Here is a 139,653-nt window from a genome sequence, read left to right as displayed (position 1 = left end):
TTTTTTTTTTTTTTTTTTTTTTTTTTTTTTTGAGACGGAGTCTCGCTGTGTCACCCAGGCTGGAGTGCAGTGGCGCGATCTCGGCTCACTGCAAGCTCCGCCTCCCGGGTTTATGCCATTCTCCTGCCTCAGCCTCCGAGTAGCTGGGACTACAGGCGCCCGCCACCACGCCCGGCTAGTTTTTTGTATTTTTAGTAGAGACGGGGTTTCACCATGTTAGCCAGGATGGTCTCGATCTCCTGACCTCGTGATCCACCCGCCTCGGCCTCCCAAAGTGCTGGGATTACAGGGTTGAGCCACCGCGCCCGGCCGTATGCTCCTTTATTTCTAACTACATATCTACAATGACATCCAGTTATACTTATGTGAATCTCTCTAACCCTCTCTTCCTTTGAGGGGCTTAGAGGAAGGAAGGCAGAAAGAAACAATGGATAGAAAAAAAATGAAAGAAATGTCAATTACAATTTTTCTACAGAAGAATATTCTCTGCCTAGGACTAGAAGCATTAATTTTGCTACTTTAGCACTTTAAAAATAATTCTTAGAATTTGATATTCTGCATTCATGAGTACAAAAGTATGTCCCAAGTCAAAATGCAATGAACACATAATTAAAAAATAATGAACAATTAGAATAAGCATTTAAGAAGGCATTCAATATAAATAATTTACCACAAAATGTCTTCCAATCAACAGAAAGGAAGCATTTGAAATATGTACATACTACAAGCAGTAGTTTCATCTTGCAAGTGCTTTTATCAGTGCTGAACAGTAGAGATTAGAAAGTCTTATTCAATGAAGGCTGAATGCTTTGATATTTTTTCAAATATGAGTTAGGTTTAGGTTTATTACAGAAGGATAAAGAAATTGCTTGTCCTAAATATATATTTGTCCTAATAACACATTATCACTACAAAAATCATAACAGCATAGGCTAGAATGTAAAAACATCTATTATTTAAACTTATATTCAACAATTATGTTTTCTTAATATAACATTAAGAAGATTAACTTCTATTAGTGTACTTAGAAATATGATAATCTGACAGCCATGAAAATAAATACATTTCATTATATTTTATACCTGAACAGAAATCGATACTCACCTATGAACATCAATAGTTTCTAATAAACGAATGGTCACCCATGCCCAAAGAAGAATTACATGATCACACAAAAGCACGATGCCAATGAAAAATCCAGTTCCAAGAATTAGAGTCTCCAAAGGATGTGCATATTCAGCTTCCATTCCAAATGGAGCCTAAAACAAACAGATAAGAAATTCTTCATTTCTTAGCTATTGTGATGGTTAATTTTATGTGTCAACTTGGCTAGGCTATGATACCCAACTGTTTGATTAATATCAGTCTAGATGTTGTTGTGAAGGTATTTTTTAGATGTTGTTAACATTTAAATCAGTAGACTCTGAGTAAAGGTGATTACCCTTCATAATGAGGGTGGGCTTCATCCAATCATTTGAAGGCCTTCAGGATAAAGGCTGAGGTTTCCTGAAGAAGGATTCTCAAGACTGCAACACCGAAACCCTGCCTGAGTTTCCAACTTGCTGCGCCACGGAATTTGGACCCAATGCTGCAACAATTCTTACCCGGATTTCCAGTCTGTAGCCTGCTTTACAGATTTCAGACTTGATAGCCCCACACTTGCATGAGCCAATTCCTTAAAATAAATCTCTCTCTCTCTCTGTGTATATATGCCCCAATGATTCTGCTTCACTGGAGATCTTCACTCATACATATATTCTATTTATGCATAAAGTTTTACAAAGTTATATTGATTCTATATGTAATGATGATTTATCTAGCCATACACTTGCATACCATGTAACCACGATCAATGCAAAACATACATAGCCAGTTTGATAAAGCTACATCAAAGCAATTCTAATAGGCCGGGCATGGTAGCTCACACCTGTAATCCCAGCACTTTGGGAGTCCAAGGTGGGTGGATCACCCAAGGTCAGGAGTTCGAGACCAGCCTGACCAACATAGTGAAATCCCGTCTCTATTAAAAATACAAAATTAGCCACGCGTGGTGACACATGCCTGTAATCCCAGCTAGTTGAGAAGCTGAGGCAGGAGAATCGCTTGAACCCAGGAGGTGAAGGCTGCAGTGAGCCGAGCTCATGCCATTGCAGTCCAGACTGGACAACAAGAACAAAACTCCATCTCCCAAAAAAAAAAAAAAAAAAAAAAAAAAAGGCAGTTCTAATAAAAGTCACTGTTTTTGTGGGAGTTAGCAATGTGAGGATCTAGCTGTGCCAGTGTAGCACTGTCCACAAGGATGGAAGTCCAAACTTTCATGTAATACTTTTCTTTCAGATCTCACTTTACCATGAAATTTAAATAATGAAGACAATGTGTAGAATTGACTTGTTTGTGTGTGCGTGTGTGTGTTGTTCTTAATAATCATGCCAAAGGAAAAGAAAATAAAAACGTCACCAACAATTTTAGAAAAATGCTCGGGCAATGAAAACAGACATTTTGCCTTGAACAGAAAGAATTAAATATAACTCTCACATACCTGAAACTCATGATGAACTTTATGAATATATTTGTATATTCTTTTGTGGTGTAAGAGTCTATGCAGAAAATAGTGCCAAGTATCTTCAATGACTGCACAGCCAAAGCATCTTGCCAAAAGAAAATACCTTTAAGATAAAAATGTTGTAATGTGTAAGAAATAATGTTTACTTAAACTATCCAGACTTTTAGTGGGGATGCTTGAGACATTACATAAAACTAAACACCCCAGGTTACCAGGTTGACCTAATTGGATATATTCATAAATAAATTCTCAAAACCACCAGATACAGCTACATAATCTGATGTAAGGTTAAAGAGACTGCCCACTAGACCAATTTCATTTCATTACAATGTTTGCACAACTTGCCTAATGACACATTTCACAAGAGGTATCCCTGTTAAGTGATGCATGAGTATATATATGTGTGTGTATATGTGTATATATACACATACATATTTTTGTTTATATGAACACAATTTCTATAAACCTCGTAAATGATTCTCATATATTTCATTTATTTTAAACTTAAAATGTGACATATTTTTTGTCAACATAAGCACTTACATATGTATATAAACATACAAAAGACGTTATGGAAACTTCTGATACTAGACGCTTACCTTCCAATAAAATATTTAAAAGATGTAAAAATGGAAACATTTTAAGATTTTACTATGGTTTAGTTTTCTACTATTTATTTACTTCCAAAGTTTAGAACAAACATTAATTAAAATTAAGAAAAAGGGTAAACATTAACTATAACTTAATTGAATAAGCCACCATTGCGTGTAAAAGCCAAATTTTTATCTACATACCATCTTGGCATTCTTTCCCAATCATAAGGAATATTGAAATACTCTGTAAAATAATAGGTTCCACAAATCAAAGGCAGCTGGATACAGAAGTGATTAAAGAGAAGAACTTTGAAACATTTCCATTGGTTTTCCCATGTCTCTGGCTTATCCTATGGAGAAAAATCACAATATCTAATATTAGTCTCTGCTATCAGAGTTTAACTTGACCTAATTTTTTCTCTGTTTATGTTGGACCTTAATTCTATGTCAGTTAAATGTTAACTTTATAGTAACTAAGACTCAGGAATCTTTACCTTCTAAATTCTTGACAACTACTATCACTACTTTAGGTGAAGAAACTGTTAACAGACGCACCCAGCCATAATGATCTCAAACAAAGAAACACTACAGAATGAATAATTCTCCAGTGTTTGCTGCCACACATCATTCACTTCACTTCTTTTACCAGAAGTTTCAGAGAAGAAGAAATATAATATGCTAAGATTACAGGTGGGTGTCTGCAATTGAAGAAGTTGTACACGAAGCACTGGAAGCCTTGTACACAGTTTAAGTCGATGCTTCCAGGCACTCAGTGGTATTCATTCCAATAAATAAGTGCACTTTTGTTCATATCCAATGACAGAATTACAAACTCTGTGTTGAGAGGTACAGAGATGTGTCCTGATTATGGAGTTCACAGATTCCAGTCAAAATGAGAAAAGTTAGATCAACGTGAGATGTTCATAAGACCTCATCAGGATACCCATTATAATGGCTTAACAAGCCATTATAAAAAACAAAGCAAAACAAAACAAAACAAAACAAAAACTAACTAAATGTATTCAATTTATAGGACTGCACTTAAGATATAAAAAAAGTGCTTCGGGTTTTACAAAACGATGGTGACAATAAATATCAGCTATTGCTTCGTTTTAAACGTCACTGCTGAAAAACTCAGAAATCTGCCAACAAAACTATTTTATTTCAACATGATATTCAAAGTACGGGAACTACTGAGCATCAGTAAAAGCCCGAAGAGGTCAACCAGCTTGGGGAGGGTCACATATGCAGTTATTAGCAGAAGTAGGACTAACTAAAATCTAGGTCTCCAGATCCAGTTCTGTTCTTGAAATTCTTTAAGGGATATCTTCCTGACAAAAATAGGAAAAGCACTGAACTAAGAATCAATCCAGAGACTTGTGCTCTAATACCAGGGCTGCTACTCACCAGTTAACTAGCTCTTGTAATGTTTACAACTCAGTTTCTTCAACAGTAAAATGAGAGGATCTGACAACTGCCTTTGTATTTCTAATCTGAGCATTATCTAACCCCACTCCTCTAAACCTCCACTCTGTAATTGGGGACAAAATAAATGAAAGATTCAGGCTTCATTTGGCAATAGACTGTCTCCTACAGAAACTATGGCTAACGGACTTAATTTCCCAGGTAGACTGTGATATCGATGTAGTTACAGAAATTACAAAGTTAATCAACTATAATAAAATCACATGCTATACCATTTAGAGTATACATAAATTAGTTACAAAGACAGTTAGCAATACAAATTCATACCTAGTGCAAAATGAAAGTTTACCACATTTTACTTTACGCATAACTGTACTTAATATAAAAGAATACCTTTACAAGGGCCACATACTTTAGAAATAAAATTTTTAGTACATTTATCTTTGAGGAAAATTTTTGGAGAATTACTAACATGTATGATTTTTTTTTTGAAAGAAATAGATCCTGCAAAGTCTGCTTTACTTTTTCATTCCTGTGAAATTTCCCCTAACTAGCAAGGATGTGCATTAGCTCTCCAGCTGTCTGTTCTGTTTGAAAGCAGAAAGTCTTTAGTACTATTTCATCACCACCACCAGCTTCTTCTTTTCGACAATTTTAAGAATAAAAACATTTATTGCATCTGTTAAATATAATTCTCAAATATTTTCTCTTAAACAATTGATACCCTCAATGTTAATCAGGGTATCTGCCTTCAAAATGCATAAACCTGTAATTAATTTGTATTGATATTTTGGTTTCTTTTAAAACGCCTTTAACTTGTGGAAACTAGTCCTGATTTAAAATCACGTTTTATCAAAAATGCTCAAAGCATGGACTTTAATGGCTATGAAACGTAAAGACTTGCTGAGTACAGACTTGAAACCGTATTACCCAGCCTTTCAATCTGTTCATAAACAACTAGTTCTGACCAACTAGACTACAGCTTATTCTTTCCTTTGCCACACTATATTTTAAAGCTGCTCATATACCCTTGCCTGAATAAGCTCTTCCTCTCTCTGGAAAGGTTACTACTTCCAACCAATGACACTTGCAAAGTGCAGTGAAGGAGAAAAAGGATGCTTTTGCCTGGCCAGCCATACAATGCATCAGCTCTATAAATAAATCATTGGGTGACACATGGCAGCCACAATCACCCTAAAGGTGCATTAGAACTTAGACATCCAAACTTAATTCTGCCTTTCAAAGCAGGTGCTTTTCTAAAAAGCACTTTGGAACTTCTGTGACCTTAATTGAGGGTCACAGAATACTCTCCTTTGGGTTACATTATTTTTCATTTCCTTCACCTTTACCCTTTGCTCTTTTCACCTTTGGCCTGGAGTCTGCCGTCATCTGACCCCTGTATTATCCCCAGAGAGGATTAATATTAACACTTGCTTAAAGTGAGTCTCTGGGAGAGGCTGTGAAACTAACAGAATGATAACAGAGAATGTGTACAGACTGCCATCCAAAATATATACAGTTGTCCCTTGGTATCTTTGGGGGATTGGTTCTGGGACTTTCTGCAAATGCCAAAATCTGAAGATGCTCAAGTGCTTGATACAAAATGACATAGTATTTGACATAACCTATAACCTACGCATATCCTCCCGTATACTTGAAATAATCTCTACACCACTTATAATACTTAACAAAATGCAAATGCTCTATAAATAGTTGTTATTTGGAATAATGACAAGGAAAAAAAAAGACTGTACATGTAAAGTGTAGACACAATTTTTTCCCCTGAATATTTCTGATCTGCAGTTGGTTGGATCCATGGATATATAACCCATGGATAAGGAGGGCCAATTGTACTGAGTGAATGGAAATTACTTTCCATAGATGAATACTCTCAGCGGTCTACTTTCTACCAAGACTGTGTGCCCTTGAATTTTAGTTTGGAGCGACTTTTTCTGAAAAGTAAACAGTAAACACTAGAAACTATCATCAGCTTACCAAATGCTGACAAATAATTCATCTTTCTAATAAGCTACGCCAAATTCTCATGTCAAGCTCATAGACTACACACTAGATTTCACCTTGTCATGTACATAGTGACCTCTCAACATTTAGTGCAATGAAGCAAATATCCAGAAATGAGGAGCTTCACCTCCTTATTTGGGATGATATGAATGCTGCAGAACTACCTACCATATATTTAGGGGAAAAAAACTTTGATAGCCCTGATCAAGGTCATACTGTATTAACAGTCCCTGAGATTTGCTGGAACATAGAGTTGGGGTGAACTGAAAAATATGCACAAATCACCATACCTTTCCTTTCCAGCTAGCTTAAACATTAAAATTTGTAAACTTAAATTAGATAACCATCACATCTACTTAAAGCCCAATTTAATAAACTATTCTTGAAATATTATCAATAATGACCTAGGACTGTGTTATTCAATTCAGCTAGTAACATGTGGCTACCAAACACTTTAAACATGGCTAGCCTAAATTGAGATAGACTAAAATTAATGTAAAATACACACGGGATTGCAAAGACTTATTAAATACCTCATTAAGCATTTTTTAGATTTTGATTACTGGCTGAAATAATAATTTACATTTATTTCTTATTCTTTTTTGAGACAAGGTCTCACTCTGTCGCCTGCGCTAGAGTATAGTGGTGCAATCCCTCTGCTTCAGCCTCATAAGTAGCTAGGACTTACATTGCCATGCTTGGGTATTTTTGTATTTTTTTTGTAGAGACAGGGTCTTGCTAGGTTTCCCAGGATGGTCTTGAACTCCTGGCCTCAAGCAACCCTCCTGCCTTGGCCTCCCAAAGTGCTGGAATTACAGGCATGGACCCTGTACCCAGCAATAGTTTACATTTACTGAGTTAAATAATACACATTATGAAATTTATTTATTTATTTTTACGTTTTCTATGTATTCTACTAGAAAATTTAAAATTACACACATGGCTTCATTATATTTCTATTGTATATCACTGATTTAGCCTCTCAAACCAAAGCCCTATTTACTTTTAAAATATTCAGCAACATTAATAATATTCTATTTCTAGTCCCTTATACTCACCTTTTGAATTTTGTATTTTTTCATATAAGGTATAAATTGAAATAAAAATCCAGGTAAACAGAACGAGAAATAAAGGGCTTCATGAACTATAAGGGATCCCCATGTTGCAATCTGGAACTTTGTATAATTATTCAACATATAGTTCCAAGCATTTTTAAATGGTTCTTGCAGAGGATTCTCAGGTAAAAGTGAATCTACATATTCCACAGCCAAGGATGCTGAACTAAAGATGCTGACACTTTCATTTGTTGCCATTTTTCAAATCTCTGCAGACAGCCTTATAATTCTGTAGAAATGAATACATATAATAAGTTAAACAATAATTCAAAAAATAAAACAGTTAAAAAATGCATCCTCTGATCATTTTTAAAATAATTACTAAAGGAGTACAAATTTTTTACCAAAAAATTACTAAAGGAGTACAAATGGTTTTACACCATTTTAAAAAATTTGCTGGATATCATCACCATTTCCATTTGTAGATATTCCTTTAAAAACACATTATTTTCAAGAACAATCGCTAAAAGAATAGGGGAAAATTTTTTTCAAGCTATATTTAAAGAAATCGTCAGTGTGGTTCTCATGGAAAAGCTTCTAATTTAAATAAGCAATAGCTGGGTTTAAATGTATCACTTACAGCCAAAAGAACCTATAAAGAAAAAGCCTACCAAATACGAGTACATAAAAATTAAGTACTTCCTACTGGGTAATAGAAAGACAGTCATAAACAAAGTCAAAGATAAAATGACAAACTGGGAAAAATATTTCCAACATTTTACAACAAACGGCTACAAAGTGAGATTTAGAAAAAAGACAAAAAAGACAATAGAAAAATGACAAAAGCAGTTCACAGAAAAATAAAGACAAATGGTCACTAAACAAGGAAGAATCCTCACTTCGTTCAAATGAGGAAATGCACCCTAAAACAAAGAGAAACTTTTAGCCTGAGTAGCACATCTTTAAAAGTTTATTAGTGCCCAATGTCCAGTACTGGTAAGGGGGTGAGAAAACAGGCATGACCATACATTGTGGGCAGGGGGGATACATCAGTGTTATCACTGGAGGAAAAATAAGCAACACCTATCACAATTCAAAATGAACACATCCTTTGAAGCAGCAACTTTCTCATTCAAGGGTACAAAGGCAGATACACTAAGATAGAAGGAAGCATTTCTTGTAACAGCAAAAACAGGAAAAAATAAAAGCAAAACACAAGCCATCAACAAGGTATGGGTTAAATAAATTAAGTCCTTCCATAGACAATTATAACGCCATTTAAAAGAACAAGATCTATACGCTCTACGTAGAAAGATGTCTAAGGCACAGTGTTAATCCAAATAACAAGTTACAGAATAATATGCATAGCCAGAGTCCCACATAAGATTTTTTGAAAAGGATATATATTTTATTTATGCACTTCTATGCGTATGTACATATAGAGACACACAGAAACAGAAAATGTACATATGGTTACAAAGGGAACAATTTAGAGTGGTGATTTCTAGGAAAACAGGTGTGTGATCGGGTAGGAGATAGTGTTATGGAGAACAGAGCGTGGTGCGGTAGGGGAGAATGTTATGGAAGTCAGAGTGTGGCGGGGTAGGGGAGAATGTTATAGAAGACAGAGTGTGGCGGGGTAGGGGAGAGTGTTGTGGAAGACGGAGTGTGGCGGGGTAGGGGAGAGTGTTGTGGAAGACAGTGTGGCGGGGTAGGGGAGAGTGTTATGGAAGACAGTGTGGAGGGGTAGGAGACAGTGTTATGGAAGAGAGAAAAGAAAATTTCTTATGTCTTTTGCACAATTTAAACTTTTAAATGAGCATGTTCTACTTACATAATAAATAAGCTCAATAGGTCACAAACCAAAATACAAACTTTTCAAAAGTCACTTTCCTAAAAATGTTCACCACTGCTGCTTCTAATTTATGAATTTTTTGGGACCATTTAAAAATGAGTATTTTAAAACCTCAGAAGCGTTCTAAACAGTGCTTAAAAAGTCCCCTTCCCAACACTTCTCAAACTGACCTTTTATCCCATTCTACAGAAGGAATATTGAGAACCTAGCCAACTCCTTCAGGCATCTGAATTCACTTCATGCCCTCCTTCTTCTGTCCTACTCATCTCAAATGACTTACACCACAGTGACTACAGTGTTCCATCCTGTGTCATTACAAGCCTCAAAATTTCTTTGCTCATTCATTCTTTCCTCTGAGACTGACCAGTCTTCCTGTGTTCTTACCTTACCTCAAGAACTTGTCCATCACTTATCCTTTCTTATCTTTCATCCTTCTCCCTTCAGGGAATCCATTCCCTCACGTCTAAAAACACATTCCCGTCTTTTCTTTTCTTTTCTTTTTTTTTTCCCAGACAGGGTCTCACTCTGTCACCCAAGCTGGAATGCAGTGGCTCAATTATGGCTTACTGCAGCCTCGACCTCCCAGGCTCAAGCAATCCTCCCACCTCAGCCCCTCGTAGCTGGGACCACAGGCACACAATACCACGCCTGGCTAATTTTTTTTATTTTTATTTTTTGTGGAGACATAGGTCACCCTATGTTGCCCAGACTGGTCTTAAACTCCTAGGCTCAAGTGATCCTCCCATCTCAGCCTCCCAAAGTGTGGGGATTAGGTGTGAGCCACTGTGCCCAGCCTCCTTTGTTGATAAACACCTTCCTAGCCTCCATTACCTCTTCCAAGCCACTGTCTCATTTATCTTCCTTTGAACCAACCAACTTCTTTCTCAAAGGAGAGCTCTACATAAAGATTGCTTAACTCAGCTGGGCATGGTGGCTCACGCCTGTAATCCCAGCACCTTGGGGAGGCTGATGCCGGCAGATCACCTGAGGTCAGGAGTTCAGGTGAATCACTTGAACTGAGGAGGTGGAGGTTTCAGTAAGCTGAGATTGCACTCTAGCCTGGGCATGAACAGCAAAACTCTTGTCTCAAAAAAAAAAAAAAGATTGCTTAACTCACCCACACAACTTACTGAGCTACTTGCAATCTGGCTCCCCACCTACAACAAAATGTCTTCAATCATCTTCTAAGTTGTAAAATAAGACAACCACCCAATCTTAATTTTTCACAAGGTGATTAGTAAATTTGACAATGATGAACCAAGACCACTTACTAGTCCTGTCCTGTGACCTTGGGCAAATTTGGTAACCTCTCTGTGATGCAGTTTTCTCATCAACAGAAATTAAAACAGTAGGTCTTCCAGTGAGTCCAAGAGATAATGCATATAAAGCACTCAGTACAGGACCTGGCATGTAATAGCTACAAGAAACTAACAAGTATTGGGCACTTTCTGTGCCAAGAACTGTGTTCAAAGCATGCTACATGCTCTTACCTTTTAATTTCAATCCTTACCACATCTTCGTGAGGTAGGTATTATTTTATCCCCATTTTATAGATAAAATAACTGAGATTTAGAAAGATTAAGCAACTTGCCTGAAGTCTAATGCTTCGGGCATTAACAAGTGTTTAATGTTAAGTTAATGATTAACTTAACAAATGCTAAGTGGGGAAGCCCACGCAGTCATCCATTATATTATACTATAGTTATAAATACAACCCATAATAAGTATTAGAGTACAAGGAGAATAATTCCTATAGTTTACCTAAGCCCTCTGAAAAGGTATTTCACATGACTTGTCTTTATCTTCTTATCTCCTGTTTATATTCTAGCAACTGCACTCTGCATTCTATTGTCATCACTGCACTGAACTTACTCTTACTAAAATCACTAAGGAGGCCGGGTGCGGTGGCTCACGCTGGTAATCCCAGCACTTTGGGAAGCCGAGGTGGGCGGATCACAAGGTCAGGAGTTCGAGACCAGTCTGGCCAATATGGTGAAACCTCATCTCTACCAAAAAAATACAAAAACATTAGCCAGGTGTCGTGGAGCACGCCTGTATTCCCAATTACCTGGACGGCTGAGGCAGGAGAATTGCTTGAACCTGGGGGGCTGAGGTTGCAGGGAGCTGAGATCCCGACACTGCACTCCAGCCTGGGCAACAGAGCGAGACTCCGTCTCAAAAAAACAAACAAAAAAATCGCTATGGATCTCCAGTTGCCAAACTCAATAAACTTTTTGGTTTTTGGAGTTTATTTTATTTGACTAATCTGGAAGATTTGATATTTCTCTTCTTGAAATACTGCCTTTCCTTGGTTCTTGGAATTCAAATGCATTCACTCTGACAAGTATTGTGCATTCATTGTGCCAGCTGCTGCCCTTACCCCTGAGTTCACAAAACACAAAATTTCGTGAGGAATAACAACTAGTGTCCAAACCATCAAAAATTAGGTGATAAGAACAATAAAGGGGGGAATACACAGTGCTATGAACTTCTAGAGAAAGGTGCTATCTAAACTGAGACCTAGAACAGGAGAGGAAAGTGACAAGTTAAAAAATAGAGCGAGGGAGAGAGGGTCAAGGGAGGGGTTTTGCACAGAGAGAACAGCACTCCAAAAACTCAACCAGGAGAGTAGAAAGAATATGAGAATTCAAGCTGGAAAGTTTCCCAATAATGCCTTCCTTACTCCCTTCTAACGATTCTAGATGGTCTTGGGTGATCTTAACTATTTTCTGTTTTAAAAATACGCTGATATCCATCCTTTCTACCTCTTGCCCTCTCCCCTAAACTCCAGGATCTGATTATCCAAGTTTACTGGTCATATCCAATCAGAGAGTTCAGAGGCACACGAACTCACTCAGCAGGTCCAAAGGTTCAGTACGTGCTCCTCACAAACCCCGCCCAAATGCTAGACTACCTTTAATGCTTAATTCTCAGACATAACGTTTTAAGTCTCTCCCATCTCTGCTGCCTTGATTAAGTCTTCAAACTCTTACCCAATTTAGAAACACTTGGTTTACTTAACATTCAGGAACTTACTTTTCACAAAGGAGCAAGGGAATGGATATATTGTTGCTAACTGAATAAGGAATTAAAGAGGAGGGGGGAAACGAGGTCTTGGAAAATTGAATTTCCTTTTGCTTTACTCATTCTTGGGCAACCTAAATGACTGGAAGCGTACTCTGGAGCAGGCTGACTAGATAAATTTAGTTATTTGTGGATTCTCATAAACCTTGAAGTTTAGCTGTCAGCCAGTCTCTGTCCTTTGGCACTTTAAAACGGATTTCACCAGCTCCTTCATTTTCTGGACTTGCCCTGCCTCCAAGCTTGCCCTTCTTAAACCTTAGCTCTAAGATGCAATGCCAGGATCTATATAAATCTAAACATAAGAAATAAGCTCCTTAAAACACTCAAAGTTCAAGGGAGTGCTTGCCCTAAGCATAAAGATCAAGCCCCTCTGATTGAGGCACACGAGGCCCTTCCAGACTTCTTCACTCTTCACTTGTTACATTCTCGCCATCCTACACTTCACATTTTTACAGTATCTGATCACCCATGGTTGCTACTGCTTCATTCCTCTTTGCCCACGGAAATATCGTTCCCTTACAGATGATGTCCTCCCATCCAACTCCTAGTCACCCTTCAGCAACCTCCTCTCGGACGCCCTTCCCAACCCCCCTACTCCCAAAGCACATTACATCTTACCTCCTTCCAGTGTTTCCTGCTTTTGTATAACTTTCGCCAAGCTACCACCCTGTGCTGCAACTGTCTTCTACGTCCCATCTCCCGAAGACAACACTCTTTAAAGGGCAAGAAACATGTCCTAGCCTAGTTCCATCACTGAAGAATTTCACTCCGTTTTCCTCCTTTCTAGCACGTACCTTTAGGCCCACCTTCACTCCAGTCTCCCTCCGCCCCTTCTCGGGTACCACTGCCAGCGTCCGGCCCAGCGCGCGCATCCGCACCCCGAACCCGCTCCCCTCGATCTCACGGAGCACCGGGTGGGAGCCCACCTGCTGCCCCTTCCTCGCTCACGAGCCACTCCCCCGACCCCCTCACCTGAACGGCCGCGAGATGACTGCCGGCCACCGTCACCCAGGATCAGCCAGGTGTTCCGACCTCGGAACTTGCCTCGCCCGGCTCGGGGGTGGAGCCCGGTAGGCCAGGCGGTCAGTCCTGTCGTTATTGGCCTGCGAGGGCTCCCGCCCCGTCTTCTCGGCGCGGTGATTGGTCTGTGCAGTTGCCGACATCGTGTGACTCGCGCGAAGGAGCCCCTGGCGGTCCCAGCCATTGGCTCCGCGGATGGAGTGAGGATAGTGAGACCCGCAGGGCCAGCCAATGGCAGGCGTCGCGGGGCGCCAGGAGGCGCGGAAGCGTGAGAGCGCGTCACGGCGTGAGGGGGCGGGCACAGACGGATGGCCGCCCTGCCCTGCCGCGCGGAGTCGCCTTGGCAACTGCGGTCCCCGCAGATTGGCAGTCAGAGCCTGCGCTGTGCTGGGGCGAGAGTGTCGCGCCAGCCGCCGTCCCAGGACTTTTATTTCAACTGTGACCTGTGTAGCAGCCGCAACTCCCAAACCCGGGAGGAAAAGAGTATAAATGAGTCTTAAAATCTATGTTGACTGTTCTGTGTTTCTAGACACCCTTGCCTTTTTCTGGTCTACCTTTTAGATCTTTCGTCTCCCTTGTTTCCCCAGCCTACGTATCCTTTAATAAATCCCTGTATTTTGAAAACGGAGAATTTCAAATGCGATTATCGTCATTTTGCAGATGAGAAATAGAGGCTGGGAAAGATTTAAAAAGATTGAACATCAAGGGAGATTTCGGCTCCCAACCTTGACCTCGCTACGTGAGCTGAAAACGCCCAGGTGATGTTGCAGTTGCTGTGCTGGACGATGAGGGCCCAGGGGCGGGGGCCTGACGCAGGTCTTTGCAGCTCTAAGCTCAGTTTACGACATCTCTCAACATTAAAATATTGTGTACTGGGGTATAATAATAAAACTGTGTACAGATACATAATATACTAAAACTTTCACTTAAAGGAAAAGGGGCCTTTAAAGAAAAAACCGCACAGGGGCATCATTTGGGCTAGTGAAGGCCCTTTTTCCTCCATCTTTATTAAGGTATAATTTACAAAAATTGTGTTTACGGCGCACATATGATGTTTTGATTATGTATATATTGTGTCAAATCTACACAGCTTCTGAAAACAGAATACTATTGTTTCACTCCTCCATGCTTTTGCTTAAACTGGCCCTTCTGCCTGGAATAATCAGCCATCTCCACGCCGCCCCATCAATTCAGGTGCTATCTCCTTGAGGAAGTTCCCTCCTGAAAAGTGTGTTTTTTAGATTCAGTGTGACCTGTACTCATTCGTCTACCCCTTATGTTTGGCACACACATTCTTTCTAAAGTATCATGACAGAGGTCACGTCAAATGAAATGGGATCTGTCCCTTGATTGTGTCAGCCCTGTCTTTAGGATGCCTTTAGAGTGGTGTCTGAAACCGTCCCTACATAGTTCATCAAATTAATCTGGGAAAAAGGGGTGGGGGGAACGAAAATAAACCAAGCTTGCGGCACACTGAGGATTAATCATTAGGTCAACTTGCTGTCTGATCCCTTCCTCATAATTGTTTGCCTATTGCTTCAGAATCATGTAGACCCTGTTACAAGGTTATAGTTTCCCCTAACTGCTCTACAGACAACTTGAACATTATGAAACGTCGTTTGTGCTTTGAGATAATCTTTCAGGTCCTTCATGCTGATGAAACTACTGACTCAGCTGGTCTGAAGGACCACAAGGAGCTGACTCACCAAAGAATGCAGTTCCCACATCCTGATGATTTCATCCCCCTTACCTGAGCCAATCAACGACCCTAATTTTCCAGCCTCTTGCCCTCCAGGATCCCCTTAAAAACCCCAATACAGAACTCCTCGAGGAGATGAATTTGAGGGTCTCCTCCCATCTCCTCTCAGTGCCCTGCCATCACTAAACTCTTTCTCTGCTGCAAATCTTGCTGTCTCAGTGTATACTGTGCAGTGGGCATATGAATCTGTTGGTCCTGTAGTGGATACTGTGGCACACCACCCAGATCCCCCTCTTCAACACCTAAGCAGGCATTCCTCCAGCTGCTGAGTACTGCCAAAGAGAAGCACCTCTCCCCATGGGTATACCCCCTTTCTGGGGAAGAGCTAGTCAAGTAACTGGTTGAAACGGGGGTATAAAAGCCCTTAAACCAATGTAGGACTACTTTGCTTGGGCATCCCAGCTCCAGAGGTCCCCATCCTATTGGTTGTGTGATGACTGAACTTTCACCCAACTTTTCTCTCTGCCCAAATCTGCTATCCCCTATCAGGTAAGCATCAATAGCACCCACTGTCGAGCCAGACTTCCTAGGCTTGGCATTTTATCAGCAGTGGGTAAGTTACTTTTCTGTCTTATCTGGTACTTCTGTAAAATAATAATACCTACACCTCAAAGAGTTCTTTATGATGATTACATAATGTATGTAAAGTCCTTTGCACAGTCTCTGGCATATAAGATATGATCAGTAAATGTCAGTAATTATTTCTGATTTGGAATTCTACCATAGTATTACATTTTCTAAATCAGAGCAGGTGTAAGTGTATGGAGAGGTCAGATTATTTTAAACCTTAAAGGCTTAGAGCTGGAAAAAAATGCTCATGCAGCAGCTCAACTTACTTATTTACCTACAATGAAGATTAACAGGAGCTCAGGGAACAATAGCTGTAATTTATTGAGGGCCCTCTGGATTTCAGGCATACGAACATGCATCATTTCTTTCAAATGCAACAATAACCTTGTGACACAGACACTACTGCCATTTTAAAAACAAAATAAGGGCTAGAGGTTAAGTAATGTGTTGAAAGTCACAGCTAGCAATTGATAGAGGGAGCTGCAAACCCAGAACCCTTTTCTTTCTATGCCCATGGGCTTTCCAATATACCACACTGCTTTTTTCCTTAAAGCCAGGATTAGAACCCCAGAATCTTGACTCACAGTATGGTTCCATTCTCCAATGTAGCCTCCTCTCCAAAATGAGACACTGGCAGCCATGTAAGTCAGTAGGAGTAAATTTGCTTGAGACAAAACTGAAACAAGATGGTATCAGCACACTGCTATGTAATATCACATGACCCTTTTATATCTGATAAAATAAGTCTCATAACGCATCAGCAGTTGGGATTACAAATACCTGGGTCTTCATGCTATAAGGAACAAAAGAGATAATAAATACCAGGAATCATACACAAGACTCCATAAGAAACAGGGAGCAAACTGATAGTCTTCTGACAGTAAATACACCATCTGCCTTCATCATAGTCATCACTGCTTTCAGCCAAGAAGGCATAGATCCAAACAAAGCAGGCAGACGAGTTGCTTCACAACGCAGGTATGTGGATCCAGCCTTGAACGCTGCTCAAACCTGGGGCCGCCTCCTTGACAGGATTTCTAAGACACCTCTCTGCCTTAACTTCTTATGTTTCATACAGTAATGGAACAGGCTGAGAACACTTCCATATGTGCCTTTAAAAACATTTCAAACTGGAAAGACAAAGGTTGGCATAGGGGAAGGAGATATGTCTAAAGTCTCTGAAGTCATAGATATGAATCCAGCTACTGACAAACCTTGGCAAATTACAGTGTAGCTATTAAAGCTTCAAAGATTAAGAAAGTAAAGACAGAGGTATTTGACATGCTATGTGGTTAAGACTTTGTTACTTTAATAGGCTGAGATTATATTTTAAGAAAAGCTTTGTAATTTTTCAGATAAATTGTTGATAGAGTCATACAGTTTCATGAAACATTAGTGTTTGGAACTGATCAGGAAAGACACCTCATACATTTTTCTTGGTGCCTCTGTCAGAAACAGCTGACAGTACTCCAAGTTCATTAGACCTTCAACATTTTTTTGACAATGATGTGCTGTAAGGCCACACTAAGGCAGAAATTCATGTTTTCATCAACTCAGCATAGGCTTTTTCTGATTAAATTCATTTATAATGGAAAGTTCAACTAAGTATGAAATATGGTTCCATGTTTACATTTGAATTGAAATGTTATCATAGCAATCTTTCCTCTTGATTATCAACTGTTCTAGCAACAGCTCATGCCAACTTTTTTAATTCCTGAGGAATGGTCACAATATTCCATCACCTCCTCCTTCCCCCTCTTCCCTTCCTCTGCTGTGCCAGCACCCCAGCTGCCTACCTGACTCCACTATTCCTATTTCCTCAATTCCTTTTATTTGGTATCAAAACCACAGTTTCTCAGTTACTTTGGAATATATTTTTTCTTTGACTTTCTTTTGGGTCTAATGCTACTTGTTTTATCCTTATCTCATGCCCTACCCATATCAGGGACACAAAAATACAAAAAGTTTAAACTTTACCAATCCTTGACAGACCTCTCCTTGATAGTTGAGGTTACTTTTCCTTGGAAAGAGAACCATTTTTATTGACTTTGGTTATTCATTTAATAGTTTTGTCTTATAGGTCAGGTCACTTTGGCAATAAATTAAAAATGCAGATTTCTGAAGTGACAAAATGCAAACTTCATAAAAGAGCCAAAAACAAACTAACAGGAAACTTTCTTAATACAAAACTAAATAGATAAAAATCAAGAACACTGTGAAACAAATAATATACAAACCTTTATTCAAAGATAATTCAAGAAAGACATGTTTTGGTCATTTTTAAAGTGAGATTAATTGAAGATCTCAGAAAAACTGTATCTGATCAACACACATGGCTACTGACAGAAAGTTCTCTCTTCTGTTAATAGCAGCTAAATTTATACACACAGAAAAATTCTTAAGACCATGCAAATTCAGTTGAATTCCATACATTCATTATATTCATCAAAAACCTGCAGTAATGTTCATGCCAAAGTGTTAATTTGAGAAAAAAATTAAAAATACACACCAAAACATGACCAAGATTAAACTAAAGAAAATTAATAAATAAGCATAATTTATATTTTATTTTAAAAAGTTTGGCATCACACATATTCAAGTGTGTTACACCAGGTCCATTCCTCAGAAGTGGCATTTAAAGTGTTAAGCATTGTTAAATATCAAAAAATACAACTCTGTTTTACAATGTAGTACTGGCATAATTCAAAGTACTGTGCCAATTATAAATAGTATAATCAAGTTTCAAACATCTTTTCAAACATATTTAAAGGAAAGCATATAGACACACATTTATATGCACATAATTTATTATATTCATGTAATCAAAGTTATTTTATAAAAGCAAACAGTTTATCCCTCAACTAGTTTGTATACTTACGTAGATTTTAATATCTGTTCAAAGATTTTCAGTTCCTGGTATACAGATTTTTAGAAGAAATAAAGATAAAATTTAATTTTACAAGAACACGCATCATTTCATCCTCCTTCACAAAATAATCCGTAGTCATTCAAGGTTGATAAGAACTAGTCTTTATGAAAGCAACTGTTGTCTAAAGACTACAGATTAAGTCCTGCAGTCCAAGTTTCTTATGAAAATTCAGTCAGCTGCTGCTCATTGCAGAAAAAGCCTACACGGTGCTTCTACCAAAAATAATCTTCAGTATCCGAGGCCTATAAAGGCAGACGATCTTATCTTCTGCTGAGACGTAAAGTGCAGCTACAAGTGGAGAAGTGCTAGATTCTCAGTCACTTCAGAAATACTTGTTGAAGGCTGTTTCTCATGTATAAATATGCTGAAAATGTCCTTCAGGCTCATAATGGTTTATCAATAACTGTGACCCCTGAGCAAAGAAATGAAGAGATAAAAAAGAAGTCACAGGCAGCATTCTGTATCTCTGAGAAGACACTCAATTCTTTATTATAATACGAAAGCAGGAGGAACCATACAAATCATGTTTCAGAATCTCTTTCTTAAACTTTAGTAGTATGATCATTTTAATCTAAATGACAGTGAAATCTCTGTTTAGTTATGGACTAAATATAAGACTATTTAATCCAGAACTAGTCTCTTCCTCTTTGTAGTTACAATTTGGAAAACATACTCAAAAGGGAACACAGAAACTTTTGAGCGTGACGGATATGTTCATTATCTTGATTGTGGTGATGGTTTCATGGGTATATACTATGTCCAAAGTAATAAAATTATATACTTTAAATATACAGTTGACCCTTGAACGACATGGGGGTCAGGAGTGCTGACCCTCCCATGTACAATTTTTTACTCCCACACAATTCAACCGTTAACAGCTTACAGTTGACCAAATGCCTTACTGATATGGTCAATTAACATATTTTACATGTAATATATGTTATATATGTCATAACATGTTATGTGTTATATATTGTATTCTTAAAGTAAGCTACAGAAAAGAAAATGTTATTTAAAAAGTCATAAGGAAGAGGAACTATATTTACTATTCATTAAGGGGAAGTGGATCATCATCAAGGTCTTCATCCTTGTCTCTTCACATTGAGTAGGCTGAGGAGGAGGAGAAAGAGGAGAGGTTGGTCCTGTTGTTTCAGGGGTGGCAGAGGCGGAAGAGGTGGAGGAGGTGGAAGGGAAGGCAGGGGAAACAGGAGAGGCAGACACACTTGGTGCAACTTTAAGGAAATACACTGTAATTCCTGACTTTTTTGTTTTTTTCATTTCTCTAAAAATGTTTCCATACAATACCAATCCTCCTTCCACCACTTTCTTCAGTTACAGTGCACATATCATAGAACGGCCCATTTCATAAAATAAGTCATAAACAGTCTTGAATAACCAGAACCCTTTTGCCAGACTGTCTAATGTCAGTTTGTTTTCTGGCATTGCTTCTACGTCTTCTTCATTGTCTGGCAGTGGTTAAGAAGCACTCATCTCCGTTGAGTCATGTTCTGTTAATTTCTCTGGTTTGGTATCTATTAGCTCTTGAATTTCTCCAAGATCCATACCTGAAATCCTTCACCATCAACCTTTATAGTCACATCCACGATCTCTTTCATGATTTCTTTGACTGGCTCTGTCATAACTCCTGTGAAGTCATACACAACATCTGAACACAGGTTTTTTTTTTTTCCAGCAGGAATTTATTGTTTTGGATTTGATGACTTTCATAGTTTTTTCTATAACAACCATGATATATTCAATGGTGTAATCCATCCAAACTTTCATGTTTTCTCTGTTGAGATTCTCTTCCATAGCATTGGCAATTTTTTCCATAGAGTGCCATATAGAATGAACTTTAAGGTTCCTCTGGTCCCTGATCTAGAGGCTGAATTAGACACATTGTGTTTAAGGGCACGTAGACCACTTCTATGCCTTTGGTGTTGAACTCATGGGGTCCTGGGTGGCCAATGGCACTGTCCAATATCAAAATTAAAGGCAGTCCCTTACTGGCAAGGTAATTCCTGACTTCAGGAAGAAAGCACAGATGGAACCAATCCAGGAAAAGAGTTCTTGTCTAGGTCTTCTTGTTATGCAATCAAAAGACTGGCAGCTGGTATTTATATTTTCCCTTCAAGGATTGGGGGTTAACAGCTTTTTAGATAAGAGCAGCCCAAATCATAAACCCAACTGCATTTGCACAAAATAGTAGAGTTAGCCTATCCCCTTCTGCCTTAAATTCTGGTGCTCACTTTCCTTCGTAATAAATGTCCTTGGTGGCACATTTGTCTGCATTAAAAACTTTTTCAGGCAGATAACCATTCTCCTCAACAACTTTCTTAATGGCATCTGGGAGCTTATCTGCTGCCCCTTGGTTGACAGAAGCTGCTTCTCCTGTTATCTTGACATTTTTTGAGCCAAACCCCTTTCCAAAATTATCAAGTCATCCTTTGCTTGAGTAGGCTGAGGAAATTCTCCAGTTTCAGATCTTTCACCTTCCTTTTGCTTCAAGTTGTCATATAATGACTTTGCTTTTTCTCAAATCATATTAGAGTTGACAGGTATGCCTTTCTTATAGCAGTCCTGCACCCACCAAAAACCAAAACCAAAAAATCAAAAATAATAAAGGTTTAAAAATTAGCCGGGCGTGGTGGCACCCCCTGTAATCCCAGCTACTCAGGAAGCTGAGGCATGAGAATCGTTTGAATCTGGGAGGCGGAGGTTGCAGTGACCTGAGATCACGCTGTTGCACTCCAGCCTGGGCAATAGAGTGAGATTCTGTCTCAAAAAGAAAAATCCTGCACCCACATAAAAGCTGCATGTTCAACACAAGATAAAAAGGGATTTCACAAAAAGTGTGAAGTTTTCAAAACTGCTGGGATGGCTGCAAGGATGGCTTCATGAATTTCCTTTTTCCTTTTTACAATGATCCTGACCCTGGATTCATTTATTTTGAAATGGTGGGCAAGTGCAGCAGCAGACCTCAGTCCATGGTTTATCTCAAGCAATTCCACTTTTTCTTGTCATGTCATGACTCTTCTCTGCTTCGCTGGAGCACTTCCCAGCATCATCACCAGTGGCACTTTGCATGGGTCCCGTGGTGTTATTCAAGGTTTATGATATTGCAGTAAACATGATGAAAAATAACGCAGAACCATGAGAGAGAACTTTTTACTGAGATACGGTCACTGAAGAGACAAACTGCTCTTTCAAAGGTGATTAGCGCCCCACAGCTTTTTAAGTGGATACTCACAACAGCTGAGCTCACCAATGCAGCAACAGGAGACGGCTATAAAATTATTAGAGTAGTACAGTAACATACTACAGTTAATTTCATGCAGTTATGATTTAATATTGTATCTTTGTGGTTTGTTCACATTTCTCTGGACTGTGAATGACACCATCTATGGTTTGTAGGTGTTTGTTCTTGTAAGAGTTTGTGTGCATACGTTTTGATAAATTTTAACTTTTTGTAATAGATTTTTGGATATTTTGTAGTAAATGATAAAACAGACTAATATCTACATCTATTATGTGTTCATAATCTTAATTTTTTCAATATTTCTAGGTTATGCAGTTCATCTGAGTTTTTTCAAACTGTTACAAATCTCCAAAAAAATTTTTCCAACATAATTATTTTTCAAAAAATATCCACATATAAGTGGACATACACAGTTCAAACCTGTGTTGTCCAAGGGTCAACTGTACGCTATGTATTCTGTCAGTTTATACCTCAATGAAGTTGTTTTAAAAATTAATCTAGTATTCAGCCATGTTATATTGGAATTCTACCGTACATAGTTCTTCTAAGTGCTGTTTTGAATGATACATAAGCAACAGTGATGGTTAATTAGTTTAGATATTTTCTTCCTCCACTATTGGATCAATTTTGTTACAGAAATATTATACTATTAAAAGCCAGATAAATATCACTGAAAACAATTTAAAGATTCACGATAAAATTTATTAAAATTATAATTTATCTTACTAAGAGAATGGAACAAAAAATCACATTTTATAACTCAACCAGTACTATGCTTAAGAAAGAAAAATTATTCCACAGCCTCACTATAATACTGTCTCATGGAGCCACACCACGGGGAGACATAGGAATCCTATCCTATTTCTCGGACATCTCAGGAATTAAAGCCTTGCCACATAGTGAATTCTTCTTCTCTGCATACAGATTTTAGCTACGTTAAATTTTATTATATGATTTTGTATATCAAAGACTTGGGATTTTGAATACAAATGACTGCAGAATGACAAAAGTATACTGGTGCTTTATTTCAGAATATACACAACCAATGTTAATCATCTTAAGAGTAAGATATAAACTATACCTTCAGAAAAGACTTTATTCTTATAACAGAAAAACTTTGTTAATATAAAAACCATAATGAGGTCATCTTTTCGTATGATAATTGACTTTAGAGACCAGTTACCTGCATAACTTCTCCCTGTGCTCATACACGATGACACAACTGTCCATTTATCGGTTGTTGGGTTATAATATTCTACTGACGCCAAGTTACAGGAACCATCGTCCCCTCCAACAACATATAACAGACCATTAACTGCACAAACTCCTTTAAAAAATTACACAGAGAGAAAACGATTATTTAAAAAAGTTGGATGAATATGAGTATCCCTGTACATGTTTAGTGAGGTAATCCAGAGACACTAATTTCTTTGAAAGGAGGCGAGAAAATAGTGAGCATGTAAAGAATTCTTTTTATTTTAGGATAGCCAGGCACCATGGCTCACACCTGTAATCCTGGCACTTTGGAAGGCCGAGGTGGGCAGATCACTTGATGTCACGAGAGTTCGAGACCAGCCTGGGCAACATGGCGAAACCCCATCTCTACTAAGAATACAAAAATCAGCCAGGCATGGTGGAGTGTGCCTGTGGTCCTAGCTACTCCAAGAGGCTGAAGCAAGAGAATCACTTGAACCCAGGAGGCAGAGGTTGCAGTGAGCCAAGACCACACCACTGCCCTCCAGCCTGGGCAACAGAGCGAGACTCCGTCTCCCAAAAAAAAAAAAAAAGAAGAAGAAGAATTCTTTCTTTATTAGGAGACTATAATACCACTTCTAAGCTCCTACTGATTGTCATTTATGCAGTAGTTACTTTATATATGCATTATTGTACTTAATTTTCACAACATTATAGGTTGGAAACTATTTTGACCCTCATTTTATTTATTTTTTTTAAATAAAAAGTCAAAGTCAGCTACTTAGGGAATCCTAAGAAAATATATGTTAGTAGAAGGTAAAAATATTCTTAATTTTAATTATCACACTAAATGGTTAGCTAGTTCATCTCCCTTTAAAGAAGAGAATATTATTTATGTATTAAAATAACTATTTTCTTTGCAAAAATTCAAAATATCTAGAAAAGTATAAAGAAAAAAAGATGACCTCCAACCTTATGTCACTTAGAATAATGACCATTAAAATTTTGATCTCTACTCTGGCTAACTTTTCTTTACACATATATACTCAGATACTTTCTTTTCTAACCCCAAAGTAGCTCACACTACACATGCTACTTTATTAAATAACTTACCCACCCTGGCCAACCAACATACTTTGGACAGTTCCTCACGTTAATAAATGTAATGTTTATGTATGATATCATCGTAGTTTATTTAATCATTTTTTAGATGGATATTTAAGTAATTTTGATTTTTTTGCTGTTATCAATGATGTTGCAATGAACAAAGATCCCCTGAATATTGTTTTGAATACTTGAGCAATTTTTCCTAATATAAATTATTAGAAAGAAAACTGCTGAGTCAAATGGTAAATGCTTTTAAAAAGCTAATTCAATGTAATTTTTTAAAGTACATTTAATATCTTATAAAAAGTTCAGTGCTACTATGAACTTGTACTAGAGGGCATCAAAGAATCCAGAAGAATGCTGCCCAAATCTACAAAACTTTGTAGGAAAAAAACTCATACCATTTTAAGTTGTTCAAATACTTAAAAGGCAAATGCTGCTGCCACACAAGCTCCATACAGTAGGTATATGTGTATGCAACACTATATTTCAGTCTGTTGATGGACAACATAGGACTGTGAGAGAAAAAATGATCTCAAAAATGGCCCTGCTATGATGGAAGGCATGAACAAGGAGATTATATCGCCCTAAAGAGTTTTCCCAATTATATCTACGAGGGGCTCACAGATTAAAGAGCATCCCACTGCAGAAAGGGAGGTTGGTCCATACATCCATTTGAATATATTAGCTATATATTCAGAAGACATCAATTTTACTAACCCACTAACTCACAACACCAGATTCCTTTTAGGCGATCGGAGCCAAATCACTTTGCCAAAAGGATGCACTTTCCTGCAGTGTTTGATGGTTCCAGTTTATTCAGTTTACTTCAACACAATCAAATTCATATTGAGAACCTATTACAGACGTGCTAGGTATTAAAAGTCTATATATAATCATCTAATTCAAGTTTATTTCATTTTTACTCCACTCTTGGTGTCATAATTTACCATACTTATGAAAACTTTTGAAATTTGGCTGGTAAGCTGCTTGCTATTTCAAATTTATATGGATGCTTTCACCTCTCCCCATTTAACATTGAATACGTGTCCTCCACTCTTTGCCAGCTTAGTTCTTTCTTCCCAGTAATTTAGGTGCTTGGATGAGGTCCTGAGCCTAGGTTATTAAAAAGGAAGAGCTGAACAGATCTTATTAGAAGTTTTTTTCAGATTACCAGGAATATGGAATGAGGGTGAGATTTTAAATATTCTTATGAACTTAAATAATTTTAAAATATATGCTCAATTGGATTATATTGTATCTTGTAAATTATAGAAGTAAATAATTCAAGTTCTGTTATTTGCATAAAAAATAAACATAATTGATTGAGAAGGAAAAACTGAAAAGGTAGCTTTCAGATTTCTCTCTCTTCCTTATTATCAAATAAACTCAAGTAATGTTGTCTAAGTCAAAGTATGAAACAACTTTTCAACAGACTTAAGTCTTTTTCCTAAATCCTACCCTTTCCCACACAATTTTTTGAAGAACAGCTCTATAATGATAGACCTATCATTATAGCTCTATAAATACAAATTATCTCTTTTTTCTTCTACCTAAAAGAAATGAGTAATTTTTGATATGAAAACAATAAGCACACATAGAGAAAAAATAAGATTATTCTAACCTTTAAGAAAATATTCATAAAAAGCTCAAATTGCAACTAAGTTTCCTAATCCAGGAAGGACACTTGCACAAATCACCATGGCTTTTCTAACTTAATGTGTACTGGAGTCACTTATTCCACTAAGGACCCAGATTTGAGGGTCTTACCATCGAGCGAACTGATGACTAAATACAACTGACCAGATGACGTGCAAGGCCAGACAGAATTAATTATAAATTCTGGTCTGTGGCTAACAGTATCTGCAGTTCCACATACTTAGTCTTTCTTAGCAATCACACTTCTTTAAAGAGAAACTAAGATGCATGCTGATGGAGGAGGGGTGTCCCATGGTGTACAGTAAGTTTGAGACTCACCAGGAACTTATTTTACACTATGAGAAATGACATGAAGATAATGGCATTTTGAAGAATCCTAGCATTTCCTGAAAGGCTATGTAGCTATCTTGAGTCTATTTTCCACTTGTATTTCCCTTCCTTGATTCTTCTTTTTAAGTGGTTATTTCCCTAATCTTAAAGTTCTCTACTTTCTTAAAATTATTTGTTGTTGTTGTTGCTTTAGTTTTTCCATTTTCCTGGAAATCCTGAACTGTATTAAGCTAGGGTTACCTCTGCAGACTTCCCCTCTAGATTTAGATAACCAACTAGTTTTTTAACCTAGTATAAATATTTACTCAACTAGACTAAATTTCCTGAGAAGTAGGATCTCCAGTATGTGATAGATACATAGTAGGCACTAAAAAATATTTGGTGTAAGAATGAATGAATTCAAGTATCAAATGAAGGGTCTACTCCTAATTAATTAGTCTCCAAGTTTATCACCAAAAAGTAGCAGCTAGTAGAAATAAGTTTACTGACGTGTCACAACAACCTGTTATGTTCCAGAGACTGTGGCAGGCATTCACTTTACAGGATTATTATGTAAGTTTCTGCCTTTAAAGAGTTCAAAGCCTATCAGGGAACCCAGATCAGTAAAAGAACAATGGAAATACACAGTGATACTAGTGAAACTTAAAATAAAATTCAACGTAAGTTTTATAACCTTAAACTGACAGATACCTGCATTTCTTCTGCACATGTTCATATCTGCAACCTGTCTCCATGCATTAGTGGTAGGATCATACACTTCAACACTTTTTCGTACTAAAGGGCCATCATGACCTCCTACAGCATACAATAAATTGTTTAACACACCAACACCTATAAAACACAACCAGCCAAATAGAGGGGCAAAAAGAACAAGAGATTTATATCATATTAGGTTTATTTAACTAATATGTTTATTTAACTGTAACTAAAACTTTTGAAGTTATAATTCATAATAAAAGCAAGCTGATACTATAGCCTACAATTTAAGAAATGGAAATCAATAGAATTGATGATTAAATAAGCATCTCAACAAACTTTTATTCTGAAAAAAGAGGCATGTCAAACAGAATAAAAATATTAATAATACGTAGGTGAAACACAGGGAGGGAAAAAGTCCTTTAATGTAATCTTTTTGAAAAAAATATCCATAATAAAATAACCCCAAATTAAAGCACAAAATTTTAAGAAATATACATGAAAAGATTTGATTATTAAGCAAGTTCCCCAATAAGCACTAAAAACAGAAACTAAAAGGAGTGCTAACAATGTGAATATATAAATGAAACAGAAATGTCTATAGCATTTTGACATTAAATTTTAAAGTAAATTTACTTTGTAATTACTCCCATTAACTGCACAATTCAAAAGACATTTAGCAGTACCATTAAAATCAGCATATCATATATTTTCAGATAATGTAAAGTGATGCCACTGAATCATTTTACTTTAACTATTTTCCATCATTTTTGTGCTTCAATTGCTAAAACAGGTTCACATGTACCTGCTCCACTCCGCCTGGTGCTCATTTCTGCTATATAGCTCCACTCATTTGTTGTAGCATTATAGCATTCTACTGTGCTAAGACACTGACGTGACGCTCCATCATAACCTCCTACAGCATAGAGCAAACCTATGCATAAAATCACAAAGAAAGCCAAATTTATTAAACAACAAACAAACAAAAAACACTATTTTTTCAAGCTAGAAAATATTAATATATTTTCCCTCATGGCAGTAGAGTTTCCCTGTAAAGTGCTCTGATTTTTATGAACTATATTATGGTCTTGCCTAATGGTGACAGATGGAGTAATTAAATCATATTATGAAAATCTGCAGGGTACAGATGATGTTAATTTTATACTTTCCTCAATAATCTGATAAAATAGAAAGCACACTCATTATATCTTTAGGTAACACTATTTGATAAGTGAACAACATCCTGTAAGACAGAATTAAATACCAAAGTTATCTTAGGAAATTGGAAAAATGGTTAAATCAAAAATTAATATCAGAATGCAATGCAATATTACTTGGCAATAAAAAGGCATGAAGTACTAAAAAATGCCTCAGTATAAATAAATCTTGAAAACATCACCCTAAGCGAAAGAAGTGAGTCACCAAAGATCACATACCGTACAACTAAAATGTTCAGAAGAGGCAAATCTCTAAGTGATAGAAAGCAGACTAGCAGTTGCTGAAGGTTGGGTAGGATAGGAGTAAGAGCTAAGGGAAGCAGGATTGCTTTTAGAGGATAATAAAAATGTTTTAAAATGAATTGTAGTGATGGATGCACAATGAACTGTATACACGAAATGGGTGAATTGTATGGTACGTGGATTATATCTCAATAAAGCTGTTTTTTTCTAAGTGCAGAGAATTACACCCATGATGAGGAGGGGGTGGAAACCTGCAAATTTTCCCAAGTCAATTAAAAAAATATATATCAAAAAATAATACTTAGAGCCTTCCTTAACTTCTGTTGGGAGACAAAGTAGGATATAAATAAATAACTGTGGCAATCTATCCCTTAAATGTTAAACAGCCCTTCTCCAGATACAAAATTACACATTTATGTCACCTGAATTGTTCCCCCAAACAATTGTATTAAAATCAGCTGACAGTCTTACATAGCAGCAGTCCCCAAACCACAGGCCATGGACCAGCACCTGTCTGGAACCTGTTAGGAACGGGGCTGCACAACAGGAGGTGAGTGACAGGTGAGCGAGTATTACGGCTGAGCTCTGCTTCCTGTCAGATCAGCAGAGGCATTAGATTCTCACAGAAGTGCGAACCCTATCTTGAAATGCACATGTGAGGAACCTAGGTTGTGCGCTCCTTATGACACACTAACGCCTGATGATCTGAGGTGGAACAGTTTCATCCCAAAACCATCCCCACAACCCACCCCTGTCCGTGGAAAAATTGTCTTCCACAAAACTGGTCCCCAGTGCCAAAAAGGTTGGGGACTGCTGTTATATAAGTCAAACACACACAGTTATATAAGTCAAACACACACACACACACACACAGAGAAAGGAGGAGGATAAAGGGAGGGGGATGGAGAGGGAGAGAAAAGGCCTTACATAGGTTGATTTATATAGAGAAGCTAGTTTTGAAAAGAGGATAATTGAAATTTTACAGTAATTACGACTTTTCTTTTTAAAATGATAATTAGCTTGCCCATTCAGAAAACTAATGTTCTGATTATTGGAAGAATCACTCTCAAGGATCAAAAAGCCATATGTACCTGAAAGAACTGTCAGCACCTACCTCCAACAACACCCACACCAACGCTGCTCCTCCTTGTGTTCATGGGAGCAACATGAAACCACTCATTAGACTTTATGTTGTACGCTTCCACAGATGATAGACCTATAATAAAACACAAGTCTTCATTTCCTTCTCTAAAAAAAGTCAATAGTTCATATATATGGAAAAATACTTCAGGTATGTAACATCGGGCTAAAATTAAGAGAAGAAAATGGCAGAATGTAAACACATCAATTACATGAAAAACAGGAACAGCTTGTTTTCCAGAAGGCTCCTACCTAAGCTACTGACATTTATAAGCTTTTAAAACTTGATGACTGATACTGATTCATATGAAAGAAAATTTATATACTCCGCACTCATATCATGTAAGGAAATTCTTGATAAAATTTTAAATTTATCTTTAAATACCAGTTAAAACCTCACATATGCCCTAATGATGCCACGGTTTATTCCATAAACATGACTACTACGTTAATTTTAGCAGCAATGTAGAAGAGATGACAAGGAAATTACCTGTACTCCCATCAAAGCCTCCCACAGCGTATAACAATCCATTTAACACAGCAGCTCCCAAAGTGCTTCTCCGGTCTCTCATGTTAGCAACGCTGGTCCACTGGTCCTTCACAGGGTCGTAGGAATCTACAGTACGAACTCTTAATGAACCATTAAAGCCACCAACAGCAAAAACAAGTCCAGCCATGTAGACCATGCCTGCAAAAGGAGTACAGCATTTACAGATCAACATGCAACTCGACTACCACCAATATCCAAAGATTGCTTTCTAATAAGTCTATAGCTGTTGTCAGAACATGCTACTCTTAGGAGGAGCCTGATTAAATAAATCCTTGAAAATGCTATTCATTTGCAAGAACATCCAATCACTAAATTGTCTGTCTTTCTAAGGTTATTATTATTATTTTTTTTTTTGAGATGGAGTCTCACTCTGTTGCCCAGGCTGGAGTGCAGTGGCGTGATCTCAGTTCACTGCAAGCTCCACCTCCCCGGTTCACGCCATTCTCCTGCCTCAGCCTCCCGAGTAGCTGCGACTACAGGTGCCTGCCACCATGCCCGACTAATTTTTTGTATTTTTAGTAGAGACGGGGTTTCACTGTAGTCTCACTCTCCTGACCTCGTGATCAGCTCACCTTGGCTTCCCAAGGTGCTGGGATTACAGGCGTGAGCCACTGCGCCCAGCCTTCTTTCTAAGGTTATTAAAAGATGCAATGGCACGGGCTAAAGTACCATTTTGACTCTTATTTTTTTTCAAATATCAATTTACAAGCTTAAATAATGAGCCATTATTTTCCAACTACTCGAACCTGTACTCACCTCCCATAGCTTTCAATTTTGGATCTTCTAGTGGATATTCTTAGAATGAAACTCTATACACTTACAATTTATTTGCATAACGTACTCCTAGTTTATCACGTTAGTGGGCTAAATCAGAGGTCGGCAAATTTACAGCCTACAGGCTAAATCTGGTCCACCGGACTATTTCTGTAGAACCCATAAGCTAAGCATGGTTTTTATATTTTTAAATGGCTAAAAAACCACCAAAAGAAGAATAATATTTCATGACTTGTAAAAAGCTATATGAAATTCAAATGTCACCATCCATAAATATAGTTTTATTGGAACACTGTCCCACCTATTCACTTCTATATGGCTGGTTTTGCACTATAGCAGTAGATAAGAAGCTATGACAGAGACCATATAACCACAAAGCCTAAAATACTTACTCTCTAGTCCTTCAAGAGAAAGTCTGCTGATCCCTGGGCTAAACAGATATTATGGAATCAGTGAATGGAGAAACGGGACTGCTAGACTCAGGTTTCAACCATCTTTTCACTTTTCTCAACTTTTCATGCTGCTGTCCTAATCGGACAGGCTCCTATCACCATCCACTCTGTTCTCTTTAACTCTGAATCCTCAGTTAAAGTTCCACATTCTCTGTGATGCCTTCCCTGTCCACTTTAGCCTAAAAGGGATTAGTCCACCTCCTGAACCCCTACAGAAAATAACATCTATATAGTGCACTTAAGGTTTAATAAATGTAGAGTCTATAATATAATTACTTTAAATTGTTCAAATTTTTATTGTTTTTAGTTCTATAATGTTTATGTTCCTGTGCCAGCCTGAGGGCAGGCAATGTGGCTCACAGTTCTCTGAATCCCTGTAGGGAGAACTGGAATCACCAGATATGTTTGATGAGCTCAATGTTTTACAGATGTCATCAGGCAAGAGATGCACCTCTACCCCTTATTGTCTTACCCTCTGGTGCTTTATTCCCCCACCCCCTTAAAAATACATGGAAATGCAGTCCTCCATATGGCAACAAGACCTTTCCAGTTCAAATGAAGTTGCCTGTTTTGGCCCCCTGCTAGCACAGAATTTAATAGACCTCCCTAAGAGGGCCTGGAGACTAGTGAGCAGCAACATAGCAGGCAGCATGTTTCAGCATAAAACAATTCTGTATCCCCAAATCATAACTAACTCCAGGGAATGTTCATTGTGGAAATTTTGCCCATTGCAATTTTCATTTTCCTTTCTCTACACACAAAATAACACAACAAATATGCCATCTCTTAGAAGTAATGTAGTATGCTTACCAAGTTTTAGGGAATTTTAGGTCACAGAGAAGAAGAAAATAAATGAATCAATCTATGAAGTGCCCCCCACCAAAGGCTCTGGGTCTGGAGAAGGGACTGAACTAAAAGAAATATAAGGCAACTGAAGTGCCCAGAAGTTTCATTACACAGTTTATTAAAATTTGGCCAAGTTTGCACAGCTAAGGACATTGGTTCTAATCTGAAGGAGGGAGAGGGAAGAGGGCATGATGAAGATAAAATGTATTCATAGTTATCCAATAAGTAAATAATACATTTTGCAATAAATTGAGTCAAATGACATATGGCCCCAAAGTAAAGGGAACTATAATAGGAATCAGATATGGATTAAGAAATCAGTTAGTAAATGGCATACAAAACTCCATTTCCAGTAGTAACAAGAAAGATAAAATACCTAAAAATAAACTTGCCAAGAAACACAGAGGACCATTGGAAGAAAGTGTTAAAAATCTACTGAAGGATATAAAAGAAGACAGGAGTCCTATCACTAGTTTCACAACATAGTAAAACATATTATAAAGCACAGTAACTAAAAGTGGCTATGTCTTGATGCATGGATAGGCAAGACAAATCAATGGAAGAGAACAGAAAATTTAGAATACAACCAAGTAAATGTGGAAATCTAATACATGATAAAGGCAGCATTTCATCAAATGAATGGAGACAGATAAGTCAATAAGGGGTACTTGGACAACTGACTAGCCATTAAAAGCCAAAATTTATACCTTACATCTTAGACTAAAATACAGCCCAGATATCTTAAGAGAGAGAGATGTATTTATAAATAAAACTGTAAAGGTACTAGAACAACAAATGTTTTCAAAATATACTTTTGTCATAGGGTAGAAACCTGGCAGATACCACCTTAACCAAGAGAACAAGGTTACAACCCTCACAAGAAATAATCACACTAAGTCAATTTAACCGTGGGAAAATATCAGACAAATCCAGCTTGAGAGATATTCTTCAAAATATCTGACCAGTCCTCTTCAAAGAATCAAGGGCATAAAAGATAAGAAAAGACTCTGGGACTATCTCAGATAAGAAGATATGACAACTAAATGCAAAGTAGGATCCTGGAACAGCATAAGGGAATCAATGGAAAAAATGGTAAATATGAATGAAGTCTGTATTTCAGTTACTATTAATATGCCAATGCTAATTTCTAGTTTTGATAACTGTATCACAGTAAGATGTTAACACTAGGGAAAGAATATACCAGAATTCTTTGTTCTATCTTTGCAACTCTTCTGTAAGTAAAATTATTGCAACAGAAAGTTTTTTTGTTTTTTTTTTGAGACGGAGCTGCCTAGGCTGGAGTGCAGTGGTGAGGTCTCAGCTCACTGCAACCTTCGCCTCCTGGATTCAAGCGATTCTCCTGCTTCAGCCTCCTGAGTAGCTGGTATTACAGGTGCCTGCCACCACACCCGGCTATTTTTTGTATTTTTAGTAGAGAAGGGGTTTCACCATGTCGGCCAGGCTGGTCTCGAGCTCCTGACTTTGTGATCCGCCCACCTTGGCCTCCCAAAGCGCTGGGATTACAGGCATGATCCACTGCGCCTGGCCCAACATAAAGTTTTTTAAAAATATGTTTGTGTGTGTATACACACACTCACACACACATATAGATAATTTTGGCATGTGGCTTTCTATGCAAGAGACAAATTTTTAAGTCCAGAGACACAAAACTTTGGTACAGGACTACATTAAAAGATAAAGTTTTTACATGGCAAAAATAGCACAAAGTCAAAAGATAAACGATTAATACAAATAAATATTCACACTAGACATCACAGACACAAAGGCTACTTTCCTTAACATATAACTGTACCTGTGACATCAATAAAACTATTAAAATGGCAAAAATCATGAACTGACAATTCAGAGAGAAAGCTATTTAACTTTCCTCATAAGTACAAATTACATAAGTACAAATTAAGGCATTTTTCACCCACCAGATTGGCAAAGCTCAAAACATTTAATTACAAAGTACTGTCAGGAGTTTAGGGAAACTGGCACCTTCATATTTTACTGTTAGTGGGAGTAATAATTGGTATATCCTCTTAAGACATCTTTTGAATCAGTAAGTCTAGTTTTAGAGTTTTATCCTGCCAAAATATATTAGCATATATACACAATGATGTATGTATAAGAGATTTGTTGTAGCACTGTTTATAATAACATTAAGATTAAAAACATTTTTAATGCTCTATTTAAAAACTAGTAAAAACTATGTCCAGACCAAAATAAAACACTAGACAGCTCTTACTGAATGAGGTAACTCCAGATATGCTGGTAAGTAACAATCTCCAAGATTATTGTTAAAGTGCTACCATCATAGAATGTTCCATTACATACAGAACTCATTTCGCTATGGGAGACAGAAATTATGGATCCAAGTTTAAGTCCCAGGAAAAATCCTGAGTTTGAATAATAACTGCTTCTTTTGATCACAGCTTTGGCTAAATGAAAGTCTATTTCAACAAATGTTTGTAAAACAGATGCCTTGAGGAAGGCAATTATGCCTTATAACTGAGGGACTTAACAGTACCTTATAAACTGAGGGAATCTCCTACAACTAAGGGCCCCAACCTAAAGAATTCCCCTCTTAACACTTCAGGCAAAGGTAACTAGGAAATATCCAGCAAATTACTAGCTCCTCCACCTTACACTAAACAATCAGAAAGGTATGTAAAGACGGAGACAGAGTAGCTATCCCACCAGTGTCTTGAGAGGTGTACGAGGCCCCTGAATTATTGTTTAACTACATAGCTATTTTACTCAGTTTTTTTGATAGAGATTTTTCTAATTAATAAAATGAGACCTGAAAAAGAAGCTCTCAATGACCCAGGAGTAGAGAATTGACTGTGATGCATCATGCTTACCTGCCCTGCACCTCCTGGAAGGCAACTCTGCTACTTGGTGCCACCTTTCTTCTTTAAAGTCATAGCATTCCACACTCCGGATAGCCTTTGGTGCTTGGCCCCCAACCACCACCATCAACTGCAAGGGCAGAAATGTAAGCACTTGAACAAATGATTATTACATATTCAGGATTTAAAATGTCCTACAAAGACACTGGTGTGGGAAGTGTTAGGATGAAGATGGTAGGGTGAGCTGGTAAATACAACCATCTAACCAACATTTCACAAATATCAACAAAGGGGGCACATGTTAGAACTACAATTCTATCATCCAACACATTTAGTCAAAAATAAGGACTTCAAAAACTAAAATAAGTTTCTGATCCTTCAAGCAAAATGAGTTATTTAAGCCAAAAAACGGCAGGCAGTCATTACTGGCAAGGCTGCAGTATGTCATAGGGCTTGCTATAAACTAGATCCTGGTTTTGCAATGACCAGGCATTAGATCTCCACAATCCAGGAGAGAAGATAGAAATGAAACATATGTTACTGGGTAGGTGAGGTGAAAAGGACAATAAGTATTAAAAGAAAGACAGAAGAAGGAAAAAAATGATTGAAAAAGGAGGGGTAATTGAATTGGAGCTCACAAGAGCACAGATTCCCGAATCTCCAGTAAAGAGACCTTTCCTGATGCCCCACAAATAAAACAACCTAACAGGACAGGTAATGGAAATGCTAGATATCATAATGAACAAATACATTACAGTCTACTTTTGAGAACAAATGAGGTCTATAAACTCCCTCAATTCAATCCAACAACTATTTACTAAATGCCTACCATCTATATGTGTCCAGAACTATGTCAGGTGTTATACATAAGAAATATAAGACATGGTCTCTACCCTTCAAGACTTTATAGATGTCACTGAGACAAGACTTATGAAGTAACTCAAGAACAATACACAATTAGATATGATCAAAAAATTATGTGATTAGTATAGACGTAATTGCTACTGCTGATCAGAAAATGAAAAGCTGCCGTAATTTAGTGAAAGCTTCCTGGAACCTGATCTACGGTCTTGCTAAATGGATAGAATTTAGAAATCAATGTGTCTGTCTTTTACTGAGTATACACAGACACTCTCTGGCAACAGTGAAAATACAGCCGTCAAATCAGAATAATGTAAACATTAATGATGTCTCAAATCAAAAATTGTAAAGAATGGCAAGGACCTTCATGAAAAGATGAGCTAATGATTGGAAAAACAGATGTTAGAAAGAAACAAAAAATAAAAACAAACAGAATACGGAGTAACTCAGATACACAAAAAGGGGAAATTTGCAACCTTGACTAGGCAATGGAGCTACCTGTACTTAGAATTAAAGAAAGATGGGTACATAGAAAAAAATGATTCCTGAATCAGAGAGCAAATCCCAAGTTTCCAAAAAGAAGCGCATTTTAGTTTTTGGTAACCGGAGAGCAGAATTAATTTTAAAAGTCTTAAAAGAAGACGGAACATAAACCAACTATATAATTTTTTTCAGGCCTGTTTCTTCTAGTGTTGAATTCAAAGAAACAAAATTGGCCTGGTGTGGTGGCTCACGTCTGTAATCCCAGCATTTTGGGAGGCTGTAGCAGGCAGATCATGAGCTCAAGAGTTCAAGACCAGCCTGTTAACAGCAAGGCCCCTTTCTCCACAAAAAAATAACAAATATTAAAAATTGGCAGGGCATGATGGTGCACAACTGTAATCCCAGCTACTAGGGAGGCTGAGGCATGGGAATCACTTGAACCCAGGAGGTGGAAGTTGCAGTGAGCTGAGATTGCACCAACCACTACACTCCAGCCTGGGCAACAGAGTGAGACTCTGTCTCACAAACAACCAACCAACAACATTTGGGTTAGCCAGGCACGGTAGCTCACTCCTGTAATCCCAGCACTTTGGGAGGCCAATGCAGGTGGATCGCTTGAGATCAGGAGTTCAAGACCAGCCTGGCCCAGATGGTGAAACCCCATCTCTACCAAAAATACAAAAATTAGCCAGGCGTGGTAGCACGCGCCTGTAATCCCAGCTACTCGGGAGGCTGAGGCATGAGAATTGCTTGAACCTGGAAGGTGGAGGTTGCAGTGAGCTGAGACTGTGCTAATGCACTTCAGCCTGGGTGAATGAGTGAGACTCTATCTCAAAAAATAAGTAAATAAAATAAACATAATTAAGAAAGAAAATACACAATACCCTCACCTCTGACCACCCAAAAAAAGTGCGGGAGCAACGTTGTAAAAATCACAGAACTGGGATGCATGTTAAGATAAACCTTGTATTTAGGGGTTCTGTTCAAAACTTCAAAACTGCCCAAGAGACAATAGTTGAAAGAGTCTTAGATGATATATATGATGAAGACTAATTTTTCTAAAATTTCAGAATGGAACACTTTTTAAACTTTTTGGGAAATAATACTCAGTTATAGATTTCATAATCCTCAAAGTTTGAATATAAGATTTCCATTTCCATGCAATAGTTCACTTTTACACATTAAAATGAAGATAAAAGGAAAACTGTGCTATTACATACAGAGAACAGTGGTAATATCTGTCCTTTACTCACCCAAGAGAGGTAAATGGGGTGAGGATTTGGATCTCCAGGAATCAGGGATAAAGGAGACAAGGAGAATGTGCAATGGGGGGACAAGAAGGCAGGAATATTTATATAAAACCAAGAGACTGTGTCATAAACCATTGTGTGGCTACCAAAAGAGTTGCTCATAATGCTGACACCCCAGTTATCTGTAAAAGACACAGATATTTGAGAAAACACCATACTAATTATGCTATGAAGGAACAAGAAAATAAGACCTTTTGTAAGGAAAAGTTAAATGTAACATATTTGAAGAGGGCAAGGGGTAGAAGGTTAAGCAAATTCAGTAGTCATCCTGAAATGTAGGTCAATTAAACTTTGTTCTTTTTATTTTCTTTACCTATTAAATAAATGTTAGTTGAAAATTAACTCCTGAAAATTTGTTTCTAACCGAAAATTTCAATAAATATACTGAGTAAAAATATTTTTAAAATATAATATATACCCAGAAATATGACAGCACTTATAAAAATACAGATTCCAAAGAGAAAAGCTAACAAAATACAAAAGAAACAAAACATACATAATTTTTATGATGTACAAATCCAAGGATGCCTTACACAATCTGTTTATTGAGAAGCCAAAACTAATGTCTGAGATATGAAAAGAATCATTCATGCAAATTAAAAATCAGAGCCTAATATAAAAAGTACTAATTCACTCTCACGGTAAAATATTATCAAAACCTTGTAATTTCTTCAGCACGACTACCACATTTTGTTCAATTTGACTCACTATTACGATGATAAAAGGCATCATTACTATGAAATAATAAGCATAAGCAATTAATCTTTGCTTCATTCTTACCCAACTCCTTAGACTTAATCTGAACATAACAACTCTAAAATGACAAACAGTGATGTTGGAAAATCGTTCATCACCAGCACCTTTTTGAAAATATGTGTGGATAAACAAATACACTGAGAAGGGGTCATACAAGTAACATGCAAAGTCAAAGCAACAGGGCTGCTCACTGCTATCCAGCAGGTCTGCTGCCCCTCCCACCACCCTGATACAGCAGAATGAAAGAGAACCTCCAGGAACCCACATACCTACCACAAAATAACAGCTAGAGAACTGAGAAATCTAAAAGTATAACACAGCTACAGGAGTCCTACTCCAAAACCACAACCAGAGAAGCCCAGAAACAACGTAAACAATGTAAACACACCACCACAAAAGAGAAAGTAAGTACTTGATAGGCTTTTACCGAGAACTCTAGAAGGTTTCAAAAATGACATGTTTATTCCAGAAATCAAAATGACGTGTTTATTCCAGAAATCATTTTCACTCTAAAGGTCTCTGCAGCATAGCTAAATATAGGAAAGTCTGAAGATGCCAGAAGAAGAAATACACAAGAAGAAATTCTTTTTTACAAATATGAAGTATTTAAAAAGTATTAAAGATATAGCACATTATTTAGAAGGAAGTTGCAAAGATTAACATTAAAACAGTAAAATAAAATATGGCAACCTTAGAATTTACTGCCAAGACTGAGCAATTTTTATAAATGGATTATTTTGTAAGAACAAAAACTGACACCAAAAAAGATGGACAAATATGAATTAATGAAGACTTAAAAGATGGGTACTTATAAAAGTAGGTGTAAGGGTATTTGAAAACTGTAAACATGTATAAAATCAGCAGACCCAGCATGAATACCGAGGTATTAAGGGAACGAGCTAATGTACTTACTAAGCCACTTACAATTATTTCTGAAAAATCTCAGAGAACTGAGGATGGATCAGAAAATTTAAAGAAAGTAAATACCAATTTTCAAACCAGGATAGGAAGTGAATGCCTTGTAAATGCACTTTGTTAAGTGATAATAATTCTGAGTAAAAATTAACAAGATTTTGAGAAAAGCATTTGAACTTCTAGGGGCCGATAAAATAACACACAGAAGGATGTTTAGAAAGTCAGGCCAAATTTGAATCCATTTGATCCTCAACCTCATCAGATGTTATATGCCAAATTACTTATTCTGGCTTAGATAATAAACATAATCATATAGAATGAAACTTTCTGCAGACTGTGTCAGTGGCTGGGTACTTCTAACAAGATGTCACCAAGAGAGTTCTGAGATCAATTCTAAATTAAAGTATTTACTAATGATCTAGAAAAATAAGTCAACAGCACCCTGGCAAATCTGCAGTTAGTTTTAAATTGAGAACTGTTGTTAGTAATAGGCAAAACAGAAAAACAATACCAATATAGATTTGCAGCAATTAAAAATGTAGACTCCAAAGTAAAACTTAGAAAAATATTAAATACAAGTATTAAAGTGAAAGAATTTAAAAAACATAATCCAATGGAAAGGAGAGAGTAATAACTAAAGACGATATAAGAAAACAAGAGAGAAGAGATTCTTATTTCTTAATCCAGCATTGCCCAAAACATACACAAGAGTTAAAAATAAATACATAAATAAAGTCTTTATATTATGAATCATTCTGATGAGACCACGCACAAAATGGTGCTTAAAGTATTGGTCGTACTATAAAGATGTAAACAGCAGAAGGAATTGCCAACAGAGACAGAAATGAGGGGTTATTTCACAAGAAAAACTGAATTGGTAAAACATGAATGGCCACAGCTAAAAAGACCAAGGTAGAGTATAAACATTCACATAGGAAAACATGAACACAAGAGACATGGGAAGACATAGGAATGTACGCTGAAGCGGCTACACATGATGTGCAGGGAACCATCAGATGGTATACAACAGGGAACTGCAATGAGATGAAATGAACAAGCTATTTTATTATCCGTAGTTCTAATGTGTAATTCCGTGAAACCATGGGGTCTTCAGTTATTAAATAAATACCTAGCTTACAAAGAAATCTTTCTTTTTTTTTTTTTTTTTTGAGACAGAGCCTGTTGCACTGTTGCCCAGACTGGAGTGCAGTGGCACAATCTTGGCTCACTGCAACCTCCAGCTCCTGGGTTCAGGTGATTCTCTGCCTCAGCCTCTTGAGTAGCAGAGATTACAGGCACCTGCCACCACACATGGATAATTTTTGTATTTTTAGTAGAGACATGGTTTCACGATGTTGGCCAGGCTGGTCTCAAACTCCTGACCTCAGGTGATCCGCTGGTCTCGGTCTCCCAAAGTGCTGGGATTACAGGCATGAACCACAGCGCCCCCGGCCTACAGAGAAATCTTTCTACCTGGTCTGATTTTTTTTGGACTATAATTAGAGTTTTCTACTATAATTAGAGCTAATAAAACTCAGAGGGGACAAAAACCAGTTGTCTTCTGTTCTAGAAGAGTGACATCATGCAGTTTATAAAAATTAAATAGACCAAACAATCCCCACCCTTAACATATAAAATCAATAGAGGTTGAATTACAAACACTACAATGCATTCTTAGGCACATTTTCTCTTGAAGGGAAACTAAAACAAATAATAAATCATGGAAATTCAAATAAGCAGAGTACTAACAGCTTCACTATAAGCCTTTCGCATGAATAACAAGCATGAGCAACAGATCCTACTTTGGGAAGGTTCATGGGTGTCCTCAGCCGGGTCCGGACACTCTTCATTAATATACGCTGCTCTGTTGGCAGCAAATGATACTTCATTGCTTCAATGAGGTAATCTTTGCAAGCACTGCTATTCTTGACCAATGCTTCCTCTTCAACCCTCTGTAACAAGAAATCAGACACACCCCCTGAGGGTAGGGCTATTTCATAATTAAATTGCCAAAGAAAAAGAGTAAAGGAGGGGAAAAAAGCAGTAACTATATCCTTTAGTTTAGTCTAAAAGTAAATGAGGAAAGTTTATAAATACAACTAAGAGAAAAATAAATAAAACCAAAAAATGCTCAAGTATCTGGCCTGCAGAGAAAAACATACATACGTAATAAAAAGAACTGCAATGAAAAATGATAAACTTCAGTGTTAGCTATGGAATATGACAAACTCTTTAGATATTATATCCACCTGTTAATCTTTAACCTTTAAGCCAAAAAGTAAGCAAAACAAGAAACAAAATTCAGATAAATGCATCCTTCAGGAGAAGACAATACTAATAAGTTAATGATACCTTTTTCAAACATAAGTGGCAAGTAAAATATCCCAAAAAGAGATTAGAAATACCTTAAAGCAATGTACCTATAAATCTTGTGCTGCCTAGCCTGACCTCAAATGCAGGACAGGCTTTGGGGTTTGTTTTCTTTTCTTTTTCTTGTTGGAGTCAGAGTCTCACTCTGTCGCCCAGGCTGGAGTTCAGTGGCGCAATCCCGGCAAACTCCACCTGCCAGGTTCAAGCAATTCTCCTCTCTTACCTTCTTGAGTAGCTGGGACTATGGGCACCTGCCACCACGTCTGGCTAGTTTTTTGTATTTTTAGTAAAGATGGGGTTTCGCCACATTAGCCAGGCTGGTCTCGAACACCTGGACTCATGCGATCTGCCTGCCTCAGCCTCCCAAAATGCTGGGATTACAGGCGTGAGCCACTGACCGTGCCCGGCCTTTTGGATCATTTTCTTAATACCAGAAGACCCATGATTACATGGATCAAAAAAGTAATGAAGTTTCAAGAAAGCCTAAAATGTTCAAATCTAATTTCTTAATAAATGATTCTTTCAATAGTTTCAATTATTAAAATAATGCTGAAATGTTCCTAGTGGGATTCTAACAAAAAAAAAAAAAACAAATTTAAAATTATTTGGAGACCACTAAAGAATCATTTATTCATATTTATTTCAAATAATGTTTTCCCTCAGTTTAGAAATAAAGACAGAAATCAAATGCATGCCACTATTAAATTACAAAGTAAAATTAAACAGTATTTGGGTCAGACCTCAAAATTCCAGGTCTGCAGGGGAATCAGAAGAGACTATCAAAAGAAAAAAACAGTAAAGAAGATGCAAAGCAGTGACAGCCACAGGGACATTTATTTACATGTATTTAAATGACCACAAATACTACCTTGATAAGTGCTAGTACTTGCTTACCCAAATCAAAAATAGCGGCAAAAGCAAATTGCTAAGAATGGGGAATGGCGGCTGGGCACGGTGGCTCACAACGCCTGTAATCCCAGTACTTTGGGAGGCTGAGGCGGGTAGATCACTTGAGGTCAGGAGTTCGAGACCAGCATGGCCAACAGGGCAAAACCCCATCTCTACTAAAAATACAAAAATTAGCTGGGGTTGTAGCATGCACCTGTAGTCCCAGCTACTCAGTAGCAGAGGTACAAGAATCACCGGGAGGTGGAGGTTGAGGTGAGCTGAGATGATGCCACTGCACTCCAGCCTGCAGGGTCCTTTACTGTCTTCTGTCCTATACTCCACACAACTGCATTCTACAGCTCTTATCACTGCTTGACAGGGATCTACATACTGTCAGTCCAGTGACATGGTGCTGTGTGGATTCGTATGTTTTGCATATGCATTTACCTGAACTAAATATTCCCGAGGAAGCAAAGGTAACCGTACATGTTCCATCAGTCGGGCCATAAACTCTTGCCTCACATCCTTGTCATGGTTCACCCATGCTATTACTGCTTCAAATACCTTGCAGAAAATATAGGAGAAGAAAAAACAAGAAATGAGTTGTGTACCAAGACAGCTGGATAAAATATGAGACTACATTTTATATATAACTCTTGCTAAGACATCCAGTTTAATTCACAGCTCAAATGTTTTCAAAATCCTGACTTGCAACGTACTTACAAAGCCATTCACCCCATTTCTTTTCTGTTCTTTTTTTTTTTTATTTACCCAAAATAATAAAGCAAAGTGATATTCTGGAATGAAAATCATGTACCCTTAGAAACAATTCATGTTTGGCTTTTCCTTCAGGTTTACAAACAAATATTAGACCATACACATAAATTGAAGGTTTGTATAATAGATCAACTCAGCTCTGAAATAGCATAATATACTAAAATGTAGTATTTTGAAAATTTTTTCTACAAATTAAAAAATAAGGGCATTATTATTTATAATACATAATTGTGAGAAAGCCAATAAGCTAATATGAAGACACTGTCTACATAATTTCCTTCTCAACTGATGAATATATCACTTAATAATCTTTAAAGGTTTGCAGGAAATGTTTGACAAAATGCAAATGGATAACTGAGACCAAAAATAGGTTATTTTGATCCAGGAATAAAGCAAGAAACTAAAAATAATGCACATTAAAATAACACCCCTCTTTAATTCATTCTGTCAACAAGTATTTATCGAGTGTCTCTACGTGCCAGGTGCCAGAGATTAAGTGAACAAGATAGTCGGCCTCCTGGCAATTCTATCTAATATTTCTCAGTTCTGTCTTCTCTCCCCCCTGCTTCTATCATCCCACATCAGAACCTACTGCTCACTGGTATGACTTCAACACCCTCTCATCTGGCCCTCACCTCATTTTTGGTCCATACTGCCCACCACCACCATGACAGCTCGTCTCCAAAGATAGCCTCCTAATAAACCACATCTCCCAGATCCATACCCTTATATAGTAACCTTCCACACTGAATCTAAGCTGGCCCTGTGTAACCAGTAGAGTGTAGAGGAAGTGACAGTGTGTGATTTCTGAAGGTAGGTCTTAAGGAGCCTCATTACTTCTACTCTGCTCTCTTGAAATGCTCATCTGAAGGAAGCCAAATGTCATATAAGAAGTCTGGCTATTGAAACCACCACCCCATGAGAAACCCATGCAAGTTACAGAGAAGAAAGGAGGGGAGAGAAGGGAGACCTAGAGAGAAACCAATCAACCCTGAGCCCCAGAGCCAGACAGAAGCGAGTGGAGGAGCCACCTTGGACATCATAGACCCATAAGATGCCATGTGCAGAACTGAAGCTCCAGATGTATGGCTCCAGTAGAACCATGCCAGATATCTCCAGGCATCTGGGTCACCTTAGCTGAGGCCTCAGACACTGGAGCAGAGACAAGCTGTCCCTACTGTTCTGCATGAATTCTGACCATAGAATTGTTAGCATAATAAAATGGCTGTTGTTTATGCTTTTACATTTGGCAATGACTTGAGTAGCAGCAGAAAACCAGAACAGCCCTCATGATATTTCTATAATGCAGGTTTTAGCACGGTTTTCTCCTCTTGCTTAAAACCCCTTTAAGGCTAATCACTACAATATAGTTAATTTTCTTTAACATAGCTGAGAAGATATTTTATTATATCATCTTCCCATTTTATCTTCCACCAATGTATCACATTCTAAACTCCCATTATACTGAATACATTGAATACAATTATTCTTTCACACCTCTTTATATTTGTATATTCTGCTTCTTTTACCTGGAATGCCCTCTGCATTCCCACCCATCCCTATTTCTCTGGCAAACTCAGACTCATTTTTAAAAGACTTGAAATATACATCTGAACCAAGCTGAACTACCATCCCCATCCCTATCCCATTCCTGGAAAGGTTAAATTCTTCTAAGGCACCCTTTACAGCATTCTGTAATCAATTATTTACTCTACTGGTTGTCCCACTAGTCTATGAGTAACAAATTCTATTTTGCTAATGTTCTCTTCTCTAGGAGCCCATGGCAGTGTCTGGTACATGGTAGGCACTCAATACATGTCTATTAAGTGTGAAAGTAATGTCATCTTCCTCTGTAATTCTAGGATGCTAAGACTATATATGTCAAAAATGCTTTCACATTTTTTAATACTGTAAATATTAAAGTAAATGTGTCTTTTACCTCCAGGTGAAATGAATATCCTTGAGAAAGAGAATCAGAATTTACACAACTTGAAATGCAAAGCACACAAAGGAGAAACTCAAGTTTCATTTCCTCTAAGTACAGCTTTTGTGCTCTGATTCCCATGTGCTACAAAACCCAACCAAAGAAAACCAGCCCACTAAAAGGAGCTTCTCTCTCCAACTATATGAAAAGTGCAGGTGGATGACAAAGGTAATCTAAAATGTGGAGAGACAAAACACTACAACCAGAAGCAGTAGCTGCACAGAGAGAGGGAGAGAGGGAGACAGGGAGGGAGGGAGAGAGGGAGGGAGGCAGGGAGGCAGGGAGGCTGAACGGACTGGCAGGGGTGAGGTATTATGTCACAGAGAACCAATCTAAAGGAAGGTGACAATCAAGAATGTTCAGTCTAGAACTACCAAAACTTCACCATCCTAGGTAACCTCTTTCAACTCAGAAGACAGTGAAACTACTTTAGTGACAAACATTATGGTCACATCATAATTCCTATAGGCATCGAGTTGTAGGAAGAAACTGCTTTCCAAAAAAGCATTTGTTTCAGATAGTTTAATGTGTGCAAGCTCTTGCTGTGGAGGTCAAGTACAAAATTGTAATGGCTAAAAATTTAGGGAATCTCCCACGAAGTGAAGACACAGAGTAATTTACATAGACAATCAACAAGTCCTGAGGTTCTTTTTTTTCTCCTGGAATCTTTTCCTGAAGTAATTAGCTGAGTTTCTTAACTTTCAGATGAAACATCACTGGCTGTCACTACACATACAGGATCACAAAGCTACACAAAAATGTGCAATTAAAAAAATAAATAAATAAAGGGAAACATCATTGTACACTGGGAAAAGAAAAATATCCTTACCTTTTCTTCTGAAGAAATGGTAAGTTTGTCGCTTGAGATTAAGCTGCACACTTGTTCAATGCCAAGATTGAGAAATTCTTCACTAAGTACGACATCTGTAAAATGTTGCTCTGTTTGGGAATTAAAAAGAAAATCCATTAATATCAACATTCCATTATCATAGTTTCAAAATGCTTAAAAAAGGTTTTTCTTAATTTAATCTAACTTAAGAATGAGAAAACCAGTTGCACGCCTCCAGGCAAGAACTAACAAGATAAACCCAAAGAAACTTATAGATACCTGGGGATGTACCTTCAGTGATTTGTTTATACAACAGCACATTAGCAGTGCAAGTAGGGAAGCTGCCTTAATATACAGGCACTTAGCTGAATCACTCTTGCTTTACATGGTGGTATTTTAGGCTTAAAAAATCTATTCCTTATATGGTATGACACTATCAGTACTTAAATTTGTAAAACCTTTTGATTATATAAATCAGATAAAGAACATGATGTTATATTGTCATATCCCACATGTCACATCATGTGAAACATTAGAGGGTTTTTCCTTACAGAGTAAGGAAAAAAGCCTTGCTTTATTTGGAAACTAAAGAAATCTCAAATGCTGGTCAATCTGAATATATGACCAACATTTTCTTAAAAAGAGACAGAACTGGGCCGGGCGCGGTGGTCACGCCTGTAATCCCAGCACTTTGGGAGGTAGAGGTGGGCAGATCACGAGGTCAGGAGATTGAGACCATCCTGGCTAACACAGTGAAACCTCGTCTCTACTAAAAATACAAAAAAAAAAAAAAAAATTAGCCAGGCGTGGTGGTGGGCGCCTGTAGTCCCAGTTACTTGGGAGGCTGAGGCAGGAGAGTGGCATGCATCTAGAAGGCAGAGCTTGCAGTGAGCTGAGATCACGCCACTGCACTCTAGCCTGGGCAACAGAGCAAGACTCTGTCTCCAAAAAAAAAAAAAAAGAGAGAGACAGAATTGGTTTATGATATAGATAGCTCTGAATTCTAAATAAACAGTTTACTTCAGGATCAAATTCCAGGATTTTATGCTTCAACCCATTTCTAGAAACTTGTAAAATTAGTAATTCTTAAATACTTAAAAAAAAATTTTCCCTTGATTTCACAAATATGGCCACTCTTTCCAAGGGGAAAAAAGATCGCTTCTTGGCCTTTTGGCTAAGATCAAGTGTAGTATCTGCTCTTATCAGTTTAACATCCGATACGTCCTCCATCCAAGGGGGGAAAAGACTGTAAGTGTAATGAGTGAAAAACTTACAAAGAACGAATCTTTTATAAAATAACCTTTCTTGCGAATCCACCTCACAAGGGAATGTGGTGGTTTGGGCTGCAGAGTCAGACATACCAGGGTTGAATCCCAGCTCTGCCACATGCTAGCTTGTACAACCTTGGCAGGTATGTAATTTCCCTAAGCCTTGGTTTCCTCATCTGTAAAATGAGGATAATAAAAATAATAAGAAGATTGCTGTGAGGATTAAATAAGCTAGTGGCTTATAAAGCACTTAGAACTGTGTCTGTACAGAGTAAGGATTCAATAATTTAGCTCTTGTTAATATTCTAAATTCTAAAGTAAAATCTTGCTAGAAAATCTAGGTTAATTTCTAGGTCGTCACAATTAACCATATTTATTTCACCTTATAAAATCCTTATAAATAGGGTTTATAAAACTGTTTTATAAGGTGAAATAAAAGACTCATTTCAGATATGTATTTCAACATACCATAAAAAGGAACAGTTGGCTTTCTCTTCAATGATATTTGAAAAATAAAATCTGCATTTTCATAAATCTCATGAAAAACTATTCAATTTACAAAAGGTTGGCAGGGCATGCTGGCTCAAACCTGTAATCTCAGCACTTTGGGAGGCCAAGGTGGGCAGATCACCTGAGGTCCAGAGTCCGAGACCAGCCTGGACAATATGGTGAAACCCTGTCTCTACGAAAAATACAAAAAGTAGCCCAGCATGGTGGCACACATCTGTACTCCCAGCTACTTGGCAGGCTGAAGAGGGAGGATTGCTTGAACCTGGGAGGAGGAGGTTGCAGTAAGCTGAGATCATGCCACTGCACCCAAGCCTGGGCAACAGAGTAAGATTCTGTCTCCAAAAAAAAAAAAAGTTCACCCCAAGATAACTATAAAAATAATAAGCAGCTCTAAAATGCTTGTATTTACAAAATTTTTTGAAACTCAAAAATTTTTTGACACACAATTGTCTGAAACTCAGATTTGACCAAGCAAGGTACTGTCCTGAAATAAATAGGAAATTGAAGATGAAAATGACAAATACAGTTGGATGTCCATATGCACAAGTTCTACATCTGCAGATTCAACCAACTGGTGGTTCAATCAATCTCAAATCAAAAATATTGAGGAAAAAAATAACAATATAATAAAAAAACAACTATTTACATAGCACATACACTATATTAGGTATTATAAATAATCTAGAGATTATTTAAAGTACATGGGAAGCCGAGTACAGTGGTTCACACCTGTAATCCCAGCATATTGAGAGGCTGAGGCAGGAGAATTGTTTGAAACCAAGAGTTCAAGACCCTGTCTCTACAAAAAATTTAAAAATTAGCCAGGCACAGTAGTGCACATCTGTAGTCCCAGCTACGTGGGAGGCTGAGGCAGGAGGAGTTTGAGGCTGCAGTGAGCTAGGATCACACCGTTGCTCTCCAGCCTAGGCAACTGGGTGATGACTTGTCTCTTTAAAAAAAATAAAAATTAAAAATAAAGTATACAGGAGGATGTGCATAGGTTGTATGCAAATACTACCCCATTTTATATAAGGGACTGGAGAACCCATGGATTTTGGTATCTGTTGGGGGTCCTAGAACCAACACCCCATGGATGTAGATACCAAGGGATGACTATAGATCGAAGCAACAGAATAGAGAGCCCAGAAACAGACCCCACAAAAACACAGTCAACTGATCTGTGACAAAGAAGCAAAGGCAATTCAATAGAGAAAGAACAGTCTTTTCAACAAATGATGTTGCAACAACTGAACATGCAAAACAGTAAATCTAGACACAGACTCCACCTCTCACAAAAATTAACTCAAAATGGATCAGCGACTTAAATGTAAAACACAAAACTTAGCTTCTAGAAGATAACATAGGAGAAAATTTAACGAATCTTGGGTATGGCAACGACTTTTTAGATACAACATCAAAAGTATTACCCATGAAAAAAAAAATGGTTAAGTTAGACTTCATTAAAATTAACAACTTCTGCTCTGCAAAGGATGCTCTTAAGAAATTAAAAGACAAGTCACAGACTGGGGGGAAATCTTTGCAAAACACGTAACTGATAAAGGACTGTTACCTAAAATATAAAAAGAGCACTTAAAGCTCAACAATAAGAAAATAAACAACTCAACTAAACAATGGGCAAAAAGATCTAAATGGACACTTCACCAAAGAAGACATATACAGATGGCAAATAAGCATATGGAAAGATGCTCAATATTACATGTCATTAGAGAAATGCATACTAAAACATCAATGAGATACCATTTACATATCTATTAAATCTAGCTAAAATCCAAAACACTGACAACACCAATGCTGACAAGGACGTGGATTGACAGGAACTTTCATTCACTGCTGGTAGGAAATCAGTTTAGCAGTTTCTTCCAAAATCAAACAAACTCCACCCCCTGAGTTCAAGCAATTTTCCTGACTCAGCCTTCTGAGTAGCTGGGATTACAGGTGCATGCCACCTCACCCAGCTAATTTTTGTGTTTTTAGTAGAGACAGGGTTTCACCATCTTGGCTAGGCTGGTCTCGAACTCCTGACTCAGGTGAACCTCCAGGCTCAGCCTTCCAAAGTGCTGGGATTACTGGCATAAGCCATCGCACCCAGCCAGATTACAGATTTTAAAAAGCCATCATGACTAATTGCAAAAGTACCTTCTATATCTAAAATATAATCCCACTAATTCCTGGCTTTACCAGAAGTTTATATAAAAAAAAATTATATGCTAGGAAAGTTTTCTTTATACACTAAGAAAAAAGGGAAAACTTTTTCAATAGTTGAGTTTGTTTTTTAAAGACTGAACATATTTAAACAAACAAACAAAGAAAAAACAAGGTTCTTTATATTAAGAGTTCCAAAGTAGGCCGGGTGCAGTGGCTCACGCCTGTAACCCCGGAATCTCGGGAGGCTGAGGAGGGTGGGTCACTTGAGTCCAGGGATTCAAGACCAGTCTGGACAACATAATAAAACACCATCTCTACAAAAAATTAGCTGGGCATGGTGATGCATGTCTGTAGTCCCTGTTACTTGGGAGACTAAGGTAGGAGAATCACCTGTGCCCAGGAGGTCAAGGCTGCAGTGAGCCACGATCGTGCCACTATACCCCTGCCTGAGCGACAGAGTGAGACTCTGTCTCAAAAAAAACAAAAAACAAAAAACAAAAAACAAAACAGTTCTAAAATAATGAGAAATAAATTCATTTTAATGAAAAGCTGGCAAACAGTATATAAATTTAGAAACATTTATGTATACCAACTTGGAAATTCAAACAGAAAACATAGCAGCCACTAAACAAAAAGAGAAGCTAACATAAACCTCTTTCTATCCGTTATAAAAATATTTTCACCTTCAAATGTATGTCTACAGTGATTTTGGGTTAAGCTTCTTCTGCATATTTTAAATCTGAATCGAAGCAAGAGATTGCTGGCCTCCTTATGCTTTTCATGAGGGGAAAGAACTCTCCAGTGGTAACAAACATAACTGAGAGAACATAACCTTTCGATACTGTGACTACGTGTTGTCTTAGTCTCTGCTTCACTAATCAGAAAAAAATGGACTTGCTAAAAAGCCAAGTTGGTGGTGATTTTTTAAAAGTCAGCAATTACATAAATGTAGAAGGGCATTAGTAAACTCTATCCAAAACCAAGTCTGGGATCTAAATTCATCGTGTATTCTTTCTTAGTGTAGCAAAGAAGGTTAAGAGGGCAAGGAAAATAGTCAACTATTATAATTTTATTGACAAAACCATAATATAGCTGTCACTCAAACACCACCCCTTCACCACTTACAAAAAAAAACAAAACAAAAAACCATTATCCTAAAGGAAAAGTGAAGAACTATTCAAATTAAAAGTAACTTTCATTGTGAACATATACATGTTTTTAAATACTTCCAATTCTCAAATACTTTTATTTTCTATTGGAACAATCCCTCCTCCTTAGAAAAATTTTTAAGTATTGGTATCTAATGTTTATGTTCTTATATTGAGCTTTCTTTGGAAAGGATGTGATTAATATACCTGGAGCATTACTAAAATATAGAGGGCACTATTTGGCAACATCTGGAGTAAATTAGTTTACTTTAGGGCCTACCTTTCTTCTATTTATATTAACTGTATATTTCTTCAAGTGTTTGTTCTACAGCATTAACTGATAGGCAATTTAATGAGATTGTTGCTTGTAACACACTTCACACAGTCAGGAAGCACTAGATGACTGGCAAAATCACTCTAAGATATGCATGGAAAATTCTATAGGAAGAAAGGCAAGAAGGCTAGTGCAGCTCACGTTATTTTATATGTTCTTGATGCAAATAAATCACTATCAGTCTCTCTGGTGCTTAGTTCATGACAGTAAATGCTCTTATACTACCACTAGCACTAATAAAAATGATATAACATGAACATTCCTTCCCTGGCCTCAAGCCACAAAACCACAAAGATCAAAGTTAAAAAAAAAAAAAAAAGCAACAACCCTATTATGAAACAGTATGCTATTTCACACTGCTGGTGGGAGTATAAATCAGCACAATCTCTACAGAGAGCCATTTTGAAATCTCATCCTACAATATACTTGATCACTCATGATATGACACACTCTGAGTTATTCACTGTAGCATGGTTTTTAACAATTACAAAAGAGAGTTCATCAGGTAGACACTAGTTTAAAACATAGTATATCCATACAGTGGAATATTCTGCATCTGTAAAAATGAACAAGGAAGCCCATAATATGAAAAAAGCTTTAGGAAATACTGTCAGCTTAGAAAGGAAGCAGGACAGATGTGGGAACACATTTTTTCAGTGGCTAGATTGTTTGTTCTATGAACCATGTGAAAGGATTACTTATTCTCTCCATGCAAGAACACAAAACAAAACCGAGAAACTAATAATAGTGATTATCTTTAGGGGGAAGAGAAATGAGGAAAAAGGGTAAAAGGATGACTCTTTCAAGGTATACCTTTCAAACACTTTTAAATCCTCATGTATATGGTAAAATGATCTTTGACAAGAGTGCCAAGACCACTCAATGGGAAAAGAACAATCTCCTCAACAAATTGTGCTGAGAAAACTAGACATCCACATGGAAAAGAGTGAAGGTGGATCATATACACCATACACAAAAATTAATTCAAAATGGACTAAGGATCTAAATGTAAGACTCGAAACTATAAAATTCCTAGAAGTAAACACAGGGGGAAAGCTTTGTGACACTGGATTTGTCAATGATTTCTTGGAAATGACACCAAAAGCTCAGGCAACAAAGATGAATGGGACTACATCAAACTTAAAAGTTCAGTGAATCAAAGGACACAATAAAGTAAAAAGGCAACCTATAGAAGAGAAGGAAATATTTGTAAGTCATGTATCTGACAAAGAATTAATATCCAGAATATAAAAATATCTCCTACAACTCAACAACAAAAATCAAATAACCCAATTTAAAAATGAGTAAAGGACTAGAATAAAGGTTTCTCCAAAGATGATATACAAATTGCCAATAAGCATATGAAAAGATGACAGATGTTCAATATCACTAATCATCAGAGAAAATACAACTCAAAACCACAATGAGATATTACCCCACACCCATTAGGGTGGCTACTACAAAACAAACAAACAAACAAACCAGAAAATAATGGTTGTTGGCAAAGATGTGAAGATACTAGAAACCTTGTGCACTGTTGGTAAGATTATAAAATAATGCAACTATTATTTAAAAAAGCATGGAGGTTACTAAAAAAAAAAAAGCATGGAGGTTACTCAAAAACTTAAAAAATTAAAAGTTGGATCATACTACCATATGATCCAACAATCCCACTTTGTTGTATATATCCAAAAGAATGAAAAGCAGAGTCTTGACGACATATCTGTACACTCATGTTCACAGAAGCATGACTCACAATAGCAAGAGGCAGAAGCAGGTATCCACTGATAAACGAACGAATAAGTGAAATTGGTATAAACATACACTATATATACATACAATTCCTTAAGAAGGAAGGAAATCCTGTCACAATGCAACATGGATGAGGCTCAAGAATACTATGCTAAGTGTGGTGAGTCAGTCACAAAAATTAAAAAATACTGTATGATTCCACTTATATGAGATATCTAAAGGAATCAAATTTATAGAAACAGGAAGTGTTTCCATACTTGCCAGGGACTAGTGGAAAGTGGAAAAGATAAGTTGTTTAAAAGGTACAGAGTTTCAGTTTCGCAAAATGAAGACATCCTAGAGATCTGTTTCACAACAAAGCAAATACTTACACATAACACTACTGAATGGAACACTTAAAATGGCTAAGTTGGTAAATTTCAGGTTATATATTATTTACCACAAATATTTTTAAAAGTTTATAACCATTTGAAAACATTGGTGATGAAAATTAAAAAACAAAAACAAAAACAAAACAAGCAACTAGATCCAACTACTCTCCTTCCCCAGTGAGAAAGGAAGTGTTGCTACAGACAGTAAATGCGTGTCACTGTCTTGACTTCAGTGGACAAATACCTGCTCTGCTAAAAAAGAAAGATCACTGGGTTAACATCCCTATGTTTGACCGCTGTCCTACCTTGTCAGCCTCCACACGAGACATCTCAAGAGCACATCTTAATACTGAAGCCTCTGCGTGCTGATGCACACTCACATCTTTATGTTATGGCATAGCCTCTGGCTCAATTTTACCTTGAAACAGTTCTTTGGAAGTCTTTTTCTTGATATTTGTCCTTTTCGACCTCTCTGCTGATTTTAACCTTAATGGCCTTCTCTACTGGTTAGGATTACATATATTTTTCTACCTTTCTGACTAGTCAATCTGCCTCCTTTACCTCCCCTAAAATAGGTATTACTATGGTCCTGCCTGCCTTGAGCCTACTTTTGATTCTCCACTTGTTCTGTCTTAACTATCTCATGTACATTACTGTCCACAGTTATCTTTATTACCCTAATATTGTTGCTCCCAGATCCAACCTCTCCCCCAAACCCCAATGTTTGAATTTCTAGCGGTCTGTTAGTCTCCATATGAAGATGATCTAATCGTCATGGCTCTTTTAAACAAGACAGAGCCACCCACACACCATGAAACCAGTACCACATACAGGCAGTCCTCTAAAACCCTCACATTAATTACTACCTTGGGCCACTTACCTTGGCCTGTTTTGAGCTCTATGGTCTGACTTTTCATCATTGTGCATTTTTCCACTGATGCTGTGCTTCACTCTTTGGCCTGATACTTGATAAAGATTCTCTATGTCTGTTGATATTCCTCTCAACATAAATCAAGTGCTTCCTCTGGCCAAGCTGTCTTTGGCTACTGTTAAACATCTTGCCCAATCTGAGAACCTTTCAATTGATACTGCACTTCACTGCTGGCTCTCCCTCAAGCAAACAAGACGAGGATATACCTATGTTTCAAACCGTCTCAGTGCCCTTCTCCAGACACCTGTTGGACCTCCCGTGTTCCCTTTGTGTCCTAATGGCTACACTCTGATTCTAAGGCTGAATGAGCTCTTAGTCACAGTCATTCTCGCCTCCCTCCCTCTCTTTTATTATCTGATAAAAACAATAAAATTTACCACCTTAATCATTTTTAAGTGTAAAGTTTAACAGTGTCAAGTATATCCACACTGGGCCAGGCACGGCAGCTCAGGCCTGTAATCCCAGCACTTTGGGAGGCCGAGGCAAGTGGAACACCTGAGGTCAAGAGTTCGATACCATCCTGGCCAACATGTTGAAACCCCGTCTCTACTAAAAATACAAAAATTAGCCAGGGATGGTGGCATGAGCCTGTAATCCCAGCTACTTGGGAGGCTGAGGCAGGAGAATTGCTTGAACCCAGGAGGCGGACGTTGCAGTAAGCCGAGATTGTACCACTGCACTCTAGCCTAGGGAACAAGAACAAAACTCCATCTCAAAAAAAGTAGTATAGTCACATTGTTATGAAAAAGATCTAACATTTTCATCTTGCAAATATGAAATTCATTAAATAACTACCCTTTCCCTCGTCATCCCACTCTTTTTTTAACGTCTAATGTGAATTGTTTCATAAACCGTTAATTCTTTCTCAGTAATGTCATAAAAATAGTAAGATTTAGTGGTATAAGGGATCTGAAAGGTCACCTGACACAGCTTCTGTAATATGTATGTGTAACCTTAAAAAGTTTCACAATAAATGGTTATCTAGCTATAGTTTACACACATCAACAAATGGCAAGACAGTCGTATCATCTTTGAACACTGATAAAGTTTGGCTCTGTGTTCCCATCCAAATCTCATCTTGTAACTCCCATAATTCCCATGTGTTGTGGGAGGGACCCAGTGGGAGATGACTGAATTACGGGGGCAAGTCTTTCTTGTGTTGTTCTCATGACAGTGAATGGGTTTCACAAGATCTGATGGTTTTAAAAATGGGACTTTCCTTGCATAAGCTCTGTTTGCCTGCTGCCATCCATGTAAGATGGGACTTGCTTCTCCTTATCTTCAACCATGATTGTGAGGCCTACCCAGCCATGTGGAACTGTTAAGTCCAATAAACCGCTTTCTTTTGTAAATTGCCCAGTCTCAGATATGTCTTTACCAGCAGTGTGAAAGTGAACTAGTACAGTAAATTGGTACCAGTAGAGTGGAGTGCTGCAGAAAAGATACCCAGAAATGTGGAAGACTTTGGAACTGGGTAACAGGCAGAGGTTGGAACAGTTAGGAGAGCTCAGAAGAAGATGACAGAAAAATGTGAGAAAGTCTAGAAGTCCCTATAGATTTGTTGAATGGCTTTGACAAAAATGCTGATAATGATATGGACAATGAAATCCAGGCCGAGGTGGTGTCATATGGAGATGAGAAACTTGTTGGGAAATGGAGCAAAGGTGACTCTTGTTATGTTTTAGCAAAAAGACTGGAGGCACTTTGTCCCTGCCCTAGAACACTGTGGAACTTTGAACTTAAGAGAGATGATTTAGGGTATCTGGTGGAGGACATTTCTAAGCAGCAAAGCATTCAAGAGGTGAGTTAGGTGCTGTTAAAGGCATTCAGTTTCAAAAGGGAAACAGAGCATAAAAGTTTGGAAAATTTGCAGCCTGACAATATGACAGAAAAGAAAATCCCATTTTCTGAGGCAAAAGTCAAGACACCTGCAGAAATTTGCAAGGAGCCAACTGTTAATCACCAAAACAATGGGGGAAAATGTCTCCAGGGCATGTCAGAAGCCTTTGCAGCAGCTCCTTCTATCACAGTTCCAGAGGCCTAGAAGGGTCCCTGTGCTGTGTGCAGCCTAAGGACTTGGTGCCCTGTGTCCCAGCCACTCCAGCCATGGCTGAAAGAGGCCAACATAGAGTTCAGGTCATGGCTTCCAAGGATGCAAGCCTCAAGCCTTGGCAGCTTCCATGTGGTATTGAGCCTGTGAGTACACAGAAGTCAAGAATTGAGGTTTGGTAACCTCCACCTCGATTTCAGATGTATGAAAATGCCTGTATGTCCAGGCAGAAGTTTGCTGCAGCGGCAGGGTCCCTCATGGAGAACCTCTGCTAGGGCAGTGCAGAAGGGAAATGTGGGGTCAGAGCCCCCGCACAGAGTCCCTACTGGGGCACTGCCTAGTGGAGCTGTGAGAAGAGGGCCACCATCCTCCAGAACCCAGAATGGGAGATTCACTGACAGCCTGCACCATGTGCCTGGAAAAGCCGCAGACACTCAACACCAGTCCCTGAAGGCAGCTGGGAGGTAGGAGCTGCCCAAGACCGTGGGAACCTACCTCTAGCATCAGTGCCACCTGGATGTGAGACACGGCGTCAAAGGAGATCATTTTGGGGCTTTAAGATGTGACTGCCCCACTGCATGTTAGACCTGCATGGGGCCTGTAGCCCCTTTGTTTTGGCCAATTTCTCCCATTTGGAATGGCTGTATTTACCCAATGCTTGTATCCCCATTGTATCTAAGAAGTAACTAACTTGCCTTTGATTTTACAGGCTCATAGGTGAAAGGGACTTGACTTATCTGGGATGAGACTTTGGACTGTGGACCTCTGAGTTAATGCTGAAATGAGTTAAGACTTTGGGGGACTGTTGGGAAGGCATAATTGGTTTTGAAATGTGAAGATATGAGATTTGGGAGGGGCCAGAGGTGGAGTGATATAGTTTGGTTCTGTGTCTCCACCAAATCACATCTTGCAGCTCCCATAATTCCCATGTGTTGTGGGAGGGACCCAGTGGAAGATGACTGAATTTTGGGGGTGGGTCTTTCCCATGCTCTTCTCGTGATAGTGAATGGGTATCATGAGATCTGATGGTTTTAAAAATGGGAGCTTCCTTGTACAAGCTCTCTTTGCCTGCTGCCATCCACGTAAGACACGACTTGCTCCTCTTTGCCTTTCACCATGATTGTGAGGTCTCCCCAGCCATGTGGAACTGTTAAGTCCAATAAACCTCTTTCTTTTGTAAATTGCCCAGTCTCGGGTATGTCTTTATCAGCAGCACAGAAACCGACTAATACAAACACTTACTATTAGAAGCTCTTCTGTATGTTGCTCTAAAATCTTTTTCACTTTTATATTATAACACTGATAATTCTGCCACCACAATAAACAGAACAAGATTAATTCAATTCCTCAAAATCTTAGAGCATTATATTTTCCCAAATTATCTTTCAATGGTCTGTACAATCCTATATGTCCTTCAACCACTCCTTGCACAACATGATTTGGGGTATTCATTATCACCCTCGCTATAAATTCAGGGCTCTAGTGCATCAGTCTCTCTCAAAACACTGAACCTAAAAATAAACTCAATTTCATAGCTATGAACTGGACAGAACAGAATAGGATAATCACCTTACACCTTTCTGGATACAATTACATAACTGGTTCCCATTGAATATACCATCAACTAAAAGCCTAACATCTTTGCATTCATTTGGTTAATAAAAGCCTAACACAACACAGCCAAAGTGAAAAATTCTTCCTTTTCAGAGAATGAATTCTTTTTCAGTCTACTGTATCTCAGTAAGGTACAGTAAAAATCAGCAGCTACTGCACACTGGCTATAAATATGCATACACTAAAATGTACCTACAAAGAATTTACCTACACTGTAATGCTAAAAGGCAGGTCATCTCAGAGTGTAATCCGTTTCCTCCACTTATACTCAGAGTTAGTTCCCATATCTATGATCTTGCTTCATCCACCTCCTCTCTATGTTCATTACCCTAGTTCTAACCCTATTACCAACCTCAATTATTGCTTCCAAACCTTTCACCCACATATTCACTGGACATCTTGTTATGGATCACAGCTTGTGACATTAGTAATTTACCTTCAGTAGTTCACCACTGGCCACTGAATAAAGCTCAACACAGTTATACTGACGTTTAATCATCGGTTTCTTCTCTCTGAACAAATACCATAATTGCAATAGGGCACAATTCCCAGTAGTAAAGACTATGCCATCAATATGCTATACATGTTAAACACATAAACTACACACATATAATGTGTATATATATGCATCCTTCCATACATGTATATGGAATATACATTTCATTCCTCCCATAATGAACATATATGCTCATTACTCTCTAGAGCAATTGAACTTTTCTGTTTCCCTCCAGGAAATAAAATAAGCTAATCATGAAATGAAAGACAGTCCCTAGAATTTGCCATACCAGGTCAAGAGAGACCATCAGGGCCTGGCGCAGTGGCTCACGCCTGTAATCCCAGCACTTCGGGAGGCCAAGGCGGGTGGATAACGCGGTCAGGAGATCGAGACCATTCTGGCTAACACGGTGAAAACCTATCTTTACTAAAAATACAAAAAATTAGCCAGGCGTGGTGGTGGGCGCCTGTAGTCCCAGCTACTGGGGAGGCTTGAGGCAGGAGAATGGCAAGAACCCTGGAGGCGGCGCTCGCAGTGAGCCAAGATCTTGCCACTGCACTCCAGCCTGGGTGATGGAGCGAGACTCTGTCTCAAAAAAAAAAAAAGAGAGAGCATCAGGTTAGGACCCTCATCCCAAATAAGTGTAATAAAATCAACAATATAAGTCCCAAGTCTTATTTGTTCTGTTTTATATCCTGTAACAAGGTACAAAGTACCCTTTGTATTTGATTTCTAAATGCCAAGCACCTTTCTGAACAAAATTAAAATGCCATGATGGGTCTCCATAATTCCTCTATACTCAATGCAGAGTCTCATTTGAGAAGTGAGGGCAAAAGTATGAATAACAATAGTATCTTAGATCCATAAGCAGCTCATCCCTAACGGACAAAGTGTTTTTGGGAAAATAGACATATCTCTGGTCTTCATTTTCCTAATTAATAAAATGAAAGTGTTGGACTAGATAACTGCTAAGATTTCCTATAACATTAATACTCTGTGATTCTTTGACTTTCAACACTATTAATCTTTAGGAGAAAAAAATCATATGTCTCCAGCAGTTCTATTAACATGAGGCAGTTTTAATGAAACCTGAAAACAGTTAACTCAAGTAAGCCAGAAAAAAAACCTGTCAACAAGGCACAGCAGAGACTGTATGTCATTTACTAAGGAATAAAAAGGACCATAATGAATGCATGAATGTACAAATAATTAACTCTTTCAAGAAGCATCATTTGAGTTGGCATGACTTCAGCTAAAAAGTGCTGGTATCAAGTGCTTTCACAGTTCTCGAAAGGAAGAATCTTCTGTATCAGTAAATTAACATTGCAATAGACCCTTGAATACTCAGCATCTATTCTTTGGCATGCATATCCCATGGCTAAGGCTAGTAATACTAGTATTAAAACCACTCACTCAACACAAATTTCTTTCAAGAGGGCAGTATTCAAATCATGAGCTTATTCTAACCGATGTTTATTCCAAGCAGTGATTCCTAGCCTAAATTATAGAAAGGTGGGCAAATGATTGAAGTAAATTTTCTGTAGAAGAAACTATTATAAAAACTGGTTTTACAGAGAACAACGCATATTCCAAATATACTTAATTAGGGTGTGAGTTTATTGTTACTGGACTATAAAGTTAGATTATAAGCAAGGGTTAAATTGTATTGAGCCTGTTATCTATCACCCACAACAGTGTGGGCAATGCCAGGCACATAGAGAGGATAGGTTTGAAATGACTGACTACTGGGTCTGGGCTGAACGGCCAAGAGTTGGCTGGAAGAACAAGCGCCAAAGAGCACAGATTTATGAAGAAATACAAGAGAATGAGAAGGCACACATGTAGTCCAAACCAAGGTGGAAACCCCAGAGTACTAAATACCAGAAAGATCCAACAGACCCTGGAACTGTAGTCTAAGGTGATGAATGGGTTTGTCGGGGGAAGATGAGGGTTACAAGGAGCTATGAAGGAGTCTCACGTGACCCAACAATATAGATTCTGAAGGCGTTGATGGCAGAAGAAACAAAATACACAGGGAAAGAAAATCTCAGTGTTAAATCCAGAAGTATGCCCGGAAGCGAAGAGAGAAAATGAGCTGCAGACAGAACGCAGTACCCCGCCAGCCAGCCAGTAAAGAAGTGAGGCTGGTTCAGCGGACATGCGCGGCCTCGCTCTTTGGACTCGTCACCCGCCCCTCCCCCTCGCGCCGCCGTCACCCAGGAAACCGGCCGCAATCGCCGGCGGACATGAAGCTGGTCTCATGGCAGCCTCCAAGAAGGCAGTTTGGGGGCCATTGGTGGGGGCGGTGGACCAGGGCACCAGTTCGACGCGCTTTTTGGTTTTCAATTCAAAAACAGCTGAACTACTTAGTCATCATCAAGTGGAAATAAAACAAGAGTTCCCAAGAGAAGGATGGGTGGAACAGGACCCTAAGGAAATTCTACATTCTGTCTATGAGTGTATAGAGAAAACATGTGAGAAACTTGGACAGCTCAATATTGATATTTCCAACATAAAAGCTATCGGTGTCAGCAACCAGAGGGAAACCACTGTAGTCTGGGACAAGATAACTGGAGAGCCTCTCTACAATGCTGTGGTGTGGCTTGATCTAAGAACCCAGTCTACCGTCGAGAGTCTTAGTAAAAGAATTCCAGGAAATAATAACTTTGTCAAGTCCAAGACAGGCCTTCCACTTAGCACTTACTTCAGTGCAGTGAAACTTCATTGGCTCCTTGACAATGTGAGAAAAGTTCAAAAGGCTGTTGAAGACAAACGAGCTCTTTTTGGGACTATTGATTCATGGCTTATTTGGAGCTTGACAGGAGGCGTCAGTGGAGGTGTCCACTGTACAGATGTCACAAATGCAAGTAGGACTATGCTTTTCAACATTCATTCTTTGGAATGGGATAAACAACTCTGTGATTTTTTTGGAATTCCAATGGAAATTCTTCCAAATGTCCGGAGTTCTTCTGAGATCTATGGCCTAATGAAAGCTGGGGCCTTGGAAGGTGTGCCAATATCTGGGTGTTTAGGGGACCAGTCTGCTGCATTGGTGGGACAAATGTGCTTCCAGATTGGAGAAGCCAAAAATACGTATGGAACAGGATGTTTCTTACTATGCAATACAGGCCATAAGTGTGTATTTTCTGATCATGGCCTTCTCACCACAGTGGCTTACAAACTTGGCAGAGACAAACCGGTATATTATGCTTTGGAAGGTTCTGTAGCTATAGCTGGTGCTGTTGTTCGCTGGCTAAGAGACAATCTTGGAATTATAAAGACCTCAGAAGAAATTGAAAAACTTGCTAAAGAAGTAGGTACTTCTTATGGATGCTACTTCGTCCCAGCATTTTCGGGGTTATATGCACCTTATTGGGAGCCCAGCGCAAGAGGGATAATCTGTGGACTCACTCAGTTCACCAACAAATGCCATATTGCTTTTGCTGCATTAGAAGCTGTTTGTTTCCAAACTCGAGAGATTTTGGATGCCATGAATCGAGACTGTGGAATTCCACTCAGTCATTTGCAGGTAGATGGAGGAATGACCAGCAACAAAATTCTTATGCAGCTACAAGCAGACATTCTGTGTATTCCAGTAGTGAAGCCCTCGATGCCCGAAACCACTGCACTGGGTGCTGCCATGGCGGCAGGGGCTGCAGAAGGAGTCAACGTATGGAGTCTTGAACCCGAAGATTTGTCTGCCGTCACGATGGAGCGGTTTGAACCTCAGATTAATGCTGAGGAAAGTGAAATTCGTTATTCTACATGGAAGAAAGCTGTGATGAAGTCAATGGGTTGGGTTACAACTCAATCTCCAGAAAGTGGTGACCCTAGTATCTTCTGTAGTCTGCCCTTGGGTTTCTTTATAGTGAGTAGCATGATAATGTTAATTGGAGCAAGGTACATCTCAGGTGTTCCGTAAAACCTACCAACTCATGGATTCCCAAGATGCGAGCTTTTCACATAATGAAAGAACCCAGCAATTCTGTCTCTTAATGTGATGACACTATTCATAGACTTTGATTTTATTTATTAGCTACTTGCTGCATGACCCTCCAAGTAGACCTGTGGCTTAAAATAAAGAAAATGCAGCAAAAAGAATGCTATAGAAACATTTGGTGGTGTTGTTGTTGTTGTTGTTGTTGTTGTTGTTTAACATCCACAGTTAAGGTTGGGCCAGCTACCTTTGGGGCTGACCCCCTCCACTGCCATAACATCCTGCTCCTCTAAGATGTAGGATGAATTCGGATCCTCACCATTGGAATCTTCCATCAAACAGACTCAAACACTGTTGGATCAGGATTTGAGTCTCTGCATGACATATACTTGATTAAAAGGTTATTAGTAACCTGTTAAAAATGAGCAGCTCTTTGCTTTTAACAGACACCCCAAAAGTCTTCTTTTCATAGTCTTCTTTTTCATAGTAGAAGATGGCAACACCTTCACTGAATGTTTGAATAGAAACCTCTACTAAATTATTAAAATTGACATTTAGTGTTCTCACAGCTTGGATATTTTTCTGGAAATTATTTGCCAAAACTGAAATCCTTCAGACATTTTCCATGGTCCCACTAATTACAACGACTTTCTGTCTGGATCTTAAAGGAAAGGATACTTTCTTTTTCCTTCCATCTTTCCTTTATATATTTTTTACTTTGTATGTATAACATACATGCCTATATATTTTATACACTGAGGGTAGCCCATTTATAAATTAAGAGCACATTATATTCAGAAGGTTCTAACAAGCCTGGTCTTAAGTGAACCACTATATATATAAATATGTTGGAAAACAACTGTATACATTTTTGGGCAACAGTTATGCGTAATATTTACCAGGATAATTTTTTTCTTAAAGAGCCAACATTTAAAATTTGTTTTATGTCCATAAAAGAAAATATACTTTATTGTGACTTCAACTATATTTCTTATCCCTTACATTTTTATTTAATTGTCTTAGCTTTAAAAAAGAAAAAAATGTGGACTACTACGGTAAATATTGTTTTCAAACACAAGCAATAATTCAAATAGTTATTTTTCTTTTGAATTAATTTTAGACATATTTTGGATCCTATTGAGGGGATAAGAGGATGTCAAAAGAGTTAAATACCTAAGTAGAAAAAAATATAGAAATAAAGCCAAGAATCTCTTTCAGTTCAAATGTTATCAATTGTTAATAAGAAATTGCTATCTGGGATGAAAGAATTATCTCTGCTTAGTATCTCATTATAACTGAAAAAAGGTTTATCATTACAAATGCCTTCCAATGAAACCAAGAATTTCTCAAAATATTTAATGTCACATATTATAAGTTACCTAATCTAGCTTCTTAATGTCAATTTTTTAAAATATCTTAAAATTACTTTGTTTTGTAGTGAACAGTGAAGAAAAAACAAAAAAAGTGAGGCTGATGGCAGTGAGAGAGCAATGGTCTGGAAGTGGTACCCTTCCACCTAGGTTCCCAGTGAGCTGTGGGTAGCGATTCCTTCAAGAAGTCTGCCCACGACATACAGGTTTGGGGGAAACACAAAGTTTCATTTACGACAAAGACAGAGGGGACACACATGAAAACAGTTGCACATATAAAAAAGTTTGATCATTTTATAGGCCTAGTGGAAAGGACAGAAGCAGGACAGTGAGGGGTGCCTGAACAGGCCTGGGTAAAGTAGTTACTACTGCCTAGGGCCTGGGATATAAACTAATAACAGGGTTAAGAGCCAAAGAATGGAAAATAAAATGAAAGCGCATCAGTAACTGGAGGACTTCTTTGTTGTTGTTGTTGAGATAGAGTCTCTCTGTCGCCCAGGCTAGAGTGCAGTGGTGCAACCTCAGCTCACTGCAACCTCTGCCTCCTGAGTTAAAGTGATTCTTGTGCCTCAGCCTCCTGAATAGCTGGGTCTACAGACACATGCCACCATGCCTGGCTCCTTTTTCTTTCTTTTTTTTTTTTTTTTTTTTTGTATTTTTAGTACAGACCAGGTTTCACCATGTTGGCCAGGCTGGTCTCGAACTCTGGGCCTCAAGCAATCTGACCATCTCAGCCTCCCAAAGTGCTGGGATTGCAGGTGTGGGCCACCATGCCTGGCTCTGAAGGAATTCTCCATAGGCAGTCCTGTTACTGAGGAATGCTGAGTGCTTACCAAGCCCAGAATTTCAGCTACAGCTCTAGCTTGAAAATGACAGTCAGGCTGGGTGTGGTAGCTCACGCCTGTAATCTCGACTCTGGGAGGCCAAGGCAGGAGGACTGCTTAAGGCCAGGAGTTCAAGAACAGCCTGGGCAATACAGCAAGAGCCCATCTCTATTTTAAAAAGGAAAATGATACCACAAACTTCCCCAAAGATCAGTAAGAACTAGTATTAAGTAGTTTCTCATATTTTCAGTATGGGAAGTGGTGAGGTATAGGAATGACTAAAAATCTGAAACAATTTTTTTTCCCTTAAATGTGCTTGGCTATCAATAAGAAACACTGAATAAAATTCATATTTCAAGTCACAATTAAAATCCAATTTCCAAAGAGTCTTTTGCTAGAACTATTAAAATGCATCTAAACTGATGAGTTCAATTTTTATCTCCTGTATATTTTTGGCCTGCCAAAAATGCTAAAAATAAAGGTGCTAATGATTTGAGAAATGGTTAAAATATAGATACCACCCAAAAAACATGAGAAGAGTCCACAAACCAGCACTCTCTGAATAAGTCAGTACATTTGGGGTTAACTGAGAAAAATTTCATTTTTAGACATGATGCAAAAAATAATTTCATACAGCTTTTTAAGCTAAAATAAAATAAAATAAAATAAATCTTTCAGGAGTATAACAAAGGCTGACCATAGTCCAGAACACCATGCCTCAGCCCATAGGCCATTTAACCTGGGTGGTCTGGTCACACTGAGCTGTCACTCCACACCTTGGAGAAGCAGCATGGTCAGTGTGACAGGCTGTCACTGCGAGAGCCACACTGCTGAAGCCACGAGAGCGTCTGAGGGTGAGGAGCGTGGATTCCACGTCCTCCCCTACTCTCACTCTCTAACCTACCCATCTGGTTGCTCACATTTTTACTTTCCCTAAAGATACTGATGTTATTAAAAATAAGCATGAGATCATGGAAGAGATCTCCATGGAACACTGTAATTTTTTCATTATACCTGCACAATTTAATTTAATTATAATGAATTCTAAAAAGCTTGTTTCCAATGGGCAAGAGAAAGAAATGAAGCAGTTCTTATGTCCAGAATCTCTGGTGAGTTTTCAAAGGATAGAGAGTGCTCTTCTTATGTGCAGTCACACCATGGACCACACAATACCCTGAGGTCCTGCAGGCTATCTCTCCTTATCCATCCTTTTCTCCCTCAGCTTCTTTTCCTCCCTTCTGCTTTACATACATATATGTATGTATGTATTGAGTCATCTATTGCTATTTATTTCTTCCCTTCCTTCTTTTCTTTCCTACCTAGAAAAGCCTGTCACAAGTCCTACTGCCTATGATAGAGAAAAGAAAAAGAAAAAGAATATTAACTTTACTGTCACTGTGTCCCATCACCCTCTTGGAGTTCTTCACATGCTATGTGATTTGACTTGAAAGTAATTTGAAGGTTTGGGTAAATTTTCTGGACAAATAGAGTGCTTTAAAGACAAATCACAAATCACCTAAACAACAATTATTTGTTTATGGTAGAAAAGGAGCTATAGACATCTTATTGCATGGACTCCTTATCTCCCCACCTCCTATTTGCTTAAAATGTCAACAACAATCAGGTAGTTTCACTATGAAGAAGAATTGTGTACTCGTCTGTTTTCACACTGCTGATAAAGACATATGCAAGACCAGGCAATTTACAAAAGAAAGAGGCTTAATGGACTTACACTTCCACGTGGCTGGGGAGGCCTTACAATGATGGCGGAAGGCAAGGAGGAGCAAGTCATGTCTTACCGGGATGGCAGCAGGCAAAGAGAGAGAGCTTATACAGGGAAACTCCCATTTTTAAAACCATCAGATTTTGTGAGACTTACTCTCACAATAACAGCAAAGGAAAGACCTACCCCCATGATTCAACTACTTCCCACTGGGTCCTTCCCACCACACATGGGAATTCAAGATGAGATCGGGGTGGGGGAAGGGGGGGACACAGCCAAACCATATCAAACTGTTTTATAGTATTATTCTGGATTATTTTGGAAAGTTTGTTGCAACTACTTATCAATACACCAAAGATATGGAAAGTTTCATTATACAAGCACGGTCTTTGTAATGGCATTTGTTTAAAATACAAGGATGAAATACCTACTTAAAGCATGATGATTGCTTCAAGATAATACAAGAGGATGTAAAAAATTCATCAAGCTGTAGACATGATTTGTGCACTTTTCTATATGTACATTAGACTTCAGTAAAATGTTTGCATATAAAAAAAGGGAAGGGGAGTAATGAGGGTTATAATTAAAACAAAATTATCCCTGAGTTGACAACTGTTGAAGTTGGATGATGAGTACTATTCTATTCTTGTACATGCTTGCAATTTTTCATAATGAAAGATGTTTTAAAATGTTACCTAAAACCTAAGAAACTCAAGCAAATACAAGATTCAGAAGCATGGTATAAAAGCAGTACATCCTTTAAAGCTAGATTCAGATGCAAAATATAGTGCATTAAAAATGAAAAATCAATGCTTCTTTATAGTTTTACTGAAAGTGAATAATTTTTTGTGAAAAATTACAAAGGAGGACTCTACAAACTAAGAAACAGACGTGTTCTAATTTTGGTGGAAAATTGTTTATATTTTGTAATGTACTAGAATAAATTTAAGATTTTAAATAAGAGAAAGATTTTTAAAAATCTAATGATCTCCTAAAAACACAGTGAATGAGTTGCTTCTAATACGGGCAAAATTAAGAGTTCTAGTATATCATATGAATTATGTTTGGATATCCTGTACATTAATCCTACTTTATTCATTCTCTCCCCAGGCACTGACCCTCCTCTCCTCATTAGCCGTCAGTAACATTTATCAAGCACTACAGAGACAACTGGCAGCCCAGGAAAGATAAAATGTTAAACAGTGATTGTTTCATGCAGCGAAAAATATCTAAAAATATGAAAGTTTTCTTGGTTTTCCTAATAGAAGTCACCTATAAGAGGTGCATTAAGTCTAGCAGTTAATGGAATCTGAATTTAGAAGTAATATTTTCTACTTAGTTGAACAGAATTGGTTGCATTGGAATACACCAATAAATTCATATTTGTCTTTGATTTTTCATGAAATGCTTCATCCTATTCAAAAGGGCTGCATGAATATTGTTAAACCCTACAGGCATTCCCAAACTTACAGAAGGGTTGTGTTCTAAAAGCTCATCTGTAAATCGGCTTCCTAGAACTCAGATCACATTTTTTCACTGAAATAATTTTCTAAAGGGCAGTTAGGCCATCAGGCCACCCAATAGAAATCAATAAAGTCTAAATTTATTGGACCTACTGTACTTTAGTGAAGCACTGTGTTTTTGTTTTTTCAACTAACCACTTTGAACCATTATTTATTTGGTAAATGAAATAGGGATTCTAGGACTACTACTCTCCAATGCTCTGTGCAGGCAGAGGCACACACATATATATATGCACATGTATTCTCCCTTACCCAGATCTATGTACCAAAAGCTTCCTTACTCATCAGAGTAAGCACACTGAAGCAGAGTTTAGACAAAGGGCTCTTGCATTTGAAGGCTGGGGGAAGTTACAGTTTCTAGAGACTATTAAAGGAGCAGTGAACACAGAAGCTTCCATAGGAACTATTCCTATTGAGTCTCATAGATGCAAAGAAGAGTCTTGCAGGCAGTTGGCGGACTGTAACTTCTACCAGATTTATCTTCCAGAAATATGGTTTAAAAACAAATTAGCAACTTCCATAAGTCCTAGACAGAGCAATCAGGCAAAAGAAAGAAATAAAGGGCATCCGAATTGGAAAAGAGAAAATCAAACTATCTCTGTTTGCTGATGATATGATCTTATACCTAGAAAGCCCTAAAGACTCCTCCAAAAGGCACCTAGCTTTGATAAATGAATTCAGTAAAGCCTCAGGTTACAAAATCATTGTACATAAATCAGTAGCACTGCTACACACCAACATGACCAAGCTGAGAATCAAATCAAGAACTCAATCCCTTTTATAATAGCTACAAAATAAAATAAAATACTTAGGAATATGTTTAACTAAGGAGGTGAAGAACTCTACAAGGAGAACTACAAAACACTGCTTAAAGAAATCATAGATGACACAAACAAATGGAAATACATCCCATGTTCACAGATTAGAAGAATCAATAACATGAAAATGACCATACTGTCCAAAGAAATCTACAGTCAATGCAATTCCTATCAAAACACCATCACTCTTCACAGAATTAGAAAAAAAAAATCCTAAAATGCATACAGAATTTTTTTTAAAAGGCCCAAATAGCCAATGTAATCCTAAGCAAAAAGAACAAATCTAGAGGTATCACATTACCTGACTTCAAATTATATTAATATATGGGTATCATAACCAAAACAGCATGGTACTAACATAAAGTAGATATATGGATCAATGGAACAGAATAGAGAACCCAGAAATAAAGTAAATATTTACAAACAACCAATCTTCAACAAAGCATACAAAAACATAAAACTGGGGAGAACAAATGGCAGCAGTTTCTGCAGACTTAAACGGTCCTGTTTGACATCTCTGAAGAGAGCAGTGGTTCTCTCAGCATGGCGTTTGAGCTCCAAGAATGGACAGACTGCCTCCTCAAGTGGGTCCCTGACCCCCATGCAGCCTGACTGGGAGATACCTCCCAGTAGGGGCTGACAGACACCTCAAACAAAGGGCTGCCCCTCTGGGACGAAGCTTCCAGAGAAAGGATCAGGCAACAATATCTGCTATTCTGCAGCCTCTGCTGGTGATACCTAGGCAAACAGGGTCTGAAGTGGACCTCCAGCAAACTCAAACAGACCTGCAGTTGAGGGTCCTGAATGTTAGAAGGAAAACTAACAAACAGGAAGGAATGGCATCAACATCAACAAAAAGGACATCCACACCAAAACCCTCTCTGCAGGTCACCAACATCAAAGACAAAAGGTAGTTAAAACCACAAAGATGGGGAGAAACCAGAGAGGAAAAGCTGAAAATTCCAAAAACCAGAGCGTCTCTTCTCCTTTAAAGGAATGCAGCTCCTCACCAGCAAGGGAACAAAACTGGACAGAGAGTAAGTTTGCCGAATTGACAGAAGTAGGCTTCAGAAGGTCGGTAATAACAAACTTCTCTGAGCTAAAGGAGCATGTTCTAACCCATCACAAGAAAGCTAAAAACCTTGAAAAAAGGTTAGACGAATGGCTAACTAGAATAAACAGTATAGAGAAGACCTTAAATGACCTGATGGAGCTGAAAACCACAGCAAGAGAACTTCGTGATGCATGCACAAGCTTCAACAGCCGATTTGATCAAGTGGAAGAAAGGGTATTAGTGATTGAAGATCAAATTAATGAAATAAAATGAGAAGACAAGATTAGAGAAAAAAGAGTGAAAAGAAATGAACAAAGCCTCCAAGAAATAAGGGACTATGTGAAAAGACCAAATATACGTTTGATTGGTGTACCGGAAAGTGATGGGGAGAATGGAACCAAGTTAGAAAACACTCTTCGGGATATTATCCAGGAGAACTTCCCTAATCTAGCAAGGCAGGCCAACATTCAAATTCAGGAAATACAGAGAAACACCACAAAGATATTCCTCGAGAAGAGCAACCCCAAGACATACAATTGTCAGATTCACCAAGGTTGAAATGAAGGAAAAAATGTTAAGGGCAGCCAGAGAGAAAGGTCGGGTTACCCACAAAGGGAAGCCCATCAGACTAACAGCAGATCTCTCTGCAGAAACCCTACAAGCCAGAAGAGAGTGGGGCCAATATTTGACATTCTTAAAGAAAAGATTTTCAACCCAGAATTTCATATCCAGCCAAACTAAGCTTCATAAGTGAAGGAGAAATAAAATCCTTTACAGACAAGCAAATGCCAAGAGATTTTGTCACCACCAGGCCTGCCTTACAAGAGCTCCTGAAGGAAGCACTACATATGGAAAGAAACAACCGGTACCAGGCACTGCAAAAACATGCCAAATTGTAAGGACCATTGATGCTATGAAGAAACTGCACCAATTAACAGGCAAAATAACCAGCTAACATCATAATGACAGGATCAAATTCAAACATAACAATATTAATCTTAAATGTAAATGGGCTAAATGCCCTAGTTAAAAGACACGGGCTGGTAAACTGGATAAAGAGTCAAGACCCATCGGTGTGCTGTACTGACAAGACCCATCTCACATGCAAAGACACATGCAGGCTCAAAATAAAGGAATGGAGGAAGATCTACCAAGCAAATGGAAAACAAACAAACAAAAAAGCAGGGGTTGCAATCCTAGTCTCTGATAAAACAGACTTTAAACCAACAAAGATCAAAAGAGACAAAGAAGGTCATTACATAATAGTAAAGGGATCAATTCAACAAGAAAAGCTAACTATCCTAAATATATATGCACCCAATACAGGAGCAACCAGATTCATAAAGCAAGTCCTTAGAGACCTACAAAGAGACTTAGACTCCCACACAATAATAATGGGAGACTTTAACACCCCACTGTCAATATTAGACAGATCAACGAGACAGAAGGTTAATGACAAGGATATACAGGACTTGAATTCAGCTCTGGACCAAGCAGACCTAATAGACATCTGCAGAACTCTCCACCCCAAATCAACAGGATATACATTCTTCTCAGCACCACATTGTACTTATTCTAAAATTGACCACAAATTGGAAGTAAAGCACTCCTCAGCAAATGTAGAACAGAAATCACAACAAACTCTCTCTCAGACCACAGTGCAAGCAAATTAGAACTCAGGACTAAGAAACTCACTCAAAACCACACAACTACATGGAAACTGAACAACCTGCTCCTGAATGACTACTGGGTACATAACGAAATGAAGGCAGAAATAAAGATATTCTTTGAAATCATTGAGAACAAAGACAGAACGTACCAGAATCTCTGGGACACATTTAAAGCAGTGTGTAGAGGGAAATTTATAGCACTAAATGCCCACAAGAGAAAGTAGAAAAGATCTAAAATCGACACACTAACATCACAATTAAAAGAACTAGAGAAGTAAGAGCAAACAAATTCAAAAGGTAGCAGAAGGCAAGAAATAACTAAGATCGGAACAGAACTGAAGGAGATAGAGACACAAAAAACCCTTCAAAAAAAAATCAATCAATCCAGGAGCTGGTTTTTTGAAATGATCAACAAAATTGATAGACTTCTAGCAAGACTAATAAAGAAGAAAAGAGAGAAGAATCAAATCGACGCAATAAAAAAATGATAAAGAGGATATCACCACCAATCCCACAGCAATACAAACTACCATGAGAGAATACAATAAATGCCTCTATGCAAATCAACTAGAAAATCTAGAAGAAAAGGATATATTCCTGGACACATACACCCTCCCAAGACTAAACCAAGAATAAGTTGAATCTCTGAATAGACCAATAACAGGTTCTGAAATTGAGGCAATAATTAATAGCCTACCAACCAAAAATGTCCAGGACCAGATGGATTCATAGCCAAATTCTAACAGAGGTACAAAGAGGAGCTAGTACCATTCCTTCTGAAACTATTCCAATCAATATAAAAAGAGGGACTCCTCCCTAACTCATTTTATGAGGCCAGCATCATACTGATACCAAAGCCTGGCAAAGACACAACAACAAAAGAGAATTTTAGGCCAATATCCCTGACGAACATCGATGGAAAAATCCTCAATAAAATACTGGCAAACCAAATCCAGCAGCACATCAAAAAGCTTATCCACCACGATCAAGTGGGCTTCATCCCTGGAATGCAAGGCTGGTTCAATATATGCAAACATATAAACGTAATCCATCACATAAACAGAACCAACGACAAAAACCACATGACTATCCCAATACATGCAGAAAAGGACTTCAACAAAATTCAATAGCCTTCATGCTAAAAACTCTCAATAAACTAGGTATTGATGGACCATATCTCAAAATACTAAGAGCTATTTATGACAAAACCACAGCCAATATCATACTGAATGGGCAAAAACTGGAAGCACTCTCTTTGAAAACCAGCACAGGACAAGGATGCCCTCTCTCACCACTCCTATTCAACATAGTGTTGGAAGTTCTGGCTACGGCAATCAGGCAAGAGAAAGAAATAAAGGGTATTCAATTAGGAAGAGAGGAAGTCAAATTGTCTGTTTCCAGATAACATGATTGTATATTTAGAAACCCCATTGTCTCAGCCCAAAATATCCTTAAGCTGATAAGCAACTTCAGCAAAGTCTCAGGATACAAAATCAATGTGCAAAAATCCCAAGCATTCCTATACACCAATAATAGACAAACAGAGAGCAAATCAGAATGATCTCCCATTCACAATTACTACAAAGAGAATAAAATACCTAGGAATCCAACTTACAAGGGATATGAAGGACCTCTTCAAGGAGAACTACAAACCACTGCTCAAAAAATAAAAGAGGACACAAACAAATGGAAGAACATTCCATGCTCATGATTAGGAAGATCAATATTGTGAAAATGGCCATACTGCCCAAGATAATTTATAGATTCAATGCTATCCCCATCAGGCTACCACTGACTTTCTTCACAGAATTGGAAAACACTACTTTAAATTTCATATGGAAACAAAAAAAGAGCCCACATAGCCAAGACAATCCTAAGCAAAAAGAACAAAGCTGGAGGCATCACACTACCTAACTTCAAACTATACTACAAGGCTACAGTAACTAAAACAGCATGGGACTGGTACCAAAACAGAGATATAGACCAATGGAACAGAACAGAGGCCTCAGAAATAACAACACACCTCTACCACCATCTGATCTTTGACAAACCTGACAAAAACCAGCAATGGGGAAAGGATTCCCTATTTAATAAATGGTGCTGAGAAAACTGGCTAGCCATATGTAGAAAGCTGAAACTGGATCCCTTCCTTACACTGTATAAAAAATTAACTCAAGATGAACTAAAGACTTAAATGTAAGACCTAATACCATAAAAACCCTAGAAGTAAACCTAGGCTATACCATTCAGAACATAGGCATGGGCAAAGACGTCATGACTAAAACCAAAAGCAATGGCAACAAAAGCCAAAATTAACAAATTGGATCTAATTAAACTAAAGAGCTTGTGCACAGCAAAAGAAACTATCATCAGAGCGAACAGGCAACCTACAGGACGAGAGAAAATTTTTGCAATCTACCCATCTGATAAAGGGCTAATACCCAGAATCTACAAAGAACTTAAACAAATTTACAAGAAAAAAACAACTCCATCAAAAAGTGGACAAAGGATATAAACAGACACTTCTCAAAAGAAGACATTTATGCAGCCAACAGACATATAAAAAATGCTCATCATCACTGGTCATCAGAGAAATGCAAATCAAAAACCACAATGAGATAGCATCTCAGGCCAGTTAGAATGGCGATCATTAAAAAGTCAGGAAATAACAGATGCTGGAGAGGATGTAGAGAAATAGGAACGCTTTTACACTGTTCGTGGGAGTGTAAATTAGTTCAACCATTGCGGAAGACAGTGTGGCAATTCCTCAAGGATCCAAAACTAGAAATACCATTCGACCCAGCCATCTCATTACTGGGTATATACCCAAAGGATTATAAATCATGCTACTATAAAGACACATGCACATGTATGTTTACTGCGGCACTATTCACAATAGCAAAAACTTGGAACCTCCCAATGTCCATCAATGATAGACTGGATTAAGAAAATGTGGCACATATACACCATGGAATACTACGCAGCTATTAAAAAAGGATGAGTTCATGTCCTTTGCAGGGACATAGATGAAGCTGTAAACCATCATTCTCAGCAAACTATCACAAGGACAGAAAACCAAACACCACATGTTCTCACTCATAGGTGGGAGTTGAACAATGAGAACACACAGACACAGAATGGGAAATGTCACACAACGGGACCTGTTGGGGCAATGGGAGGCTGGGGGAGGGATAGCATTAGGAGAAATACCTAATGTAAATGACCAGTGGATGGGTGCAGCAAACCAACATGGCACATGTATACCTATGTAACAAACCGGCACATTGTACACATGTACCATAGAACCTAAAGTATTAAAAACAGATAAATAAATAAACTGGGGAAAGCACATCCTATTCAAGAAATGGTGTTAGGAAAATTGGATAGCCACATGTAGAAGAATAAAACTGTATTCCTATCTCTCACCACATATAAAAATTAACCCAAGATGGATTAAAGACTTAAATCTAAGACCTGACACCATGAAAATTCTAGAAGAAAACTTAGGAAAAACTTCTGGGCATTGGCCAAAAAAATTTATGACAAAGACCCCAAATACAAATGTGACAAACACAAAAATAAATAACTGGGACCTAATTTAAAAAAAAAAAAAAAAAAAAAACAAAAAAAAAAAAAAAAAAACTTCCACAAGACCAAAGAAATAATCACCAGAGTAAACATACAACCTATAGAATGGGAGGAAATATTTGCAAACTATGCCTCTGACAAAGGACTAATATCCAGAATCTAAAAGGAACTCAAACAAGTCAGCAAGAAAAAAACAAATAATCCCATCAAAAAGTGGACAAATGACATGAACAGATATTTCTTAAAAGAAGATACACAAATGGTCAACAAACATGAAAAAAAAAGCTTAACATCACTAATCATCAGGAAAATGCAAATTAAAACCTCAGCCAGATACCACCTTGCCCCAACCAGAATAGCTATTACTAAAAGTGAAAAAACAATAGATGTTGGTGTGGATGTGGTGAAACGGGAATGCTTATACGCTGCTGGTAGGAATGTAAATTCGTACAACCTCTATGGAAAACAGTCTGGAGATTCCTCAAAGAATTAAAATCCAATCCAGTAATTTCACTACTGAGTATCTACCTAAAGGAAAAGAAATCATTATAACAAAAAGACACCTGGATGTGTATGTTTATCACAGTACAATTCACAATTACAAAGATATGGAATCAACCTAAGTGCCCGTCAGCCAATAAGTGGATAAAGAAAATGTTATATATATATATACAGACATATATACACATACACAGAAATACGACATGACTTTCCAGAGACCACTGTGGAATCATACCAAAAATCAAGCCAGTTTCCTCCCAAATTCAGCTGAGGTCTACTCCACTTGCCTGCATAGGTGTTGGCCTTGTTCAGAAGGTCGGTACATGCATGCATATCAGCAAAAGCCCGGATTCCTAAGCAGTTGACAGGGTGAAGCTGGGATTCCAAAAATTCACAACAAGTCTTCTTCACATCCTGTAACTGTAAGAGACCAGCTGCTGGGAGAAGTACCTGCAACACACACATTAATATTCTTAGGCACTTGGCTGGAAAAACACTGTCTCTCTGACCACTTCTACACAGGACACAAGAGGTTCAGCCATAGTTTATTATCTGCATTCATACCCCTATATTCCATAGAAAACAAACGTAACAATTATTTTCAATAACAATGATGACTCTTCACATTCCCCATAATTTCCATGGAATCTTTCAAAGGTCTCTTCTCCTTGGTCAGAAGAATATGAGATATCAGATCTTATTAGATTCATGGTTTGTTTTATAAGCATAAACAAAAATGTTTCTTTGACTTCTAAAAACACAAATTCTTGGCTGGGCATGGTGACTCACACCTGTAATTCCAGCACTTTGGGAGGCCAAGACAGAAGGATCACGTGAGTTCAGAAGTTTGAGACCAGGCTGGGCAACATAGCAAGACCTCATCTCTACAAAAAATACAAAAATTAGCCTGGTGTGGTGGCACGTACCTGTAGTGCCAGCTACTCAGGAGGCTGAGGTGGGAGGATCACTGGAGCCTGAGAGGTTGAGGCTGCAGTAATCTGTGATTACCCCACAGCACTCCATCCTGGGTGACAGAGTGAGACTCCATCACAAAAAAAAAAAAAAAAAAAAAAAAAAAACACACACACACACAAAAACAACAACAACAAAACAAACCCGTAAATTATTAGGATGCTAGGGGGTGCTGTGATTCAATGAAAATGGTTTTGTTCTCCTAGTTCAAGCAGTCATGCGTTTCAGTGATTTGTGGGGAAGGAGTGGCCCCAGAGTAATCCATATCACAACAAAGTCTCATTTTGCTGAAGGCCTGTTTTTCCACTGTGTGAGTATCATAACAACTGCTTTCCTTACGGGGTAGAACAATTTAAAATTCAACAACAGCCTCTACCTATAAGCAGACAGTTTCTCTAGAATGTAATATATGTGCTAACAAGGAAAATGTAATAGGTGATTATCTAATAACTTTTTAATTTGCGTTGTATTTGAATAACTCCAAGTAATTTTATATTAATTACAGGTTATTCTGTGGGATTGAACCACTATCTTCACTATAAATACTATATCCAACACTACAAATGCTTTTCAAATAAGTCAATAACAGAAAAATATTTTCCCTTGTAAGTGAATTATTACAGTGCTATATAAAGGACCATATTTGAAAGTCAAATTAAGGAGAAAAACTTCAAAAAAAAGTTATTGACTATCTGGTGATCCTTCATAAAAGCCAAAGAAACCCCACAAACAAACCTTCAACTATTCGAACAATGGTAAATTTTAGAAAAGACCACATTAGCGTTAAAAAAAAAACCTAAGTTCCTTCAGAAACTGACTTTCATATATGTTACACTGTAGCCCAAAGACAGAAAAATAATAATGGTTTATGACTATATGACTTTCCTAAATCTATGGAATAAGTCCTAAACATAGAAAAGAAAGACATCATTCACATCTCTCTGTAACAAACTTCTGACTTTCTTAAAGGAAGCACAGAAGCTTTAACTCGTGAACCTAAAGGCTCAAGAAAAAATAGAAACAGTATCTAGACATAAGGCCTTTTCCTTCTGAGTTTAAGAAAAATAGGTCAGGCGTGGTGGCTCACAGCTGTAATCCCAGCACTTTAGGAGGCCGAGGCAGGTGAATCACTTGAGGTCAGGAGTTTGAGACCACCTGGCCAACATGGTGAAACCCCATCTCTACTAAAAATACAAAAATTAGCCGGGTGTGGTAGCACACACCTGTAGTCTCAGCTACTCAGGAGGCTGAGGAAGGAGAATCACTTGAACCCTGGAGGCAAAGGTTGCAGTAGCCGAGATCACACTACTGCACTCCAGCCTGGGTGACAGAGCGAGATTCCGTCTCAAAAAATAAAAATAAAAATAGAAAATAAAGTATAAATAATGTTATAGCAAAACTTTTTGCATGATATGTATAGTAGGTTTCATTATGAGAATATCCACAGAAGGCTTTAATTTGTTGATAATTTTCAAATTGCAGGTTTTTCCATGCCAGTGTAATTGCGCTCTAAAGCAATATAAAGTGTGTTCCAAGATGCTTAACCATTTAATTCAGCAAATTAAATTCCTACTTATAGTTTAGAAAGTGGTCTTCAGTGTAATATTCAATCTCTGTGAAATCTGCACAAACAGTATGATCACCCCTCTAATTAGCATTTTCCTAGAGAAAACAGTGTAATATTTAAATTGTTTGGTCACACAGAATGATGAGGAAAAAGTGGTTGGGCAGAAAATAGGCTCACTTACACATTGTTGGTGGGAGCACATATTGGTCCAACCTCCATGAAGAACAATTTGTTTATTTCAAATTCAAAATTACCAATGCACATGTCCTCTGACCCAGCAATTTAACCTATAGATATGCTAACATATGCACAAAATCTCACGTGTAAGACATTCATTACAGCATTATTGTGGGTAATAGAAGTTAGAAAAAAGCCCAAATGTCCATCATAAGGAGACTGATTAAACAATTGGAATCATCTATTCAATTGCAGTCATTCAAACAAAAGAGGAAATAAATGAGATAATTTCTAAAATATATTCCTGAGTGAAAACAAAATAGTCGTTGGTATATTATACTAACATATACACCCACACTTATATATATGTATATATTTATAGTAGGCTTTTAAAATTTTATTTGGCTTTATTGATTTGAACTTAATCATTACCAAGTTCAGATCTACCTTATTAGGAGATTGAAATTCATAAAACTGTAGATTATCCTATCTGGAAGGGGCATAACAAGTCATCTAGGTAGAAATATAAAAGTTATTTCAACAGTGGTCCACGTGGCTAGATTACATTCACATATAATTTTTATTGATGACAGTGAAAAGTGTTACATGCTTGACAAATATCTATTAAACATAAAATAAAGGTAAGTCAAATGTACAAAAAGTTTGTTCATATTTTTCTTTTGTCAGAAAATCTTTTGAAATTGCCTTGGTTTTATGATGTAGTTTTACTAGAACTAAACTTCAATAGCTCACAATTATGTAATTAATTATATACAGCTTCAAAAACAATTACTAATTGACCCAGCTTGCTAACATGACGCCTCGTGACCATCAGTCACTCATAATGAAAACAGGAAAACAGCTGGGGCCACATCAACTCCTAGCTTATTTTGTGTGTCAAATAGCCACTTAAAACAAAATTTAAAATGCTCTGACTTCAGATGAACCACAGCCCATGATCAAAACCACTCAAACAGCTGGCACCCTGCAAGCTGAATGTCTTGAGATCAAATCAAATCAAACCTCCTAATTTGTGTGATGAAGAAACCACACCCTAGAGGGGTTAAACGGCTTGACCAAGTCATACAGCGAGTCATGGAAAGCTAGGGATATAATTAAATTGGTCAACTCTTTGGTCTACTGTTCTAATACCTTCAACCCCAAATTTAGGTGCAGAATGGAAGTATTTGTATAATTTCTAAATCTCCAACACTGTCCTTTCCATGAATAATAATAAAGGCAACAACCACTTCAACAATACATTATTGCAGTTGCTTCCATTTACTGAGTAATTACTACATCAGGCACTGTGCTAAGTACTTGTCAGACAATAATATCTCATTATCTCCATCGTACACAAGTGAAAACAGAGGGTAGGAGAAGTTGGGTGACTTCGGGAGGCGGAGCTTGCAATGAGCTGAGATCCGGCCACTGCACTACAGCCTGGGCGACAGAGCGAGACTCCGTCTCAAAAAAAAAAAAAAAAAAGAAGTTGGGTAACTTGCTAAAGGTCATACACCTGGTATGGGACAGGCCAAGCCTGCTATGACAGCAGTACTAACCAAATGTGTATAATGATTTTAGATGACGTACAGATAAACGTCTTGCATCAATAGTCAAGAATATAGGTTCAGGGAGGGCTTGGTGGCTCACACCTGTAATCCCAGCACTTTGGGAGGCTAAGGTGGGCAGATCATTTGAGGTCAGGAGTAGGAGTTCAAGACCAGCCTGGCAAACATAGTGAAATCCCATCTCTACTAAAAATACAAAAATTAGCTGGGCATGGTGGTGCACACCTGTAATCCCAGCTACTTGGGAGGCTGAGGAAGGACAATCATTTGAACCCGAGAGGCGGAGGTTGCAGTGAGCCAAGATCACGCCACTGCACTCCAGCCTGGGTAACACAGTGAGACTCTTCTCAAACAAACAAACAAACAAAAAGAATATAGATTCATAGTTAGAAATATATTTCTTAAAGTTATTTTCCATTTATTTCAATAATACAATAATATAAACATTCCTTCTCAAGTAAACTTATTTAAGCAAAAATTGACTCACTGTAGAGAAAAACATTAAAAATGTAATAGCATCAGCACCTGTAGAATATAGCAAAATCTTGAAGCTGGCACACAAATGATTACAAGTGATCAGAATTTGGAAAACCCTGATTTAGGAGATCAGATTTAATATTCTAATCTTTCGATATCCAATATAATTCTGATCCTGTGGTTTTACATATCACTGAAAAAGAAGAATGTGCTTTAATCTGGAGGTATCATAATCCCATGGCTTATTTTCTACTGAAGTGGATAAATTGTACTAGTGGTAACAAATGTGAGAAACACCTAGCAATGTTCTTACTTTGCTATTTAGGTCACAAAAATATCTTGGGCATTGTAACTAAAAGGTCAAATGAATAAATTTATGTCTTTGAAACTTGTTTTCTGAGCTCTCTAAAGCAAAGGAACAGGTGAACAGTGCTGCTTCTTCTATGAAGTAGAATTACGTTGATACAATAAACCCCCAGTCACCATGTAATGGAAATTTCCATCTATTTGTGCTGCACTAGTGTTAACCCTGAGATTGATTAAAAATAACCCTAAGGCACGCTATGATCCTGAAGTATATTCCAAAACATCAAAGATGAAGCAATTATAATTTGCTATATATTTTGAATATTAATGATATTTTCTAAGAATCGAACAATGATTAAATTCCATATAGTGTATATACTGAGGGAAGGCCACACTCCAAAAGCCAAAATCTCTCTTGGGTATATGTGCCTGTAGGAAAAATGTAAAGCACACAGTGACTGCAAAGAGGCCCTCGCCCCTGCTTCCTACATCCTTCTCCTTTAGTTCTATTCCATCGACCCAACCCCGAATCTCTTCACTCTGAGGTTATCTGTGTGCCATCTAAAATCATGAGAACCTTGTGTTCTCAGCATGGGCTCGGTCCCTTTCAAGTCACTACTAACAGCACTGCTTCATTTCATTTGCTTCCCAGCACCTACTGCTGTCAGCACTGATGTTATGTATTTGTTCCCATGTTTACTATCTTCCTGCAGAGGAATGTAAGCTCTGTGGCAGTAGGATTGCATCTGTTTCGCCCCCTGCCGCATCCTCAGGTCTTAGAATGTGTACCTCATAAATGAATCAACCTGAACATAATTTTATGACTCCCATGTGTATTTGTATTTTAAGAGATACAATTCTGCATGTCCTTCGAGACAAAATTACAAACTCTGTTTCCAGGAATGTATGTGTACCAGACACTTCTTGTATCCTACTACAAAGTCCCTCAGCCTTACTTCTTGCTCAAGCCACCACTGCAGCAACGAGGCCCCAGCAGGCTTTGACCACCTTTCTGAAGATGTAACGAAACAGGGCCTCACCCCAGCCCCCACCCATACTTCTCTCTGGCTTCCTATCCTAGGACTTCAGTGATGCACTGGACTCATACCCACACAATCTGGAAGTATGTGGGAAATAATGCTGTGGGACCACCCTTGACCAGTGAAGAATGGATCAAAGGAAGAGAAATACTTCCCCCTGGTATTCTCCTAGAAGACAGTTCTGAGACACATTTCATAAGGCTTTCAAAGGTCCTGTCACATGTAGCTATGGCCAGTTCTGTACTGCACCTACGAACTGGTTTTCCCTCCTTTCCAGCTCAAGTGCTTCATTCACTTACTGTGGCTCCTTGGGATCACTTCCCAAATAAATGAACTGCACATAAGCCTTGCTTGCAGAAGAACCCCAAGCTGTTATATTACACAATGGAACAAACTGTGAATGTGAATCTACTTAGCTATAGAACTATTAATTATAGTGCTGTTTAAAATATAAAAAATTGAAAAGAACTTAAATGTCCAATAACAAGAGAAAAATGAAGTCAATTCTATAATATCAGTGAAACTGAATATTTTGCAGCTCTTAAAAGAGATACAGTAGACAAATATTTAATGACTTGGAAAAATATTTCTAACACATTTAATATAAAAAGCTAGTTTCTAAAAGAATCTACAGTATGACCCCTTTTTTGGGTAAACGCACGTGTACATAACAACAGACAGTACTAGAGGCTATACCACAATTGTTAATAGGGTTTGTCTCTGGTTAGGTGTGATACCAACATTTCCTATTTATTTTTATGTATTTGTTAGATTTTACGTATCTGTTAAGTGGTACATTTTCTATGTACCATTGAAATGGTCAAACATTATTTAAAAGAATGTCAGGGAGAAGCAAGTAAAGGAATGTCTTTCTGGATTTCTACAATGCTAGCAAATATAACAAGGGCTAAGGGGAGCTGTATACGGACTGTGGCTTCTACGGGAAATACTACCCTCCACTCGCTAGAGATTGCCTCACTTTGGCGTGTTGAAAGGCCTTTGGAGTCTGAAAGACCTTTGATCATCAAGCCAGTGTTTTGTAGAACAGTCACCAGGCTCTACACGTTACTCTTCCTGTTCAGTGAACAGCAACAGCTTTAGAGTTTGGAGAAACATGAAGTAGAAGAACAGAGCCCCCTGATTAAATAAATCTAACTTAAAAGGTTGTCATTTTGTAAAATAGGAAAAAAAAACCTTTTTTATTTGTATATGTTGATTTCCAACCAATGGAGACAAATATAAGGCTGCACATTTTATACTTTCTGCAATGAACAAGGAAACGGGGGGAGAAGCCACCAATGATGAGTGAAGACACTGTAGAGCATGAGAAACAGAAGACACCAAGCCAAACAATTAGCATCCGTGTGACATTCTCACACCAGCTGCACATTTTAAAGTAAGATGCTTTCATCCTACTTCACATTGTTTGACAAGCCAAATTACATATAAGATGTTTTGCTTAGACAAGTGTACTCCTTCTGCTTGGCTATTAGGATCTGTAGTTTATTTTCAGCTTGGGCATTTATTCCATAGGGAGAAATAATTTATGTAGTATGTCTTTCAAATCCTGAGCCATTAGCAGTTTGTTTATTAGGAAGAGACTACCAAGGGTTCTGATTGCTCCATATGCATATAACTTCTAGATATCTAAGAAAACATGCAAGCATGAAAAGACAGCTTTTGTTGTTGCTGTTGTTTTTGACTCGGCTAGCCATAGCTATCCTGCAAGGGGGAGCTTGGGGAGGAGTGTGGGGAGGAGGCAGGCAAGGGTGATGCGTTTAGAAGATGAAACACTTAGTGACAAGAAAGGCAGATCTGGGTGGAGAGTCATGGTTGGATGCGCAGAGCAGAGGGCTGGGTTTTGCGGCCAAGGCGTAGGGTTTTGAGAGGTAGAAGTATGAATAAGGAGATGGCAGGATGCCAAGGACAAACATTTCCTGTGTCAAAACTCTGCACCGGGCCAGCCCCCTACATCCCAGAAAGAGGAAGGAAACTTTCTTCCTCCTTCGTTCCTGTACCCCACATGCAACCTCGCCTGCCTCCTCCCAACACTCCACCCCTAGGAATAGGTATGTCCCAGAGTTTAAAAAAAACAAAAACAACCACCTCCCCCCACACAAAAAACTGTCTTATTAGCTCATATTAAAGGCTAATAACACAAGATCTTCCAGAATAAATCCCTTCTAGGGGTTTTTAACATTTTAAGAGGCTGACTTTTAAGCAGAATACAACTGCAATTGGTGGAATTTCCAATGTTATAACTAATGAAGTAGAAAAGCAAAGGTAGTATGGAGAGAACAAATTTGGGGGCAAAGTGGCCTCAGGCAGACTGAAAGCCATCTCTCCTACACTGTCCTTTTTCCACTTGCTACTTCTACTACTTTTAACCCAAGGTTTCTCTTAAAAGTCCAACTTATTTGACAGTGGCTCAAATGGATAATGAAGACACCACCTACCTTTCAGGGTTGCTGAAAAATTAAATGTCAGTCAGCCATTTAACACAATGCATGGCAATGACCATGTAGTACATCAGCTCTGACTCAAGGCTTTTTTTCTTGGATTAAACATTCTACCCCATGAGAATGGAACAGCAAGATTGACTCTCTCCCGCATAAGAAGACGTTTTATCCCAGATCATTCACAATATAGTAGCTTCCTTTTTTGATCAAATATTCTCAACATAAAAGATGTAATCGGGGAAAATTTGCAAAAGAAGAAACATAGCATACAAAAATGAGAAATGTATTTGATGCCTCATTTGTTACCAAATAAATATAGAACCATGAGAGTGCATTTTATAACTACGATACAAAATGTTTTTACTTTTCTTTCTAGCACCTCCCAATTCAAACAACAAAATGTTTCCAGACAATATATATTCAAACTATAGTAAGCCTTGTCCCTTAGCATATTTTTGTTGTCCCTGTAAACTAATCATCTCTCTGAGAAAATAAGGAATATTGATCAATAGATACCAAAAAATATAAACGTTCAAAACATTTGACCCTAAAATTATGTTTCTGAAAATCTACCTTGAGAAAAAAGTTCAAAAAATGGAACAAGATACATAAGTGACTTTTACTTTAGCATTACTTTTAAGAGTAGGAAAGAAACCAGAACCAACTAAAGATCTAACAATACGGCAACAATTAAGTAAAATATGGTAAATCCACATGATGAAATGTTATCAGTAATAATAAAGACTAATAATGGCTTTTAAAATACTAACATTTCTAAAGTATTTGCTATAACAAACAATCCTATTATAAAATTAAATGGACTTGGCGCACAGCTTTAACCTATCATCATATTAGAAAAATTTAATGGACAACAAGCTCCTCTGATCTCAGGAAACTTAGAAAATAAAACAATGTTGACACGAACAGAACGAACTACTGAACACTTCCACACCAAGTATTTTTAACACATAGTGGACATAGTAAAGAAAGTGTTCTACTGGTCTTTTTAATGACGGCTTGGCTCCTGCCCTTGCATCCTTCACTCCTACAGCTGGCAGCACTGGATCTGGATCCCATCCTGTCTCTAGTCAGAGGAGACACATATCTATTAACATGCTAAACTGTAGTAAACCCTTACAATGCCATACTCATCAATAAACAGGGACCACTATTGAAATACACAACAGCATAGATGACTCTCACAAATACGTTATGAGGAAGAAATCAGCCTTAAAAGAAATACATTCTGTATGATTCTATTTATATGAAGTTCAAGAACAGGAAAAACTAACCTATTATAATAGAAATCACATCAGTGGCTGCCTGAAAAGGCAGTGGGAGATTTATTGGGAAGAGACCTGAGGTTGTAAATGCTCGATACCTTGATTTGGGTGTGGATTAATAGATCTGTACATTTGTTATAACTTAGCAAACTGTACAGTAAAGATCTGTGGTATGTAAATTATATCCCACTAGGGGAAAAACAATCAAGTACAGTCAACCCTCCATGGGATTCAACCAACCTCAGATCAAAAATACTCAGGAAAAATAGTGCATCTGTACTGATTATGTACAAACTTTTTTCCTGTCATTATGCCCTAAACCATACCATATTAATGATTACTTACACAGCATTTATACTGTATTAGGTATTGTACATAAACTAGAGATGATTTAAAGTATACAGGAGGGGCCGAACATAGTGCCTCACATCTGTAATCCCAGCACTTTGGGAGGCCAAGGCGGGTGGATCACCTGAGGTCAGGAGTTTGAGACCAGCCTGGCCAACATGGCGAAACCCCATCTCTACTAAAAATACAAAAAGTAGTCAGGCACGGTGTTGGGTGCCTGTAATCCCAACAACTCAGGAGGCTGGGGCAAGAGAATCGCCTGAACCCAGGAGGCGGAGGTTGCCATGAGCCGAGATTGCACCACTGCATTCCAGCCTGGGTGACAGAGCGAGACTCCGTCTCAAAAAAATAAAAAATAAAAAAGTATACAGGAGGATGTGCATGGGTTATATGCAAATATTAATACTATGCCACTTTATGTCAGGGACTAGAGCATGCTTAGATTTTGGTACCTAAGAGAAGTCATGGAACCAACCTCCCACGGATACTGAGGGACAACTGTACTTTAAATCCATAATAGATTAACCAGAGGTCAACGGACAGCACTTATAAGCCATGAAATAAGTTTTCAAATAGAAAATAATAATCCTATCTGATAGAATCCAAAATAAGAGGCAATCCTGCAAAAATGCATTTACATGACCAAATTTCTAAACTAGCATTGATAAACTTATTTTAAAACAGTAACTTGGGTGATGTCAGTAACTATGTCAGCGATATAGCTATATTCTATTTTCCCAAGAAATAAAGTTTTCAATTAGCAATAATCATGCCTCAGATAAACCTCATTGGCTATGATACTGCCACTGTAAAAGCTAGAAATAAAGTTTTCATAAATTATATAGCCTAAGAAAAGGCATAATATACTTAAACCAGATTATCAGAAGCACATTAATTTTACTAACCTAACCATGAGATTAAGATGTTAAGGTGCAAGAGGTAATAATATTTTTTAAGACTGTATGTCAATAATGCTAGGGTTTATAAAACCTTTGGCTGGTGTCAAACCAAACATGCCAGAACATATAATTTAACAACTGTAGACTGTGACCACCTGGACTGGACTGGAGAGGCGAACCCTGAACACTGGCAACCAGCCTGAAACAAATGTGCTATCCTATACACAGGCTCCATACCTAAACAACATGAGGCAAACATCACAAATCAAGAAAAGAAAAATCCACTTTGAACTGGATTTATTTCTAATAAGGACTTTGAATTGTTTCTATTTTTCTTGTTCTAGTTCAAATTACAAAGACGCTGTTATAATATACTAAATCATAATCAGGATGGAGTCATTTTTTGTTCATCAAGATAAATGCCTTTTATGTACCACATGAAACTACTTAAAACATGAATCTCGAAATGATTCAGTCGTGGAGACAACTTCAAGGACCATATATTTTAATAATACAAAGCCACAAGTAACTCAATTACTACTGCTTCTAGAGTACCTAGCCTTGCTCCGAACAATAAATTTTTTAAAAACCACTTTGGGTTTCACATCCATCTAGTTTTATTAGATGCTCTTATACTAAGGTTTCTAGGTTTTCTCAAACTAACTGACCTCAATGGCCTTTCCATATTAAATTTTAAATAAGACTTTTTTTATTCTATATTCTTATACCGAATAAAAATAATTTAACTAGAATGGAGACCGGATGTTCTAGTTGGTCTAATACTTTGATTAAAACTATGAGGATTTCCAAATTCAGACTTAAAATATAATAAAATACAATTAACATCAAAACTCAAATGGTAAATAATTTAAATTTTTATGCATTTGGATAATAATAAATTAGTACTAATCAGGTAAAGTGATAAAATATCAAGGTAACTGATTTCTGGGTGCTAGAATGTCAGATAAATTCATTACAATGATATAAGTTCCCATGGTTATACCATAAACAACCACTAATCCTGAAGGTTTGATTCAGGAATTTATGTATTTTTTTTTTTTAAGTTTTAACCTGTGTTTACCAAGTACCTCATCTGCCAAACCCTTTTACTCACAAAGTACTTCTATCTCATAAGAGAAAGAAAACAGAAATGGAAAAGCAATAAGCCCTCCATAGACACTGCTGGGAGATACATAACTTTTTCTCCAGCCACTGCATGTCAAACCAATGGAATGGGTGATTCTAAATCAAAGATTTAGCATGGTACTACAATCACCCAAGGGTGGTCTCCACACCAACTCAAATGCACAAGACAGAGAGAACTCCACAGCAAATTAGGGACATTTTTTATATGTCCTGATTCAGAATATAAAGAGGGAAGGAAAAATCATATGAGCTATTTTCTACCCAGTGATCCCAAATAATTTTAATGAGTTATTCTTTTTCTTGGTCCTAAGTCTTTTTATTCCTGCCCATCTCTTATTTCTGCTCAACATTTATAGAGCATTTAGATATTTTTGCAAGCTTTAACCGGTATATTTTTACATCATTTCAATGCAGTGGCAAAGCACTGTTGGCCTCATTTAATAGCTGAGAAACAGAAAGGTTAATATCTTAACTCAAGGCCCTTCTTAAAGTCAGTAATAAATTTAAGATTTGAGCTCTGAATTTCAATACGATATTAGCCAAAGTCTACTGGGCCATGAAGTTTACCAGCAGAAAGCCAACCTAAGAGCTCCTTATTATTTTCTGAGTTGTTCCACATTAATGTAAATATGCAGCATTATACATGTAATTCAAATGATTTTATCTTGAGGAGTCATTAACAACATTTTAAAAAACTGCTCAGTAGATGTTTCTGTTCACCTTGAAGATGAACTTTCTACAGAACTCCTTGCTACTTGGCAACTTCTAAATGTGTGGCTGCAAACGAAGCATGGTCATCCACTCAAAATGGGTGGAGGGCAGTGTTGGAGGAGCAGATCTGGAACGTGACTGTAACTAAGCTCAAAACATAATCAAATATATAGTGATAGTCTCTGTCAGAATAAACTTTTTTTTTTTTTTTTTTTTTTTTTTTTGAGATGGAGTCTCGCTCTGTCACCCAGGCTGGAGTGCAGTGGGGCGATCTCGGCTTACTGCAAGCTCCGCCTCCTGGGTTCACGCCATTCTCCTGCCTCAACCTCCCTAGTAGCTGGGACTACAGGCGCCCGCCACCACACCTGGCTAATTTTTTGTATTTTTAGTAGAGATGGGGTTTCACCGTGTTACCCAGGATGGTCTCGATCTCCTGACCTTGTGATCCACTCACCTCAGCCTCCCAAAGTGCTGAGATTACAGGCATGAGCCACTGCACCTGGCCAGAAGAAACTATTTTTAACGTGAGGTTTAAAATGGTCCACATTATTAAATCTCCATAAGGGGATAAATAAGAATTAAAAATACCAGGGCCCCCTGTCCTCTAGTTGGGAATCTCTGCGTCAATGAACCACTGTTGTCTGGTGGAGTTTGGCACATCCTCAAGTGCTTGGGGACAGAAAAACACAACTACCAGATTACAAAAAAATCAGAAATGGGTTATCCAAAGGTCAACTATTCGTCAGAGTTTTCCCAGTACCATGAAAGGTAAGGAGATACTGGATTTCACAGTATGTAATCAATACTCAAATCACTAGAAAGGTATGTTTTGCAGTGGGATGCCAGTTTCTTTCCACTATCCCTTTGAAGTAAATTCCCTTTCCTTGTGATTCCCTGCTAAACAAATGATGTTCTGATTACTAATTCTATCACTTAGGTATCTAGATCCTGAGAATGATGTACACCGGATAATGTAAACATAGTCCCTAGAAACACCTGTTACCCCACTGAAAATTAGTTTAAGATCATTATGGTTCATGTATTAGTGTTCTGATTTTGGCTAGTCTGAGCTATTTCCCAAAAGTCTGATCAATTCTGAAGGAGCTAACAATAGTTTCTAGACCTGCAAAGCCAAGAAATAGACTGGACAAGCGATGTCTAACCCCCACTGTGATGTCACCTTCATCGCTCACCATCTCAAGCAGGTCCATCTGAATCTCTGTGCCCTGTTCCAGGACCTGCACCATGAGCCAGCGTAGAAAACAAAGCGTACTTTCTGGATTACCACTGAGTACCTATGTCTTCCTGACATCCAGGCAGTCAACATCTATTAGTCATCCATCAGGTATTTCCATGCTAGAAATGCAAGCTAAAGAATACAGTCTAGAAAAATAAAACATATACACAAATAACATAAAAATCACCGTATTTATGCATAATCAATAACATATATTCAGTCACATCTCTACTATTTATGAAACTTTTCTCTCTCACACTCCAAGTAACTTACAGCTGAATTTTCCAATTCTTTTGACCACACTACATAGTAAGACTTTTTATCTCACAACCTAGAACTCAAAGTTTCACAAAACATACAGACTTGCTAGGATCTGCTATTTCCTTCTTTAGACTGAAACAGACTTCAGGCTTGAATAACATTTCCTACTCTTGTCTCTAATTTTTCTCTTAAATGCTAATAATGACCTACTAAGTTTATTTCTTGACCAACTGGTTGATCAGCATCCACACCTGAAAAACAAAAATGCTGCTCCAAGGCCTAGAGATGCGGCTCCCCATTGCTACTTCCTTTCTCCTTTCTCCAAAAACCCCACTCCTTGGAAGCACACATCTGCTCACCTTCCTCACTGGGACTATCTAATGACACCTTAGTCACTCCTACTCATTTACAGATGACTTTTTTTACTTGGCCAACTTCGTCTAATATACTAAGACGGAACAGGTGGTTCTAAATCAAAGATTTAGTACGGTACTACAATCACCCCACAGTGTTGTCGTCACGCTAACTCAAACACACAAGAGCGAGAGAACTTTTTGAAACCTAAATCACCAATCTCCACCACAATTTCTGACAATTTTTGATGACATAAACATCCAAATAGAACATCTCAGTTTCCTGAGTTCCAACTACCACTTCCTCCTCCATTCTTTCTCAACTACCCCACTCATGCAGTCTTGTTCTAGACTTCTAATTCCAGAAAAATTTTTAAAATATGGTGTAGAGCCAATCACCCAGCCAACCTCAGCCTAGATGAGTTGACCCTCAACCAATCTGCAAATCCATAAGAATAAATGATTTTTTTATTAAGCCACTGAGCTTTGGCATACTTTGTTCTGTGGCACTTTTGTGGCAATAGCTAACTAACACATTAGTCGTCTCCATACCTAAGTATAAGTAGTCTAACATGGCTGAAGAAAATCACACAATCATTCTACCTGATATTTATGACTGCAAATCTCAAATGAGCTCCCAATATGGCCTGACAATTCAGCTACACTTCACTAGTAAATTCACCTTCATCCTTTGCAAGACAATGATGTATCAATCTTTAGTTCAAATCTCCAGCATCCCTTTTCCTCATCTTCCTTTTGGCTGATTACTTGCCACAGCCTTCATAATTATATGCAAGCTGATAAAATACCTACCTTTCCACCATCCACGCCACTAACTTGTATCTGACAACACAGTTTGCTTTCTCTCTGGTTAACAAACAGAGTTTTCCTGCTCCCATCTAAGGTAAACCCCTTCATTTTGTTTTGGATGCCAACCTCTCTCACTTTTGCAATTATACCCTTTGTTTCTTTCTCCCCTTTATCATATCAACTTTCACTTTTCTGCTAGGTTATTCTAATTAACATAAAAACATGCTTTAAAATATTACCCATCAAAAAACAAAACGAAACAAACAAACAAACAAAAACACCCTTAAACTCATCATCCCCTTCAGCCGGGACATTCTCTCTCCTTTCACAGCAAAAGGCACTGAAAGAACTGTCGGTACTCTCTGAGTCCGCTTATTCTTAGTCCACTCCAAACCAGTTTTCATTCTCACTGTCACCTCTAAATAGCTTTTCCCAAGGTCACTAATGACCAGTGTGACCATATAATTTATCATCCATACTGGAACATTTCTGAGTAAAATAAACACTAATCAGACAAGACACCAGATTAACAGGCATAAAATAGGACTGTCTCAGGCAAACGAATGCAATGACACCTACACTGATATGGCTCAATTCACTTTCTTGACCTATCAGGAACATCGGACAGAGCCAAACACTGTCTCCTTGAAGCACTTTCTTCTCTAGAACTTGCATTCTGTGACACCACACATACCTGCTTTTCCTCCTACGACACCAGTACTCCATCTCCCTCATCTGCTCATCTAATATCTGGAATGTCCCAGATTATGTCTTTGGCCTCTTTTCTCTGTCTATACTACCTCTTAAAGTGACCTCGTTCACTTCCACATGCCACCAATATGCGAAATCTACCTCCCTAACCTGACCCCTTCCCATCACAGAACCAACCTATTCAGCATCTCTACTGGAAAGTCCAACTGGTAAAAGTTAACACAACCAAAATAGAACCATTAATTCCCACCACCCCAAATATATGTCCCCATCCCATGTCTTCACCATCTCAGACAATAGCACTATAATCCACCCAGTTGCTCACGCCAAAAATGCAGGAGCCATTCTTGATCATTCTCCTTCCTCCATCCCGTCATGCAAATCCATTAGTAAATTCCATTGGCCCTACCTCCAAATATCTCCCAAATCTATTGTTCACCATCTCACGCCAACAACCCAGGCCCAAGCCACTAGTCTCTCACTTAGCCTACCCCAACAGGTATCTAAAGGGCCTCCGACTTCTTCTACTGCTCCCACAGTCCATCTTCCACCTAGAAGATGGGAAAGGGGAACAATCTGTCTAAAGCATAAATTCCCTGCCCAAACTACAACTGGAACAAAATCAAACCTCCTTATCATAGGCTACAAACCCACTTTGTCTGGCCCTATCTACCTTTCTAACCTAATCTCATCTTTCTCCACTCTCTCATCATTTAGTCTGCTCAAATAATAATCGCCCTTTTCTTTCTGGTCCATAAAACGTGCCAAACTTATTCACATCTCAGGTCCTTTGCTCTTTCTGCTTAGAATGTTCTCTGTCTTTACTTTTACATCACTCCCTTCTCTTCATGCAAGTCTCTGCTCAAATGACTCCTCCCCAGGGAATAATGTAAAATTCACCTGTTTCTCTATCTATTGGTATATTATTTGTCTCGTCCCTACCCCGCCTCTACAATGTAAAGCCTTTCAAGACAGGGACCTCATCTGTCCTGCTTGGCATTGTAACACCAATGGTTGGAACGGTGTCTGGCATAGAATAGATACCCCATAAATATTTAATAAACTGTTGATTGAAAGATGGAATTCATCAGGATCAATACTGGCAGTGAAAATAAAGAGGTAAGCTCAACAGCTTAGATATAGGGAAGGTAAAGGGCAAGCCATGTATAAAAAGCAGTAAAGTGGTTCTTCATCCATACCTGATCTGGTCTGATCCAGCTACAGGTCTTAAAAATCTTAGATCTTCAAGTGCAGTTCAATTCGGTCCTAAACTAATCCTGACCAATACCACAAAGCTTATTGGGCACCTAATCAGTGTCTACAGTCTGGCGTTAATCTTGCTGCCCTAAACGTGATATGCTCCCCTAAGTACCCTAATGTTTGCCAAGTCACAGCGTGACTCCTAATGCCCCACATAACAAGCCCCAGATCCTGGGTTTGCTGCCCAGTTTCCTATGGGCATGCAGACCCTCCACAATCTCAAACTTACTTGGTTGTGGTCATTACAATTGCCCAGCCCTTATCAAGTCTCTTGACAAGCCAGAAATATAAGAGCTGTAGGCTTGAGTGTTCACCCAGGGCAGCTCTTCCTGGATAAAGGCACTGCCATCAGCCTAACAGTAGATGCCACCACCACTACCAACACCACAAAACTCCTGCTGCCAGGCTCTCTGCAGCATCTCATTCAGACCTGAATTTGTAACTCAACTCTAAACATTTCAGTTTGGACTGCATGCTACCCTCAGTTTTTTGTTGTTGTTGTTATTTTGAGATGGAATCTCACTCTGCTGCCCAGGCTGGAGTATAGTGGTACGATCTTCGTTTACTGCAACCTCCGCCTCCCGGATTCAAGTGATTCTCCTGCCTCAGCCTCACGAGTAGCTGGGACCACAAGTGTGCACCACCATGCCTGGCTAAGTTTTGTAATTTTAGTAGAGATGAGGTTTCACCATGTTGGGCAGGCTGGCCTTGAACTCCTGAGCTCAGGTGATCCGCCTCCCTTGGCATCCCTCCAAAAGTGCTGGGATCACAGGCGTGAGCCACTATGCCCAGCATACCTTCAGTTTAAAAACTACTTTTTTGAAAATGTCAAAAAAAAAAAATAAAATAAACACAAACACACAAAAAATACTTGTTGAGTGCTTGCTCCATCAGGTCAGTGCTCCTACGCCTAGCCCTATTCATCTCTGGCTCAAGCTCCAATGCCAATCAGAGGTTAAGCAACTTAGGCAAGGTCACATGGCATTTAAACAGCAAAGCCAAGATCCAAACCCAGTCTAAGTATATACTGTATTCATTGTGCTTTGTTCCTTTTTTTTTTTTTTGGAGCACCAGGACCGGACTGAGTACTTATCAGATATTCCATCGATGACTGTTTAACTGATAGAGTGTCTTATTTTTAAGACAGATTTTTATAACAAATCTCCACCTAATGGGAATTTCATTTCAATGTTTACCCACACAATATAGAAATACACAAAGCAAAAGCACTCTTCACCAAAATCCACTTTACCTACTCACCTGATGAAGCAACTCTCTCCATGACCTCAGTAAGTACACTCTACTGTGCTTGCACACATCTGCTCCTCCAGCTGGGATGCATTTTACCAACTCGTACATGTTGGATTTGCTCCCACATCTGTTTATGACACTTGCACTTATTGAAATTACACAATTTAAGTAAATGAATTCAATGAAATGTGAATGTAAAAAGAGCTCTTTCTATGAAAACTAAGTTGGCTGCTTTGGAGTGGCTTGATCAATGTGTTACTGGAAAAAAAATAAATGTTTTCAATCCAATTAGACATGGGAGGAATGAAAGAGAAACTGTATAATTCAAAGAAGATTTTGCATTGAGATTTCTTTTCAAGTGTCTCAGTTCTTGCTGCACTTAAAAAAAAAAAAAAAAAAAAAGCCTGGAAATTATAGTTGGTGCGTGATTATGGTGTGGTTTGTGCAAAAAAGGACCTGCGGCTCTCAAAACAGCTGACCATACTTAGTTTTACAAACAAAGACTGGCATACAATTGTAAATCTACATGTTTAAGGTTAAAATATTTAGGGTACACATGTATTGTTTTGGTGATTTCTCTACTTTGGCAGACTTTTTATTGATTAAGCCAATTTAAAGCTTTCTCAACTATGTCAACAGGCCTGGTACCATGTAAGCCCCTCTATGTGATGTCCTCCTTTTGGGAACACGCAGAGTAAAACACTATCTATATAGCACACTCCCAGCAGTTCTGGTTTGAAGCAAAACAACAACCACCTGCCCCACATCACCAATAAAATGGACACACTATGCTGAATTTCTACTATACTGAGATTGTGTTAAACAATTAGTCTGTTATTACCAATAATTGATTTTAGATGTCCCTTGAAAAACTCTCATTTAAATTCTGTTTCATTTCTAAAGAGATGTTTCTGTCTCAAATAATTCCAATTCGTCTAACATATGTTTCATGGACTTTTTAAAACCCATCCATTCAAAATTATCAGATGTTTCTTAAATTCTTCTAGATGATAAAAGTTCTAATATAGAAAGAATCATAGATGAGTACTCATAATATTAATTTAGGAATGAGAGCATTTACTTTCATGGGCACTGTTTATTAACATCATTACCTTTGTTTTTAACACTTACATCAAGTGAAAAACTCTTACCTACTTTTAGGAAGCCAAAACAAATACCCAAAGGCTGAGAAGTCAAACTCATGTAACAAAACTACAAATTTAGCAATGAAGTAAATGCTTTAAGGTTCAAGATCTTTTAGGATTCTCCAAAAATGTTAATTAATACATCTAATGACATAGCATATATCTTGAATAATTTTTGGATCGTGAAAAAAAATTTTTAGTTATAAAGACATTTACATTTTTGAATTTATAAACTCTCTTTGTAAGCAATACTAGTTAATGACGATTTAATAGTTGCTGTGTGACGTTGAGCAAATTATTTAACCTTCTTAAGCCTATTTCTTCAATCACATTGGGGTAACACCTATCTTACATGGAGGCATAAACATCAAATGAGCTACATATAAAATGCTTAGCATATAACTGGAGATATACCCATGTGAAAATCCTTCATACACACACACACAAACACACACACACACACACACACACACACACAGACACACACGCACTTACATATTTATATTTTTTATATATAAAGCCAAGTATTCTTGGCCGGGAGTGGTGGCTCATGCCTATAATCCCAGCACTTGGGGAGGCCAAGGTGGGCAGACTGCTTGAGGTCAGGAGTTCAAGACCAGTCTGGCCAACATGGCGAAACCCCATCTCTACTAAAAATACAAAAATTAGCCGGACGTGGTGGTGCATGTCTGTAGTCCCAGCTACTCGGAAGACTGAGGAGGGAGAATTGCTTGAAACTGGGAAGCGAAGGTTGCAATGAGCCAAGATCACATCACCGCACTACAGCCTGGGCAAAAGAGCAAGACTCTGTCTCAATAAAATAAAAAGATTAAAAAATTTAAAAATAAAGCCAAGTATTCTTAACAGTGGAAGGTGGGGCAAGCAGCAAGGTACACAGATTCTCTGAAAGTGTATTGAAAACGTATGCAAAACTTTGTGTAGATAAGCTAATGTGCCCTTTCCTTAGGAAAGGGTTGACAGTTTTTCATCAGATTCTCAAAGGTGTCCATAACCACCAAATGTCCAAGAGCATACTTTTCAATAGCCTTTGGCTGCATTTTCTCTATTCCCCAGATTTATGCAGTAGATAAAGTTTGCTTTGAAACTCTAGACACAAGTTAAATTTTAATTCTCTCAACAACAACCACCACCAAAAAAGTTGAATTACAAGTGTAGTCATAGGTAAAATATTGGTTCTCCTTTTAATTCCCTTTAAAAAAAACTGTAAATTCATTTAGCTCAAATTATCCTCCAATTTTGCCATAAATAAAACCAAATGTCCTAACTTAAAGCCAAAGTTTAAAAACCTGAACAAACAAAAAAACAACAGCAGCAACATACACAAACACACAAAAAGTTAGGAGACCTGGAACGGCCAAGAATTAAAGCCCTATTGCTTGTATAAATCAGAAGGGACTATAATATCAGTAGTCCCTTCTTTGGAGTTAATTTTTTAAATTACTCATTCCCTCATTCTGACTCCAAGTTAACAACTTTGATTTCTTTTTTTTTTTTTTTTTTTTTTTTTGAGACGGAGTCTCACTCTGTCGCCCAGCCTGGGCAACAACTTTGATTTCAAATAGCTATTATATTGTTTAAAGTTAGTGTAATAAGGAGACCGTACGGTATCATGGAAGAGACTCTACACTAGTAATCTGGAAAAACAGGGTTATAGCCCTGTTCTGTCACCAACTGACTGCCAACAGATGGCTGGACCTCAGCGTTCTACAGCACAATGATTCTACATCAAAACATGCAATCCCAAAGATACTTTCTAGCCCAATATTGTACTTTATTACTAAAACAGAAACTTTACATAAGGGAGGTAACCTGGTAAAAGATTTGAGTCTAGATCTCGTGAGAAAAATATACCACCACCAAGAAACATTTGAATTACGGAAACTTCTGTTCCCACTGTCAGCACCTTCAGGGCATATAAATTCAGAGCACGGCTTTCAGTTAGGGCCACTTAAAACTTCAGCTTAACGTTAATAACACCAGACACCTCCACCATACTGCTTTTTTCACCATACTGCTTTTTTAAGGTGGACAGCACTTCACAAGAAAGATTTAACAAAACACAGACTGACAAAAAATACATAAAACAGGAAAGAGGAGTCTGGTGTATCTTGATATCGTATAGTCTTATTTTTTTCATTGAAAAACACATGTTATGGAAAAAGCGGCTATTTTTAATCAAATTTATTTCTCAACTGCCTTTTCCAAAACAAGTATTTTTCAATTGAAAATAAAAGAAAGCTTTACAAACCAGGATAGCCCTATGCTGAAGAGATATCCCTCCCCCTCTTAAAAACAAAATGAAACTATACAAATGTTAAGCATCTAATAAGCCTGCCAAATGTAACTCTTAGAATGTATTCCTGCATATTCTAAAAGCTAAGCAATATATACAAGAGGCAAATTAGCATGGCAAGAGTTTTCTGAAAGGCTGTGATGACTAATATTTCAGGACTGGAACATGACAGTTATTAAAAGAAACATGAGAGGCGTTCTCCTAACTCCTAATAGGCCCATTTCCCCACCACAAGAACTACTACAAACAACATTCAGGGCTGAATTCACACAGTTTTGTCTCTAATGCCTAAATGATTTTTCTCAATTTTCTCCCATGTGGTCCATTGTGAATCAAAGAAATCAGTAATTCATTTGTTGAAGGTCAAATACAAGGGCATAACGAGGCCCATGCGCTAAAGTGAATAAAAGGAATGAACAAAAAGAAACCAAGATAAACTCCTGTTGAAAACAACGCCCCAGAATCTAGCAAATAGTTTAAATGTACCTAAAAGACAAGAATGAGATGACATATTAGTACAGTGATCTCATGACATACACTAAACACTTTCTTCCATGTTAAAAAAAAAATTCATCTGGCATCTGATGCATACATTTAGAAACATCCCCAATATTGACCATGGTTTTTCAAATACCTTACCTCATAACTGGAACTTCCAAGCAAAGGCTAATGAGGCCATCTGGGAAAGATCACCAGGAGACCTTACTACTGCCAATATTTCACATGGAACAATCGATAGCATGTCTTAAAAAGTGCAAAGATTTCAATCTCCAAATTCATTTTGTAGCATATTTCAACTAGCTAGCAGGGATAAGGATGAAGCCAACAACTTCCTATTTGTGTAAGTAGAATTTAAAGATTATTTCTTAAGAATTTAGCCCTAGTTATTTTTGTTGGCCTTAAAACAAAGTGTCCCTGTTAGAAGGAATATAAATAAACACACATTTTCAGATGGCAATTTGGCATCGCTATCAAAAAATTAATATACGCATGTACTCTTTGATTCACCAATTCCATTTTGAGGAATCCAGCTTATAAAGTTTGGGGATGCAAATGTAAAACTGTCCACTCATTGCACTATTTATATAAAGGTGAAAAATCTTACATATATATAGCTGATTAACATGAGTTAGACCCATATACATTAATGTGTAAAGACCCCTAAGACACTGTTCAGTTCAAAAAGCAAGTTTCAGAACAAGTATAGTATTTCTTATGTAAAAAAACTGTGTGTACGTGTGTGTGAATAAACACATGGAAAATGGTCTGAAGGGATTCACGGCAGATAACAGAAGCTACCCTCTAGGAAAGAAGAAGTGAATCAATGGATGTAGACTGGGGTAGGTTCAAAGAGAAGGGCAGTTTTCTAAAGAGGGATTTTCACCTTTTACTCCACATCCATCTGTATTATTTAAACATTTATGTAACACACATGAAACATTTGTTCTTTACAGGAAATAAGATGCAATGTCAACTTTCAGCTAAACTCCAGAATCACTTAAAGAGGATGCTCAAATAGTGAAACAAAGAATAGGCTGGGCATATGGAGGTTCACACCTCTAATCCCAACACTTTGGGAGGCTGAAGAGGGTGGATCACTTGGAGTCCAAGAGTTTGAGATCAGCCTGGGGAACATAGTGAGACCTCCTTACAAAAAAATAAGAAAACTGGCTGCGCACAGTGGCACATGCCTGTAGTCGCAGCTACTTGGGAGGCTGCGGCAGGAAGACTGCTTCAGTCTAGGAGGTCGAGGCTGCATGATCCATGATCAAGCCACTACACTGCAGCCTGAGAGACAGAGCAAGATCGTGTATCAAAAAAAGAAAAAGGCAGAAATAAAGAATATCGGCAGTCAAAAACATTCTTTGCAGACTACACCCTTCCAAGGAATAAAGAAAAACTGTGGGCAGCATCGATCAACAGTTATAAAAGAATATGACAGTGTTTTCATGAAAGAACAAGTATCATTCAGAGAACTAAAGGATTTGTATCTTAGATCTTAAAGAATATAAAAGATACTGAACTCAGGAACATTACTAAAAAGATGTAATCATTCCAAATATTTTTTAGAAATACAATTTTCACAATGAATCCTATTATTTTGGTGCAAAATGTATACTGTGTGGGTACGCTTTTTTTTATTAAAAAAACTGTATGCATAAATAGCTAAATGGTGTGAAGTGTTTATTCTTACCTGTACATTTTCTTCTGTAACCTGAATTTCTGCAGTGTAAACGTAATCAATCAGCATCCTCAGGGTCCAGCCATCTACCTCTTTTATTCTAACTCTCTTTGCTCGGCTCTCACTCATCTCACCTAAAACACAAAGGAATAAGAATGATGTTACAGCAAGACACTGCTGTGGAAGTTCCGATGCCAATATGGATGGATACATCTTCTTGCCACTCACTGTATTCAACGGGCAGCATAATCAGCCACTTTTTGGAAGCCGAAAACACTCCCCTTCCTCTTCCAAAGCTTACCTGAGCAAATCATAACATATACTTTTGTTACCCACTTGTACCTCAAAATCGTATCACAACAATGAATGCGCCATATGTCCAGCTGCATGAACTATTCTTGTGGCTACAGGATCAGTAGATGAGGCTGTCCCTGCTTCGGGGCATTTGTTGTCTTTATGGATTTCTAGTCATGACTAGAAGAGTAACGACGTTACTGCCTTTGGCTAATAGCAATGAACTGCTGCTAAAAAGCACCCACCTGGTTAGCATTACTCCTTCAACAAACACACAAATGCCTGCAGGGGCATGCACAGCCTGCACCAGATACAGAGGCTCCACCCTCAGTGAGCGGTCACAACCCTCACTCCGGAGACAAGGAGAAAACAAATTACTTATGATGCTGAGAAAATGCAAGGCATAACAGGGATCACAATAATAACAAAGGGTTAGTCAATAACAAAGCTTGTTACAGAGATCTTCTAGCTCAGATTCAGTTTGTTTGTCATCCGCAGCAACTTCACGCTGAAGTCATTTCCATACCAGCTTTATTACTAAAACCAGGCATCCTTCTACAAAACTGCCTGCAAAAAAAGAGTACAAGACTTTCTTCCTAATACCCACCTGTTGAAAAGAAATAGGGAAAGAGAAAAGAGAAGGGATGGTCCCTAAGCCAGGGAGACTTGGGGAGAGCAGGAGGCAAGTTTAAGCATCTAGGTGTGGACAACGTAAGTGAACCATGATACTTGGAGACACAAGCAATTGAACGGGAGTGGGGAGGGATTCAATTAAAAATCAAAAGGACAGTCCAAGAATAATGCTGAGGGCCATGGGCAAAAAAGATTTGGCTCTAGAATTCACTAAGTTTTAAAGATAAAAGAAGCATGAGAACGTGCCTTCATCACCTTCACTTTAACCCAGTGTCTCTTATTAAAACAACACTGCCTCAAGATTTCTTGAAAGCTCGCTTCTTTTTCAGATACAATGCACTGTCAGCAACCATAAACTATCAGAAAAGTCTATGGGAAATCATAAATACACAAAATTCCTTTGTAAACACAAACCCTGGGAGGAGAGAAATAACAATTGTCATGTACATTTAACTGTGTGCTTCCCTGGAGATTATCTCTGACAAGATCTCAGAAAGAAGCTGTTCACCTCAGAGCTAAAATATCCCAAAAACTACCCTGCTACTTCCCAGGAAGAAAAGCATCTCTTTGTATGACAAGGGAAGTAGGAGAGTTAATGAGAAAGATGAACCTATATCTACGTAGCCGGATGAAAGGGGACTGAGTTGTATGTCTGGTGCTGCAGCAAATGTTTTTCCCCTGCTTACAGAAAGGGGGAAAAAGGAAGGTCAAGGAATACAGAAAAATAAGTCTTCAGCCACATATAAGGCACCTTCCTCTATCCTATTCTTGCTGGATCCTGTGGATAGTTGGGGTTTGTATAAACTGAAGACTCTTTTGTGCCAAAAGTTAAGACATTCTGGTGATTCCCACCTGGACTTTAGACAAAGCCCATAACTGATTCACCTACAGGGCCCCAATAATATGTGAGCACAAAGCCAAACAACCAGTACTCAGTTAAACGGGACTCACCTTAGACAAAACCAAGTGGGACTTTAATTTACATGTATGGCTGAAAAATAATTAGTTCTCCGCCAAACAGTTTTTAATATTACAGTTTTTAAGGTATTGTTATATGATGCATTTTGCTAATTCAAATATTTGTCATTTTTAAGATTATTTTTCTCCCCAGAAAACTGTATCTGCTTCCAATAAATTCAATCTCAATCATATACTGTTTTGAAAACATTTTAATATTTTTATATTAATTTATAAGAACAGTAAGAAAAACAAAAAACTTGCCCATGACTGCACTGATGGTTTAAAAATTATAATTACTATGAATCAAAGCACATACTAAAGAGAATTGTAAAAGTTATTTATATCTAATTTCAGTAGTTACATATTGCCTTAGTTTTTGCCCCTTGCTGTGTTTTCAGAGGAAATCTTTAAACGGCATGGCTTTGTGAGATTTATGATTGATAATGCATTTTTAAAACTATCCAAGGAGAGTCAGGTGCTGTGGCTCACTCCTGTAATCCCAGCTACTAGGCAGACTGAAGCAGGAGAATCACTTGAGCCCAGGAGTTCAAGACTAGCCTGGGCAACATAGCAAGACTTTGTCGGATTTAAAACAGAAAAAAAGCTAGGCTATCCAATGATACTGTACATAGTTTATCCTTACCATTTGTAACCTCCCATAATCTCTATAGAGATTATAGTTTCTTGTTTATGTTTTGATCACATAACTCTGAAGTTATATCAGAACTCTGAAACCACATTATGCAATCCATACAAACACCTATACTAAAAACCTAAGTGACGGTCATCCTTGACTCTCTCCTCTTCCTTACTCACCAATCCCACAGTTCACCAAAACTTGCAGAATTAACCTTGGATAGATCTCAAATAAATCTCACCTTCTCGCCATTGGGGGGTCCTATAATCTCTTGCTAACACAAATGGAGCCACCTCCTAATTCTTTTCCTGCCTCCAGTACTGACTCCACAAATCTGAGCATGGAGTTCAAAAATCCTTTGGTTTCTCCCAGTCCAAGCACACATGTCCAGCCCCTGATTCATTATCTAGCCTTCTCTCTCTCCCCCTGCCACTTCTAAACCTGAAATACATTAATGAGAAGCTGTTTGTTGTTTTCTACAGACACCAGGCAATGTCTTACCCCTGATGCTCCTGTTGAACACTGTCCTCTCTGTCTCCCCACCCACTCATTTCCCAGGCTAATCTCCACTGGAACCTCTCTAGGTAGCCTTATCTGTTGGTGGCCCAAGGCTGGATTAACGCTCTCACTCTAGGTACAGTTGGGTAACTCATGCAAATCCACTCTGTCATAATCAACTCTTTACCTAGTTCTCTTCCTCTGAATTCTTAAGTTCATGAGAACACCGATGAAGCCTTTCTTATCTCTGTATAACATGTCTGACATCTAGTAGATACCCAATAAATACTGGTTGGATAAATAAATGACTAGATGAATAAAAAGTAAAGCAAGTGCCAATTTAAAATGTAGCATTTTGGCTGGGCGCAGGGACTCACGCCTGTAATCTCAGTGCTTTGGGAGGCCGAGGCAGACGGATCACGTGAGGTCAGGTGTCCAACACCCGCCTGGCCAACATGGCGAAACCCTCTCTCTACTAAAAATACAAAAATTAGCCAGGCATGCTGGTACAAGCCTGTAATCCCAGCTACTTGGGAGGCTGAGGAAGGAGAATTGCATGACCCTGGGATGCGGAGGTTATAGTGAGCTAAGACCACACCACTACACTCCAGCCTGGATGACAGAGCAAGACTCTGTCTCGTCAAACAAATAAATAAGTAAATTAATTAATTAATTGAATAAATACACAAAATATAGCATTTTTACTTAACATAACTAATGGCACTTTAATTAGTCTTAAACATGGATATTCTAGCTATGAAGGATTTCAGTCAACAAACATTTATTGAACATCGCTATACATTACAGGGTGAGCCAAGCACTTTCACTAGCAAATACCATATCATCTCTACTTTTTCTTTTTCTGTTTGAAACAGAGTCTCACTCTGTTGCCCAGGATGAAGTCCAATTGTGTAATCACAGCTCACTGCAGCCTTGAACTCATGGCCTCAAATGATTCTTCCGCCTTGGCCCCCCAAAGTACTGGGATTATAGGCATGAGCCACTGTACCCAGTCTCGTATCTACTTTTATTGAGAAAAAAAAGGAAGTCCTCCAAATCATGAAAGTGTTAAGAACACATATATAGCTAAAAACATTTCCATCTTGCCTGCCTGTAGTCCCAGCTACTCAGGAGGCTGAGGCAGGAGAATCGCTTGAATCCAGGAGACGGAGGTTGCAGAGAGCTGAGATCATGTCACTACACTCCAGCCTGGTGACAGAGCGAGACTCCATCTCCAAAAAAAAAAAAAAATTCCATCTCAAGGACCTTTAATCAGGACTCCTGAAGCCCAACATAAACTGGTAACTTCACTTATCCACTGTAAAATGAATTTATCCAATGAATACATGAAAAGTGAATAGGTTTAAAAAGATAAACGCTAAAATTCATTTCATTTTTAAAATTCTATGATTCTAATTTCAGTTATTTAGCACACAAAACATCTGGGGAAAAAAAAAAAAACACATAAAAGTGTAACGCAGAAACTCTGTGCTGAAACCCTAAGAAATAAATAACAAATTTATAGCTATGTTTAATAAATAAATTTTATTCCATTACTTTGCAAGTTCCACTTGTCATCTACTCTAATCACTACCACCTTTTTCTTCTTGGGTTACAAAGCAGTTACTGACACACAGGAATTTTCAGTTTGGCAAGCTGACCCAGGTGCCCCACCAGCCACTCTCTATGATGGTCAAAGCATGTAACTCTCCAGTTCTACAGCAATTCTAAGGCCAACATGTTAACTGCATTGCCCTTCCAGTTTTGATCTGGTTTGGGTAACTTCTGCGAAAGGTTCCTTAGCTCCTAAAAGAGAGTGTCCTCCTTCCTTGAGTCCACTCAAGGAAGTGGTTGTTGGGTCCACTGTTGTAGGCATCTTTCATTTAAGCGGGGAACAAACCTTAGGATGTTTTTATTGAGGACAGAAGGGTAGAGAGACAGAAGGAAGAAGATTCTTGATAAAATTTTCAAGCTGTAGATCCAACCATGTCTGGTGCCCAGCCTGCTTTCTTATTATTTAAACCAGTTTGAATGGAGCTTGCTGTTACAGGCAGCCTAAAGCATTCCAACTTAAGTTCTTTGTGCAACATTCTATAATTTTTTTCAGAGCCATCATCAATACCAGAAATTATATTTCGTGTGTTTACTTACTGTCTAACCTTTCTTCTTCTTCCTAACTAGAATCACGAGAACAGGAACTTATCTGTTTTATTCATCACTCTAGTCCCCAAAGCCTACGACAATGCCTAGCAGAGAAGATGCTCAATAAATACTCCTTGATGAATGAAAGTATGAATCTTAGACAAACATAACCATGTACACAGCTTTTTAAAATCTCACTTCTTAGTAACTCAAACAATAATCTGTCTTTTCCTATTTTAATTTATTTTACTGAATCATGTTCAATATGACAAAAGAAATCAAAAAGCACACCAAAAAAAAGGCTAAAAATAAAAATTTAGTATTCAGTACTTCTCACCAGATTTCAGAAATGTTAGCCTGTGGCACAAATAAATCTCAAAGTATGTGTTAAGCAAACAGCTTTCCAAATGCCACATTTGTAACCAAGAAGTAATCTAAAAACACAAGAACCCAATTTGGTATGTTCTTTCTTAAGTAATAGTTAAACAACTTGGCCTTGCTCTAAATAGGCCCATACTTCACAAAGTAAAACCCTGTGACTACATCACAGAATTACTTTTCACTTCCCTTCTCTACTCAAACACTGTGAACTATGATGAGTAACAGAATTATTTCTTAGGTGATATAACTTAAATGAATACTTCACCTACAGTTTATGAGATTAAAAGTAAGAGCCAACGAAGAACATCTGCATATTCCCCATTTCCTAACAGGTTAGTCACACGAAAACAAAAGAAGAGTAGGGAAACTCCCTGTCCCTGAGCAAGAGAATGTAAATGTACCTGATGTTTGGTGGAATGAAAGCATCCAATGGTCTACTTGTTTACCTCACCATAATTTAAAAAAAAAAAACAAAACTTACCAGGGCTTCTGACCATGAAAAACAAATAAAGAAATAAAGTACTCATACTCTGGCAAATACTTAAATGAGTCTATATACACTAAATTACCTAGACCCAATCCTCGTGTCTTCTTTTTTTTTTTTTTTCTTTTTCTTTTTTGAGACAGGGTCACATTCTCACTCTGTTGCCCAGGTGGAGGGCAATGGCATGATCTCAGCTCAGTGCAACCTCTGCTTCCTAGGCTCAAGCGATCCTCCTGCCTCAGCCTCCCCAGTAGCTGGGACTGACTATACAGGCACGTGTGACCATGCTCAGTAAATTTTTAAAAAAATATTTTTAGAGATGAGGTCTCCCTATTTCTACCAGGCTGGTTTAGAACTCATGGGCTCAAGCAATTCTGCCACCTTGGCCTCCCACAGTGCTGGGATTACAGGTATGAGCCACTGCGCCCTGCTTTTATCTTTTTTATCTAATCTCCGCCAACTTGTTGGCTAAACAGTAGAGTCAAAAGTAGAAAAAAAAAAAACAATACAAAGATAGCCAGAAAGTCAAAGAGCATCTACTGCTGAAAAATCATAAAAGTTTAGCTTAAATAATAAGCACATAGAAAGATGCTCGACATCATTGGTCATTAGAAAAATAGAAATTAAAACTATAATACTATGCTACTTCAACACCCACTAGAAGGGCTATAATTTTTTAAAAAGCAAGAGCAAGTGCTGGCAAGGATGTGGAGAAATAGGAAGTTTCAAACATTGCTAGTAGGAACGTAAAACAGTGTGGTAACTTTGGAAAAACAGCTTAGCAGAATTTTTTAAGTATAAATGTACCATGTGACCTGGCAATTACACTCCTAGATACCTACTCCCAAGAGAAATAAAAATACATGTCCACACAAAGAACTGCGCGTGAATGTTCATAGCAATGTTATTCATAATAGCCAAAAATTGAAACAACACAAAAACATCCATCGACTGGTAAATTGAAAGTCAAAAGTGGTCTATCCACATGGAATGCTATTTAGCAATAAGAACAGCTTCCTTTGAAACATCTATGACATGGATGAACCTCATAAACATTATGTGGGAACAAAAATGTTCTAAAATTGATTTATGGTGATGGCAGTACAACTCAGTAAATTTACTAAAAATCAGTGAGTTGTGCATTTAATACAGGTAATTTTTTTTTTTCTCACTCTGTCACCCAGTTCAGCGTGCAATGACACCACCTTGGCTCACTGCAACCTCTGCCTCCCAGGCTCAAGTGATCATTCCACGTCAGCCTCCTGAGTAGCTGGGACTATAGGCTAGTGCCACCACACTAAGCTAAATTTCTGTATTTTGATAGAGATGGGTTTTCGCCATGTTGCCCAGGGTGGTCTTGAACTCCTCAAGCAATCCACCTGCCTCAGCCTCCTAAAGTGCTGGGATTACAGGTGTGAGCCACTGCGTCCAGCCCTGAAATGGGTAAATGTTATGATATATAAAATATGCCTCAATAAACTAGTAAAAAAAAAAAAACACATTAGGTACTCAATTCACACTTTGTATATGTGCCAGAAATTAACACAGTATTCCTATTTTCAACTACTTTAGCGCATAGCAACCTAAAATTTGACTACGCACAAAAGGTATATTCTCAGACAGAAACCAGTTGAATTGCAAAAGCACCTACCTACTAGTTAGTTGCGATACACTATAAATACTTAGAGAATCAGAATGTCTTCAATGCCTCATTCCCTTCCTTAGGCAAAGTTCACATATTCATAAATCACATGTCAGCTAAATCATGAAGTAAACACAGAAGAGGGAAACTGAAATGCAGTTTAGATTATAAAGCAAACAGAAAAGAGAACTAAAGACATAATAAGATCTCCTATCTCTACCTAGCATCCATTTCACTGGATGTCTAAGGCTCAAGGAATTTGGAGACACTAAGTCTCCAAAGCCTTTTGAGGGGAAAGAAAACTAACCTTGGTCTTACAGGTATAAGTTAATCACTCTATTTTTGTCACTCTGTGGATAATAAAATATTTATCAAAAAAAAAAAAGAGTCTAACTTAAAGCTTTCCAATCTTGTACAGAATATAAAGAAATTTACAAAGTTAGAATAAAAAAGAATGGTGATGATGACCATAATAATTAGTGTCAAAATTAACTGATCATTTTCTATGTGTCAAGTGCTGAGAAATTCACACATATGATCTCATTTAATCTTCACAAAAACTCTAGGATGTGGGTAATATTATTATTCCCATTTTCCAGATGGGGAAACTGAAGCACAGATTGTAGTTCCAACAAGTAAGTGGCAACAGCAGTGTCATCTGAAGGAAGGCCACCAAGGAGGGGACAGCACTTTACAAGGGAATTCCTGAAGTAGCCCAACACATTCCAGATTGAATCCTTCTCTTACAAGCCTTAGAGACCCTCTCTCTCTAGAAGTGTCCAGCAGTAATAAATAAGATGTAAATCAAGAGACTAAAGTGAACCCCAAGACATAAAAATCTGACTAGTCTCGCTTCATAGGTATTGACTTTTCAGATCAATCTCAGCTGAAAGGCAACCCTCCCAAACTACATCCTCAACTTGGCTCAGAGCCCACCTGCTATCCTTCTTCATTCCTGATTATTTAACTCTGTTCTGGAACAGCAAGATCATAAAAGGCTGAAAACTGAGTGGGGCTCTGGTCTCCTCACTACTCCCAAGACACCCAGAAAAGTTTTCACTCAGTCCATCTTCTCCATCTGACCTTCTACACTCATCTTCATCTGTGTAAACCCCTCAATCCATCAAGTCTGGGGAAATCCTTCTCTCAGTGCTGCCCACCACAGCCCTCAATGTCTGATCACTGCTGTGGGCACTCAGATCTTCCATACACTATTACCTATTAAAGAGCGCACATCCACCTCCCTGGCAACACAGGAAGTTTTTGGGGCAGAAAGCATGTTCACATTGTTTTTGTATGCCTTGAGGTATCTAGTAAAACAGTAGCACCAAAAATACTTAATAGTTTCTAAAGTAAGAAGAGCTTTGTATTTTTGCTTTTTGGTATAACTACATTTCTATTTGTATTTTCTGTTTGGCATACCAATACCCTAAGATTATAAATTCATTGATGTAACAGATATAAACTTCATTTCTTTGTACAGTATATTTTAAAAAAGAATGAGAGTAAAGGATTCAAGTGTGACAGACATAAATTACTTCTTTTCCAGAAGTACTAAAATCATTCTATACATTTTCACAGTTGCCAAAGTAAAATCTAAGCTTGTAGATAAACCGCTTTATTTTCTTGTATTTCCAAATGAAGGATATTAAATAAACATCTTTTTGTTCAATGTAACACTAGATGAAACAAATATAAAAATCATTTTAAAAAAAGTAAAAGTGTTTTTCTTTTGTCAAAATGATGAAGTGCCAAAAAGCTATTATAAATGGCAGGAACTAATATACATAACTTACAGGGGGAAAGTTGAGCATAAAATTGTGAGTGTACGTATATATAGGCTTACTGACCCCCAACAATGAAAAACAAAGACGAGGAGGAATTTGGAACAAAGCAAGAACATTTTCTTCCATTGTAATTCTTCATTTCATGAAAGCAAAATGTTAATAACAAAAGAAAATGTGGTAAGAAAAGCTCAGATCTGAATACATTTTTTAAAATGCCCATAACTAAAATATTTCATACCTGTAAACATGGCATGAAAATAAGGACTACAGGCGGCCAGCACCACTCTATGAGCAGAGATTTCCATGTCTTCTGCCACAATTGTGACATCGCACAGCAAATTTTGACTGTGTAAAAAGCAGAGAGAAAAAAATGTAAATGATATCAACAATGAATGTACTGAACATCCTATGCAAAAATATTACAGTAAAGCCCACTTTCATCAAGTGGAGACTCATGTAAAAGACAGCCATCCTTTGGGACATGATCCCTAAACATGAAGTACATAGAAAACAGCTGGGATAAACACCCAACATGCCTTGGATCCTCATTAAGAATCTTGCCTTTGAAAAACACAGAAATCTTCCCAAACTTGATTACTGATTTTTTAACTTAAAGGCAATATCTGGCAGCAAACCATCAATAGACTGCAAAAGAAGAGGCTGTCTGAATAAGAAGTAGCAGCAGAAGTGGCAGGTGTAGTCTGACATGAAGATGAAGAAAAAACACATGCCGAAAACTAAATTGGGTCAAATACCCACCCCCTCCCAACAACAACAACAACAAAAATCTTAAAAGACCCTAGTTCATCAAGCAATGGTAAAATTATATTCAATTACACCTGCTGCTTAAAAGTCTTTGCGCATTTGAAGCTTAACTTAATCCGACATTTTACCAGCGCAAAATATCTCATCCCTCAAGGCCAGAAAATATTACATCTAAAGTCAAAAAGCACTTTTGCCACGTGCAGTGGCTCATGCCTGTAATCCCAACACTTTGGGAGGCCAAGGTAGGTGGATCACTTGAAGCCAGAAGTTTGAGACCAGCCTGGCCAACATGGTGAAACCCAGGCTCTATTAAAAATACAAATATTAGCCAGGCATGGTAGACCACACCTGTGATCCCAGCTATTGAGGAGGCTGAGACACAAGAATCGCTTGAACCTGGGAGGCGGAGGTTGTATTCAGCCAAGATCGCACCACCGCACTCCTGGGTGACAGAGGCTCTGTTTCAAAAAAAAAAAAGCATTTTGTTACCTCAAAACAAACCATTATTCAGCAACCATAATTATTATATCTCTAATTTTAAAACATCCATTGCAATTCACTCAAAAACATGTGGTAAGCATTTTTGACATGCAATATGTGGTGACAGATCATACTCTCCAGGTATTTCATAATGTCACAGAATATCTTTAACAGAAAACGCTGCTGATGCTTACTCTGGAACAAGCAAGAAGGCTCCGAAGCCTAAAACCTGCCCTGCTAGCAGTCATACTATGAATGACTGAAATGGGTGTGGTGAAAGCAAATGTCCCTTCTACACCTCACATACCCAAGCACTGAATTTATGTCTATGTGCATAGCGCACGCAGGTCACACTTGGCACTCTCCTCTACTGTTCTATTTCCTAAAAGGGTGGTCTGCCTCCTTCTGTAATTTTCTAGTAGCTTACAAGCAACATTTGCCATGAGCTTGACCAAGTCCTTGAAGTTTTCCACCTGCCCATACTGCTTACAAACTTGTTCCCATAAAGTTCATGCCAAAACTTTTGGAGAGCCTACTGGTAACTACTCTCCATCCAGTTTAGGAGAAATGGGAGAAAAAGAGTACCCCAGCATCAGTGATGACTGCATCCCAGGGCCTCATTGCTGAGGAGATTGCTATGCCATTTAGATTATAGTATGGCTTGTGTGTTACAGTTTAATGGCTCATGATGCTGTATGAGACATACGGCAGGTCCCATACTGGAGTCATAAAAGGTGGCACAGTATCACTAATTTATAACTCCTCCAGATCATTTTAGAGAACTGACAAAGTCTACCATCTGCTCTGAGAATATAAAAGCATTCTGCAATTCTATGAATTCTATGGGTTCACATATAACTAGGGTGGGAAAAGTCAGTGGTGTCAGTGGCATTTTCACGAAGGAACCATGCAAGAGTTCTACCTGCATGTATTATTTCATTTAGTGCCCACCACAATGTTATAAGGTATTATTTTTATCCCCAGATTTATAGTTGGGGAAACCAAGTTTAAAGTCCTCCAACTAGTGGCAGTGTCAGGATTCAAAACCACAGGCTGACTCCAGAGCCTCTTGACCACTACACAAAACCTAAAGCTATACGGTTTTAAGATCTGTTAAAGTTTGAATAAAACAAGAAAGAGAAACAATAAATTATAAATAATAATTTACTTTTTGACATACTATATACTAGAAATTATTTTTAAGTTCTATATATAGCTAATAAAAGCTCCAATTTTAGTGTTAGCACTACCTCTACAGAATATTTTTAAAAATCAAAGTTTGCTCATTCATTCAACAAAGTACTGCAAGACCATCTCTGCCCTTAAGAAGACCAGCAGAAAAAACTGGCAACGCAAAAATTATAGGAGAAAGTGGAAAGCACCGTAATAAAGATATTATGGAAAGGTGGGTGAGGGTGCATTTAAATCAGACTGGGGGTCAGACAGGGCTTGCTGCAGCTATTGACCTTAAGCTGAGTTCTAAAAACAAGTAAGAATCAGCTGGATCAAGAATGAGCACAAGAATCCCAAAGAGAACACTATGTACTACTGCATGGAGACCTGAAGCAGCAAAGCAGAATGTGGAACTGTGGGCCAAGAAGAGTGGGGAGAGAGAAGGGTGGCAGCAAAGAAACTCTGGTGGGAGGTAAGCACGGTCAGCAGAGCATGCATGATCTCTCTAGAACAAAGCAATCCAGGTTTCTCTTTTGTGACCTGGGGATTTGAACACAAGATGAGTCAAGTGCGTAAGTGCATCTTTATGCCTATTTTCCTTCTGTCAGTAATCCCTCCTAGTGCTTTAGTTTGAAGATGGAACACAAGTGGAATTACACTTGAACACCTCAAAAATCACATAACTAATTACATTTGGCTTCAATTACAATTATTCATTGATCCAAACCTTCTAACATAATACCTGCTGGCTGTCACTTACATTACTGACTTGGCCTTACTGACTTATTAGTTGATGTAAGTTAACTAATAAGGTTAAAACACTGCTAAAATATTATGCAGCCACATCCTGGGTTAGGTCCCAGAGCCACTTTACAAATTAAGGACATGCTTAGTTTTAGTATTCAATTTTTTATCTGTCTTCAGTAATAACATATTTTAAAACAGCATTAGAGATGAGAGAGCTAAAAAACTCTTACTAGTTTGTGTCACTGAGTATACAATGAGTGTATATCAGTGTGTGTACATTGAGTCTGGCCCTTACCTCTTTCCAAATTTGCATGCTTACAAGAAGCTGAATGACTTTTGAGTGAGAGAGCTACGAATGAAAAGTCTGGCACTAAAAATAAGAAAAACTTCTTTTAGCAGCCCATACGCAAAGTCTTCCATGGTGAATTTCTGAGTTTATGTTCCTATTACTGAAAATCTAATGAGGGAATAAACTGTAGGAAAAGAAGGCCTTCAAAATAATGGAATAAATAAAGTTGTTATTTAGCAAAATTTGCATTTATTCATTCATTCATCAAGGACTGTGTGAGCTTACCAAAATAAACAAGATTAACAGCCATGACAGTATGAAGTTTACAGTCAGGTGAGGGAGACAGAGAAGGAAATAAGTGATTATAAAATGAACCCATGACTATTAAGATGGGACAAGTGTGGGATATTTGGAAACACACAGGAGAGGCTAGGCCCAACCTTACGGGAAAGCTTCAGAATGAAGTGGCTTCTAAGCTCAAATCTAAAGTGAAAAGAAAGGAGTTAGATAGGCTTAATGTAAAACTCAAATAGCACAGAATAAAGAAAGGCACTCCATCTCCTAAATAAAATTATATCATGAAAATTGGTCCTTCTCAGGAAAAAAAAAAAAAAAAAAACCTGCTTTGAAAAGGCATGAAACATGCCCGAGCATACTAAGGAATCCTTGGGGTTTCTGATATAAAATGAATGAATTCCTAAGACTGAGAAAAATCTGTCACTGCTTTTAAAATGCACAGTGTCTATCTTCGTAAAAGTAAAATACGCCTCACAACAGGGTAAATGTAGTCAATAATAATTTAATGATACATTTAAAAATAACTAAAAGAGTATAACTGGATTGTTTATAACACCAATGATAAATGCTTGAGGTCATGGACACCCCATTTGTACCCACAATTGTACTCAAATGTGATTATTATACATTGTATATCTGTACCAAAATATCTTAGGTATTCCTGAAGAAAAAGGGAGGCTCACTTAAGTTCACTGTTTAATTCACTTGCCATCTAAGTAACAAAGTATGAATTCATACAAGAGCCACAATAACAATTTCGCCAAAACTCAACAGCCACAAATCAAATTTTTTATGGATGCACAACAGATAATCTAATCCTAGTTAGTAATATAGGTCCCATGATGCCTAAAATCCTGGAGGAAAAACACAATAACCACTCCTTTAAGAAGGCACATCAGGCTATTTTGCTTAAATATCTTCTGGAATGTTAAGAACTGCTGTTATGAATGAACAACTCAATATTTATGGGTTATGCAGGATATAAAGGTGAACATTTGAATTGCTTCATATGATTCATCCTTACCGAACACTTTCAACTCCTAAATATTAAGGATCAAACTTATATTCCTTGTAAAGAAAGCTAATAGGTTGTGCCCCCATCACTAATACTCATTGAAATTGTTAAAGCTCAAATACAGTCTTATCCTATAGCCTAAAAAACAGTAGTTTTTCTTTTTCTTTTTTTTTTTTAATTGTAAAGACAAAATGCCACCAAAGACAGTTGCTCTTTGGTCATCTTCAAAAGCTAGCCATCTAATTTTGTCAATAAAACTTATCTGGGCCAGCCTGGCCAACATGGCAAAATCCTGTCTCTACTAAAAATAAAAAAAATTAGCTGGGTGTGGTGGCACACACCTGTAATCCCAGCTACTCAGGAGGCTGAGGTGGGACAATCACTTGAACCCAGGAGTCAGAGGTTGCAGTGAGCTGAGATCGCGCCACTGCATTCCAGCCTGGGTGGCAAAGTGAGATTGTCTTGAAAAAAAGAAAAAGAAAAAACTTACCTGGTGTACAGTCTGCTTCTCTGTCCCCTCTATAGACCTAATACAGTGTGTTGCACATTATAAGCACTCTGCGAAGATCTATTGGGTTTTGAAAACATTGGTGTTTTGAAAAATTTCCCCCATCCACACTTGGGAAACTTAGAGTTAAGAGCTGAATTTCCCACCAGAGATGCATTGCTGACCTAAAAGCCATCCTTTCACAACTCCAACATCATTAATCTTAGCACGACGCTCCGTTTCTCAGAAGCCTTCACTGAATCCCACTGCCCAGAGGATTAAGTCCAAATTCATCATACTAGTTAAGCCTGCCACAATTCTGCCCTTCTCTTGCTTCCTAACCTTTTCTGCACAGACTCCCCAGGATGAACCCTTGATTCACTTTATCCAACAGATGATGTTTAGTCCCTTGTGCAATTAATTATACCAGGAAAGACCTTCCCACTGCATCCCCTCAGTGAATCCTGCTGCACTCCCAACAAGGCCCAACTGAAGCCCACCTCTGTGGGCTATGTGAATTTTCCTCATAAGAATCCTTCTGGGCACCCACGATGTGCACACTTTTTCACTGCCTCATCCTCCTCTGTCCAGCAGCTCTCTAGACACTCAAAGGGCATGGGCTAAGTCTGATACTGTTTTTGGATCCCACATAGCCTTTCAGGCGTATTAGCTGATTAGGTGCTCACCAATACTTGTTGAATACACTGTTTACATGTGACTGCAGGGTTTTTAAACCAAATAATTTCAAGATATTCAAGCTCTTACTAGGCTGGGATATAAAGCTAGGTCTCTGAGCCTCCTGTCTAAAAACAATTAGTTTAAGAAAACAATAAAATGTCACATACTTTTTCTATCAAACAATTTTAATTCTGTAACTTAAACCTTACAGAACTCCTGTCTTCCTACCCCCATTCCCACAGCCACACTTTACATCAGCCATAATTGAAAGTGACTTTTACTCCTAAAATTTTGCTTCCATCAGCCGAAGGTTCACATTAACATTCTTCGGCATACAGCCGTTGCTCTACCACTTTGAGGTTAGAGCCCAAGGGCAGAGTGGTGAGAACAAGGAAGTTCTCCCTTCCCAGAAGTCAGGAAACCACTCTCAGCTACCCTTTCTGGGCAACAGGAAGTTGACACAAGGACAGGAAATAATTAATGATTTTCAGCTGTACAAGGAATAGGCCTCTTCAGAGATTTTTTTTTAAAGAATTACTCAAAATGGCTATAAGATTTAAGAATGGAAGGGAATGACATTTTTAAAAAGGTCTGATGAACCCCAACAACAGTCCATTTTTAAAAATACTCTTGGTTGGCGCTTTCATTGAAACAATCCAGGTTATAGACCTGGCAGCCAACACTCTAGCTATTCAAAGGTCATTCTTTGTTCTGAAAATCAGCATTGACTACCAGCCCAGTGACATACTAGCTGCTGAAAGGGTGCCACACGAAGAACAAGAAGGTACTATCTGACAGTTATACGGTTTACATCCAAAAAGGGGCAAACAGATGAAGGAAGACTGGAGCTTATAAATAATCCTAGGGCCAGGCAAGGATATCACAGGGCTTGCAGGTAAGCAGGAAAAACATCTCTAAGCTGAGAATGTCAGAGCAGCACGGAACCTTAGACACCATCCTGTCCATTCCTCTCATTTTATAGTCAGGCTCAAACAAGTAAAACAATTGGCTCGAGGCCAGAGTCTGTCCCAAAACTCGGGTCATTGACCCCAAGGGAAGGAGCACTTGGTGTTACCTTCCCCGCAGTTTAGTGAGTCATGCCCAGGTCAACAGAGACCCACTCATATTAACACCAGCAGAACGCCAAGGCTACCTGCGCCCCACCCATAGGAGTGGGGAAAAAGAACATTTGAATAGTCTATTAAAAGTCAATCTTTTTAGACTTCTCAAAGAGAAAAAACAGCCATTAAAGATCCCAGTCTTAAAACAACCAGACTATTTTTCTTACTTTTCTTATAGTTCCACTTAGTAACCAATGCATTTTACATTCTAATAACTACTGTCAAAACAGGATTAAAAACCCCGAAACAGCACCCTCAGACTTGCTGGATTATCCCAGCTATATAGTCTCCCAAAGAATAAGTGAAAACCCACATTTTGAAAATGTCAAAGCAGTACTAGAAAACAAATCAAATGATCCAATATTCAGTTTAACTTTCTCTTATCTCTCTCGAATCCATTCTCCACCCAGCAGCCAGTGTGTTCAAAATATAAATCTCATCAGGTCACATTCCTGCTTAACACTCTCTACGGGCTTCCTCTCAAGGCAACTCTTGATTAAGACCAAAATTTCAGGACCTCAGTCCAATGGCCCCTCCTACCAACTCAGCTGCCTCTCCTGTGTGATTCCGCCACCATGTGCACTGCAGCAACACTATCAGTTCCTCCAATGAGGTCGGCTCCTTCCTACCCTAAGATGTGGCACAGCATTCCCCATGCCTGGAACACTGTTCTCTCTCTCCTCACTCCCATCCTGACTTTATCTCTTTATCTTCTTTTCCTTCTAGATATCAGCATAATTATTCCTGTCTTCTCAAGAAAGCCTGTCCTGACCACTGTTATCCACCTTTCTGGCACCAGCAGCCCTCCTTTGCAGCACATACTGTCATTACAGTAAATTATTTTTGTGATTTCTTTGATGAATGCCTGCTTCGTGCAGTCACCTATGGGCCCACGAGGGTGGCAACCATATTTGTTCTTGCTCACCATTGTACCTACAGTACCTAGCAGATAAATATTTATTGAATCACTAATTGAAGAAGAAACAAACAAATGATGGGCCTAAAAGGGAGAGTTTTTAGGAGGCATAGAAAGATTAAGGGAAGGTTTAATCCCTTCTTAGGCTTTCAGCATTTCAGATAGATATATGCAGAATACTTTCACAAAGGGAATGGTGGGAAAAAGCAGATCTTTCATAAAGTGCTAATAAAACCCAAGACTCTTAATACATACATTAGCCTTTTAATTTTAAAAAAAAGTTACTCATTTTTCAATCAACTTTTAATACTACTTAAAAGTTGCAGTGATCCTTAGTACACTTGAGATCCTTAGTACCTCAGCAACAGGCAGATCACTGTCCCCTAAAACTACCACCACTCCCACAAAAAAAATGGTTACATTTTTCTCTGTCTAAAAGTTTATTTCCATATTCTTTGCCACGGTAAGTTAGAAGCCCTAGACCAGGCCGGGCGCGGTGGCTCACGCCTGTAATCCCAGCTCTCAGGGAGGCAGAGGCGGGAGGACAGCTTGAGCCCAGGAGTTCAAGACCTGCCTGGGTAATATAGCGAGACCCCATTCTCCACAAAAAAAAAAAAAAGGAAAAAAAAAAAAAAAGACAAAAAAAAAGAAGCCCTAGACCAGCACTGTCCAATATAAATATAATGCAAGTCACAATTTTATAGTAATCACATTAAAAAGGTAAACAGAAACAAGATAAATTAATTTCAATAATATACTCTCTTATTTTTAACTTTTAAAAAAGAAAATAGGGACAGGGTCTCACTATGTTGACCAGGCTGGTCTCAAACTCCTGGCCTCAAGTGATCCTCCTGCCTCGGCCTCTCAAAGTGCTGGGATTATAGGCATGAGTCACCATACCTGGCCTACTATATTCTTTTTAACTCAAAATATCTAGTATATTATCATTTCTACATGGAATATATTTAAAAGTATTAATAAAATATTTGCATTTCTTTTTTTTTGCATTTAGAAATCCCCCGTGTATTTTTCACCTCCAAACAATTGCATCAGACTAGCAGGATGGTTAAGCAGTTACCACACAATAGAGAAGCCCCACACCATCCACACTTCCGATAAATTATTTGCTCTCTTCCTTTAAAAAAAACTTGCAGAAAAAGCTTTTAATGTTCCATGTACCAGACAAAGCAACAATAGAAGGTTGATTATATACTCACTACAAACAACTGAAAAATAAAGGGACGAAACCAATGGTTGCATGTACATTAGTATAATGATACCTTCTTAATTCGTTCATGACTTTGAAAGCTTTCTTCATATGCCAAGGATTCACTGTCACTGGGCAGTGTTTTTCGGTATTATCATCTTTTGAATCGAGAGGCTTCTGATGACCCTGCTTTGTACATCTGTACATAAAAGAAAAGAACAAAAACAGAAAAAGGTCTTATTAAAGATCATTTAGTTCAGCTTATCAAACTACAAGAGATACAATGAATGTCTCTTTCCTTACTTATTTAGAGGAAGTCTCATGGACAGAATATCCCAATGTAAGGTTAAGACAATCGAGAACAGTTTCTGATAGACATTATGGTTTCAGTTAAAAAGTGGGTAATTATTTCCCTGGTGTCAAAGTTCTGTCAAAGATCAACACAAAATATTCAGTAAAAGTGGCTTAGCAGATATCTCCAAATAAAATTGTTGAGAAATGATCTTCTCCACTGGAAATTAACTTTCTTTTACAAACTTCCATAGTTTGTAAAAAAAAAAAAAACTTCTATGTTATTAACAAACCAAGACAGAGCAGGATCATATTTTACACAAACTTCAGAAACTTAGAATCTGATTTAAATTTTGCTCTCTACCTGCCAGGATATATTTACCCCATATATTTTGGACCTATACTAACAAGAGATTAATCAAGATTAATCATGTTAGCTAATAGTTATTGAGTATTTACCATATGGCAGCCACTGTGCTGAGTAGTTTACTTTCATTATTTAGTTAATCCTCACAACAACTCTCTGAGCAAATTACTATTATTATCCCCATTTAACAGATGAAGAGAATAGTTTGAGTAACATGGTAAATGGTAGGGCTGGGTAAAAGTATGGCCAGTCTGATTCTCCATCTTATTCTTTTCACTAATATTTCAATACCATTTCCTACCCTGAACAGTGAATATTTAAATTTACATTTTTTAAGCACACAAGGCTATACTAGCATTGCTACATGAATTATTCTTTCAAGACTTAGGACCCAAAAATTAACCCAAAAAATCAGGGTCCAATGAGGAAGGGGGCAGAGAATTAACTGCAAATTAACGAACACAAGAGAACTTTTTGAAGTGATCGTTATAAAACTTTATAAATTTATTAAAAATCATTAGATTGCACAATTATAATAGGTGGATTTATGGTATGTAAATTATACCTCAATAAAGCTATTACATAAAAAATCAGGGCACCAATTTTTTAATCAGGCTTAAAAACGAAGTCTAAAAATATCATACTTGTATATATATCAAGGAACAAGCAAACATCATTAATTGCTGCACTTCTCTTCCTTTCCTGACCCATTTCTAAAAGGATGATTCATTTTTAAACATTATCGTTCATTAATTCATTCAGCAATTTTTTTTTTAGTGCCAACCATGTACCAATCACTATTCTTAAGGCACTTGGAATACATCAGTGAATAAAACAAAGATCCCTGTCCTCATAGAGCTTGGAGTCTGGTGGGGGGAAGCGGAAGACAACACAAGTCAGGGAAGCAACTGGCATGTTAGGAAATGGTGTTAAGGAAATAGAAAAAGCAGGGCAGGGTGAAGAGAGTAAGAAATGTGGGGATGGTGGAGGGGTGTAATCTGCAGTAAACAGGGTGCTCAGGGAAGGCCTAGTTGAGAACTGAGATTTGAACAAAAGACTAGGGGGGTGGAAACGTCCAGATGGAAGTAGTAACTACAGCAAAAGCCAGTATGTACCTGGTATGTTCCAGGAACTGTGACCCATGCAGCTTGAGCAAGAGGCTGGGGCTGAGCAGGAGAGGGAAGTGCAGAAAGGGCCTTTTAGGATATCCTAAGACCTTTCCCTTTGAGTGAAATGAGGAGACACTGCAAAAGAGTGACACAATCCGACCTATGTTTTCCAAAGACCACTTTGGCTGCTGGTTGAGAACAGTTAACAAAGGTCAAAGATTAAAAGGGGGCAACTATTTAGCAGGATATTACAGTAATTCAGTAAGAGATGACAGTGGCTTAGGGAGGACAGTAGCAGTGGAAGTGATGAAAACTGGCTGAGTTCTGGATATTTTGAAGATACAACCAACAAGATCTGTTTAAACAACCCTATGACATGTCGAAGAAAGTCAGAATGACTCCAAGTCTTTTGGCCTGAACAAGAGAAAGGACTGAGTTTCTGTTCATTAAGTTGGGAAAGGCTGCAGGTAGAAACTGTTTGAGATAGGAAGATCAAGAGCTGTTTTTATACAAACTGGTTTTAAAATATCAGACATCCAAGTGAAGGCATCAAATCATCAGATAAATATTGGAGTCTAGAGTTGGAGAAAAAAGTTTAGCTGGAGGCAGAAATGTGGGAATCACTGGTTACATGGATGGTACATTAAGCCATGAAACAAGTACTCAACATTAAGATAATCTCTAAAATTAACCAAACCCCAGGCTCCAGGATCAGCACTAATTGAAGCACCTGCCTCTCTGAGGGCTTGCCTACTACAGGTGCCCGTCAGTCCTACTTCCTCACCACTTGACACTTTTTAAGAGGCCTAACAAATGAATTAACGCAAGGCTCTACCTCCACAGGGAAAGCCCACAGCTGAAGTGGGAGAATAAGGAGGTTCCGCTCTACTTCCTACGGCCTCTTGAAGGTGTGTGTGTGGGGAATTAGTTACACCCAGTCTAAGAAAGGAAAAGCACTGGTAAGTCTAGAACCCAAAAAGATGGCAGAACATTCACGTCTGGAGGGAGAGGACTGGGGAAACACTTTATAGTATAACACAGATATTCTCATTCTACCTATAAAGGAAATTATAGGAAACCAGGGAAAGGGGAAACTGCATAGGTATATGCAACCCATGTAAACTTTCTAACCATGTAACACTGAATGTCCATATACGATAGCAAGGCAATATTCATTCTATATCTACTTCTAGTTTAATAATTTAGAAGGTGCAACAAAGGGAGTATGTTATACTGAGAATTAGCAAAACTATCATAAAAGAATTTTCAGTGTTTGAAAGCGGAAGCAAAAGCAACTCTGCCCCAGAAAGAATGTCATTATTTAAGAGTCACGAGTGTTTATACTTGCTTAACAACTTAGGAATTAAAATTCCCTGCATTGGAGAATTCACTTTAAGACAGCCGCCATACAACAATCAATGCCCATATTGGTGCTCTCTTAACCTGTTTTCAGCTCCTCCTGTTTCTGATGTACTACACAAACTCTGCAAAGAAGACGTTATTCAAAGGCTTAAAGGAATAAGTAAGAAAAAACACTGAATTTTGTTAAGTGTTCTCTGTACTGAGAGTCACTTACAAATATATCACCCCTTTCTGCAAACGTCCATTTTCAAAACTAATGCCCTTTCCATAAATTTCCATTCCCTGTGTGGCTTTATGTTAGATGGCTTCTCATTCAGAAGCAGAACAGAAAATGAAGCATAATGTCTAAAACTACAGACGTGAGAAATATATATATACTAGGAACAACCACTTAAGTGAGAGGGAAAGGTTTACCCTTTAGGTTGTACCACATTAAATCAAGAATTACACCTTTGCCCTGCTTCCCTTCTGAAGCAAAGTGCTAGCCTTTTCCAGAAAGGCTGCTCATTCTGAGAACCGTCTTCCTTAAAATACCTGAAGATATTTTTCCAAGTTCCTTTCACCTTTAACTCTTTCCCCAACTCTGAGACTCCTCAAGTAGTCTGGCAATTATCCAATAGCCTATTGTTATCAACACATACTCTAAAATAGTTGAGGTTTCCCAGGGTTTGGATCCCAGTGTACTGCTTGCTAAGTTTTTTCATAGATATCCTAAAGCCTTCCTTCAGTGACTGACTTCCGCAAATTCCCAGCTGTGGACACGGGTGGCTTCTCAGATGAGATGACTTTCTGACTCTGCCTAAGAATACACTATTGATGATAACTGAATTCTCAGAGAGGAAGAAAATAAAGACTCTAACACGGCTGTCTCCCTCAAATAGTCAAGATTTCCAAACCAGGCAAAGGTTTAAACCTACTGTAACAATTCTGAGAACACCACATAAATGAAGTAAAACTTCTTTAGATATGTATTATTGGCTTTGGAACAATGGTTTTTAGCAGAGTGAAAGAGAAAGATCAGAATTACCCAAGCAATTTTTTCAAGCCACAAATAACCACCCCTTCTCACATGAAAAGTCACACAAGTCCTTTTTAGAATTAGCTATACGTACATGATGGCATCTCCAGGGGTATAGGGTAAAGCCAGCAATGCGTGATTTTTAAAAATAATCATAACAACACAAGTCATGTAATATGTCCTGCCACCAACTTACCTCCCACCTCAGAATCATCCCAGATTAAAAACAAATGCTTTAGAAAATATGTTGCATTTTTAGAAAAAAAAAAATGCAACTATTCATGTGAATAATGCAGCTGCGAAGTTTAACAGGGGATCTGAGACATTTTGACATTTAGGACATAAATACTTGGCCCTTGGGTGGCCACCATCACTATTCTCCCCTTTGCCTGTTCACCTCAAACGCTGCAAGACTCCCCTGCTTGCAATGAGTCACCCACAATTACTCACAAATTTCTGCCAAGTTCACATCAGCAGCTGTTGTTTTCAAAGTCAACATCCATACCATACTGTTTTGACATTTCTCCATTACTTTATAATATTTCTTCTATTTCTCTGCTGTCTTCCCAACTAAACTTGCATTCAGAAGCAGGCATCTTACTAGCATTGCTCTCATACACAAATCCGGGATATCAGACGTAGAGAGTCAACCATAACTAATATTTTAACTAAAATTTGTCATGTCATTCTACAGTTTCTCAACAAAATACTCTCACATCCTTCAAACAAATAGCCACTATATTACGAGGCTGTGAAGGTAGAGGACTTTCTCAACTGGAAACACATTTGGGTCTACGGTAGGGTTGTGATTTCAATTTTTGCAGTTAGCTAAGGCAAAGAGACACACTGCAAATTTTCTTCATATGTCTGGAATTTAAACTTTTATTAGGTATGGAAACAGCAGACTAATCTACAAACATATTGCCAAACAAATACAGCTTTTTAAAAATGTTAACATTTGCCTTATAGACGTGTAAGAACTTGGATTAGGTCTTCAGTATGTAGACCCTTAGAAGTGAATATGAGGTATCTTGTGAGATAAAAACTTTGATTTCTTTTTTCTTTTTATTACTCACTTCTCCGAGGGACAAAAAAAAAAATCTGATCTTGCATCAAGTCATAGGATGCCTTTCAGACAATATCATAATGCCACTGAATACTTTCAATATATATAGTTAAAAATTATTTTTCTGATTTTCCAGAGCTGAAAAGGAAACATCTAGAAAAGCTTGAATTGCCAAATTTACTAAAATATATTAGCAGTTAAAAAGCAGAGCCCTGAACTCACTGAAGGGCAGAGGGAGGTATTAAAGAGCATCCTTTTTCTCCCTTGTGCGGCTGTATGTTAAGTGTGTAGGGAAGCTTTGGCAGGAGGAGGAGGTTGGGACGTCTGAGGTGGAGAGGCTGATGGAAGTTGGAGTATAATTGCTCTCTGATAGTAGAACAATAGAGCTGTAAAAAGCTCTGCTTCAGTTCTACTCAGCTTTCTCTCCCTCTTTCCCTCCCACCTACATGACAAACAGAACACAATCAGGCACTTTTTGTCCCTGACAGTGACTATTACCAGGAAAAGGACCAGGGTAAAAGCATGTCTTATGCAAGATCAATCTCCTAACGAATATTTTATAAACAACTAACAAAGCATTGTCAGAGTGGGATATTTGTGAGGGGCTACAATAGGGAAAAGGGGGTCGATGATCCATTTCAAACATGTCCATTTCTTTTATCACTTATATTTCTGACTTTTCTTTTGCCCCCTTCCTAGTATTGCCATCACTTGGTTGGCAGGGGGCGGCAATATGACTCGGCAGTTCAGCTGACTGGGATACATTTTCTAGCACTTGAATGAAAAGGTACTAGATGAGGACCAGAATCAGAAAGAAGCCCTAAATTGTGGTTCTGTCTATGCCAAATACTAACCAAGAGACCCTGGATTAGTCACTTAGCCTCTGTGGGCTTCAGACTACTTATAAAATTTATTTCACAAATATGTCTGATGTGAAATGTAATATGAAAGTCGGCCGGGCGCTGTGGCTCAAGCCTGTAATCCCAGCACTTTGGGAGGCCGAGACAGGCGGATCACGAGGTCAGTAGATCGAGACCATCCTGGCTAACACGGTGAAACCCCGTCTCTACTAAAAAATAGAGATGTGGCGGGTGCTTGTAGTCCCAGCTACTCGGGAGGCTGAGGCAGGAGAATGGTGTAAACCCGGGAGGCGGAGTTTGCAGAGAGCTGAGATCCGGCCACTGCACTCCAGCCTGGGCGACAGAGCCAGACTCTGTCTCAAAAAAAAAAAAGAAAGTCAAAGATAATAATACCTCACCTACTTATCTCAGGGAGCTGTATAGGCACTATACGAATGTAAGCAAAGTTTAGAAGAAAACTGTTGAATTGAGTTCAGGAGCTAAGCTGAATACGCAGATATATTTTTATGGATCTTATTGGCCTTCATTTTTAATTGCAACATTCAATTCAAAGTTAATAGCAATATTCAAAATGACCAAAGCTAATAAATTAAGTATTTGTTTAAGTGCTGCCTAGACGCCCACTGCATGCCTTGTACTAAGAAGGGTAAGAAACATTAGGAAGGTTGAATTGAGATCTTCCTCCATTTACCATCTAAATCGGAAGGTACATGGGAAACCACCAAAGAATGGCACAAGTCAGTACACAGGTGCAGCGACAAACACTATAGGAATGCAACGATGAGCTGGAATGAGTTGGAGTAAAGAGCAAAGACTTTGTGAAGGAGATGGGGCTCCAATGGGGCCTTGGAGGAACTTCAAGTTATTATAACAGCGGAGGGAAGAAGAGAAGCATAGGAAAAGGCTGGAGGATCCTGGCTTGTGGACAAGGGAGAGTTTTAAAAGCACATGATGATCTTGCATATATAGGATAAGATAAAATGATGGAGGGCTATGATTGCCTGAGTCTCTGGTTTTGATAAGTCAAGTCGCTTCACATGGCTCTGAGATGTTGGAGGGTCAAAACAGTATGGGGACTGAAGGATGAGGACAGAATACATACAGCTCAATAGGAGACCAGTGAAAAACTTCAGGTATCAAGTGATGAAATCCATTCATCAGAATAGTAGCAACCAGAATGGACACTTGAAATCAAGACTACAGTTCCTGGGGACTAATAAGATATGGAGGATAAAGAAAGAGAGAGAAATCAAAGACTATTCCAATGTTTTGGTTATCAGGGATCAGAAGAATGGTTACCCCATTAAATAAGTGAAAATGTTATAAAATGAAGTCAGTTTCTGACCGAACATCAGTTTTGGATATGTTGGGTTTAGAGGTATGAGCTAAGAGTAGAGATGTGAGAAGTTCAAAATTCCGCACCAAAGCACAGACCTAGAGCCCAGACTTAAGATATAGATGGAGCTAGAACTCAGAGATTAACAGTCGATTGAAAAGAACTGGCCAAGGCCTACTTCTATGAGGAAATACTGCCCACAAACAGTGATAGAAGAGAAGCCATGCAAGACAGAAAAAAGTGATTCAACAGAGAGATTAGAATCCCCGTTTTTCTAATACTTGATAAGCTTGAGAAAGTAACTTAAACTCTACTTCTTCAGCTGATACATAAGACACCTACCACTATAAGGTTGTTGACAAGATTAAGTAAGATTAAGTGATAAAGTACGCAAATCACATTTAGCAACCTAAAAACCAGAGAAGGAAAACAAGAAAAAGAGCTATCATAAAAAGCAGGGGCTTGTTTTTCAAGGTAAAATCAGAGAATGGAACTGGTCAAAGGAATATTTTAGCAAATGCCAACAGTCCGAAATGTAAGAAAGTACAGTGCATAACACACAAAAAGTATACTGACCCCCTCACTGCAGCAATTATCTCAGGGGAAGAATTCAGGAATGCCTTTGCGCTTGCTATTCTCTCTACCTGGAATGCTCTTCCCCCTCTGGATTGTGCTAAAATATCACCTCGCCAAAGACACCCTGACCCTATCTGAACTATTATTCTTATTATTCTCTACCTTTTATCCTGCTTCATTTGTATTTACTGTACTTACTACTAACAATATTACATATTTGTTTGCTATTAGTTTCAATCATAGGAAAAGGAACTTTGTTTTCTGAGATATCCCCAAAATCTGGCCATAGTAGGCACTCAATAAATGTAAATTAAAAACTCAGACTGCCTCATCATAAAGAGTAAATGCATTTGGATTTGGTAGAACACTACAGAAATGCAACTTAAAGTGAATTTCCTTCTCTGGATCACCTTGAAAAAACCTTCTGCCTGATCTTAAGAAAGATGTTCAGTGGTCTTCATAAGCACTACTAATGTAAATTCGTAACAGCCATAGATGAATAAACTTACAGTCACCTTTGGAAAAGCACATTTACTAATATTTACTGAATGCCTACCATGTACATCAGAAAAAAGGTTTGGGGCATTCTGTGGGGAGTAGGTGGAGTGATTTTCCAGCATCAGAAATTTTTTAAACTACCACATAAATGCTACCTATTTCCAGAATTCACTTCTTAAGTTCCCAAATGCGCCTCAAAGTTGTCCCTATATGTAACACTTCCTTCAACACACATTGATCCACATGTCTTCTTTCACCATTACCTTGTTTGTGAGCCATTATTACTCCTAAATATTTTAAACATCTTTGCCTATCACTGGGGAGATTCACCTATGAAATGATAGATGCCCAATGTACATTTAATTAAACAAAAATAAGAATACACTCCAATGCACTATAATAAACAAATGAATACTGGGTAACCCATAGCAAGGTTCCAAATTCATAGCAACTGAATCTTAGAAAGAACATTAAAGGTCATCTGGTCCAGTGGACTGCAAATGTCAGGCTTCAATGAACTTTTTACTGATCCATGTCAAAATGAGGACAAGGTAATAAGTTTTCATAAGGCTAAATGTTTTAAATTTAAAGACAATCCTTTAGTCAGATTATATCCTTCCTTATATTTGAGGAAGGATATTAAAATGTTTTTTTCTTTCATAAAAAGATGGTGATAGTTGATCATTGTTTTATAAATAATTCTTTTACTTAGCAAAACAAAAAACTTAGGAATTGTTAGACTTCATTGTTTTTTTCTTTTTTAAATTTTACAGGTCAGTGAAATTCAAAAACGTGAGAACGTCTGCTCTAATCCAACCAATCTTCTGCTGCCTAAATGCCTTAGAATATGGTCAACAAGTTGTTTATCTGCCTATGCACGAACACCTCTGATGACAAGTCTCTAGTAAAGTGGAACCATCGACTGAAAAAAGTATAGTTCTATCTGAGGGATGTTTGCTTAGTTTTGTGAAGGAAAAGCAAAAACATCAAGGCTTATAGAGAGTAAGCCGACTTGTGAAAACAGAGCCAGTAAAAAAACAAAAGCCAAGAAAACTGATCAGTAAGAGAAGATCAGAGGGATGCACTCAGGTCTATACCTCACAGTCTTCCTTCAACTTATTATGAAAATCCTTTATGCAAATAACTATAAAAGCCAGACTGTAAAATACATTCCTAAGGTCAGGGCTGGTCAATTTACATTTCCTTTTGCACATCTCAGTTTGCCATCTGAAATTCTTTTACTAATCTACATCTAAACTGCATCTCTCAATTTACTACCTGAAATTCCTTTACTAATCTACATTTAACTTTTTAGTTACACACCTTTCAGGTTTGATCAGAAGCAAATGTAACACAGTCTCAATATCACCCAGACCCCAAAATGAAACAGAATCTAAACGCCACATATACTCAAGTATGCAAAAAAACAATAAGCAGAAATATATAGTCCAACAATTTTTAATTATATGAGAATTTAAAGGATGAGAAGTTGGAGGCAAGGAAGGAGAAAAAGTACAAGAGATCAAAAGCTAATTTCAAGGAGTCCATCCTGAAGGAAACAGGAATGGTGGGTACAGATGCCTGACATCCCTCCAAGACAATGTGCCAATGGACCAATGGAGAACAAGGTGCGATCTGAGAACAACGTAAATCTGGATGTTAAGAGAAACACAAGCAAAAGCACCACGCACAGTGCCAGGCAGAGACAGGCATTCAAACATTTGCAGATTGAACGCATTAATAAACAGACACTTACACAAAGAGAATCTGGGGCCGTGCTTCCAATCACACCATCCAAGGCACTTTAAGTCCAGGTCAAACATCTTTCTTTGCCTTAAAGCTCAGGCTAAAAATCTAACTTTATAAAAAGCTGAGTCTTCCTAATAGTTTCCACTGGCCTCTGTCCTAGCCCAGCTCTGGCAGTGAGGCCCGGTCAAGTTCCTTCCTAAAGACACTGCCTGCAAGTCTCAAATCCAGCACACGGGATCCATGGTGGAAGGATGTTAATGGGAGTGGAGGCAAACAGGCCAAGGGGTGGCAAGGAAAAAAACTATTTCTGATCCAAAGAATGGCAAATAACACCATAACGAGTTCTTGAATTAGGTTTAATGCTGGATAGAACCAAATGAAAATAAAAACCTACTTGTATTTATAATTAAATAGATAGAAACAAAGAAAAAGTCTCACCAACTTTAGCCACCCATGATTGAAAGAAGTTTTAACAATTCTTTCATCCAGGCTGGCGTTCCAGGTTTCCCACTATATCTCAGCCTCTCACTGTTCCAGCACTATTGATGGAATCTCAATGCCAAAAAAATGGTGCTGGTCATCAAAATTATGATTAGCTGATCTACCCTAGAGTCAGTTTATCAATGTTTGAATGCATACATCAATTTCATTTTTTATTGTTTCAATTTAAATCATCTGTGTCTCTATTCCCTCCCTCCAGAGCCTACTTTTCCACCCCCTTCTTTTCACCTGCATTCTAAGATTCCCTTATTCTTTCCTTTAGTTCCCTCTGTTCCAAAAGTAAAAAGCAACTGCAGGAACTTATATAGAAGGCAGGTTTACTACAGATAACAGACCTACATGTTACATATTATATACCATGTGCTGTCTAAATACAGCTAGCATATCCTGCCTTAAGTGCTTCTGAGCTTGGGCAGACCCCCGTGTGCTCATGCCGCTGATGTAAACCATCCACCATCATATTTCCTACGAGTTCAGGTGCCTTCCTCCAGCCTGCTGAAGAACATGACCAAATCTCACAGCCCTCAAAGCCATAGCTATCGAGAGGTGACTAAGCCCCTGCTTCTGTCAGCCCAGGAAGGCCAAATCAAGAGTCTTATCGTCTACCCCCTAGATTTCCACGACCTGTTCCACTCAAGCTAAAAATTCTGAAACGCACTTTTAGAAACTGTCGTTTCAGAATCCTATTAGCTCTCCTTAAAGGGCTGAACATCAAAAAATTATTCAACCCAAGCCAAGTATCCTTCTTTTGGCTGGAATTCTGCCAAATAACCACAAGAGGCTGGTGCGGTACAATTGGTATGGAGTGAAGCTTGCCAAATCTAACCGGAGAACGACAAGCCTCCATGAATAAGCTCTCATGAAAAGGTACACCATTCTTCAGAATGAGGTTTGTTTGCGATTTGAAAAGTCAGATTCAAAGGACTCTTGTTCCCTCCTAAGAGAAGAGGGAACCAAAATTGAAATTTTCGAAACTCCTGGGTATTTACAGTTCACTTTTACCAAGATGTTTTTAAAACTAAAAACTAGAATTTTTTTTAAAAAAAAACCTTTTTCTGAATAATGCAATAATGTCTTCTACATAATGTTTCAGCTATTATTTCTAGAAAGTAATTCTGTTGCCAGTGATCTTGAATGTACTTGGGTACCAAAGAAAAAAAGACACCTGTGCCTGGCAGGTCGATACGCTACTAATTAGCCCGAGGTACGAAGGAAACAGAAGATGCTCTGATTTCTGGATAAAACGTTCTGCAGTGCCAGGTAAAAGAGGTCACATGCCCTGAACGACCGCCGCTCATTTAGAGTGATGCAAAAGCTCCTCGGATATTAATTTTGTTAGAAATTCGGGGAATCAAGCAACCTAGAATCAATTCATTTAGACAGCGGGCGACTGGTACTTTACAGTTTCCTTTTTTCAACGGACTCAGTGCATCCTAGCTTGATCTCTTATAAAGGGGTAGGCAAGCTGGGCACCAGGTGCCCATGCATTTCAGGAAGGTACACACAGGATCGGCAGGGTCACCCATGCACAGCCCCACCCCGAATCTTCTATTCGCCCGAGATGGGGAAGACCCTTCCCCAGAAATCCTGGGCAGCGTTTTAAGTCACCGCCTGACCAGGCTGAGTTTCCGTCCGCGTCCGCTCCGGACTGCGGGCACAGCGCCTCGTCACGCCCCGCATCTCCCACCTCCCGCCGGCCCCGGCGGCTCCAGGCGGCCGTCCCCAGAGCTGCGCCCGCGGCCAGCGACACGCGCCGCAGCGGCGCGCTTATCCGCAGCGGCGCAGCCCGCCCGCCCGCTCACTCACGCGGGAGGCAGCGGCGGCGTCTCCATTGTGGCTCCTCTCGGGCTTCAGAACGCAGGCACCGACCGCCGCCGCCAGCACCATTCCAGCCGCGGACGCCGGCACTGCCCGCCCGCCGAGCCGCGTTCCATCCGCCCCGGAGGGGGCGCCGCGCTCTCCTCACCGCGCGCCACCACCTGCGGCGGCGGCCCCCGCGGCCATGGCCGGCTCGGCCAGGCGCGCTCCGTCTACTGCGCGGCTCCCGCGCTCGCCCGAGTGCGGGGCGGCGGCGGCGGGACCGGCGGGCGCGCGGGCTCAGCCACTTCCGGGTTTGGCCCCGGCCGGCGCCGACGCTGTGACGGGACTGCGATGCGGCCTCCCGCGGCTGCCGAGGACCCCTCCCTCGGCGCCTCCCCTTCCTCCTGCTGCTGCTACCGCTGCTGCTGCTGTTTCTGCTGCTTCTGGAGGCGGGCGGGCGCCAGCCGGGAGCGGGGCGGGCGTGCCCAGACGCTGGCCCGCAGGCCGGGACGCGGGCGGCGGCCGCCCACAGCGGGTCTGTGGATCTCCGGGACGGGGGCGCTGGAAAATGGGAGTGGAGGGGGTTCTCCGTGCAGAAAAAGGGCGGCCGAACGCGCGGCGTTCGGATAATGCCCGGTATCCACTTACTGCTCTGCTTCGCGGGCGTGTACACGTTATTCTTTTCATTTGAGCCTATACCCAGGGAGATGGGAAGGGTAGGCATAACCAACCAGTGCCCTTACAAATGGTGGAACTGAGTCAAGAAGAAATGATTTGCCTGTCCAGTGTCCCAAGCAAGAAGCTGTCCCTCCTCAGTATGCTATCCATTCCTTGGACAAGTGAAAGCATCTGCTAGGCAAGGTTTTAGTGCTGGGGACGTGACAGCAAAACACAGCAAGTCTCTGTGCTTGTGGAGCTGTCCATCTAGACGGGATGACAAAAACAGAAAGTGATGCTTACCATGAAGAACATAAATGAGGATGAGGAGAGGTAAAGAGATTTTATAAGGAGTGATCAGGGAAGGCCTCTCAAAAGGCATGAGTTAAACAGATGGAATAACAGGGACTTTGAGTAATGCAAAGAATGCCCAGGGCAGAGGGAAGAGCAGCGTGGAGACTGCTAAGCAAGATCCTGCCTGCTTTGTTGAGGAACGGAAAGGAGAACAATGCAGCTGGTGGTTCTCCAAGTATGCCCGCTGGAAGCAGTAGCACCTGCGAACTTGTTAGAGATGCGAATTTTCCAGTTCCACTTTAGACCTACTGAACCAGAAACTCTGGGGGTGGGGCCCAGCAGCGTGCGCTTTAACAAGCTCTCCAGATGATGCTTGCTGGGGCCGCGAGGGTGGGAGACTCTCTAATGAAGCAGAGTGAGGTCAGGAGGACAGCGGAGGGAATGGGTGTGGCGTGGAGTAATCACAGATTACCCTGGCCTTGTAGGCCATGATGAAGGACTTGGCTTTTACTGAGATGAGAAGCAATTAGAAAGTGGTCAGTAGCTTGATCTGATCATTAAAAGGATGACTTTTCTGGGATTTGTTTCAAAATATCCCACAAAAAGACGGACAGAGGCCGGGCGCGGTGGCTCACACCTGTAATCCCAGCACTTTGAGAGGCCGAGGCGGGCGGATCACCTGAGGTCGGGAGTTCGAGATCAGCCTGACCAACATGGAGAAACCCCGTCTCTACTAAAAATACAAAAAATTAGCCGGGCATGGTGGTGGACGCCTGTAATTCCAGCTACTCGGGAGGCTGAGGCAGGAGAATCACTTGAACCCAGGAGGCGGAGGTTGCAGTGAGCCGAGATCGCGCCACTGCACTCCAGCCTGGGCAACAGAGCGAGACTCCGTCTCAAAATTCATAAATAAACAGAAGTTCATAATACGAAGTTTTTTTGTGTGTGTATGTGTTTTTGTTGTTGTTGTTTTTTGTTTTGTTTTGTTTTGTTTTAAGATGACTGCTGTATGGGTAACATGCATAGTGAGGCAAGAGAGCAAGCAAGGAGATTAACCTGGCTGGGATGAAAAGTAGGGATGGCTTGGATTAGAGTCCCAGTGACTGAGAGAAGTGGTCAGGTTCTGAATCTGTTTAGAAGGTAAAGTACTCAGGATTGCTGGTAGATTCGCGTATAAAAAAGAAAGATGTTCCTAAGGATTTTGTTCTGAGCTCTGGGGAGAATGGAGTTGCCCTTTACTGGGATTAGGGAGATTGAGAAAGAACAAGTATTGGAGGGCGGGGTGGACATTATATTTGTAAACTCTGATTTAGATATGGTAAGCTTGAGATGTCTGTTAAACATCCATGTGAAGATAGGTGTAGACAATTAGATATATGTATCTGGGGTAGATACAAATTTGGAAGTTGTTAGTGTACAGATGATATTGAGATCAACTAGATTATGTAGCTAAAGAAAAGAAGTAGACCAAGAAGTAAGCCCTGGGGCACTCCAACTTTAAAAAAGAAGAGGAGGAGTACTCAGCAAAGGAGATAGTAAAGGAACAACCGGGGAAATAGAAGGAGATCCAAGGCAGGTGTCTTGGCAGCCTAGTGAAGGGTTCCAGAAAAAAAAAACAACAACCTTAGTACACTTTAGCATGAAGACTTTTCTGTATGATGGTTCTGTTCAGAGCCATAATAAAACTTCCTACTTTACAACGTTGTTTTCAGAATTAAATGGAATAATTGATGTAAAGTACATAGGACATAAATGTATAATGGAAGCACTTAATAAATGTTGGTTGCTGTTATTATTTCTGTACATTTCTGTGGCCATCAGTTATACCTGACTCTGCTAGGAACTGGGTTAAGTCCTAGAGCCAAGAGATACTAACTTAGGTTTTACCAAACCTTTGGCCTGACTTCCTTCTGCATGCAAGCTCGGTGAGCAGGGCTGACTCATCAGCCATTTCAGAACTCTTTTGAGGCGGGGGGGTGGGAGGTGGACTTTTTCTATTGCTTTTGTATCTTCCCACCCAAAATAGTGTTATATGTACAAATAAATACTAAAAAATTAAGATGTGTCCATGTGACAGCTAGGCACATCACTTCAAACCATAGCCCCTCTCACATCCTCCTCTGGGTTCGTTTTGTCTATCATCATTCTTTGCTTAAGGGGTTCGACTCATCTAGCATGCGAAATGTCAACCCAAACCTTTCCTTTTTCACAACCACCCCCATTTGTAGGCTTCACACGTAGACTGGGAAAGAGTACATTACCCACATACAATTCAGCCTTACTTGGAGTTAAATGTCACACCAAAACTGGTCCTCAGCCAGTTACAGCCTCTACCCTTAACCTGTCTCTCCGCTCACAAGAGAAAATAAACAAAAATGCTTGACAGGCTGAGCCCAAATCCAACACTACCGTGGGGAAGAAACTTTTTGATACTTCTTCCTTTGACTCTCAGTTTCACCATCTTCTCAAGTGAAGGACACTAAGCATTAGGAGCAGCTGTCTAAGACCACCAAGCTCGTCTCTTTTTCATATCCGCTGACATAAGGTCTGACTAAACATGTAACGGTGTTGAGCTCCCCTTGCTTAGGTTATTACCTCCACCCACGTTTTCATCATTCTTTAGCTGAGCCCTTCACACCCTTGGCAGAGGAATGAGATCTTACAAAAGTCCATCTGCCTGCTATACTGTTGAGATAGAACAATTCCTTAACCATATTAGTAACCATAATCTAAAGCTAATGTAAGTAATTGGAATGTATCACTTGTAAAGAAAATGGAACCACTCAGATGAACAAGTCCATGAGAGTAGCTAGTGGCAAAAATTCCTTAGATTGAGCTGAAATCAGATGTTGCAATAGAACTAATGACATGACGTGGCAGGCACAAATATATCTCATGGCAAGTATCTGGGAGCTAAGAATTGTTCCTATAAAGAAAAGACTTAACTTCACCGAAGAATACAAAACCATTAGATGCTATATTTGTAATTCCTTCCAGTGCAAAGATGGCAAGTATGAAAAGATTCACTCATTCAAAATTAGGTACTAAAGAAGATAAAGGCCTTCTAAAAAGTGTCATTTTCTATCCTAAAGACTTAGTTTAAGTTGCTTTAGTAATTTTCAATTAGGGGTTTTGCTTTTAAAATTTTGACTAGGAGAAACTTCGCATGCATAATATATTAAGAAGCATTTCAAAATGTTCTTGTGATACTTTGCTGTTTAGCAAATGGATTTGTCAATACAGTAAGATATTTATTACAAGCTTTATGGTGTCAAATGGGGTGATGTGAGTCTTGTGCTCCAGATCAATAGAAAATCTTTAATTGATGGAGTCCCTTGTTTCCATGAATCCAATTTGCTCTTCAAATGCTTGCCTCCTTGTTTTTGTAGTCTTTAAGATACCAACTTTACTTCCAACACAGCATACCTCTCCATTACCCTGTGTCTGAGCTTCCTGGAGAAACGAATGCAAATTGTTTGCTGCAAAGTTTAATTGAAAATCTGTTGGAATTGGTATAGGAAGTATCCAAAAATAGGTTTCACACTAATGTATATCAGGTAAGCAGTTTCTCTGTGCTTTAAGAAAAGGAAATTTACTTAATCTATTTTTACTTGTATATAGCTTTATGGTATCTATTTATGTAGTCTGGTGATGTAATACCTCATTATAGAATTATCTAGGACTGAACATCTTTCTACACAGTCAGCAGTGCTGGGGGGAAGAAAAAGCAAGTAAAAATTCTTGATAAATTATGCGAAGCATTATTAGGTTATTGTCATTCATCTGAAATTGTGCATCTACACATACACAAAAACTTTTCCCCACAGCTTCTGCCTGTCTATTACAGCTGACTGTTTATAGCACAGGCCCTAAGCAAAACTGAAATAAGTTTGCTTTGGCATTCTCATTTTTCCCATTCTCTTCTCTTTTTTCATGCGTCAATACATCTCTCACCTTTGACACCATCTACAGGTTTCCAGTGTCCTCTCTCCATCCCTAATCAAAACTTAGAAATGATCAGACATCAGCCAACAGAATGATTAGTGAACTATACTTTAAAACAAATGGCTTTTAGACATGGGGTAACCTCATACTGGTATTATTTGAGCTAAATAATATCTTAATACCCTACCCCTATTCTCCTTCCTAGAATGCGTTCCAATGTCATCTATATTATTTTAATTACAAAATTATTTACAAGTTGTGATATTTAAATGTGTCTTTCATTAATAAAGGTGTTACTGAATAACGCTGTGAAATGAATGCTTTACTTCGACAAGTGACATGCAGAGTATAAGAGATAAAAAATATTCTTCTTAAACTCTAGACCTTTGGAGACCATACCTCAGGGAGTTTGTATTACTTGTTCAAATTGTTCACATGCTAATATAAAAAGATAAGTCTTGAATTTCCACATAAATCCTAAAATTTGAGCTCAGCCCAAGTCTTGGAATTATTTTTGCACGAAAGGGTCCTTTGCCAAGAAATCCTTTCTAGTTCTTAATCTGGTACTAGTCAGCTTCTGGATGCAAAGAAGCATGTTTAATGCAGGATATAAGTGGTTAGTCAATTCCTGAGGCATCCATATTTCTTCATTTTCCTTGTTAAGATCTTGGTAATAATCCAACCCAAGAAATAGAATTAAATCCAGGCTGCATATGTATGAGAACTATTCTTCATTGAACTAAAAATGAACCTGAGCTGCCATTTTGAAGTCTTTGTTAAAAGCCAACTAAAATTAAATCATGAGAAAAATATTCCAAGTCATATTTTCTGAGGCAAACTGATTCAAGCCAATCTTGATTGTATTATATTTAGATATACGTATCAACTTTTTTTCTATGTCACATAGGGAAAATACTGACCACCCTATTTTAAATTGCAACTAGCACTCCCCCTGCACCCTCAACACTCCCTAAACTTCTTTTCTGATTTGTTTTTTCCCCAGGCGCTTATCACAATTTGACCAACTCTGTGTTTTACTTGTTTATTTCATGTATTGTCTGTTCTCTTCTTTGGAATGTAAGCTCTATGAAGTCATGAATTTTAGTCTGTTCAGTCCCAGGGCCTAGCAAAATACCTAACATATTATACATTCAACAAATACTGTTGAGTGAATAAACTGGCACCAACCAAAATATTTACCTCCAGGAACATTTATTCCAACTCAAAATTCAAGCAATGTGCATTTTAATAGATATATGGCTACATCAATGTATCAAATTTATTCTTTTTTACTTTTGGAAGCATATAAATAATGGTCCCCAGAAATAAAGAAGGTACGGAGAAATTTTCTTTGATTTCAGTCGGTCAACCAGTCAACAAATTTATTGAATGTCTTCTTTGATGATTACACTGTGATAGGTGAGTCCATCTGGGGGAGCAGTTAGGAATAATATGAAACTTAGGACAAGGATTCTCCCCTTAAGATAATTGTAATAAACTTCAGTCACAAAAATAAATCTAAATTTTAAATAAAACTAATTACCCAGCACTTTGGGAGGCTGAGGTGGGAGGATTGCTTGAGCCCAGGAGTTCAAAACTGTAGTGAGCTATGATTGTGCCACTGTACTCTAGCCTGGGTGATACAGCCAGACTCTGTCTCTAAAAAAATAAATAAAACTAGGGCAGAAGCAGTGGCTCATGCCTGTAATCCCAGCACTTTGGAAAGCTGAGGCAGATAGATCACCTGAAGTCAACAGTTCGAGACTAGCCTGGCCAACATGGTGAAACTCCATTATCTACTGAAAATGCAAAAACACTCAGCCGGGCATAGTGGTAGGCGCCTGTAATCCCAGCTACTTTGGAGGCTGAGGCAGAAGAATCACTTGAACCTGGGAGTTAGAGGTTGTAGTGAGCCAAGATGTTGCCACTGCACTCTAGCCTGGACAACAGAGTAAGACTCTATCTCAAAAAAATTTAAAAATAAATAAATAAAACTAATTAAACAAAAATTCCAGACAACAGAGTCTTCACAAGTAAGATAAACTCTGACTTGAGCGCTTAAGAAAGAGAAGAGTACATAGTGAGAAAAGAGAATATGTTCAGTGGATAATAAAGGAGGATTTTAAGCAAATAATCCAAGAATAGAATGTTAAGAAATAAAGCCAAGCTGTTAATGTTAAGATCAGATTCCATAAATCCTTTCAGGCTTTATGTGGAGTAAGTAGACAGTTATTAGAGGGGTAAGTCCGTGTGTGTGTGTGTGTGGGTGCGCGCGCACGTGCGTGTGTGTGCGTGTGTGTGTGTGTGTGTGTGTGTGTGTGTTTGTCCAGGTTGTAGAATAAACAAACTGTACTTGTAAGAGTTTTAATCTGGCATTGCTTTACAAAATTAATGACAGCTGGGAGAGACTGAAAACAGGAAGATTATCTGGGAAACTATTACAAGACTTTATCTGTGGGCTAAGTGTGGTGACTCAGGCCCATAATCTCAGCAATTTGGGAGGCTGAGGTGGGTGGATCACTTAAGGCCAGGAGTTCAAGACCAGCCTGGCCAACATGGCAAAACCCTGTCTCTACTAAAAAATACAAAAATTAGCCTGGTGTGGTGGCACACACCTGTAATCCCAGCTACTCAGGAGGCTGTTGCATGAGAATCACTTCAGCCTGGCGGGCAGAGGTTGCAGTGAGCTGATATGGTGCCACTGCACTCCAGCCTGAGCAACAGAATGAGACTCCATCTAAAAAAAAAAAAGAAAAGAAAAAAAGTGTATGCATGATATGATAAAAGCATGAAGTAGCATAGTGTGGCACAAATGAAAAAGCCAAATGGCAATGGTGGAATAAAACGTGACTCAGTGACTAATTTGGTATGGGGGACAAGGAGAATGAAGTAGCCTGAAAATACGATGATAGAGCTGGTAAAAATAAGAAAGTCACGTGGGATAGATGATGATGTGTGTGGTTTTAGGCCTACAGAGTTTGCAGTAACCTCAAGATATCCCAGTAAAATGTCCAGCAGAAAGTTGTAGATTAGCCAGATCAAGGACACCTGGTATAAAGATAGATTCACTCTCATAAAGTTATTGGCCCCTGA

At 38.5% G+C, this 139,653-nt stretch overlaps 3 protein-coding genes, 1 non-coding gene and 1 pseudogene across 11 annotated transcripts in view; 2 read left to right on the top strand and 3 right to left on the bottom strand.

The window, feature by feature from the left end:
* MSMO1 (methylsterol monooxygenase 1) overlaps window positions 1-13,711 on the bottom strand; it is a 16,134-nt gene extending 2,423 nt beyond the window's left edge. The window contains exons 1-5 of one of the 3 annotated variants that reach the window (XM_025385609.1): window positions 13,570-13,711; window positions 7,662-7,947; window positions 3,358-3,506; window positions 2,540-2,666; window positions 1,105-1,259 (exon numbers count right to left, since the gene is read on the bottom strand). In XM_025385609.1, the coding sequence (XP_025241394.1) occupies window positions 1,105-1,259; window positions 2,540-2,666; window positions 3,358-3,506; window positions 7,662-7,916 (686 nt within the window). In that variant the 5' untranslated portion in view covers window positions 7,917-7,947; window positions 13,570-13,711. Of the gene's footprint in view, window positions 1-1,104; window positions 1,260-2,539; window positions 2,667-3,357; window positions 3,507-7,661; window positions 7,948-13,391 lie in introns of all 3 variants that reach the window. The other 2 variants (XM_025385610.1, XM_025385611.1) reach the window with 2 other exon arrangements.
* Window positions 13,712-18,165: 4,454 nt separating this feature from the next.
* KLHL2 (kelch like family member 2) lies at window positions 18,166-131,955 on the bottom strand. 4 transcript variants are annotated; one of them, XM_025385559.1, is made up of 15 exons: window positions 131,671-131,955; window positions 119,205-119,330; window positions 110,195-110,301; window positions 100,511-100,632; window positions 76,306-76,468; window positions 46,371-46,480; window positions 43,228-43,344; window positions 41,325-41,474; window positions 35,210-35,327; window positions 30,211-30,408; window positions 29,695-29,796; window positions 27,926-28,054; window positions 27,115-27,255; window positions 23,318-23,461; window positions 18,166-19,287 (listed from the first exon to the last, which is right to left on the bottom strand). In XM_025385559.1, exons 1-15 carry the CDS (start codon window positions 131,694-131,696, stop codon window positions 19,259-19,261), a joined length of 1,782 nt encoding a protein of 593 aa, XP_025241344.1. In that variant the 5' UTR covers window positions 131,697-131,955; the 3' UTR covers window positions 18,166-19,258. The 4 variants fall into 4 exon arrangements, with proteins under 4 accessions (XP_025241344.1, XP_025241346.1, XP_025241345.1 ...); XM_025385561.1 differs by lacking the exon at window positions 100,511-100,632; XM_025385560.1 differs by lacking the exons at window positions 110,195-110,301; window positions 131,671-131,955 and adding an exon at window positions 129,371-129,538.
* LOC112625648 lies at window positions 47,525-47,710 on the top strand. Its single transcript, XR_003119728.1, has one exon. It is a non-coding gene; the product is annotated as a U2 spliceosomal RNA (small nuclear RNA).
* Window positions 60,899-63,122, top strand: LOC112624693 (glycerol kinase 3-like). Of its 3 annotated transcripts, none has more exons than XM_025385565.1 (2): window positions 60,899-62,834; window positions 62,922-63,122. In XM_025385565.1, the coding sequence occupies exons 1-2, from the start codon at window positions 61,169-61,171 to the stop codon at window positions 62,930-62,932; spliced, it is 1,677 nt and encodes a 558-aa protein (XP_025241350.1). In that variant the 5' UTR covers window positions 60,899-61,168; the 3' UTR covers window positions 62,933-63,122. The 3 variants fall into 3 exon arrangements, with proteins under 3 accessions (XP_025241350.1, XP_025241351.1, XP_025241348.1); XM_025385566.1 differs by having other exon boundaries at window positions 60,899-62,831; window positions 62,922-63,111; XM_025385563.1 differs by having other exon boundaries at window positions 60,899-63,122.
* LOC112625675 lies at window positions 86,903-87,035 on the bottom strand (annotated as a pseudogene).
* Window positions 131,956-139,653: the final 7,698 nt, after the last annotated feature.

The sequence above is a fragment of the Theropithecus gelada genome, chromosome 5 (assembly GCF_003255815.1).
Source record: "Theropithecus gelada isolate Dixy chromosome 5, Tgel_1.0, whole genome shotgun sequence".
Lineage (NCBI taxonomy): Eukaryota > Metazoa > Chordata > Mammalia > Primates > Cercopithecidae > Theropithecus > Theropithecus gelada.
Note: the sequence above shows the minus strand (reverse complement) of the source record. Positions and strands in the feature narration are given on the sequence as shown.

What these genes read in the sequence shown, in the direction of transcription:
- LOC112624693 (XM_025385563.1), top strand. Translation starts at nt 61,169, where the DNA reads ATGCGCGGCCTCGCTCTTTGGACTCGTCACCCGCCCCTCCCCCTCGCG.
- KLHL2 (XM_025385559.1), bottom strand. Translation starts at nt 131,696, where the DNA reads ATGGAGACGCCGCCGCTGCCTCCCGC. An exon ending in CAAGGCCAACACCTATGCAG is followed by an intron (nt 46,481 to 76,305) that starts GCAAGTGGAGTA and finishes ATTCCCAAACAG; the next exon opens with AGCAACATTTTACAGATGTC. An exon ending in TGGTGTGGGTGTTGTTGGAG is followed by an intron (nt 28,055 to 29,694) that starts GTAGGTGCTGAC and finishes TTTTATGCATAG; the next exon opens with GTTTGCTCTATGCTGTAGGA.